At 45.6% G+C, this 125717-nt stretch overlaps 13 protein-coding genes and 3 non-coding genes across 26 annotated transcripts; 9 read left to right on the top strand and 7 right to left on the bottom strand.

Annotated features, from left to right (window-relative positions):
* Positions 1-2596: 2596 nt before the first annotated feature.
* On the bottom strand, positions 2597-9142 carry LOC135397006 (actin-related protein 2-B-like). The gene is made up of 7 exons (XM_064628291.1): positions 9007-9142; positions 8780-8890; positions 7821-8109; positions 5760-5896; positions 5243-5392; positions 3947-4225; positions 2597-3266 (listed from the first exon to the last, which is right to left on the bottom strand). The coding sequence occupies exons 1-7, from the start codon at positions 9052-9054 to the stop codon at positions 3090-3092; spliced, it is 1191 nt and encodes a 396-aa protein (XP_064484361.1). The 5' UTR covers positions 9055-9142; the 3' UTR covers positions 2597-3089.
* Positions 9143-13941: 4799 nt separating this feature from the next.
* On the top strand, positions 13942-15804 carry LOC135397008 (JNK1/MAPK8-associated membrane protein-like). The gene is made up of 7 exons (XM_064628297.1): positions 13942-14251; positions 14326-14402; positions 14485-14639; positions 14703-14915; positions 15019-15188; positions 15338-15414; positions 15497-15804. Exons 1-7 carry the CDS (start codon positions 14230-14232, stop codon positions 15710-15712), a joined length of 930 nt encoding a protein of 309 aa, XP_064484367.1. The 5' UTR covers positions 13942-14229; the 3' UTR covers positions 15713-15804.
* Positions 15805-16167: 363 nt separating this feature from the next.
* LOC135397007 (protein angel homolog 2-like) lies at positions 16168-21326 on the top strand. 5 transcript variants are annotated; one of them, XM_064628292.1, is made up of 8 exons: positions 16259-16394; positions 16478-16521; positions 17405-17503; positions 17927-18076; positions 18167-18415; positions 18904-19151; positions 19753-19822; positions 20113-21326. In XM_064628292.1, the coding sequence occupies exons 2-8, from the start codon at positions 16491-16493 to the stop codon at positions 21195-21197; spliced, it is 1932 nt and encodes a 643-aa protein (XP_064484362.1). In that variant the 5' UTR covers positions 16259-16394; positions 16478-16490; the 3' UTR covers positions 21198-21326. The 5 variants fall into 5 exon arrangements, with proteins under 5 accessions (XP_064484365.1, XP_064484362.1, XP_064484363.1 ...); XM_064628295.1 differs by lacking the exons at positions 16259-16394; positions 16478-16521 and adding an exon at positions 16168-16252; XM_064628293.1 differs by lacking the exon at positions 16478-16521.
* A 3419-nt stretch (positions 21327-24745) lies between these two features.
* On the top strand, positions 24746-26929 carry LOC135398153 (uncharacterized). Its single transcript, XM_064629588.1, has 4 exons — positions 24746-24980; positions 25252-25345; positions 25426-25544; positions 25612-26929. Exons 1-4 carry the CDS (start codon positions 24851-24853, stop codon positions 25743-25745), a joined length of 477 nt encoding a protein of 158 aa, XP_064485658.1. The 5' UTR covers positions 24746-24850; the 3' UTR covers positions 25746-26929.
* A 152-nt stretch (positions 26930-27081) lies between these two features.
* On the bottom strand, positions 27082-27161 carry Trnal-uag (transfer RNA leucine (anticodon UAG)). Its single transcript has one exon. It is a non-coding gene; the product is annotated as a tRNA-Leu (tRNA).
* A 534-nt stretch (positions 27162-27695) lies between these two features.
* Positions 27696-28995, bottom strand: LOC135397011 (alpha-ketoglutarate-dependent dioxygenase alkB homolog 6-like). The gene is made up of 6 exons (XM_064628299.1): positions 28875-28995; positions 28634-28763; positions 28487-28533; positions 28322-28426; positions 28085-28216; positions 27696-28024 (listed from the first exon to the last, which is right to left on the bottom strand). The coding sequence occupies exons 1-6, from the start codon at positions 28947-28949 to the stop codon at positions 27752-27754; spliced, it is 762 nt and encodes a 253-aa protein (XP_064484369.1). The 5' UTR covers positions 28950-28995; the 3' UTR covers positions 27696-27751.
* Positions 28996-29037: 42 nt separating this feature from the next.
* LOC135397010 (endoribonuclease Dicer-like) lies at positions 29038-46697 on the top strand. The gene is made up of 23 exons (XM_064628298.1): positions 29038-29172; positions 29346-29471; positions 29715-29871; positions 29978-30447; positions 32112-32378; positions 32715-32921; positions 32985-33329; positions 33393-33563; positions 33632-33783; positions 35189-35336; positions 35425-35500; positions 36173-36312; positions 37672-37851; positions 38313-38526; positions 38595-38740; positions 39253-39377; positions 39437-39697; positions 40572-40884; positions 40956-42929; positions 43652-43817; positions 43993-44068; positions 44834-45051; positions 46155-46697. Exons 2-22 carry the CDS (start codon positions 29373-29375, stop codon positions 45000-45002), a joined length of 5856 nt encoding a protein of 1951 aa, XP_064484368.1. The 5' UTR covers positions 29038-29172; positions 29346-29372; the 3' UTR covers positions 45003-45051; positions 46155-46697.
* Positions 36072-36144, top strand: Trnat-ggu (transfer RNA threonine (anticodon GGU)). The gene has a single exon. It is a non-coding gene; the product is annotated as a tRNA-Thr (tRNA).
* Positions 46698-50134: 3437 nt separating the features above from the next.
* Positions 50135-72013, top strand: LOC135397012 (endoribonuclease Dicer-like). Of its 4 annotated transcripts, none has more exons than XM_064628302.1 (19): positions 50135-50214; positions 50634-50712; positions 50874-51036; positions 51086-51518; positions 51602-51797; positions 52483-52679; positions 54034-54253; positions 55349-55591; positions 57793-57947; positions 59935-60064; positions 60181-60256; positions 60328-60464; positions 61363-61542; positions 62342-62555; positions 65310-66451; positions 66521-66691; positions 69053-69688; positions 71008-71246; positions 71676-72013. In XM_064628302.1, the coding sequence occupies exons 2-19, from the start codon at positions 50653-50655 to the stop codon at positions 71824-71826; spliced, it is 4743 nt and encodes a 1580-aa protein (XP_064484372.1). In that variant the 5' UTR covers positions 50135-50214; positions 50634-50652; the 3' UTR covers positions 71827-72013. The 4 variants fall into 4 exon arrangements, with proteins under 4 accessions (XP_064484372.1, XP_064484370.1, XP_064484374.1 ...); XM_064628300.1 differs by lacking the exon at positions 50135-50214 and adding an exon at positions 50256-50350; XM_064628304.1 differs by lacking the exon at positions 50135-50214 and having other exon boundaries at positions 50528-50712.
* Positions 71904-73558, bottom strand: LOC135397013 (glutathione reductase, mitochondrial-like). The gene has a single exon (XM_064628305.1). It carries the CDS (start codon positions 73466-73468, stop codon positions 72068-72070), a length of 1401 nt encoding a protein of 466 aa, XP_064484375.1. The 5' UTR covers positions 73469-73558; the 3' UTR covers positions 71904-72067.
* A 4372-nt stretch (positions 73559-77930) lies between these two features.
* On the bottom strand, positions 77931-78122 carry LOC135399358 (U2 spliceosomal RNA). The gene has a single exon (XR_010424248.1). It is a non-coding gene; the product is annotated as a U2 spliceosomal RNA (small nuclear RNA).
* Positions 78123-78527: 405 nt separating this feature from the next.
* On the top strand, positions 78528-87838 carry LOC135397015 (tRNA (adenine(58)-N(1))-methyltransferase non-catalytic subunit TRM6-like). Of its 2 annotated transcripts, XM_064628308.1 has the most exons (9): positions 84089-84282; positions 84352-84500; positions 84678-84790; positions 84869-85044; positions 85156-85326; positions 85396-85657; positions 85746-85831; positions 87438-87627; positions 87712-87838. In XM_064628308.1, the coding sequence occupies exons 1-9, from the start codon at positions 84203-84205 to the stop codon at positions 87796-87798; spliced, it is 1314 nt and encodes a 437-aa protein (XP_064484378.1). In that variant the 5' UTR covers positions 84089-84202; the 3' UTR covers positions 87799-87838. The 2 variants fall into 2 exon arrangements, with proteins under 2 accessions (XP_064484379.1, XP_064484378.1); XM_064628309.1 differs by lacking the exons at positions 84089-84282; positions 84352-84500 and adding an exon at positions 78528-78819.
* Positions 87839-88740: 902 nt separating this feature from the next.
* On the bottom strand, positions 88741-92054 carry LOC135397016 (uncharacterized). Its single transcript, XM_064628310.1, has 5 exons — positions 91795-92054; positions 91598-91703; positions 91361-91498; positions 91168-91299; positions 88741-89167 (listed from the first exon to the last, which is right to left on the bottom strand). The coding sequence occupies exons 1-5, from the start codon at positions 91866-91868 to the stop codon at positions 88925-88927; spliced, it is 693 nt and encodes a 230-aa protein (XP_064484380.1). The 5' UTR covers positions 91869-92054; the 3' UTR covers positions 88741-88924.
* A 537-nt stretch (positions 92055-92591) lies between these two features.
* On the top strand, positions 92592-105608 carry LOC135397014 (glycogen phosphorylase-like). 2 transcript variants are annotated; one of them, XM_064628306.1, is made up of 17 exons: positions 92592-92930; positions 93624-93874; positions 95606-95707; positions 97594-97776; positions 97875-98006; positions 98100-98211; positions 98281-98363; positions 98459-98695; positions 98881-99027; positions 99888-100051; positions 100726-100840; positions 103056-103157; positions 103210-103416; positions 103789-104010; positions 104071-104198; positions 104270-104404; positions 105083-105608. In XM_064628306.1, exons 1-17 carry the CDS (start codon positions 92633-92635, stop codon positions 105321-105323), a joined length of 2859 nt encoding a protein of 952 aa, XP_064484376.1. In that variant the 5' UTR covers positions 92592-92632; the 3' UTR covers positions 105324-105608. The 2 variants fall into 2 exon arrangements, with proteins under 2 accessions (XP_064484376.1, XP_064484377.1); XM_064628307.1 differs by lacking the exon at positions 92592-92930 and adding an exon at positions 93093-93305.
* Positions 105609-107052: 1444 nt separating this feature from the next.
* LOC135397018 (small ribosomal subunit protein uS5m-like) lies at positions 107053-110975 on the bottom strand. 2 transcript variants are annotated; one of them, XM_064628312.1, is made up of 11 exons: positions 110873-110975; positions 110609-110704; positions 110400-110525; positions 110089-110316; positions 109989-110023; positions 109831-109921; positions 109720-109766; positions 109582-109639; positions 108836-108898; positions 108631-108770; positions 107053-107523 (listed from the first exon to the last, which is right to left on the bottom strand). In XM_064628312.1, the coding sequence occupies exons 1-11, from the start codon at positions 110943-110945 to the stop codon at positions 107140-107142; spliced, it is 1341 nt and encodes a 446-aa protein (XP_064484382.1). In that variant the 5' UTR covers positions 110946-110975; the 3' UTR covers positions 107053-107139. The 2 variants fall into 2 exon arrangements, with proteins under 2 accessions (XP_064484382.1, XP_064484381.1); XM_064628311.1 differs by having other exon boundaries at positions 110609-110707; positions 110873-110973.
* Positions 110976-111045: 70 nt separating this feature from the next.
* LOC135398154 (cytochrome c oxidase assembly protein COX16 homolog, mitochondrial-like) lies at positions 111046-113236 on the top strand. Its single transcript, XM_064629589.1, has 4 exons — positions 111046-111290; positions 111385-111459; positions 111522-111599; positions 111706-113236. The coding sequence occupies exons 1-4, from the start codon at positions 111204-111206 to the stop codon at positions 111832-111834; spliced, it is 369 nt and encodes a 122-aa protein (XP_064485659.1). The 5' UTR covers positions 111046-111203; the 3' UTR covers positions 111835-113236.
* Positions 113237-125717: the final 12481 nt, after the last annotated feature.

Here is a 125717-nt window from a genome sequence, read left to right on the forward strand (position 1 = left end):
GTTTCGTATATGTCGCGCTGGGAACAGAGCAAAGCGTCTTGGCTGACTGATTACTTGGTGATATGGTTCCATCGACCCACCTACACGCAGTGTGCACTTTAAAGGGCTGGTGTGCCCGTTTTTAGCAGTTTCGTATATGTCGCGCTGGGAACAGAGCAAAGCGTCTTGGCTGACTGATTACTTGGTGATATGGTTCCATCGACCCACCTACACGCAGTGTGCACTTTAAAGGGCTGGTGTGCCCGTTTTTAGCAGTTTCGTATATGTCGCGCTGGGAACAGAGCAAAGCGTCTTGGCTGACTGATTACTTGGTGATATGGTTCCATCGACCCACCTACACGCAGTGTGCACTTTAAAGGGCTGGTGTGCCCGTTTTTAGCAGTTTCGTATATGTCGCGCTGGGAACAGAGCAAAGCGTCTTGGCTGACTGATTACTTGGTGATATGGTTCCATCGACCCACCTACACGCAGTGTGCACTTTAAAGGGCTGGTGTGCCCGTTTTTAGCAGTTTCGTATATGTCGCGCTGGGAACAGAGCAAAGCGTCTTGGCTGACTGATTACTTGGTGATATGGTTCCATCGACCCACCTACACGCAGTGTGCACTTTAAAGGGCTGGTGTGCCCGTTTTTAGCAGTTTCGTATATGTCGCGCTGGGAACAGAGCAAAGTATGGGCTTTGTTGTGTTCCCAGCGCGATATAGACGAAATTGCTAAAAACCGGCGCACCTGCCTTTTAAAGCGCACGCTCTCGATAGTTGGGTCGCTGGAACCATATCACGAAGTAATCAGCCAGCTCAGGAGGCTGTGCCGTGTTCCCAGTGAGACGTAGACGAAATTGCTCAAAACGGGCACACCAGCCCTTTAAAGTGCACCCGGCCTGTATATGGGTTGATGGAGCCATATCGCCAACTAATCAGTCAGCTCAGGACGATTTGCTGTGTTCCCAGCGCGACATAGACGAAATCGGCAAAAACGTGCACACCAGCCCTTTAAAGTGCACCCTGCCTGTAGTTGGGTCGCTGGAACCATATCGCCAAGTAATCAGTCAGCTCAGGAGGCTTTGTTGTGTTCCCAGCGCGACATAGACGAAATCGGTAAAAACGTGCACATCAGCCCTTTAAAGTGCACCCTGCCGGTAGTTGGGCCACTGGAACCATGTCACCAAGTAATCAGTCAGCCAAGACGCTTTGCTCTGTTCCCAGCGCGACATATACGGAACTGCTAAAAACGGGCACGCCGGCCCTTTAAAGTGTACACAGCCAGCGGTTGTGTCGCTGGAACCATATCATCAATGTTCATAATTTAATTTGCGCACGTCTGGTATGCGTCATTTGACCTCATTTCTGAATGCCCTTATACTGACCTCTCATACCTCAGGCCTCACCAGTGACTTCACTCACAGAGACCTGGCGCCCCTCAGACCTCATGAGTGCACTCACAGTAGGTCTCGTGAGGGTAAGACGCTCAGGGCTTGTGTTTGTGACTGCCATGAGGGTGTGGGCGAGTGAGGTCCTGTGCTTGTGAGGGCGGTGAGGCTGAGGGCGATTGAGGGCATGTGCTCGTGAGGGCGAGTGAGGTTTCACCAAAATGCCCACCTATGGTGTAACCAGGATACATCATGTAACCATCAAGCATGATTTATGCGAGTCCATTGCGAGAGCAGGGGCAAAATTACTACTGGAGCGATTTGCTTTGCGTATGCAACCTTTTTGACGTTACATATAGTTTGCATTGTACATGCCGTCATACGTTTGATAAATGCTGCGCAATGGCAGTTGCAATTTCCCTATCGACATGCACAGTCTTACGTAGTCTTCCGAAGCGTCAGGTACTTCTTGCCCCTCATTCAAACATGAGTCTGAAGCAAAAGCCTGAGTCTCGGCAACTCAGAGAAACACAATCAGGTAGGGATTCACCGATACTTCAAACAGGGAATGTTCTTCTACCAGTAGGCGAACAGTCCCTGTTCAAAGCAACAGTGGCTCCCGTCGTGAGGCTTCTGCCTTCCTATGGTCACTGGATTTTCCACTTTTGTAACTGTGACATTGCAGAATGCTAGTCATGCTACCAGGGCATGGCAATACTGCTCGAGTACCCCTGTTGTAAGCACCAATGTTGTACAAGGGCACTCTGCCCACACAAGGCATGTCCGTTTCTGTCGCAACATTTCTCACAGGCGAAATTCGGCAGAAAGTGCGCAGATACCGGCAGTGGGAGTACACCAAGCTGGGGCGACTGAACGCAAGCTCTGCCGCTGCACGTCGAGACAAGGATGTCAGCTTCTCCCTCATGTCCTCCAACATTCTGGCTCAGGGTCTCCTTGTTGATGCCGCCTTCCTCTATAGTCACTGCAGCAGTGAAGTCCTCCAGTGGGAACATCGTCGGAGGAACTTGCTCCAAGAAATAACCAAAGTTCCCCTCCTTCCACTTGTGTAGGCTACGAGCACAAGCAGCTTCTCCTGGTACTCATTCTCTCCAGGCAACGGCATTGCCAATGCATTCACAAGGTTCAATTGGGAGAAGGGCTCAGTCTACCACTACAGCTAGATGTGCTGCTGTCATGCATGTTTTAAAGGAAGCAGTATTCTACATGTATCCTGGATCGTCCAATATTTTATTTACAATCACTCGAATATCTCTCTCGAAATTGACAACTTTTCTTTCCGAGTTGTCTGTGCCTATTGTGACAAGAATACAACCTTTATTGTACAGTCTGCAAGTCATACTGCTCTGCAGCTTGCACTTTCAAGACAGTATTGCAAAACAAATCATGGTCAACAAAAAATTGTTTTAAGCCAGATCTGACTATTTTTCCCAGTTTCGTATCAGATTTACCTCACGAACGGCAACCGCCGGTAGCAACAGCGTGTAGTTTTAAAATTGCTCCCTTTTCGGGAGGAAGTTGCCATTATGGGCAACAGGCATTCATTCGTGGAAGAAAACGTGCAATGTTCTGCTTGTTCATGAACGGCAGAAAACTGCGGTCTTCATCCACATCTTCCACTATTTCACTCTAAACATCTTGACTGCTGGATCCAGCCCAACCTTCTTCCACCGTTCAGCACTCATTTGGCTAGACAAACCAAGCTCAATGGTCCGCTGGCATGGAAAGGAGTTTGTCGAGGACCTTCATTCCCTTTTCTTCGTACTCTTCTCGAGTCATCCAGAATTTGGGGTTGTCCTTCATAACTTCGGCCAAAACTGACCCTCCGATAAACACCATATCTTTGCGTCTTGGAGGATCTTCGATGCGTATCTTGAATTTCTGTTGGGAGTAAAGGAAGTCGCTTGTCACACGAGCATTTCATCGTCATGTACTCCTTAAGTTAATGGTTAGACAAGCTGCAGGATTTCCACTTCACAATGGTAGCCATTTCATTACAAATTCTTTAAGCAACGTTATGAGTAGGGCCTTGTGTTTTGATAGGGTTGAACCCGTTTAGTAGGCATAGTATTTATTTGTCCTGATAGATCTGTCACAACAAATAAGCCTGTCAGCTTCTATAGCTTCTTTTGGTTGTGCTGACAGAAGAAAGTGATTTTGTCAACACTTTCTATAGAATGCAAGGTGAATGTAGGAGGATTGAGATGTAATTCTGCTCCCAAGTATGTTACCAAATACTGATGAAAATTTGTCTGGTGATGCAACAGCTGTAAAATTGGGCCTCTATTTAGTCAAACGCATTTACAAGGACTGTAATGTGTGGTATGTGTTTGAACAATCACTGAAAATAGTAAATCTCTGCAGTGTTTTGTCAAGTCCTTTTGTGCTTATCCAATCTAGACAAAAAAAATAACAACAAAGATCAGGAATATCATTATAAGCAAGATCTGCTTAGTCATAGAACATATCCAGGAACATATTGACTGCCAGATGCTCTGAGGTTGACAGAGAGCTTTCCACAAAAATTATTTTGACAGATTTTCATAATGGCAGACACGTACCATCAAACTTTCAGTGTCTCCCTTGAGTACCCTTTCGAGGTACAGCTGTCTCGTTTCTCTCTCGAGACGACTGGGCAGCCCGGGGTACATGGTGGAGCCTCCAGAGAGGATGATGTGTCGATACAGCTTAGCTCGAACATCCATGTCCGCGCTCTGGATTGTCTGGAACAGTAGCTCGGCTACTCCGAGACCTTCCACGTTGATGAGGTGAGGCTGGAAGAGGGCTTCGGGTGCCTCGAAACGCTCACCTCCGAGTTTGATGACACGCCCATCTGGAAGCTGGCATTGGAAAAAGGAAAGATAACCAAAGTGCAGCTACAGACAAAAAAAGTTGAATCTCCACATAATGAATGTGAATTTAATGAAATCCTCTATTTAACGTATTATTTCCCTGCACCAACGCCAACGCATTTCTATAACGAAGTGTTTTGTTGTTAGACACGTTCTATTTAACGAAGCCCATAGGCAGCGAACACCCTCTTTGCACCGTCGCACATGCCTTCCCCCAATTGCGGGAGAGAGAGAATGAGTGCCCCCCAACAGGGGAGCGAAGGAGTAACGTCAACATGACAAAGCATTCTTATTGGTTATTGGCATCATCTTGTGCTCGTCACGTCAGAAAGTACGGTTCACACAAAACTTAATTTTTTTCGTACTCTTCTGAACGGCAAGTATAGCAATGACGTTTGTACCAATTGAAAATTGTGCAACATTCAATAATAAGCGTGCGTTCCGTGTTTTAATGCCAGTCTTATGACCGTGTAGCGTAGAATGGGGCACGCGGGTCTGCACTTGGGCCATTTTCTTCTGGACCTATTCGGTTTAACGAATTGAGGTAATTTTCAATTTCAACATATAGAGGTCATATTAATTATTATTACAGTCGGCACGCAAAATATAAATGCGGTCAGCGAACATTACATGCTTCCACAAATCTTGGAAAGAAACTGTAAAGCTTCATAAGCTCCGGCCTCAGCCTCCTAGCAAAAGTGCGCACGCCTTCCTGTCTCCGCCCTCCACCTCACATTGGAAGCCTGCCAGCAGCTGTGGTGAGGGTACAGAATCAACTTTTGAGAAGCAATGTTGCCAGAACTTGTGACAGATCGCAGATCCTGTGATGTCACAGTACTTCTGTAAACTCGAAAAGTAATTTTATGGTACTTCCATGTCACGAGAAACAACTACTAGACTTGGCACATACTGATGTCACCATTGGTATCTCGAGTATTGTGGGTTAGAGCCCCATAATTTTTGTGCGTGCGCGCGAACACAGCGAACGCAGATAACGGAACTTACCGTGTAAGACTCAACAAGGAATGTTGTCTCGAGCGCCAGTTTCTGTTCCTGCTCGACATTATAGCTAACGTAGCAGAGCTTCTCCTTGATCATCCGAACGGTCTCGAAGTCCGCAGAGTGGTTGAAGACGTAGCCTCTGAGAAGCAGCAACTGCGTGCGTGTTTAAGCGTATTGAAGTACCGCAATGAGCCACAATTCCTGCACGTGTGTATGGTCAAAGGCGTCACTAGGGGGTTGGGCGGGGGTGCGCTTTGCACCGGGTGGTGCGACATAAGGGGGCGATGTGCTGCACCAGTACCGCCTCCTCCTCTCTTTTTCTGTAGCGAGGTGACGCCAAAAACAACGTAAGAAGCCCTCGGCGAGCATGTGATTTTTTTCTGCACGCGTTATTGGTAACTGTTATTTATCGTGTATCGCCTCAGATGGAAAGGGGCGCATTATTGCAAGGGGGGCGGAGCTCCCGCACCGGATGACAAATACCCTAGTGACGCCACTGGGTATGGTTACAAGGGCATACCTTGATAAGGTACCGCGTAATGTCTCGTCCAGCAATGTCCAACCTACGTGTCAGATTTGTGAGGGCAAAACCTTCGTAGACTGGGCAGATGTGTGTGACCCCGTCCCCGGAATCTACAACTACGCCAGTGTAGAGACCTGCACAAAATAAAGTATGTCAGAACAAATTAAAGAGTTCACGAAGGTGCTCATGTGGGATAGTTCATACTTCAAGCACGGCTTAACGTCGTATTCATTAGAAGAGAAAATCGTTTCCAAGGAACAGTTACATGGTTTTGAGAAGAATAACTGGACTACTGCTTATTAAAGAGACAATGAAGGTATCCCCAAAACCTTTCTAAGCATATGTAACGCATTCCCTGCTGCTAGCACATCCACCATGCGGAGTATGGACCGAGCACCGGTTAGAATTACAGAGATATATAAACTAATCTTTAACAAATTGATAAGATGTTCACTAAAAACGACGTAAAAAAAAGGCTGCCAGCATGACAGACAAACTAGATGTGACATGAGAAGCAGGTGACCTTGCAGACTTGGTACAACCTTGGGGTGAGAAAATGATGCAAGTGATGCCAGGCCACTTCTAGGGGGGTGTCGGGCGGCTGCTTGACATTTTTTTTTGTGCGCCTGGGCTGCGCCCACATTGAATGCAACACAGCAAAAATCGGATATATTTCAGATAAAAGTACTCCTTGAGAGCCATTTTACACCGAGAACTCAGGTTTTTTGGAAATTTCTTCATGGTCCCAGTAAAGCTGGTTCTTTCCTTCCTCTCTATGTAATCCCCGTGGCTGGCCAGTTGTCGGTGATGATGACGGTTGAGTTGCAGGTACTCGACAGCAGACGATATTCAATAGTTGGTAACAGGTTTATTTACAGCAATAGATTTTACGTGGACAAAATTTACATCATATGGCAAAGTCACTCCGAGCCTCCGAGCAGGTCCGTTTGCTACGGAGTCCGCAGGACAAGTCCCTCTAATATCCCAACTCTCCCACTCTCCGGGTTGTTTTTCGTTCCCCAGATGTCCTCCTTTCGCGCTATTCAAACGAACATATAACAAAACAACACCCCTCGCACAATCGTTAGCTCGACTGACCGAACGTCTTCGGACTCAAAATTTATTACCTCTTCTCGTCGGCTACGGACATGTGCGAGGTGCGGCTCACAGAAACCCGATCCTTAGTGTCTTGGAGTCAGAATCTGGTGACTGCTTCCAGACCACGTGTGTGGGTGGAACAACGGTAAAACCTCACGGTGGCCGGTCGTTTTCCGCGAAGTGCGAGGAGCAGTAAACACAAAAATAATGAGCCATTCGGTCGCAGAGGAAGTTTCCACTTTACAGTCCCTTTAAGTAATAAAATGAGTATTGCAGTTACATCCTTAACTACTGTTTGGAATTATATGTATCTGAACCTTGCAGACATAATAAAAAAGATGGCTTACAACACTAAGAACTTGAATAAAGAAACAGAAAAGGCTTTACTTTTTGAAATGATGCCCCCTCTATTGCAATACCTCATACCAGTAATTTCCTTCTGCAGGCCTAAAAAAAAATCTTATCTCAGTAACAAACCTTCATCTTTGCCACCGGAGCTTTCGTAACATGACAGTTTGAAGTTGTATCCTCTACTCTGAGACAACAGGAGAGTACTACAGTCACCGAGGTATGCGTCCGTTGGCATACGGGGAAGCCAATTGACATGTTTTGTTAATGCAAATACCTTATGTGTTTGCTTTAAAAGCATGCAAATGTGCTCTAAGTATGCTGTCTCTGACAAGTGTTTTTGCAACATGGTCAGCATACAAGCAACAATTTCAAGCATGGAAGCACACAGTGTTGCGATAGGGGTCCTTAGATTTGTCGGCAGAGTTAACCTGCAGGAGTTGCCCTTAAGTATAGAATATTAGCCGTAATAATCACAAAGGCAACGGGAACACCAAACGGGTTAATATATGTTAGGATTGAATTACAATTACAGTCACAAGCAAGGTACCATGGGTAATCCTGGATGAAGCCAAACCGTTCTGAAAGCCGAGATGATAGAAACATGCAAACCTTGAGCATAGAGGGTGAGCACAGCCTGAATGGCGATGTATGCAGAGTCAAACTGGTACTTTTCGAACATGACTTCGATCATTTTCTGCCTGTTCTTGACGGGGTTCATGGGAGGTTCTGTGAGGAGGATTTTGCAATCTCTGGGGTTGATGTTCATCTTGTGATCCCCAAAGGTGTAGTCCCAAATGTGGCACATGTCTTCCCAGTTCCGCACAATGCCATTTTCCATGGGATACTCGACCTCCAACATAGAACGCAACTTCGAAGCTTCGTCACCAACCATTAGGTCCTGCATGCCGTGAGGTGTGTGAGAAAATTAATGCTACACATAAGTCTACAGTCGTTGTGATGGTGCAATGTCTACGCTTGCGTGCAACAAGGTGATACGTTGTAATGAAACGGGCGGCATTCCTTTTGTAGGCGAACATTATACAACGATCATGCGTACAATTCTAACTACAACACCCTGGAATATCAGAACGTAACGCGCACATACACATGTGAAAAAGCGGGAATGTATAATGCATAAAAAAAGGAACTTATCCTGCTCTGTTAAGTGTATGGGACGGGAAGGAAGGAACTTACGTATGTGTCTGCCGCAGAGCAATCCTTGCAGCAATAAAGTATGAAAAAACATCACTGAGTACCCCTGATATTCGTACATAGTAACATCCGACTCGACAACACGGCAGTTGACGGGTCAGCTCTATTGATATCCATACTTCCGTTTGAGTTACACTTCAACCACTCCCACGCAATTGTACTTTGACCTCTCGTACAGTTACACATTATATTCATCGAATAACCACTGTTGTGATACTACAACCACTCTTCCAGAGACAAATCAAGAGTGTAGAGCAAGCTCAAGTCACCACAGGGTCACATCGTTCAAGTATCGTTCCGGAGATAAGAAACGGAAGATGAACCGACTCACAATGATCGCCTCATAAAATATTTACCTTGACTTCGATGTCGCCGATTTTGTGCGCCGCTCGAAGAATAGGCCTTCCAACGAGTGATGGGAATCTGAAAGCTGGAAAATTTGAACCGGCGTACCCGCATTTGACGAACTGAAAATGTAAACACAGGACTTGTTTTGGGTAGGTAGATAACCGGTAACTGTCAAACGGAGACATATATCGAACCATCGGCCAATCCTCAACACCAGAAAGCAATTCTTACTCACCCCTGTTCCATTATCACATATAATTACTTTTCTTCCTTGACTATCCATACCGATTAAACAGGATTTATCAAAAACATAAATCGTACACAGAACAAGACACCCCCAACCACGGAAGGGCGTAAACTAATAGAGTGCTTCTGAAAATTGCCACAGCGGCGCCACCATTCATGCGATGACGAAGATGATGAGGCTTACTCATTCGCGCGTAGTGCGTTACTGGAATACATTATACTTGCAAAACGACACAGATGACTCGTCAGCTTTCTTATCGCAGCCGGATCACAAGAACAGTTTAATAATCCCACGTATGTTTTTTGACATCACTTCTATTTCGAAGTTGACATGATGAATAAACGCAAGAACGACACAGACGGACGGGACGGACAGACAGCCTGTCGTTCTTGCATTTGTTTACGTTACTAAACCGACACGCTCTCCATGTCCCTGCAAGTTGAAAGCTTTTTGTGCAAAAAAGCTGCTTCGCAAAAAGCACAAAACTTATTTCCTTTCTAGGAAAATATAACCCTGTTATTTATTAAAGAAAGCAAATACAAAAACCAACAGAATATTTTTTTTTACTAGTGCGTTCGATGTCCATTTTTGTGCGGTCACAACAGCAGATGCAACGCAGAAAGCGAGAACACAACGAGTTCATTGTGAGAAGTAAACACAACACGGTAGAAGTCGTCCAATTTCTTGTCCTTGAGTTTGTGCTACATGCAAGCACTCGGCACTGACAGAGTTTCTGCATGGAACAGCGTTTGGTCCCTCATTCTTTATTATTTCCGTGCGTTCACCTTAGTCCACAACTGTAGGTTCTGATTCCTTCAAGGCGACTGCACTACTCTTCCCTCAGGACTTCTTTTGTGTGCAATTGCCTTGTCTTTGTTCTAGGGAGCACAGCACTAAAAAGATTCTGAGATACACAGACATAGAGCTCATACAAACTGTAGTACAAACGTACAAATTTATTTATGAAAGCAACTCAAACAGATTTTGTCAGAATAGTGAACAGAATTGATTAGTTTTCTTTTTTTCTTTTTTCCCTGCAGATGAACAGGCCATGCTCAGTATTAGTGCCACGATGGCTTTGTAGTGCGAATTGTTTCAAAATGACCAGTACCATATCACTGTGACAATCAATATAAAAATTGACAATATTTCCCAATTAATGGTGGATTTTCAGTATTGTGGGACCAAACATTTTCCTCCTGCGAACTTTAGGCATGGTGCAATAATGATAGAATTGTTGTATATTTTTTTAGAAGCCTCTTACGGGAACTACAGTGCATTTGTACATGCACTTTGGTTTCATAGTTTTTGCAATTTTGAATATAGCATTGCAATACATGTTACATACCTCATTTGCTGTGCCTTGCCTTTGGTGATATAGTGTAAAATTTTAATAGTGTGTAAAAGTTAATAGTGTGGTGATAGTGTGTAAAATTTATTACAACTAATTACGGGAGAGAATTAAGGTTTATTTACATGTTACAGGGGTCGACGTTTCGGCGACAGCGTCGCCTTCCACAGGACTAAAGTGGATTGTAGTGGGTCATCGCTTATAGAAGGGCGGGAAGAGTTACGAGAGAGGAGGAATCCGCACGTGGAACGGGTGCACGTGCACGTGCATCCGCACGTGCACGTGGAACCTCAGTAAAGCCGAAGAAAATAGCCTCTCTGAATTAAAACAACGTAACGACATTGTCATCAAAAGAGCCGACAAAGGAGGAGCAATAGTAGTTATGGACAAAGAATTTTACCTCACAGAAGGCATTCGACAACTTAGCTGCGAAACATTCTACAGAACCATGGATAGCGACCCCACCGTTGATATTCACAGCAAAATTACTAAAACACTAAGGAAACTTAAATCAGAAAAGAAAATTGATGACACCCTGCTCGAATACCTTTCCCCACGGGACCCGAAACCCGGTAGGTTTTACATGCTTCCAAAAATTCATAAACCCGGAAATCCCGGACGCCCCATAATATCATCCAATGGCACAGCAACGGAAAAGATTTCCACCTTCGTCGATTTCCTCCTAAAGGATATCCCTCCCAAATTACCATCGTACATCAAGGATACTAACCACTTCCTTCAAATAATTTCCGATACCGAGGTCCCCGCGGCTTGTCTGTTAGTTACATTGGACGTCACCTCGCTGTACACTAACATTCCACATGATGATGGCACCCGTGCAGTAATAGACGTTTTTAACAAATTGTCCGATAACCCGCTTCACTCAGCTCTCCTAGAAACTCTGATCTCGCTGATACTTACGTGCAACAATTTTGAATTCGACAACAAGCATTATCTCCAAATTAGTGGTACAGCTATGGGAACGAAAATGGCCCCCAACTATGCTAATATGTTCATGGGCTATCTTGAAGAACGCTTCCTAGAAACATGTTTGCTCAAACCCCTTGTCTACAAACGCTACCTCGATGACGTATTCATGTTGTGGCCCCATTCTGAGGAAAGCCTTTTGTCGTTCATAGATAATTTTAATAACGTCCACCCGACTATAAAATTTACCCACACTTATTCTAAAGAAGCCATAAACTTTCTGGACGTTCATGTTAAGATTTGTAACAACTCCATAGAAACAAACTTGTACCGTAAACCAACAGACTCCCAGCAGTACCTGTCATTCAACAGTTGTCATCCGCGACATACTAAATTAGCCATCCCTTACAGTCAGGCCATACGCTACAGAAGAATATGCTCCCGCGATGACGAACTAGATGCTAACCTTGACAGCCTTGATGAAACTTTAGTTAATCGACAATTCCCGCCAGACCTAGTGAAAAATGCACTCAGTAAAGCCCGCCATACGAACCGCACGGATCTCCTGAAAAAATCAAAGCAACCTAAAGATGAAGAATGTGTTAACCTCACTCTAACCTTTAATGGTAATATCCCTGACCTTAAAAATATCTTACAACGGCACCAGCCCCTTCTATCCCAGTCGGAACGTCTGAAGGAAATATTCCCTACACCGCCCCGTATAACATATCGTCGTGCGCAGAACATTCAGGATCACTTGGTACACGCTAAGATTAACAAACCGGAACATACAGCAAAAGGCTGCCACCCTTGCATGGGACGTAGATGTCAAATTTGTAACCTGATGCAGACCGCGGATACAGTTCACAGTACAAATTGTAATTTCCATATAAAGATAAGTGGCGACCACGACTGCAACTCCTCTAACGTCGTATATTTATTACAGTGCAATTTTTGTAATGCACAGTACATTGGCCAAACTACAACAAGTTTCAGAATTCGATTCAACAATCATAGATCAGATGTGACAAAGAAACCAAATCTCCCGGTCTCCCGCCACTTTCGCGAACCCGGCCATTCCTTCAGTGACATAACTGTATTCATTTTACAGTCAAGTTTCACATCCAACCGTAGCAGACAACAACGTGAGTCTTATTTAATCCATAAATTCCAATGCACAATAAACGAAGACCCGGGCATATTGTCCACAGTCCGCAGCCTCAGCTCATGATCAGGTTTGAGCACATCGACCCACTTCCGTTCTTTCTGCCGCCTCTTCCTTTTATCTTTACAGATCCCCACTCCCCAGTGACGACCAAGGACAAAGCTCCTGGAAAAACCCCCCAAGACCAGCACCCGTTCCACGTGCGGATTCCTCCTCTCTCGTAACTCTTCCCGCCCTTCTATAAGCGATGACCCACTACAATCCACTTTAGTCCTGTGGAAGGCGACGCTGTCGTCGAAACGTCGACCCCTGTAACATGTAAATAAACCTTAATTCTCTCCCGTAATTAGTTGTAATAATTTTTTTAAACTCTCCCTCAAGGCTTCTGAATCCCTTCTTTACCTTTTCTGTACTTATATACTTACGTGTCCATCCGTACCCCCTGAATCATCAGCATATATATATATATATATGTATATATTTTAACTACCATAGTGCTTTTGAAGGGAGTTCATTTTTTTTTATATAGAATACACCTGTATCAACACGCACGACGAAACACTGTGTGGTGCTAAGCGGTGTCAAAGATCCATTACAGATTTTTAGGAATACGCTGCTGTCTTTATGTGTTTCATCCGCATGTGTAGAAGGGTTGACGGACAAAAACCTATGCATTTATATGAGGGAAAGGGATAGTTAGCATTTGATGTCGGCTGCCGGCCCCTTTCCCTATGAGAAGGTACCGATTACCTTGTAAGTCACAGAAAGCCACGGTTCTGTGTGGAGATACTTTCCCCGGTTGACTGCCTGATTCGTTGACACCTTCTCAAAGTCCACGAAGTTGGTAAGTTGGGACTCCAGCTAGTGAGGGTAAACACAAGTATGTGCAAGCAGACCTACGCTCATAAGGGTGCATCTATATATATTTCGAAAAGGGGTCGTCTGTCCCCTAAGTCAAGATTATTTACCCGGAGGAAGGAAAGAGTTGACGTGGAATGAAAAGGGCTGTACTGGATGGATAGCAGGAAAAGAAACCTAACAATGACAATGAATTTCGCATATTTATCTGTGTATAAACGCCACCAGTGTACACCTCGTGCATGAAAAAAAAAAAAAGACTACCCAACAGCAAACCATTCACCAGAAAGAAAGGTTATCGGTCCTGCCCGGTTAGGAAAGGTTATCCCCGTCGCAGCGGGCCTAAAACCGAAACCGAAACTATAAAAACTCTAGCCAGCAAGACTGGGCAGCAGTCAATCCGCTAAGCCAAGCCAAGCAGAGATCTGACGGACAATCGATATGCTTTTCAATTTTACAATTGTCTCATTTAATTCTAGAACGTTTACGTCTAGATTCCGCCTGTTACGTACCTCGAGATAGCTGCCTTAATTCTAAATAAATTATGCGAATCTCATCCAACTTTGTGGCACTGCTTCGTGGAATGGTGGAATCCTATGGCGCCACCAAAACAGCCCATTTGGCGAGTTGCGCACAGTCGGCGCTGGTCGTGGCGCACGGAGCGGAGCATTATGGACTGTAAAGTGGAACTGGGTTTCTGGAATATTAATTAGAGTAACTATTATGAGCAACGTGCAATAGTTGGTTCTGACGTGACGTTTTTCCATGGTGTCCGTCCAATAAGCAGAGTGAACAGACGCCGGAACTCTTGATGGCTGCATGCTACTTCGTTTGTTTTAAAACCATCAACTTACATACTGATTCATAACACATCGAAATCTGTGGTCCCTCTGGACCTGAAGAGCTGAAGATGCAAATGTTATATGAATATGGTTCGTACAGAGTGTCGTTGTTTGGAGCCACAGAAAGAGAAGTATGAACGCATGCCAATGTTCCTTAATTCCAGCAAAATCCTCGGTCCACTGTCCAGGCCTCTACTGCGGCAGAATCCGTTTCCAAAATGGTTCTGAAAGCGATTGCGGGGTAAGCGTCCAGCAGACGTTCTCCTTAGGTTATTTCACTGGTGTGTGCCTTACCCACTTCAGTTTGGCCGTCCTTGTTGCAGGCTTGTCCTCGAGGCTTCCGTTCAGCAGTTGGTAAAATATGCGAGATATGCGTTGACTTGCCTCAGTTTTACGACTGGTTGTACCTCGGCTTTATGGCACTTCTCATTCTAGTCTCAGAATGGTACATCATCGACAAGACATTAAAAAGACGAAGGTACGCCCAGGTTGTGTGCTGGAACAGCAGAAGTGTGTGCTTATGTGCGACCGCCTTTCACAGTTTCACCACCGAAGTACTGGTTCTACATGCGAGTGCTCTAGTTGAGAATATCATGGCCATTGTCAGCACGTTGCTGGTAACACCTCCAGTCGGTGAACTTCTAGTGCACACCTGTAGGGTGCGTCAGCTGTCGGATTGGTACACACTCTTGCACAACCCTACGCCGGGCTACAAGCATACGCTGCGGTGTACGCAGGAGGCTGTGTATCCCTTGTGAGTTTGCATTCGCAGACATCATCTCTGTTTGGAGGATCACACTATGGTGTCATATATTTTTTAAGTGCCTAGGACTTAATTTTCTTTTGACACCGTGCAGGTATTCAATGGTGTTCATCTACTACGGCTTCTGCCTGGTATCCTTGCTGCTGCTGCGGCCGGTACTTGTATTCCGGGTGTTCACGGGACAGGCCAAAAAATCTATATTCCTCACGATGTACATAATTCCTGCCATGGCTCTCATTCATGCCACCATGGCAGGATTACTCTGTAAGTATATGACAAGTCCAGAGTGTGAACTCAGTGTTTCCATAAATTTAAGTTGTAAAAGGTGCAAGGCTCCTCCAAATGTTTTACATGAAAGAAAAGTACGTGAGTTGCAGAATGAAAAATGTGTTTGGGGTCACTTTCATCCTCAGATTACTCATTCCCGTACATCACCATCATCCTCTCTGTGATATCGATGGCCACACATTTTGCATTCCGGCTAGATCAGGTACTGCACTTTCTTCTGTGCTTGTTTCCAGCACATCACATAGGCCTTATAGAGTTATGTGAAACGTTTTACATCCACGCAGTCCATGTGTGCGCTTCTGGTGCACACGGTCAAGGAAGCACGCAATCTTACGATCCTGTTGGGCCACTGGTTTCTACATGCCTACGGGATTGTGGCCATCACACAGCTCCAGGAACCAGTGCTGCATTCGGCTCTTCTTGGCGTAGTGCCATTTCCAGCACTCTTCTACGTTCTGACATCAAAGTTTACGGATCCAAGCAAACTGCATGCGGAATGAATCCTTTTGTGTTTGTGTGTGTCATGAACTGCTGGTACAGTTTGAAATATTTGTCCACACAGAATGAATGATGTAATAAAGTGATTGTGTTATCTGTGGCTCCAGGGAACAGATGTCGGGAATGGGTGGCAGGGGGCGACTGAGCTTTAACGAAAAAAACTTTTAATCGGACAAAACTATATCAATGTTCCCTGCAAGAAGCATTCCTTTCTAGCCTACTGCCAGAAGTGCAATTCTCGGAGAAACAATGTGCATGTTCAACAACTGCCATATTTCTGTTCAAATTTGTTTTAAACCCCATATCCCCAGCACCTTTGTACGATCTTGCACATTTCCTACTTTTTTTTTTTTTTTTCGTTTTCAGTAGAATTCTGCACGTTAGATATATTTTTCGTTTGGCGTGTCCTAAAATGTGCAAAGAACAGTCTAACACATAAAAAGGAACACGGCAAAACAAAAACAAAACTTCACTTGCGATTTTTCACCAATAGGTAGCGTGCTGTGCTGAAGGGAAAAATCGAGACAAACCAAAGAAAAATGGTGACTTCACTTTTCTGTTTACCGAAGCATGGATATCAAATATGATATCGTGAACACAGTTCCAGGTTCTTAATCAGCAGTTATTTTATAGTCCCGTGTCATATCGTCAATGATTTTTTGTTCTGTGTGCCTGAAAAGTGACGTAAGTGTTCTGCACACACCCGAAAATGACGAGATCCATGAGCTTATACAGCGAGCTTTTAACGGTAGAATTCTTCCTAACAGATTATCATTTAAAATGAACGAACGCCCATTCCTACAACCTCTCGGTTAGTTGAGGCGTCATATATTATTCAGTGTTGGATGTTGTCATGACTGAGTCCATGTTGCGTTGTCCATTATGTGCCTCACCACTTTTGTTCGTGTTGTCTGTTTGCGGAAAGCCACGTAACTGCATGTTTCTGCTTTCCGATTTCCATTCGAGGGACATCAACTGAAGCGATGCCGGTGAACACAGCTTTGCCGGTTTTGCTTTGCCCACCGACGCACATATGTTAGCACCTCTTCGTGAAATCACGGTTTCGTTCTGCACTTCAAAAGAGCACGCAATGTTAGATTGCTACCCCTGAGAAATGTCGTCTGTTACACGGTAGAGGTAAAATGTGCGCGAAAAACTGGGTCAATGAATTTCATCTCCACCACCACTGCACGCGGAAAGGACTGTTATTGGTGATGTAATGTAGTGCTCGTGTTTGCTAAGCTGGACGGCTGCTGCTGGACGGTCAGTGGTGCTGGAGCTCAGGTAACAGTGCCATCATAACGAAAAAAACCCATTGTGTATTGTGTTTGTGAAGAGATAGCGATGTGGTATATTCGTGACTTAGCATGAGTCTCTGATTCTGATTGTAGCTGTGCGTTTGTAACGGTGATCCTTTCGGTCTGTACTGACAGGGGTGTTGGTAAAATACGCTTTTGTTTGTAATCATTCCCCTGGTGTTTTTTCGCCGTACCGCTTCGTGAAGTTTTAATTGTACTGAGTTTCACATAACATAACCACCAACAGCTCTGTAATGAATTAAGTGTTGCCGATACAAAACGACGTCGACCGCTCCCGCTGGCGACTTGGCAGGGTCCCAGCTCCCAGAAATAACCACATCCCTGACTTTCATTTCGCCTTTTCATTTTCCTTCCTTTTCTATTTGTTTGGAACAGTACCATCTGATGGCAGTGTCAGCGTTCAGTGGCATTCGGACGGACACTCCAGGCCTCCGTTGCTGCACAGGCCAACGTGCTCCCCTCCAGGTTACACAGGTGCACTCATTGCAGATGCTCGTTACGATGCATAGCCATGGAGATTCTTCAACTTTTTTTCTCTCTCTCTTAGCAAGTAAAACATAATTTTTAAGCATTTATGTTTGTATCTACTGCGCAGAATGAGCAAGTCAGATGTTTAACACGTGTCTCTCACGCATTATTCTTATCACTCACGTTTCATATTGGCCATCATATCAACAGTTACCTTTGCTAGCCAATAATGAGGATATCTTGAAAGCCACAGCAAATTTCGAGACATTCGTATGTCGCTATGTTGTTGTACGTTCATTTGCTGCTTTCATATGCAGCAGCGCGGCATTTATAACAGTGTCGGCGTCTACAGAAGGGGTGTGTGGGAAGCGTGCCAAGATTTGTTGTCCCGTGCACATTGCCCTCACGTGCAGTCATGTTCCTGTGCAGGCACTCTGCCACCGTGGTCAAACACCATGTGGCCAACATTTTGGCGCCTGATTCCTCGACCTGGATCTACATTTCCGCATGCTGTGCTTCCTTGGGGTGTCCCCAACACAAGATTTTTTACTCCCCCATTTCAGCATTGGCATTGTCCAGGTATTTCGAACAGAACAAAAAAAAAAGAAGTCAATAGCTCCATCAGAACAGGGAGATCATATTTAAGGGGGATTGTATGCTGCATTACAGGCCAAGCAATGCTGCGTACGCCTAGTGGAAGTGACACCAACAGTGATTCTACCTCCTTTGAAAACATGGACACCGCCAGTCCTCGAAGTGTTGGCCAGGCAAAAAAGCGCACAGACAGGGTGCTGACCCCAGTCGAGACTGGAACGAAGCAGAAACGGATTGGTTCCACTGAGAGCTTCTCGTGTGAACAGCACGGCCATTCGGGCTTTCATCAGCAAGACAGGCATCGCAGCCGCGAGAGATACGCAAGTGAGGGCTTTGTTTGCTCAGTGTGTTTGTTGCATGATTGTCATATCATTAGTCATGTTGTGTCACAAACTGGTCCACACAAAGCAAATTTAATGGCCAATTCGGTATGGAAACAAACAGAACAAGCAAGGTATCACAGCATGCAGGTCTGAAGCAAAAGCCTAAGTCTGGGCAGGTAGGTTGAGTCTGGGCAATCAGGTAGGGATTCACCGAAACTTCGAACAGGGAATGTTCTTCTACCAGCAGACGAACAGTCCCTGTTCGAAGCAACAGTGGCTCCCGTCGCGATGCTTCTGCCTTCCTATGGTCACTGGATTTTCCACTTTTGAGTGCGAGTTGCTTTTTGTAACTGTGACATTGCAAAATGCTGGTCATGCTACCAGGGCATGGCAATACTGCTTGAGTACCCCTGTTGTAAGCACCAGTGTTGTACAAGGGCACTCTGCCCACACAAGGCATGTCCGTTTCTGTCGCAACATTTCTCACAGGCGAAATTCGGCAGAAAGTGCGCCGATACCGGCAGTGGGAGTACACCAAGCTTGGGAGACTGAACGCAAGCTCTGCCGCTGCACGTCGAGACAAGGATGTCAGCTTCTCCCTCATGTCCTACAACATTCTGGCTCAGGGTCTCCTTGTTGACAACGCTTTCCTCTACAGCCACTGCAGCAGTGAAGTCCTCCAGTGGGAACATCGCCGGAGGAACTTGCTCCAAGAAATAACCAACGCTGATGCTGACGTGAGGCTTTTGGCATAATAATGTGTGAAGTGAACCACACTGCCATGTGTAGCCCAGACTGTATATGTTTCTGATCGTTTGTAACATGAAAGAATGTCTCAGCGACAGTCATTAATGAAAAATTGTTAGTTAGTGCTGTGTGTATCGTACTACAAAAATCACAAAAGGACAGCTTAGCAATTAATCAATTAGCGAAGCATATTAATCGTAATACAGCGTTGATAGTTTGAAAAATATGAATTCGGCAGTCCTTCGACATTTCGATCACGTTGCAAAATAGAATATAACACTACCTCACTTTGCAAACTGATCACCACTTGCCTAGAACTTTATTATTTTTTTTTTGCAAATGTTGTCATGTAGAAGTAGAACAAAACATAAAATGAAATCTTACCCCATGTATTTTGAAGATGTCTGTTGCACAAAATCTTACGTTACTTCTTTCTTTCTTCTTTTTTTTTGTATGTATATGTTCACATCACTGCATGCAGGTGACGTGAACTACGTACAGAAAATTACTTGCTGCACGTGTTACTGGTGTTTTCAATGCAAATGATGCATTGGATGCAAGAATTGTATGCAAGCGCCCGATTCGTTGCAGATCGTGTGCCTGCAAGAAGTGCAGGATGACCACTTCGCTGAAGTGTTCAAGCCGGAACTGGAGAAGCAAGGTAAAATTCCGCTAATGAGCCTGAGAAGAGCTACAACAGTTGAAATCTTGTAATTCGATTTCCCTTTTATTTCGCTGTCAAGAACTTATCATTCCACGCAGTGATAAGGGCTGACGATAAAATATCGCATCTTGGGTGAAGCAAAGAAGCATTATTACATTGCAGAATTCACTCCATTGAGGTTTAACTGAATAACACTATGTGACGGAAGAAAAAAAAACGTTGTAATGGCTTTTCAAATGTTGTATGCCTTCTCTCTCTTTGATTAAGTTATCTATTTTGTGCTACAGGATACAGCTGCATCTACAAGTGTCGCACTGGGGACAAACACGACGGCTGCGGCATCTTCTTCCGCAACTCCGTGTTTGAACTGGACCGGTTCGAGACTGTCGAATTTGCCCGGTCGGGAGTGAGTGTGCTCGATCGGGACAACGTTGGCATCATCGCACTTCTAAAGCCCAAAAAAGCTAGCCAATCCAGTCAGGACCTTCGCCTGTGCGTATCCACGACTCATCTTCTCTTCAACCCACGGCGCGGAGACATCAAGCTCGCCCAGCTGTGCCTGCTCCTTGCGGAAATCGACAGGATTGCATTCCGCGGAATGGATTCTCAAAACCGTCCGTTGTACTCCCCCATTATTCTCTGTGGTGACATGAACAGTGAACCGCACTCACCGTTGTACAGTTTTGTTACCCAGGGTACTTTACAGTACGCTGGACTGCTCTCGGGCGACATTTCGGGACAGGGTGAAGGCGCAAATCGCGGAAGGACAATTCCGTTGCACGAATGTCTGCGGGAGTTAGATATAACAGATAGATCGCAGTACAGGAGCCTGACGGCATCACGCAGTAAAGTCTCCGCGGAAGCTGAGATGAAGGATGTCGAGAAAACAAAAGTTTTGAAAGACGACTGCAGGGTTGTCAACAAGGCGGATGGTGAAGGGCCCGCGGATCCTCCGGAGGCAGAACGACTCAACGGAAAAGTGGAGCAAGGGAGCGCAGAAATTGGACTTCACCAAAAGGATGCAGGGAACCACGGTAACGATGAAGGCTCTGGATTAGTTCATCACGAGTTAAATTTTGTTTCTGCATACCGACACGTGAAACGGGGTTCTACTCCCGAGGTGACTACCCACCACCAGAGGGCCAGCTGTACGGTCGATTACATATTCTACTCCGTGCTGAAGAAGAATACGGAAAGACGAGACAATCGTGTGGTGCAGACGAACATTTCAGAGGGTCCGTTGAAGCTTCTGGGCACGTACGGGTTGATGTCTGAGAAGGAACTGGAGAGTGTACATGGCTTACCAAACGAAGTTCAATCCTCAGATCATTTGGCACTCATTGCACGATTCATGCTTCGACTGCCGAGATAGCGTACGTGAAGTTGGAGGGAAACTGTAAATATAGTTCTCTTTTACTTGCCAGTGTTCCCTGTACACCTGCGAAAAGGAATGTACAAAATATACACAACAAATGGAGGCAAATAATTTTAATATTCTCTACCATGTGTTTGGTGTCACTGTGTGTTCCAGGAAAGAAAGAAACAGCTGCAGTTCCTTAAAGATGGTGTTCGCGAGGAATCCAGAATCATAAAGTCTATGTGGTATCCACTTGGAGGTGCCTTCCAAGACGAAAACACCAAAAAAGTTTCGCAAAATCTGTTGGTATTTTTTTTATAAAACATAAAAAAGAATGAATTCAAAACAAACAGCCAGCTTCCGGTTGAAACGGCCCTTCCCTGCTTCCTCTCTTCCTGTGATCTAATTGGCATTGCCAGCGAAATTCCCAATCTGTCATCTGATGGTGTCGCCAGGCTGGTTGCAATTCGATACCACTGAAAGCATGAACGCAGATGTTCTAGTGGCTGTCCGGCAGCGTATTGCGAGTCATTTTATGTGGATAGCCTGCCTTCATAACCGACTCCAGCGACGTCAGTCGGTACACTGTTGCCTGAATTCAGCCGGCAGTGCGCATTCGGCTGTAAAATCCAATTAGAGTCATTTTCTAATATCTCCGACTGTTTCAAAATGAAATATTCTGGTTACATGTATTTCAGGTACCTACTATTCTGATCGCACCTTCAGTTCAGCTGTGTGTTTTGTCCGGGCACCACCTTTAAACATTGGGGAGGAAAACTTGTAAATAACACAACGCTTTGCAATAACTATAGTCGTGAGAATATTTTGCTGGGAGTTCATTAATTTTTATTTATATGAACACTGCCTCGACACCTTGCCCCTGCCTGCGCCACTGGGTAGACTGGGTAGTACTACTTTGCATGTTCCCCGTCCAGCCCTACAAGTTTCCGGACTCGTTGCAGTTTGACCCGTTACATTGACTCCCTGGTACAGGCAACTAGTAACTACTAGCGTTCCTCCACTCTCTAGGAAGCCAATTTTTCTGAAGTGAAAAGTTTTGAGAAGTTGGAATAGCATTTGTACAGGATGTTTTTTTTTTTTTTTAACTTATCCATTACACATTTTTACAATAAAGCTATGAGAGCAGCATAGACGTCATTCTACAGCTATGAAGTACAGCAGTGGTGGTCGGGACCTTGGCCCCCGATCAAAGAATTCCAAGCCCTGCAGGCCTTCGTGCAGTTTCTTACAAACAGCAAGCTGGTGGATGTACTGTGATTTCACTGTGACAAACATTTGACATATCTGACATGCGACTGCTGTTGTCTTTTCATTTTTTTATTTATTTCATAACTGTAATTTTATTTACTTTACTGGATATTTGACCAACCGGGAGTAGCCAGTTCTCTCCACACATTCTCCATTTTATTTTCATTACTCCAAACCAATCGTTTTACAGCGTTACAGCTGGGAAACGGCGGAGGCGTGATCCAACTGTATGAAATATTCATTGCTGAATTTCGCTGCGTCAATGAACCGAAACCAAAACACTGCGCCCCAGGAGCGGATCACCTTCGCCGACGGAGGCTTATCTGGGCTGTATAGCAGTGCTAGTGCTAATGAAAGAGCTCGCAGCGCGTTTTCTTGCACAACTCTGGCATCTCCGAGTTACTCTAAGCCAGAGCCATTTGCCCTTTGCTTATGGCGGGCTACTTTGCTCCTTTGCTCTAAGCGGACGAAAAGTAGCTTGGGTAGCGGAAATGAGGTCATAACTCTGCGGCGAAAAATAGCCAGACAACACTGGTAACAACGTACCCTTCTCGGGCGCGTTTTTTTTTTTTTTTATTCAGCTCTGGCAACTCCCAGGTCCGAGGTACTCTAAATTGTCGATCCAGCAGATCAGCACTTACTCCAATCATCTCCATCGTCCCAGAGCACGTGGTCCTGTGACGTCGATGAGCGTTGTGCTCCCTGCGCTCCCGCCCGGGACCGATTTCGGTTTCGGCGTTTCGGCTCATATTTGTATATCAGAATTCGTCTACGGATATTTCAACGTGTGTCAACGTGTTCGTTTCGGCGTTTTGAAGAATAGAATGGCTTTCAACGAGGACTGTCTTCAGCTGTCTCACTTCTGACCGAATGCCGCTAATTAAAGGATTAATTAATTAGTTAGTCATCTTATAGTTGCATATACTTGTCGTCAACTGCAAAAATGACATCTATAAAAAATTTGTAAATCTAAAAAAAAACAAAAAAAAAAAAAAACGCCCTGCATATTTCTTCACCTTTCGGGTATATTTACCTGCTGGACTGTGTCTTTCCACCCCACCTTCTCCTGTCTGCAAGGTTACTTCAAGTAGAAATTAACAACTTCAAACACTGTAACATCTACCAGGGCGCGCAGTTTTTTTAGTCGAATGCAGTGAATTTGTAAGTCATTCCACCGCGGAAATAATTGAAGCCTTGGGGGAGAAAACTATAGAGCATAATGTAAAAAACCCCGAGACTAGGGAACACCCAGCCAGTTTTTCAAACCAAAGCCATAGCCATTCAAGCCAAAGCCATTTTTTCAAACTATAGAGGTTGTTCTTTTATTCGTTGCAGGTTTTTTTATACATAAGCTGTGAGAGCAGCAAAGATGTCATTTGTATGGGCTTGTTATGCGGCCGGCCGGACGTCGCGTCGGAAACGTCTGTAACTATTGGACGACTAATTAGCTAAACTGTTACTGTCTGCTGCTAAACTGTTGCTAATTGTAAATTGCTAAACTGTCCCTCTTGAACACCCTGAGAAGAGAACGTAATCCAAATTGCCAAATTTCGCTATGCGAATGACCGAAACCAGAACTATACACACAACTCCAGCGCAGAAACGACACGACGGCTACTCCAATCAGCTCCATCGCTGCAAAGCACTTGGCCCACCGCTCTTTCTGCGCTCGAGCGGTGCGCAGTTCTGGTTTCGGCTCATTTGCATAGCGAAATTCGAGAATCTATACATCAAGGTACGTTCGCTTCTCTGGTTGTTAATAGGGACGATGGACCTCAATAATTCTGCTGTCTCGCATTTCCTGGATGATTAATGAAATTAATTCAATTATTAGTCGTCTAGTAGTTGGATACGCTGCCCTACCAGGATGTCCGACTGGCCTATTACATGTCTACGGCAGTCTACTCCCATGTGTTTCTATGTCCTTTGACAAAATATTGCGTAATCTCAGCTAATTTTGGGTGGTGTTCCCAGATTTTGGGGGTGTTAGGAGGTGAGGGGGTCTGGTAAGTCATGCATTTGCCCGTCTCCGGTATTGGTATTGGTACACAAACACATCGAAACATAGCAGACGCCTCGATTCGATCCCTAAACAGGATCCCAAATTCCTCCTTTTTGAGTCAGGTGGGCTGGCTTCTGGAGGAGGCTCGGGCATAGCCTCTTGGAGTAATAAACAAAAAAGAAAGTCTAGAACGGGCGGAAGTACAAGTTCAGGAGGTGAAATGTAGATGGCGCAAGCAGCGAGATCGCAGCTGTGACTGAGCCGTTGCACATCGTGATGTACAGGTAGCAGCACTGCTTTATGGCAGAGTATCAATCACAGTAAATTACGGGAAAATTTAATTCCCTCTCCAAATAACCATAGGTTGCACGCGTCCAATACTTAAGCCCAAGTCCAAATGACGCACTGGATTGTTCATCCATTGCGCGGATGGCTGGGATTCTTAGCCATCACGAATCTCGGGACCGGGTTGCGGTGTCTTTGGGAAAATGGATTTCTGCAAAAGCGAATTTTTACGCAGGCTGATGGTACGTATGCAGAATCTCAATGGTAAAAATTCTGTATCTGTGGCGTCTATAGGAACTTACATGATATGCTGTAGCAGGAACATCGATATAACTGGTCTCTTACTGCTAGGATGCTTTACCGTAACCCACGTGTGTAATGTGGAGAAGTTATACTTTCGGAGCGAAAGAGCGAGCTTATCAGTATTTGTTTTGCACGGCAAATTTGTATTATTTGTTTTATTTTACCTCGCGTTTTGGTTATTGACTGTTCTCATACTACACTTTCCTTCAGGTGGCTGTGAAGAAATGGAAAGGATGTTCGGTTTTTGGTCGTTATTCAACGCTTTGCTGTTCCTCCACTGCAGCATATTTCTGCAAGAGATGGCGTATGTGCATTTGTATTCAATTTTTTGCACACAATTCCTAAGTAAAATTTAACACGATATCTTTTTTTTTTTTTTTTCAGCGTGTTCTCTATGACGGTCTGCTCTCTTGTTCTGTATTTGTGCTACTTTTTGAACGAATCCTACATTCACCATTCAATAACCAAAGGCGCTGCCGGCTTATTTCCCATTTTATTAAGCGGTGAGGATTGCCATTTTCTAATGAGCATTTTGTGATTGATCACCTTGTGGTTGCTTGCCTTCTACAGGACTCACTATCATCTGGTTGATTGTATCCTTCCGCTTCATCTGGTTGCCAGATACGATTGCGGAAGAAGATGAGAATGAATGCCTTGCTAAGCGCTTTCCTATGCAGCACACTAGAAGAAAGAAGACTCAGTAACTAAGGGTTTGTTTCTCGGTAGTTCATTGCGGCGTCTACGATGGCGGTTTCAGGCATTCCATCTCCGGGATATAGTCAGTCCAATTATCCAGTTATTGTTCATATGGCGAGGCGGTTCGGACGGTGTCCTGTCGTCTGCAACAAATTGTGCCTTCGCACTCTTGCTGTGCTCTCTTATCATTGTCACGGACGGACAGCGCAATATGTCTAATTCCTTTGCAATGAACCATATCATCACGAAATGTAGATATGCTGACGAGAGACCAAAATCATGTTCTGTTGTTTATTTTTATTTTTTATTTTTCGTGAATTTTCGCGATTTATGTTCCGTTGCCTCTTCCAGGAAGCGAACTTCCCGTGAAATTTTGGGGCCAGGCTTCGAGCACAGCGAATTCCATAATGAAAATGATTAAACCCCGAAACAAGGAATTCAGAGACGATTACAAACACATTCTCGAACACCAGTAACAGATTTATTCCCAGCCAAGATCTTTCAACAGCAGAAAGTTTGGCAGAGAGAGAGAGATATCGCTAACACAGTTCCCTCTATTCCTAATCTCCACAAATTCCACTAACACCAGTTAGCCTGCGTTTTGACTCTTATGCGCGTAATAATTTCACAGTGATTACAATGATTACTTGATGTTTGTTTAGTTTAGTTGAGATTTTCGTTTAACAAACATTGTGTCAACGAAACTCGATCTGATATGAACATTAAAAAAAGAAAAGGTCGAAAGGGGAAAACTAGCAAACAACATTGCATAAAATAAGCTGTAGGACACAAAATCCATGCTTATAAATTTAGCTCACCACTTATGGGCGTCGCTTGGTACACAGCAATTGATCACTTCTTTCCATTATTATTGCTATATTTACTGTTACTGGGCTTTTACTCTTCTGGATCACCCTGTGTGCAAGACTATAATAGGACTATGATAGAAACGAGAACGACAGAGGGACACACAGGGACGACGAATATTGTGTCGTCCGTGTGTGTCCTTGCGTCTGGTGGTTTTCGTTCCTATCAGTGGTCAACCAGCTAGCCTGCATTTTGTGTCTTTTCTATGAAAAATACAAGTTTTGTTGCCATAGTGCCTTACGGTATATCGCTGTCACTTTCGTTTCATTTTTCGATTGTCATTACAGAAAAAAATATTATAATAAAGGTTTGGTAAATACCGTGTACAAAAGCGTAATTTTTTTCGCTTCAGGGTTTGAGAGACGTTTCAGAGCTAAAATACGCTGTAACTTAAAAAAAGAAAGAAAAGAACTCTTAAAACGTAAATGTATTGCACCAATGTGCGTGATATTGCTCACTATGATCATAAAACAGTTTTGGCAGCGGTGGGATTCGAACCCACGCCCTTTCAGACTGGTGCCTAAAACCAGCGCCTTAGACCGCTCGGCCACGCTACCACGGAATAAAACAACTTCAAAACGCGAATCGGGTATATCAGATGATCGATGACGTCACGTTTTGTTCTTTTTCCATAATTAACGACTAACTACATTTCACCAATACAACGTTATCGGAAGTATCATTGCACTTTTGCAGCGAAAACTCTTGTTTTCCGCCTTTTACGACCAGTAAAACTCAGCTGGGCTCACAATAATTCCACGAAGCCGTTACGGAGCGGGAAGTTTAAAAATGGCGCCGCGGTCGTCTGCCAGGAGAAATTTGTGGGGGTTCTACTTAAATCGACTACACACTACGGTCAAGTCATAACAACTTTAAAGAAACTAATAATGACGACGACCTATGGAACGATCAACACAGGAAAAAATGAATTATTCTTATACCATCCGCGCTTGGAACTGTCGTCAGCAACCGATATACGGAGTTCGCGGCCCTATCAGTGCTTTTCAATAAAGTTTCACGAAGGGAGCAATTTTACCTTTCTTTTTTCCTTTCTCCAAACATTTCTTGACTTGATGCTGATGAGTGCAATGTAAACTTGAAAAATACTTTATTGAGACACAGGCAAGCTATTTATATAAATATTTAGCTATTTATATAAATTCATTTTGAGGGTTTTCATGATGCTTGCTCCAATCACCTTGGAAACGACTCTGATAGTCAGCGACACTCGATTATCCCGATGCAGAGTAGCGCCCTGCACGACACCCATGCAACAGTCAATGTTTTTGACATTTTCCCCGATTGTGTCACACTCTATGGAGTCAATGCCATGGAGGTAGTCCGTATAGAGATTGTCTTTTGTGATGAGAAGGCTTCTCCTTTGAAGAAGTAGAGATCCAATGAGTGTTCTTTCTGATTCCTGAGAATATACGACAGCAGCATTAGATGTCGCTAATAGAAAAATATTGCTGTTGTGTACCTCTGCAGACTGCTGGCCATTGTGCATTTCTGAGTTCTCAGGTTTCCTTGCACGGTAGAAATTAAGAACTGCATGGGAGTTCAAATTGACTGTAGTGACCACAGGGTAGTAGAGAGGCCCATCTTCATGTGGCTGTATATTCAACAATAAACGTTATAGCTATGAATTAGCTTAACATTACTTGAACTTTATGCAACAAACTAGTCAATTTAATGAATGCAAGTCGGATGAACACACCATGATACCTTCACCCGGTTTATATTCGTTCACCAAGACGTGGTTAGGAACATGAGTACCAAAAACGCCAAGCCTAGACACTTTTTTCGTGATGTCGACTAACCACTGCAAGACAAGGGAAGTGGTATAATGTTTGATGCAGCCCAAAAAGTAAAGTGAGCTTACTGGTGGGAGATGCTCAGGTATCATCCCTTTGGAATGTGGAATGCCACCTGAAGGGAAAGAGATAATAATTCTTGAACAACATGAACGAACGACAGACTACTGGGACTTATTGCTCCCTGTTGTGCCTCATATCTTGCACAGCATTACCCCAGTTCTGCAGTCGCCTGTGAGCAAGTTGTACCCATTTAGGCTTTGGGGCATCATACACTTTTTCAAAAAGGTACTGCTCTTCCTGCTCTGTTATGAAGTTTGGAATGTAGTAGGCAGTATCCGGCAGCTGGAACAGCAACTAATTTTAAAATATGCACAGTCCTTCGGCAACAGTAAGTCTGGAAAATATTCACGACTGAGCGCTTGCTAAAAACTCTTAATAATAATTATTTCATACGCCTTTTATATGGAAACTCGACAAGTTTTCGGCATCGACCTCTGTCGGCAACAACGCAGCGCTGGACGCTGCCATATTTGAATCCCAGCGTGCATCGCGAGTAACCACCGCACCCTTCGATTGGGTAAAATAAATCACGTGCTCTTCTGGTCCAATCGCAAGGACGGATATACTACAAAGTTTGGTTTGTGTTTGTTTGCATGCCCCGTGTGGTTTCAATCGCATAACGCTTTCGTAGATTTGATACAGCAGGCATGCGATAGTTTTCCAGTTCGACGAAACGTTTTCTTTTATATAGGTAAGTAATGAGTGAACAAGAACGTAGAAAGGTCTTGGATTCTCAGTGAGAAGCGCATGTGTTAGAGCACCTTTGGTAAAACTCTGTGCGGGCTTTGTAACCGCGCGTGTATTGCGGTATATGCCGTTTTTCTAGTCTTGTAATGTATTAGTTGAAACTTATTATGTTTGCAGGGGATTTACGAAGATCACTGACATAAAATGGCGATTAAACGAGGTGATGGGCCTCCACCAAGGCCGAGAAGGCACCACTATCTGGAAAATGTTCATACCAAGACATTTACACCAATGGAGTACCAGGTTCGTGTTCAGTGCTCATAGAATGCAATGAAATACATATCTTATTTCGGAAGAGAACAGCTATGCCAGGGCTAACCTGTAGTCTTGACCTCGAGGATGTCTTGATTACAAAGTTATCGGAGCAGACGTTTGCTGTAATCTCGGTGCTCGTGTTCTTTGTGTGCGTCTTTTTTAGTCTCATATGCCTCGCTATTTATTTTTATGTCGCATAGTGGCCGATTTATGGTTTTTGGGTCTTTCTAGGTTGAGCTTTTGGACACAGCCAAGCGACAAAATTCCATAGTTTTCTTATCAACGGGAAAAACATTCATGGTGGTTATGCTGATAAAGGAGCTTGCATACCAAGTCAGAAAGAGCTTGGCTGAAGGCGGCAAACGGGTAGTCATACTTGTGGAATCAGGTAAGAAGTTTGTGTCCTCACGTTGCAGAAACATTTTTAACACTTATGAGCAGAGTTGATTTGTAGCATGCACTTTGTCAAAACCGGACGGTCCTTTTCTTTCCAGCAAAATCTGTGGAAAGTCACGTCAAAATGATGGAAGATTACACAGATCTCAAGGCCTCTCGTTTCCCTGTTGCACTCGAAGATTTTGAAGTCACGTTCTCCGAGAACCATGTCCTCGTGATGACTTACAACATTTTTCCGACCCTCTTCGATGACAGGAAGGTCGTGAAGCTAGTGAATCTTGTAGTGGTAGATGAGTGTGACAGCGCGCTGCAAGATGCCCGCTTTACGGCTTCGTTGAAGTGCCTGCACGAGTTGATTGATGACGGAAGCATGCGTGTCCTAGCCATCTCTCCTCAGCTGTGGAGAAAGAAGCAGAAACCGGCACTGCTCGAGGCTCAGGTCCAGGAGTTGGAAAAAAGTTTTGCTAGTCGAGCATGCACAGCGAGCGAGCTGACGGCGATCAGCAAGTATGGGAGCCAGCCAAAGGAAGTGGTGATCGTCTACGAAGGACTTCATTGGGAATCTGAGGTGAGAACGGATACAAACAATTTGTTTGCAAGTTAAAGACCTGTGGTTGCCACCCCTGTGTAGATATTAAAGTCGAAATGTCAGATTGGATAATGATGTGTTGAAAGTTCAGAGCAAAAATCTTTTTGATTATTTGCGTATTTGTCCACTGCCTGCCAGCGACTAATTCTTTGAAAAAATGCGTCGCTGCTGTGAGTACATCGATGAACACCAATGTGATGGTGTGTGTGCGTTGCTTGGGTACCGAGATATGTGCCAATCAGAGGCATATCAGAACCTCGTATGTGCAACTCTTGACTCTCAGCTGTTTTCTTACCTCTCAATCTCAACTGTCTTACAGGATACGTGAAACGTATCCGCATACGGAAAAGCGTTGAGTGCACGTTTTTTTTGTAGTTATTATTAACTCGCATTTACATAAAGGCACGAGATCTAAACCTAATATTTATGTAAATAAAAATTCTGCACAGAGTTACATGCACTCGGACTCAACACTGTACAAGAGTTGGAGATGGTTTTGAACTGCTGGAAATGTTTTCAGCGGTTCCTGGTGTACAGCGGGAGCACGGTGAAATCGGATAGTTAACCCTGTATACATTCATTCAGTCTGCTGTGATTCTTTGACTGTGTCGACGTGATAACATAGCTGTGTAACTTGCTAACAGTTCATGACAGCTATTTGACATGTTTCGCATTTAGTTTCTCATTTTCACTGGCCAATTTACATTGAAGGGCTTGTGGTACTTTGCCACAAGCTTAGCTGGATGAACGTTCAAGTTATTTGCATCCATGTGAATGTGGAAAAAGACGCATAGTCACCTGTATACATTGGTGTGGCATACAGATGGTGTGCTCAATGCCTCCTCTGTCTCTTCTTCACACATATACATACCTTTGTAGTGCGTATAATTTCAACCACCCGGAATTCTTTAAAGGACAACAGAAACGAAATTTGTCCATTGCAAAAAGGGGACCGAACAAGGTGTAAATATTATGTAAAATTATGGTGCCACTAGTATTTTGCAAGTACGCTGTGCGGTAGCACTGGGCCGCCCACTCGACACGATCGCCCATGGAGCGCGCCAAGTATTGCGGGAAAATCTGAGGAGCGCGTGACGTCAAATATCTCTCGCGCTCCATGTGCGGCTGCCCGGTACAAACACGGCGAGTTCTGAATAACGCCTGAAGATGTTTGATTCGGAGATGTCGTGGAAGTCTGATGACAATATAACCTATGAGAGATGGGTTCGTACATGCTTCTTCGTCTCCGTTCTTTCCCCGTAGCAGGAATTAGACGTACGCCGAAACACCAAATGAAATGAAGCGAAATGAAAGTCAGGAACTCCAACAGGAGAGCCAACGTGCGTCACTTCCGTGGTCTGCTACGGCGGCGCCGCAACGCTCACCGAGGGCTCAGAGTGCTCCACGGCCGAATTTTATATCGCGATTGTGGCGGCGTTTCAACTAATATACGCAAATCTAAGTCGAATTCTGGATTGTTTTGGTACACATCGCAATATGAGGCAAATAGCTCTGCAGCCTATTTTCGTTTCCGTCGTCCTTTAATGTGCTCCGGAATTCTCCAAAACGCAATGTTTGGCTTTCTAATATTGGTACTGTCCTCGGCACTCCAGGTTTCAACGTGTGATTTCAATTTCATGCAGGCATTCCAGACATCGCTACGTCTGCTAGACGAAACACTAGGGTTTCTGTGGGAAGCGGAGGCCCGTGTTGCTGAAGGGGAAGCATTAAGACAAGCCCAGCGTTATCTGGCTGAGCTCTGTCACACCCTCGTCTCTCTGGGGCCCTGGTGCGGAAGAGAAGTAGCCGAGCAGTTCCTCGGAGAAGTGGCGCGGTCCGTCGACTCTCTCACTTCGGCTCCGAGCTGGTCCAGGGTAGCACTGTTGATGGTGCACACTGTGTTGCAGCAGGTATAGTAGTTAGATGCATTTGTGTTCATTTTAGGAGTCAACCATCGCTTTCATAATCATGGTTAAAAAAAAAAAAATCAAGATTATGAAAAAAAGAACTTCTTCCCTCAACATAAGATGTAAAAACATACTAATTTTATCGACATAGTGTAGATGGATGGTTTGTGTTTGCCCTGAATATCCTGATGCTTGTCTCTTTCTGAGATATACATCAGTGTTTTATTGCACAAAATTATGTAAATTTGATGCATGAAAATGAAGTTTTTTCTTTTTTCTTTCGCAACTCTCTTTTATGGAGGTGCATGGTGTACAAGTGTTTCTTCTTTTTTTCCTCAGGTTTCACGACTGTCTGCAGAAATGGTTGAAGAGTTCAATTTTGCACCAAGTGTAGACAGTCATCAACCATCTCAACTGCTGCACCTTCTGGACATTCTGAAGGAATACAAGCCTCCTCCTCCTCCTGAAGTGCCGCAACCTCCTCCAGAGTGCAAAGGACCCGGGAAACCTCCACCTAACGAAAACGCAACTAACGCAGTAGATGGCGTAAGCTGAATGTTTATGTCCGAACTGTTATGTTTTAACCGCATCAAACTCGCAACGTTCTAGGATCATGTCGAAGTCCAGAAACGGGCTAATGACGGTATTCCGGCGGTCAACACCGTGGCTCGCCAGACGACGCGCTTCGACGTACCGGACGACCCCAACACCCTCTGCGGGATGGTATTTGTGCGACAGAGGATCACGGCCTACGTCCTTAGCCAGTGGTTGTCCGAACTGGCAACCAGGAAGCCGGACGAGTACGGCTTTCTCACCCCAAATTTTCTTGTCGGCAAAGGATCCGTCGGCCAGACGGTGCTTGGGCTTCAGAGGCAGGAAGAAGTGTTGCAGAAGTTTAGGTCCCGGGAATGCAACCTTCTGGTCGCCACGGCAACCGTCGGGGAAGGCATCGAGGTGATTTTTCTCTCTGGGATTGTGTCCCTGTCTGTCGCTACATGAGTGCGTCGTTCGCATTAGGTTCCAAGATGCAACCTTGTAGTGAGATTCGACCCCCCGGAAAGTCTTCATGCCTACATGCATTCCAAGGGGAAGGCTAAGGCAGCCAATTCACGTTTTTACGTCATGGTTCCACGGAGAGAGAGCGCCCGATTCTTGCAAGACCTGCACGACTGTCATGTCACAGAAGAGGTACGGTCACTCGGCTTCTTCAATATTTCTGTATCCGTCGTGGGCATTAATAAGGTGATCGGCTGTAGATCTTGCTGAAGCGAAGTCACGAAGATGACACTACTCTACACGAGGTTGTCGATCCAGCTTATGCAGACAGCCTGCTACCTCTGTACAAACCTCTAGAAGCACCAGAGGCCCCGAAAGTTACTATGTCGACAGCGATTGCACTAGTCAACAGGTAAGGTGGAAGCGCCCTCTCGGTATGTCGTATCAGGAGCCTTTTGTGTCGTCTGCTAGACAGCACAAGGGTAACACCAGAGTCACCAAGTGTTACCCGGGGGTCTAGCTCACTAGCTTGCCTTCTGCAAGTAGCTGGACATATATGATTGTATGTGCACACAGTTGTCTCATCCAATCGCTCACAGGTAAAACAGTTCGGACCTGAATGTAACTAAGAAAAGGCTGTCACATTAAACATGGAAGTAGGATGGAAGCAAATTTGGTGATGCTCTGACCACGGTGACATTCCTTGAGATTGAAGTCATGAGATCAGTCATGAAGCGAAAGGACAGATCACGTAGTTTCTTGTGGTGCTCAGAGTCACTGTACAAAATATTTCAACAAAGTGTGCAGCTAATTATTTATACTAGTTGAATGCTATGGGCAGCATTTTCACTGCCGTGACATTACTGTCAACAGCTCTCAGTTTTGTGCTGCCGAGGGGATCGAGCCACTGATTCTGCGCGATTTTGCGAGGTTTGCAGATTACAGTTAATCTTATCCTAAAACAGCCCTCAACCACCTTTATCTCAGTAGCACACCGTTGCGATGACAGCCAAGCTGCCGTAGCTCATGATTGCGTAGCACCAAGACAGATACCCAACTTGAAGATGCTATTTGTTTTTCTTGTCTTTTTTTTTTTTTGTTGGTGGTGGTTTTGTTGCTTTTTGTCTGTTTTTGTTTTCATTTGTTTTTGTCGTCTGTTGAGCGAAATTTTGCATATGGCATCTACCTCATAACTTATCATTGAATGCAAATTGACTGGCTCTTTACGTTTTACGAGGACGTGTGACGAAATTGACATAGCACAGCGGCGAAACATCGGAATAGGGAAGCAAGGCGTCAGGTCGTACACTCCACAAGTAGATGAGCTGTCTCCGCACTTCCCAAGTTTCCCCTTCTCTCCTATTGCCCAAGGAGCAAGCTCATTGGCCGCTCTCCCAAACAAGGTGGTAACATTTTTTACGTGAGGCGCATGTGGTGTGGTTTCCTCTGTGGAACCATGCTGGGTCTACGAGTACCACCTTATTGCTGCCTTGTGTGGGCTGAGTGGGCATGTCGCATGGTTTCTCCACTTGAAGCCTCAACAGGCTCCAAGCCTATTGAAAGCCCCTGGACCCCATTTCGCGACATCGCTGTAAGGTTGGAAAGGCCACATGTTCTGGAACTTGCAGGCATGTTATAGCCAGGAAAAACTAAAAGCTGAAAAATATACCCTCGAAAAACTACTGCGAAATGACTCGTGCAGCATCAGAATCCTTGCACAGACAAGCTGCTCTAAAATACGCTGCTGTAACTCCCACTGATACCCGAGCAGAGCAACATCGTCACAAAGTAACTCACGCAGTGACCTCTATGTTCAGGTACTGCGCAAAACTTCCAAGTGACACATTCACCCGGCTTACTCCCACCTGCTGTGTGACCGAGATTCGGATAGACAGCTACACATCGCCGTCCTACTGTTGTTCATTGCGCCTGCCCATCAACTCCCCTCTGAAGCACTGCGTTGTGGTATGTAGCTATCTGCAGTCGTTTCAGACATTGCTTCCTGTCATAGCGAAGGAAGTGATGAAGTGCATTCTGCTTTCTCACTGTGCAGGGTGAAGTGATGCCAGGCAAACTTCTTGCCAAGCAGGCTGCAGCACTCAGGGCCTGCCAAGAGCTTCACAAAATTGGTAAGAAAGGGGGGATTTGCCGACCCGTAAGAGTCTCGACATTTCCTTTAGAATTACGACAGTCAGTGGAGTTTCCGGAAGATGTCGGTGCTCTGCTCTGCACAGCAACGCTACTGCTCCTTTGAACTACGTAAACACTACTGCTCCTTTAAAGGGGCAGTGCATGACTGTCAAAAACGATGGTGGTGGCTGTGCTCACAGCCATTGGGTTCTGACGCAGGACTGTGGATATGTTATCCGCGATGGTTGAAGCCATTTTGACTTTTCTCAACATTAACATTGACATTTTATTAATTTAATAATAACCCCCCGTGGCTCTGCTAGTAACCACAATGTCTATTAGGTGAACAAGAGAGAACTGATGTTCTGAGGCTGGAACAACATTGAAGGGACAATCACAGCCTCAGAACACCAGTTCTCCCCTGTTCAACATTTGCCGTTTGCGTCGATCCCTGTCGTATGAATGTGTGTATGAGTGTGCAAAAATGTAAGAGTGAAAGGAGGACGAGTGAGAGAGAGTGACTGGTTTGTCCCTTCAGATGACGCACCCAGGAAGTCGCTGAGAAGGCGTGTTAGCTTAGCTCAATTGGTAGAGCCCTGGACTGGTAATCCAGAAGATGTGGGTTCGAGTCCTACAGCTGGCTAACCTTTTCAGTGACTTTCATCTATTAGGTGAACTGGATGACAACCTGTTACCCCAGGGGAAAGAAGCGATGCGAAACACGACTGAAAACAGGTTTCCAGACGAGGAAGTGCCCCCAGGAGCGCCGCGGCCAGGTACCACGAAGAGGAGGCAGTACTATGACAAAAGGGTATTGTTTGAAATGCTGTTCACCATAGGTGTGTGTGTACTTCACTGTTTATGCAAGTGCAAGGTGACCCCCAGCATTAGCGGTTAAAAGTTTTAGGCATAGGCTCGGCATTGCCGTTCGTGAATGGAGATTGGGCAGCGCACCTGGTATTCTGTCTTATGGAGCACATTCTTAGAGAGGATTTGCACATTCACGTGAATTTAGCATGAATTAGGTGAACCCCACTTTACACTGTTTACAATTTCCTATCACTAAAGTCTACAAGTTTTGTGAGCTTATGGTCAACACTGTACTCTGGACATTGCAGGTCCCAGTAAATTTACTCCCAACTTCCAGAGTTACGTTCAGTAACAGATGGAAATACGTGCAGTTTCTAAAAAAAATGCACAGGAAGTTCACAATGTAAACATAGAAATGAAGAGATGCGCACAAAGCATTCTGCATGAAACATAATGACTAATCCCGCTAATCTGATTAATCCCATCAATGCAGTCTACCATACACAACACAGAGGGATCCTTCTCTCACGATATGTTATGCTGAGTGAAAAGGCTCACATGTTTGGAGCAGAATGTCATTTAATGAGCACAACACCACAAAACATTTCACCATGACATACTCAAAGTTATTCGAAATTGGGCCTTCTCTGATTATTCGAATTCGATCCGCCATCAGAAGAAATGATTCGGATTTGATTTGCACTGTAAGTGAAATATCTGTAAACAATTCACCATGAAAATTTTGCTATTTGCCCAGCTCTAGTAAATAGCAGAAGCATTGTTCTTATGGTGACCTGCAAGTTGCAAGCAGGTGTAACATTCATGAAAACCATGTTCGTATTAGCTGTTCAAAGAAACCATATGTGTGTATATTTCAGAAAGAAATGCTCGCTTGCTTCCTAGCCATTTTTTCATTGTCAAAAAAAGTCTGTTTTGCACGTATTGCTATAGTCCTCAAAATAGAGTTGAGAACATTTTTTTAGGGGTATTTAGTTTTGTCACGGTCTCAAAGCTTACTAAAAAATGAAAAGGAAAAAAAAAGAGGGTGGGTCAGTATCGAAAACTGAACTGGAAACATAACAGAAACAAAAAACACACAATAGTGGTAACGGTAACTGAAACAAATATGGGTTAGTAACGGAGGCTGTCAGGGAAAAGAAAAAGATTCTGTTACGCAGTAATGTAGTACAATTCGATTCCGTTACATAGTCACTATTCAATTGAAGATTTCGTTGCCTTTTGTCTGCCTGTAGCAGGAGACTTCTGGTGACCCTTCTTTTGAAAAAGGAGAACAGACCCAAAACAAGGCTACAACAGCCTCACAAATGAAACAGCTTCATAAACGTAGTTTTCCTTGCAGGTGTCCGATGTGCTGAAAGGCGGATTTCCCAGGACAGACCTCCGCTGTCACCTGTACTCTTTCACCATGAAGCTGACCTGTCCAATTCCTGAAGAGCAGAACACACGTGGGCGAAAGATTCACGATCCGGCAGACACCTCCCGTGGTTTCGGACTTATCACCTCAAAACCTGTGCCGCCTGTTAGTTTACTGACTCCTATGTTGTTCATAGAGCCTGAAGTTTAAGGGTTTAATCCGATTCTTCCCCGAATTTGCACCCCGCATTGAAGGTTGCCCCTTTAGGGTGAAACCCGATTTTTACTTGGCAAATTATCCTCGCTGAGACGCCTGTAGGAACGCACACTAACTTGTTTGGCTGCAAACGCAGTTACATCACCATTTGTACTGAACCAGCTCAGTTAGTTTGAGTAACTGAGCCAGATTTCTCCCTGAATTTAGTGTACTGGAAGTTTTTCCACCCGAATTTGCATGAATCTAGAGCACTCGTTTATGTAGTTTTTATGTAGTTTTTATGTACTACGTTTATGATTTTTACTTCCTGAATTTAGAAAAAAATATTTCCCGAAAACTTCAGGCTCTAGTTATTCATGCTCACCATGTTCATATTTAGCACATGACGTTCTATGTATATTGTCTCGCAGGTATGTGGTTTCCCAGTCTTCACACGCTCGGGTGAGGTGACCGTGAAACTGGAGCATTTGGTGACCAACCTAGAGCTCACCGAAGACCAACTTTGCGACCTGATGACGTTCCACCGGTACACGTTCACGGATGTCCTACGGCTCGAGAAATATCCCATGACGTTCAATCCCAAGCACGACTCTTGTTCGTTCCTGGTTGTCCCAGTGAACACAGGTTAGTGGAACATTCACGAGTTCCTCGGATGCAGCACTTTAGTACCTTTTTCTTTCACGACCTCTTAGCGGGCTGCAACGAGCCCGGCTGGCAGCCAATCGACTGGCCGTTTGTCAGACGCATCTGTCAGGAGCGCAACTTTGCCCCACGGCGCGTCCCTGAGGCGGAACGTGAACTGTTTAATTTCAGGGAAGAGGACTATCTAGACACGGTGGTCAGTAGATACATTGGAGACAGCTGTTCCAACACCACCTGGATAGAGAAAACCTGCGTATTGCCTCCTCTCCCTCTTTCAACTAAGCGTCAGAATTCGTCTGCTACTGCGATTCACCGTTCTGCGAATTCAAGAACCCACAAATGATTGCAGCTCACCTGGAACCTGCAGACCTAAATATTTGGACAAAAAGTGCAAGACGCTTTTCAGAAAATCAGTTCTCAGAAAGATTGAGACCGTTTTGCGCTTTATTTCCAAGTTTTTTCATTTAGTACACTGGGATGTTCATTCACAATTCGCAGACGACGGTAGTTCTTCCCCATGGCCACGACCGCTGAAAGCACGTTCGTGATTGGCTATGGCCGTTGAAAACACGATCCTGATTGGCTGGCTCTTAATTGTTACGTCATGTCGACGAGCGCGCAGGCTTTCTGTATCTAGGTGGCTTTGGCTCTTCTAGCTGTCGTCTGAGAGGAACTTCGCCGGCATTTGGGCACTTATTTCATTTGCAGGTGATGCCCTGGTACCGAAATCTAGACAAACCGCAGTTCTTTTACGTGGCTGAGATCTGCCAAGATCTATACCCCTGCAGCGACTTTCCAGACGCGGGTTTCGAGACGTTCGACGCGTATTACAGGTAAGAAATGGAGTGGCGCAACGCGCTACAGCTCTAACTCACGTGCGGCTCGAATTCAGGGAGAAATATGACATCCGCGTCATGAACGAGAAACAGCCGCTCCTGGACGTGGACCACACGTCTGCGCGGCTTAACCTTCTAACCCCGCGCTACGTGAACAGGAAAGGTGTGACATTGCCCACGTGCAGCGAACAGACGAAACGGGCTAAGCGGGAAAACCTTCAACAGAAGCAGATCCTGGTCCCTGAGCTGTGTCTCATTCACCCGTTTCCGGCATCTCTGTGGCGAAAAGCGGTTTGCTTGCCCTGTGTACTTTACAGGTGGGTACAACAATCGTTGCTCAACATAATTGCTGCTCTCTTGCTATTGTTGTGACAGGAAAAAAAAAAAAAGAACGGGCAAGACAGTGCAGAGTTGGGGACACATCCGCTACGTAGAATATGCCAGTTACGTTCGTGTGCACTGATGTTGATGCTGCGTGTCGCAGCATCAACGCTCCCTCATTGTGCTTTTATCACCTTTAATGATGTACAGTACCACTAACCAGTCCAAATATTGACATTGTTTATCCCTCATTGTGCCCTGCACTTTGTGTTATTTCTCCTCTGGGGTTAACTTACCCAATTCTTCTATTGTTCTAATGTTTTTCTTTTTCCACTCTTGAATTTTGTGTGTTTTGCGCAGTGCGTATTGCCGTTATTAGAAGTTCACTGTAGTTGCACCTCACGCTGCATTTTACAGCTTCCCAAGCAGCACAACGTCTTGGCCCAATATTGGCAATACCAGCCCAATATAGGTTAAAGATTGGACCAATATTGGGCCAAGTTGTTGGCTGCTTGGGTTGCAGTTCACTGGTTTTGCACTTTAGCTTCGTAGATTGCTGCATTTTGACTGCCACAGTTGCATGGAACAATGTAATTTTTGCCTCTTGTGCTTAGACATGCTGTCATTGTCACAAGGTTAAGGTTTTGATTAGTCCTCCGTAAGTATGTATATCGTTGCATCTATGGTCTTTCATTTGACGCTGTTGACGTGGGCCTCTGATTATGGTACCAATAGCGGTAAACACCTGGAAATACTGGAATGAACTGCTCCAAATGAAACGTTTACTTACTGGAAGCTGGACAGCTGTAACGCTAACGAACCACCATGTTCATCAGTAAAGGGCTTGGCTGATCTGTTCTGGCATTGCAGGTTAAACTCTCTGCTTCTTGCGGAGCACCTTCGCCTAGTAGTTGCCCGTGACATCAAAGTTGGAATGCCGCAACTGCCGCAAGACTTTGAATGGCCGACACTGGACTTTGGTTGGACACTTGCTGAGGTGCTCCAGAAGGCACAAGAGGCAGCTAAGGCTGAAGAGGAGAGACAGGCGGCAATTTTGGAACGCACCGGTATCCAACCGGTGATGATGCCGCCCTCAACAGGTGGTGCGACTGGCATGTGGGGTGCACCTCCGCCAACCTTCAACGCTGACGATCTCGTCATTGACACGTTTGATCCCTCAAAAGTAACTATTGTACACAAAGTAGCGTCGAAACATTCACCCTTACAATTTGCACTTTCTCTATAATTGCGCAGGTCGAGATCCCAGACGACGATCAGCTAGCAGACGCAGAAATCGAACAGATAACCAGTGTGTCGGGACCAAACTTTGATTGGAAACCCCTTCCCAAACTACCTGGCGAGCCCACACCCGTTCCCAGGATACGTTACGGATCTCCCAGTAACTTCGAAGCTGAGGGCTGGGATTCCGAGTGGGACGTGGAGGGATCGTTCGTCGAGCTCGACATTCCGGGGCTCGGCTACATATCGGGACCCGGGATGTTCAACATGCAGGGACTTTCTTTGGACCTCGCGACGCGGCGCGACGATGACGACGACATATGGGACAGCTTTGACGAAGATGAGGAGGAAGGGTCCGAACTCGGACGGTCGGAGTGGAGCCGCTCCCCCGACCCGGAAGGTGGAGAAGAAGGCGTTGATGGAGAGCAGTCGGGCGGAAAGCAGAAAGAAGAAGAACAGACAAACTGGCTCTCGCAGTGTAGCACAACCGAGAAGGCCAAAGAGGTTCAAAAAGAAGAGAAGAAAGAAGTCGTGACCCACGTGGATCCAAAGATCGAAGAGTGGGTGGCAGAAGTTCGAGAGAAATGTGTGCGGAACCTCGAAGTGATGCAGAAGGAAGGTCACGCGGAGACGGAAGTGTGGAGTGCAAAGTATAATAGGGTCGCGGAAGCTCTACGTCGCATCGCGGAGCACATGGAAGAGAGAACGGACAAACACGCGGAGGAGCCTCCGGCACCTCCGATCCGTCCCGCAAAGACAGCGGGAGAGAAAAATGGACTCGCATTCGGTGAACTCCTTCCTGATCGTGACAAGGTTCAGGCGAGTGACGCGAGCGCATTCAGAGTCCATTTCGATGATCAGCCCGACCTCCAGAACCATGCCGGACCCAGTCCGAGCGTGCTGCTCCAGGCATTGACAATGTCCAACGCTAACGACGGGATCAACCTGGAACGCCTCGAAACCGTAGGTGACTCTTTTCTAAAATATGCGGTCACGGCACATCTTTACTGTGCCCACCCCAGCGTCCACGAAGGAAAACTGTCTCATCTGCGCAGCAGGCAGATCAGCAACCTCAACCTGTATCGCCTGGGACGCATGCGCGAACTGGGAGGCCTGATGGTGGCGACGAAATTTGAGCCCAGCGACAATTGGTTACCCCCCGGATACATCGTTCCACCAGGGCTGGAGCAGGCACTGATAGACTCTGGGCTTCCCGCTGGACATTGGAACATCGGTGCCATTACGGACCTCACGAACATGAATGAGGCTCAGATACGCCAGACGCTTGCGGAACGCCAGAGCCGTGTCCGGAACCTGGAGGAAGTCTTGGCGGAAGAAGGTGTCATCGACTCTGATCCCTACGTGCCCTACAATCTCCTCACCCAACACAGTATTCCGGATAAAAGCATTGCAGATTGCGTGGAAGCCCTCATCGGAGCGTACCTGGTTTCTTGCGGACCGCGCGCTGCGTTGCTGTTCATGTCTTGGCTCGGATTGGAAGTCCTTCCGAACGGGCGTGCAAAGGAGGTGGCAGACGATCTCAGCGTCCCACTCTATGGTCCCCTGGAACTCCCCCTCGTCGACCCGAATGGTGTTTCTGCTCTTGAGGAACTACTTTCTGGTTACGATGCATTTGAGAGGCGCATCGCTTACAACTTCCGCGATAGAGCTTATCTCCTACAGGCATTCACACACGCATCGTATCACTATAATAGGCTGACGGACTGTTATCAGCGTCTAGAATTTTTAGGTGATGCAGTGTTGGACTATTTGATCACTAGGCACCTGTACGAGGATCCCCAGAGACACTCACCTGGAACGCTGACAGACTTGAGGTCGGCGCTTGTGAACAATACGTTCTTTGCCTCGCTGGCAGTGAAGTACGATTTCCATCGCTACTTCAAGAATGTGTCACCAGGGTTGTTTGCTGTGATTCAGCGGTTTGTGGAAATGAAGAGGCACAGTGATGGTGACTTCCCGTATCATGAGGTAACCGTATGTTTACGAGTCTGGTCAAGGAGAGCAGGATAGAGTTAGCGTGGTTTGCGGGGGTGAGGATAGCACTTATCGTGACGAGGTGACCAGAATTTAGAAAGCTGGCCGGGGGGTTGGCAAGTTATCGGGTCACTTTATTTGTATAATTTTTTTTATTCACTTGCCAATTTTTGTTTGACCTTTAGTACTGTAAGTACGTAAGATGTGGTATCTCGGGGTTTCCTAATGCAGTCGCAAAAATTCTTGAAGCTAAAAGACGTGCATCTATGTCCTGCCAGTCCCCCAGAAGAGTAACTTATAAAAAGATTGCAGTTGTACGAAGTGTGTTGCTTTCGTGCATTTTTGTAAAAATATACTGCACTTAAACAGTAAGAAGCTGTGCTCGGAGTAAAAGAAAAAAGTTATAGTAAACAGTTTATCCAGTTGCATTTCAGCAAACACTGCTAGAAACATAAAGCACAAAAATATTAAAACCTGCAGCAACGTTAGAGGTCTGAGCCTGAACCAGCAGCCAGTAAAGAAGTTCATGCTAAACACCTTTTAGAACATGATCCTCACATATCGTCTTAACATAATTATGATCTTTCACTGTTAGTCTGTTGCATGAAGACATAGCAGTTTTTCAAAGCAAAGCTGCATATGCTTGCAATTATAATGCACCAGAATTTTGCATTGTGATGTCCCTATATCACTTGATCTCATCTCATCGGCTACAGAAATACTATTTGGAGGAAGAAGAGTGTGAAGAAGCTGAAGAGGTGGAAGTCCCCAAGGCTCTAGGTGACATATTCGAATCTGTCGCCGGCGCCATCTACCTCGACAGTGGCATGTCATTGGACACAGTTTGGCAGGTGTACTATGCCATGATGAAGCCTGAAATAGGTAAGGTACCATATCCAGACTTGTTTCTAACCTTACGTTACCATTAGCAGGAATGTAAACCAAATTCCAGCAATTAAGAAAAAAAAGGGACTGATTAACTGGAGTGAAATACGCAGAAGTCAAACGTGTATCCCTGTATTGTGGTGACATCTATACCATTTTTTTGCACTGACAGAATACTTCAGCACCCACGTGCCTAAATCTCCCATACGAGAGCTGTTGGAGCTTGAGCCGCAGACAGCCAAGTTTGAGTGAGTGTTTCTTATCTCAATATCATCCACTGTCAACACCATCTAGATTAAAGGAAGCCTGATCGCATAAACGACACAATGTAGTCATTAAGAGGCCACCAATCACCTCCATGCTTTTGGCGCGTGGGCATCCGCACGTAGTCAGAAAGCCTGCAGCGATTGGCTGAAGCGGATGACATTGTCGCTTTATATGTAGAACCTGCAATTTTGGGGTCTAAACTGATTGTTCCCCGAATTTGCACCCGGAATCGAAGATTGCCTCTTTAGGGTGAAACACGACTTTTACCCGGCAAATTGCACTGACCGAGACGGCTGTGGGAATGCACACTAACTCGTTTGGCAGAAACTGCAGTTACAACACCGTTTGTACTGAACCAGTACAGTTAGTTTGAGTAACTGAGCCCAATTTCTCCCCGAATTTAGCATACGGGAAGTTTTTTCACCAGAATCTGCATGAATTTAGAGCACGTTTATTTACCCGATTCTTAGCCCCCAAATTTAGAAAAATATTTCCCGAAAACATCAGGCTCTATCTATATGTCACGCGGCGACTGAGTAAGAGGAGGCATTAAACAGCCTTGGTGATGTCAGCCTTGACGATTGACGTACCGAAATTCTTGTAAAGCCACTTTATATTTGCACAATACATACAGCATTTCTACATCTAGCATGCTGCGTCTTCACATCCTTCTGCCAACCAACCAACCAACCAACCAACCATATACGCTTGGTCTTTCTCACTGCACCATTTGCTTTCTGTCGCAGGCGTGCCGAAATGACCCTATCAGGGAAAGTCCGCATCCGAGTGGAAGTATTTGGCAAGGGCCGGTTTGTAGGCGTCGGTCGTAACAAGCGCATAGCCAAGTGTACGGCAGCCAAGAGAGCACTGCGAGCACTAAAACAAATGCAAAAGGACAAGATGGCTGCCCTCTAGTGTCGACCAGCAGTCACTCCCAGAAGAGGATGTCTATAGGATTGCACAGGTGAAGGAAGTTTGGCAGACACTGTTTATAGCTATTCAACATGTGCCAAAAAAATGCATACTGTGAATGTGTTCGTGGGTTTGGCCATAGTGAACGTTCTCCCACATGCAGTGCAGTTAAAGTGAACTTGCAGAGCCTACTTCATTTATATACTACAGTAGAATCTCGATGATACGAATCTCACGGCGTCGCGGAAAAAATTCGTATCATCCGAAATTCGTATCAAAGGAATTAAACCAAAATAAAAATTATGGCAAGAAAATAGACAGTGACTGTTCATTTTCCGTTACTGTCAATGAAAGAGGTTGGTCGTAACGCTTTTGTGTCTCCGTTTTTTGCCAATGCTGCCCAAATACGCGAGATGATTCAAAAGACGTAGCACGTGCTTTTTCACCCGCAAGTCGCGCGACAGTGGTCTAAAGCGACTTTAGCAAGCAGGTGTTAGGTGAAGCCGACTTGCGGAATGGTGACGCGTAATGTTGCCACAAGTTGTCCTGATATGTTCCCTCCACGTGTTCTGGTCGCTGTTTTCCACCAGAGCGATGTCACACAGCTTCGCGGTTTATTGTTGTGAGGGGGGTGAAAGGGTCAAAACAGAGATAAGGTGATAAGGTTCGGGGCCGTTCAATCCCTTTGATCTTATCTCCACCACCACCACCGAAAGGAAAGTCATTGCTTGCATTGTGCTACATGACGTATGGGAGTTCGTGGTGAGGATCACCCTCCCTTTTCGAAAGACGCAGCAGCATGACTCGCGCGCTCTCACGTCACGGGGGAACGACCTCTGTCGCATCCTCGGCTCACTCGTATCTTCTGTAAAGGCAAGATAACATGTTCGTATCATCCGAACTCTAATACGTGGGAAGAATAGGCATTCCGGCCGGGTCCGGAAAAGAATTCGTATCGTCCCGAAATTCGTATCATCTGCGATCGTATCATCGAGATTCTACTGTATTTCTGTAATGGTTCTTCGTCTCTGCATTACAGCGTAGATCATCTAGCACCACACGACCAATAAAATTCAGCCCATAACGTGTTCATTGTATCTCTCCAATGAAATACCATGCTAATATTGCTTCTATGTTCTGTAACTCCCTTTGCAGACTGCAGTGGATGCTGCCAAGTCATCAACCAAGAAGCGTTTGCCTCTACATGCATGTTGCACATTCTACACATCCTTTAGGGAAATTGTGATGACTTGAACTGGTTGCAAAGTTGCTTACAAGATGATGACAATAAGGCAGGTTTTTACATAAGTTATTTGGAAGCAGAAACAGATCCACATACTCAACATTAACTTGTGGACAGTAATCATGAATTTATAATAAGTAATGAAAAGCCTTGTGTTTGGAAAGTTTTGTGAATTTGGAGTACAAAAGATTATTTCCAGCAGTTGCTGCTGTAGTGTAATTGTTATCCATAGCATTTTTATGGCACAGATTATTTATGACAATCTTGGCGATTCTTCCACAATTATGTTCTCAGATGGTACGATGATTTTTGCAGCTGAAATGTGATTCATGATTTTGTTATGTCTGATGTTGCCAAATATGACAGCTGTGGCATAGTTTTAATGTATTTTACTTTGTTGTTTGTATATATAAAAGTATATTGTGTTCTAATGGAATAAATTTTTCTTTTCCATATTTTCTGTGATTCTAGGTACAGAAATTGAGCTTCTAAGATCACAAAATAAAATAGCTTAGTTTTTTATAATGCTCCATTTTTAAAGCTCAGTCGAACCCTGTTTGTCCTGGACTGGCAGTTTCCAGCGAAAGCACCTGGAGAGCGACTGATATGGAATAAATGAAACTTGAGAGTTGAAGGGCTGTCAGTGGTCTATAAAGCCTGTTTAATGCTGGGGACATCCGAAACTGCCCGTTGTCATTGGTGTAAAATTCAGCTCCAGCAAAGTCAGTGATGACATTCATGTGAGAAACAGTTCATTATTTATATATTACAGTAATTTGCCGTGTAAAAATAGGGTTTCATCCCAATGAGGCAACCTTCAATTTAGGGTGCATATTCGGGGAAGAATCTGGTTAAACTCTAAAACTTCAGGCTCTAATTATTCTTTATTAACATTATTCGTTTGCTCAAAATAATGCCAGAGCCATATTCTGTACACTTGGTGCATTCTCAACAGACAGAGCACTGGGTCCTTCATGCTTGTTGGTTCATCAGTGAAAGCAACAATATTGACATCCTATTGATTCCTAGTTGAACCTCTGTATGCAATAAGGGGATAAGTTGACTTATCCCCTGTTTAGTATATCTGCTGCAATGACATTACATACAAGTATGTGCCTGCCAAAGAAAATATAAAACCGTATTGCAATTCATTGGCCTGTTACAGGAGAGTAAGAAACTGGATATGCTTGTGTGTCAGTGGGACGGACAGTCAGTTCAGGCCTCTTTTCTACACACACGTACAAATGGTGTGCGTAAACTTCCCTACGACGCTGACATGAACTTCGACTTCCACTTGAGAAACACGTTCTCTCTACCTAACGTGACTGTGTTGGCACAGCGCTATTAGCGTTTGAAATTGGAAAAACGTGTACAATAACAAAGAAAGTCATGTTATGCTGGTCATCTAGTGCATCATTTTCAAGGTTGCGCTCCTTTAGCAGCCCGATGAGCCCGATCCTGGCTGCTCCACTACACAGAGGGGACTTCACCCTACTTGCCATCACCATCAAAGCTCAACTCCTGAAAACTTTTTTTTTTTCTGCATGAAAACCCTGTGCATGAGGTGTTACATTGAAAAAGGGAATTTTATTCAATTTCTGCTAAGTCACATGCAGGATGCTAAAGTGATGCTAACAGGACATGCATGTAGAGTAGACACATACATACATGTTACACGCCTTGCAGTTGCTTTATTCGAGGAAACCGAGCTGCAATTACTTTACGAAATGTTCACTCAAAGTTTTCTCAGTTTAGGATTTTTTTACTTATTCCCTTATTGCGTACAGAAGCTCAATTGTGGCACAGGGTGTCATTATGACGGTCACTGGTTGACATAACCCCAGAATTGTGGTGTCACCCAGGGATTTTCTTAGAACCCCCCCCCCCTCCCCCCCAACATCACCCCAAAATACTGTCCAGAAACACCAAGTACACCACAATAGCACCAGATATGGGCATCATAACCCCCAAACTTAGTTTTCGCATTAGAGCTCTGCAAGTGAACATTTATCCAATCATGTGTAGAGGACTAGACTGATCAATGTGCGATATATGGACATGATGGGAATATGGGGAATTTCTCAAGGTTGTCGCCCCCACTTGCACAAACATTGAGGTGATTCCACAGCACCGTCCTCATTAGCTTTGGCAGTGCTCTATGCATGAGCAGGTTGAGGACTGTAGGCTGCTGAGGACACCATTGAGGAATATTCTCAATGTTTGTACAAGGAGGCAAGTGCAGGATCGGGATAAGCGCATGGCCTGGGGGGCCAGGGGGATGGGTATGCTCGCATGAAGCAGGTTGAATGTTGAAAGACCTTCGTACAAATGAACCATGTGACCGGGTTTCGGAGGTCACAAGCAGTGGCGTATCTAGAGCTACCTGCGCCCATGGCAACATGGTTAACATGTTGTCCTTGGGGATGCGTTTTCGTGTGGTCCGCACTAGGTTTCACACTACAACCTCTCTAATGGCGGTTGCTTTAGATCATTTATGAATGTGCCAGGTTGAGTGCCCGACCTGGCACATTCACACCCGACCACATAATGGCGCCCCTGTTCACCTGGCGCCCATGGCACCTGCCACACCCTAGATACGCCACTGGTCACAAGTGACAATAAAGGGGTGTAATCCCGTTAAAACAAAAAAGGACACGAAGCAAGCTTCTTCCTTTTTTTAACAAGATTTCAGCCAGAAGCAGGTTTGGGCTACGGTGATGGGAGTACCAAGAGGGAGAATCGGGGGGATCTCCTGGAGCACGGTCTGGCCATAGTCTTCCCCTGCCTGTCTAGCTACAGCAGACAATGGCCGCGACAATCACGCTTCATGGCGTGATCCATGGAATGATCTGCTCTTGATAGTGCGAGTGGGAATAGGGCCCTATTCCCTTGCTTGAATGGATTTGCTCATGTTTGGTACTTGTCGGCTGATTCCTCACGGTAGATGGATTTGTTCGGCAGCTAACAAGTTATAGTTATCTCATTGAGCGGTCTTAATTGTGGTAGCAGCCCTGGCACGTCCATTCAAAAGGGGGTGCAACCATTGCCGCGCTCGTTGTGCGGGACTTGGTGTTGGCGGTGTTGGCTCATAGTCACAGCGTCCCAGGCTGAAGCTCGAGGTTGGGGTATGAAGGGAGTTGCCTCAGTAAGAGAGCCGCCAACATTTTGAACAGAGACTGTTCTTCTCCTGGGCCCAGAAGAAGAACAGTCTCTGTTCTAAATATTGGAGTGTCTCGTCCTGAGGCAACTCCCTTCATACTTCCCTATCGGTTCGCTGGATTTCTAATTGCCGAGGTTGGGGTATGCTCCTCGACCTGTGCCATCTTCTGGGCTCTTAGCGACACGTTTGTGCCGGTAGGCAGACTGAATTTTCATGTGTATGTTTGGAAGGCAGGGCGGTCTGTGAAGTGTGAACGTGAGTAGGAATCTGGGAATTCTATGTTAACGGATGTGATGCTAATGTATACGAATTCTATGAATTTGTGTTCATTTCTTATGAGCGTCGTGCTGATTGTGGGTATGTTATAAACCAGAAATAACCATAGCGACGTGCGGCTGCCAGAATCACCGGCCTCGTGGCTTCATCATGACAGCATGGTGTTGGGTCACTGAACGAATCTTTTGAACGAATAAGTCCATTCTTTTCGAAAGAATTCCATTTGATATTAAAGTGGAACTTTTGTTCGCATGGTTCCCGTAAACCTTGTTAAATTTCTACACGAAAGAAAATGAAAATAGTAGCTTTGTCGTTTGCTAGCATGTTCAGCATTTTTGCGCCGATGATATTACTTCCTTAGAACGCGCGAGAAAAGCAAAGCGAAGAAAACAATTTTGGGACGGAGAGGGTTGGCTGCACCTGCACGCCAACCCTCTCCGGAAGTGAACATGAAGAAGCGGTCACTGCCCCCCCTCCCCCTGCCTGAAGAAGAAGTGAACGTTAACTAGATCGCATGAGTCCGCTAGTTACCAGCGGTGAGCTATAGTTACCATGCTAGTCAACGCCCCGGAAAGGGAGAGGTAGTGGTGATACCGTTTAGTAAAAAGTAGCGCGTTTCTGGCGTTTCCGGCCCATACGTGTGGCACAGCTTTTCCTTGGGAGCTTTCAGAGGTACAGTACATGTATGCCAGGATATAGACTAAGGCGTAGACATAGTATATAGGTATATAGGAGGCTATAGCCTATGTCTGCCTATGCTGTCTAGGTTCTAGCGTCGACCTACTTTGTGATGCGCAGGACGTAAGCCTGCGTACTCATAATGATAATAGCATAAGGGGGCGATTAAACGCCTGTCTTACCGACTCGTCAGACTCGGAGTTGTCTCTGTCGGATGGGGAATTCGAAACTATATAAGTTGTCTTTATTGTGACGCACGAATATATTTCACGCACAGCTGCCAGTTTACACGAAGCATGGAGGAAGAATGCACAGATAACATGCCGGATGATAATTTTGCTCCCCGGGAGTATCAGGTACTTGTAATGCAACTACATGTTCTGGATAAGTTGGTGTAGCGATAATGTTCGTAACAGCACTACTGCACAGTGCTCCGCCAGTATACTTTAAGTACGTTATATCACGTTTAGCTAAGGCTTTACAGTACGTCACGATGTCTCTTTTTTATATTCCTTAGGTTGAGCTCTTTGAAGCAGCTCTGGAAGCAAATACAATTGTATGCCTCGGTACAGGAACTGGCAAAACATTCATCGCTGTCATGCTCATAAAGGAATTGGAACATCAAATTCGAGTGCCGTTCGAAGAAGGCGGGAAGAGAACGTTCTTCCTCGTGCCTTCAGGTAGGTAATATAGTTGTTCCGGCACCGGGGTTCAAATGTGGCATTCCAGTGCCCCTGGCCGTACAGCAGAAGGACGCCATCCAGCGCCACACGTCGCTAAGAATTGGGAGCTACATTGGGGCGATGGGTATCGACAACTGGGACAAGGACCACTGGCAGAAGGAATTCAGCGACAAGCATGTCCTAGTGATGACAGCGGATATTTTCAAGATCATCATCACCCACGGATTCTTGCCGTTTGCTCGCGTTAACCTAATCGTTGTGGATGAGTGCCACAAGGCTGTAAAGAAGCATACATACCGTGAAATTTTTCGCTGCCTCGACGTTGTAGACCCTGAAGATCATCCGAAGGTGTTGGGTCTGACGGCATCTGTTATAAGTGATCAGACTAAGGAACATAATGTGTTACCGAAGATTAAAGACTTGGAAAAGTCTCTGTACTGTAGGGTGATGACTGCAACGGACCAAGAAGTTATGTCGAAGTATGTGACCTTTGACAGCTCCCTCTGTTGGAGGCTTGTATCGTTGCATTGCTATGACATTGCTGCTGCTCTTGGTGCTGCAGGTATGGCACAAAACCCCAGGAAATTTTGGTACTGTACAAGCGCCACAACTTCACTCTGGACTTGGGAAGTGTAAGCATGGAGAAATACGCGCCAGGCGAGGATCAGTTGCAGAAACGAATGAACGAGCTCAGTAATATGTGGGCAGAGCTTGGTCCATGGTGTGGAAGGCTGGCCTGCAAACTCTTTATTGAAGAGGTAAAAACTTCTGCCAAATATGCTTTAATAAGCACTAATAACGCATTAATATGCATTACTATGTGGAGAGAGCTAGGTACATGGCGCAGAAGGCTGGCCTACAAACTGTTCATAAAGAAAACTTGCATGAAATATTACATTGATTCGTGCTTTGACCTCCTGCATATTGTCATTAATCATAATTTTTTTTTTGTACCACCATCGTTTCTGTGCATTCTAAGATTGACCTCTCAGATGTGAATAGTTACCGTTAGTGTCCTAATCACTTCTGCGCACAGTTTTGATAAAATGGGGTGGGGGTGGAGATATAACAGAAAAACCGAAAAAGGCCTGTGACATCCACCCAAAAGCATTGAGGTAAAACACCGAGAATAGCTAACTTTCTGGACCAGTGGATAAAAAACACCTAGGCAAGAGGAGCAGTTGCACTGTCACTCATAGCACTGGTTTTGTTTTGCTGCATCATGAATTCAAAGCTACACTGGTGCCTTTCGTTTGTTTGCCAGCACACTGTGTAACTGGCATCACTACTTATCCCTGAAAGTTGCCTGAAAGTTTTTTCGCCCGAATTTTAGAGCACATGTTTATTTACTCTATTTTTACTCCCCGAATTTAGAAGAAAAAAAATTTCCCGAAAACTTCAGGCTCTGCTTATGAGTGTTATAAATATATCTGCTTGCTCTAGGTGAAAGGAGAACTCGAGCGGTCTGAACCAGAGTCAAGGGCAGAAGTAGCGGAATACCTGTCGAGGTTGCGAACACTGTATTCTAAACTGGAGGGCTCGATAGAACCCCATATAGACGACGAGACAGAACTGCTTCGTTACGCCTCCCCAAAACTACTGAAGCTGCTGCAGATCCTGAGCTACTTTCGGCCTCGAAGGTAACGCTTACGATACATTCTTTAAAAGAACTTTTCCTTGCAGTTTCCTGAAGGGTGTTTCCTCATTTCACTTCCTTTATGCACCCTGAATGTTCAAAAAGGCGTTTATATTTATATTTCATATTTTATTCAAAATTCATGCCAAGCTAACGTTTGCACAACATTGTGTGGTCCCGTAGCCGAGGCTAATGGTGGGTCCACTAGAGAAATGCGCTTATACATTCGGCAGCAAAGACTAATGCTAAAACAAATGCTAGCTAATGCTAAGGCATAACAATGTAGGTTATCACGTGGCTCAAGTAAATACATCAATGAGGCACCACTTTACTATACTCTAATACTACAAACTACACTATACTACACTGCTAGTACTATTACACAACTACTACATTACTAATACTACACTATATTCTAACAAGGCATCACTAGAGATGTTATATGCTTACCATATACCCACAGAAACATTTCTAATATATTCATTCAATGCTCTCCAAACTGATAAGCGGTTTTTACCGTAATTGGCAAATCGTTCCAAATTCGGACCCCAAAATGTTGTATTGTGCGAGTACCATAGGCATATGCTCACGTCGGTGTTCCATTTTTCGAGGATTTTCACCACATTTTGTATGTTTTTGCAGCAGCACCTACTGACACAGTGTATTAAGACCATAACCAGCTAGATTATAACGACGGTGTCATAAATGTCGTCCCTCTGAGAAGCCCGTCCGCACTATCCGTTAGGGGTGTGCTACTCATCGGTCCGCGAGATCTACACCATGATTGGTCAATGGGAATTTGAATTTTGAACGCGCAGAAGCGGACGTACGACTACCGTTGCAGACGACAGCAACAGCTCCTATGAAAACGTGTAGAATGATGATGATAATCAACTTCAGAAAGAAGCATCTCTCGTGGGACATTCACCGCTTGTACGAAGATACTGAGGTAAGCTGAAGTACAAAGTATTCCAGAAATTGAGGAAGCAATAACCGGGCCGATGAGTAGCGCCACCGCTAGCTTCCGAATGCGGCGTTGGGAAGGGGTGCCGATGACATGGTCGTTATAATGTAGTAGAAGCGCAACTCGCACGAAAAAAGTATGATCATACAGATTTGTTGGACAAGTGTCTGTATTAATTGTGACTATTGAGTTTGGGCAGCGATGAGGCCATGCGCTCAACAAAAAAATATATGTGACATTTTATCTCGTCGGTGCAGCAGTGGCGTTGGTGGAAGTTACCACAGAGTTTGGTGACGGCCAGAAGCAGCCTGCTGCTGTCGCCTCTCTCATTTTATGCAATGCCTGAATTGCTAGTCCTTCTGCACTTCTGAAAGTGACCAATTTGGCCATGTAGCCAAGGTGGAGGTGCAAGTCAAGTCCCGCAAGAGGAGCTGTGTGGCATCATATTCGTCGAGCAGCGGCGCACAGCGCAAGTATTGACCAAGTGGTTGAGCGAGGTGGCCGAAGGACTGCCTGAGTATGCCTTCCTGCGACCGCAGTTCATGGTCGGCCACGGGGGCAGCCTCACAAAGGGCCTGCAGGAAGCAGGAATGACGTTCTCCAAGCAGTATAAGGTACGTGCTGCCTGGGGGTGCACAATATTATGCATGACTGCCTGAGGTATGAAGTATGAAATTTATTCTGCTTCGTAAAAAATACTGCTGCACTGCACAACAAACCCCGGAACTTTTGTCAGCGATGTATGGAACACAAACTGCGTTGGAAATTTTTAGCTTCCAGATTTATTGCAGCAACTTACAAACACACACACAAAAAAAGAAACCCATTCACATTCTCATTACCATATTCCACTATTTTCTAGTCATAGTCTGGAAATTGTTGGGGTGTTGCAGTTAGCTCTGGAAGGCACGCTTACTAACGGTGTTGCAACAAAGTGATGTCTATGCTTCATAATCAGTCCTATGTTTTTTTGGGTAAAACCTGTATGTGCCCCCCCCCCCCCCCACTCAATTTGCATCATCATCATCGCTTGGGGGGTAAAACCTGAAAATGATCATGGCAAAGTGCCAGTTCAGCAACCAATATGGGCACTGGACAACGCTAAGCATTGGACACTCGGCACAGCTGTTCTGCATAACACGATCCTCAAAAATGTGAGAAGCACTTTCATTATTATTTTCCACCCGATGTCACTTTTACGGCTCCTAAAGTAGAACCCGATTTTTAGCCACCCCCCTTGTCCGACTTCATAAAACCTGAAAACAAGGGGCCCCACAGTTGTTAAAAGCAGCAAAGTAACCATCACAACGATGGCTGCTACGATAGTGCAGAAACCTTAGCAGGCGAATGGCTGCATAGTTCCCCCTGGAGTCTGTCCAGGATGCACACCAACCCTCACACCACTCCTTCCACCACTCCTTCCGCAATCGCTCCTTCCTGCTGTCTTCCTCCGCGCTCGTAGCTGCAGTTGCTTCACAGCGCTAACATGGAGTTTTAAAAAATTGTTTTTATGAGGTCCACGCTTTTTCTCTTCCATGCCACATTATAAAGTAGGGTCTCCGATGCTTTATTTTTGTATGCGGTTAAGAAGGGTCCAGTGGCCTCATATTTAGTTTGCTGCGGCTCTTCAAGCTTTTCGTTACTCTTCCGAGCTGCTACAGAATTTGCGAGGGCCTTCCGTCCTAACGACCCGTCTTTTTGCATCCCAGGTTCTGAAAGGGTTCAGGAGCCACAAGTACAACCTCCTTGTGGCGACCGCCGTGGTGGAAGAAGGCATGGATGTACCAAGATGCAACCTTGTCGTGCGCTTCGATCGTTGCAACAATTTCCGCAGTTACATCCAGTCTAAGGGCAGAGCACGAGCTCGGCGTTCTTTCTTTGTCCTCATGGTCTGTGAGGAGGTGCAGGAAGACGCAATGATCCAGCTCGCAACCAATGTCTCAATTGAGAAGGTGGGCTTTTTTTTTTTTTTTTTTTGTGACAATCTTGAAATGTAGTGGCATCACATGTGATGGATGTCCCAAAAGAAACGGAAAAGAAAACTGACACAAGTATGGCCAACACTTCTACGCATGTGACCCGTGCTTTGACGGATGTACCATACACGTCACATTCCACATGATAAAAGCTCGGAAGGAAAAAGAAAAAAGCTTTTGTTTTGCAAAACCGCAAACAGTGGTGCGAGATATTGCTCAAACTGCATTTCTTCCTAGTAAGACTTCAACAAAAAAAAGAAAATAACAGAGAAGGGACCATAATTAGACCCTGACGTTTTCGGGTTTTATATTTTTCCAAATTCGGGGGTAGAAATCGGGTCAATAAATTGATGGCGAAAATTCACGCAAATTCGGGCAGAAAAAATTACCATCAGACTGAGTTCGGGGAGAAATTGGGCATTATTGTAGAATAAACGTTCACCGTACGGTTTATTCAGAGTGCCAGAAGTAAGGGGCAGTCGCATATTTTGTGAGAAACTAGTACGTCGATGCCTTGAGGTGCCTAGCCTAGGTGCAGTTTTGCAGGTAGAAATCGGGTTTAACCCTAGATAGGTGAACCTCAATTCGGGGTGCAAATTCGGGGAAAAATCGGGTTTAACCCTAAAACATCAGGGTCTAACCATAGTTCCTTGTTCACTTTTGAGCACCAAAATTCATAGAAACTAGAGCTGTGCGAATATTTGAAATTGTGAATATGAAATTAATATGTGATGCTATTCAAATGCTATTTGCAACCTATTTTCGGCATTCGAAACTTCAGAATTTTTTTTCGAATAGTAGTGAAGCGAGGTATCTCTACCGCCATTCTGCAAGTGGGCTTCGCCTCATTGTATCCAAGGGTTAGGTGAAGCCCACTTCACGTCACCGCCATTGTTCTACGGCTTCATTCTGCAAGTCAGCTTCATCTCATTACATTCGAGTATTAGGTGAACCCTGCATTACACTGTTTCCAATGTTCTGTCACTAAAGTCTACAACTTCCATGAGCGCATGGCGTCGCTCATGATCTCAGTTGTCTCGTGACGTAAACTAGAGCCCTGCGCGGATGAGGTTTTTGGCATCCGCATCCGACCCGCATCCGCGCACACGTTATCCGCATCCGATCCGCATCCGCACCATACACAACAGTTTACATCCGCATCCGATCCGCTGAGCAAAACGCACCATCACCATCCGATCCGCAAAAATCCGCACGTTTCGAAAGACGCGTAAAGACCGCCGGAAGCATGTTGGTATAATTTCGGATGCTTCCATGCTGTCACGGAAGGACTCTGTCATGACGACAAGCAAAGGTAAACCTTTCAACAAACGCGATATGGAGAGACTTCTGGAACGCGTGGAACGCTACCTCGTCGGCGCTCGCGCGGTTCGAGACGCCTGAATGCCTCCTCTCCCGTCTTGGCGCCGTGCATGGTCAAAGGTGAACCAGAGCATGCGCTCGCTGTCGGCTGTCGGCGCGCAATACAAATAAATTGCGGGTGGAAAAATGACAGCACGCGGTATATCCGCATCCGATCCGATCTGCTGCCTTCGTATCCGCGTCCGATCCGCATCTGACCTCGAGCCATCCGCATCCGATCCGCACACCGCAGAAAGTGCTAAATTTTCATCCGAATCCGCAAGTATATTGCGGATATCCGCGGATATCCGCTTCCATCCGCGGATGGTGCAGGGCTCTAACGTAAACATCTAATTATAAAAATATTCTATGAGCGCATGCTCAACACTGTACTCTGGGCAATGAATGTTCCAGTAAATATACTCTGAACTTTCAGAGTTATGTTCAGTAGCAGATGGACACATGTGCACTTTCTAGAAAAAAAAGTACAGGAAATTCACAATGTGACCATAGAAATGAGGAGATGCACATAAAGCAGGCTGCATGGAACATATTGACTAGCTCTCTGTGCAGTTCATTCCACTCATGCAGTCTACCATATACAACACAGAGGGACCCTTCTCTCACGAGATGTTATGCTGGGTGAAAAAGCTCACAAGTTTGGAGCAGAACATCATCTAATGAGCACAACACAAAATATTTCACCATGAGGTATTCGAAATTATTCGCAATGGACCTTTTCTGATTATTCCAAATTTCTGATTTTTCCAAATTTCAAATTTCTGATTATATGACTCCAAATGACCTCTTTCCTTCAGAACCTCATGGAGAAGTGCCATGGTCGAAGAGTTCCAAACAGCGTAGAAGTAGATGCAAGTTTCCTGAAGGATGAGTTGCTGCCTGCATACATGCCTGTGGCAAAGGACGGCGCCGCGAGGGTCACCGTAGCAACCGCCATTGGGCTGGTCAATAGGTTAGTAGATCTGGTTGTTGCAACTGCATGTACCCATAGAGTTTATGCAGTTTTCTTTTCTTTCTTTTGTGTTAAAATCAAATTCGAGTCTCTGCCGCAGAGTGTTAACTTCTATTGTACAGTGAAACCCGTGTATAATGATACAGTAAACCCCCGATAACTCGAAGTCGTAAAAACCGGAAAAAATTTCAAGATAAGCGGGGTTTCGAGTTAAGCGAACAGCGAAAATTACGTTGCCACGATGTTACTACAATGCGCTATGTTATGAAACGTAAAAAAAAAAGCGTTCCTACAGTAATAGGGCTCGTAAACAATTCCGAAGCCATTTATTTTTTAACATCATCTGACACTGAATAACTCCGTAATAGCAATCTGCTTGGCATTTGCGTCTGTGAACAAGAAAGCACCTTCAAGCAGTTCAATGCAACGCATGAGAGGCTCCTCCCGGCACGCCACTACCGCGGGCACTCTCGACGATTTCTGTATCACTCAGTTCACCGCTACTGGAACATCGCCGTCGTAAAGCGCATAGTCCTCGATGTTCAAGTCCTAAGTCACTCTCCCCAAAACATGCGTGGCGCATCACGTCGTTGCACAATTCATCACAGCCACTGAACTAGTCTGCTGGCTCCGGTACGGCGATGGAAGACCAGAAACCCGCATGAATGAAAGAGTTCATGCTATTGGCTTGATGAACTTTCTACCAGGCCTTTGATAAGTGCCACCTTCCGCTCCAAAGTCAGGGACTATCACGCGTGTTGTTCAGCCATCATGGCGGCGCGAAGAACAAAACGAAGAGAAGCTCTGACGAATGCAGAGGAGGAGGGGGAGTGACGTTGGGTGGAAAGGGTAGTGCTGTCTGCCTGCCACAGCTAGCGGCGCGTGAGACGTGAGTCACTAGGACTGAAACGCTTTGACCTTTACCTAGCCTCGAGGACCGAAGAATGCACGTTATCAGCCGTAGGTACGCTGACCTACCGGTGACGGGATTTCGAGATATCCGTACTCGGGCAAAAAAGGCTTCGAGTTAAAAGGGCCCAAATATATAGGAAGCATTGGGACATGGATCGGGGCGCGAAAAATATTCGAGATAACCGATATTTCGAGATAAGCGAGTTCGAGTTAACGAGGGTTTACTGTATTGACGGTAATCGCGAATTCCATCGTTTTACGGGGTACATCGTTAAACAAGGGCTGATGTAAATAGCGCGTCCCCGAAAAGTCGCACGCCACACCGTGTGTAGCAAAAGGAAAAGAAACAGATGCTAAAAACAACGCGAAGCTGTGTGACATCTCACTGGGTTGGGAAAAGAGCGACCAGAACTCGTGGAGGGAACCAGGGAACATATCAGGACAACTTCTGGCAACACTACACGTCACCATTCCGCAAGTCAGCTTCACCTAACGCCTGCGTGCTGTAGGAGAAGCTTGCTTTAGAACACTGTCGCGCGACTCGCGGGTGGAAAGCACGTGGTAGGCCTTTTGAATCATCTCGCGAATTTGAGCAGCATTGGCCAAGTACGGAGACACAAAAGCGTTACCACCTACCTCTTTCACTGACAGTATTGGAAAATGAACAGTCGCTGTATTTTCTTGCCTCAATTTTTATTTTGGTCAATTCTTTTGATGTGAATTTCAGATGATACAAATTTTTTCTGCTACCCCGTGAGATTCGTATCTTCGAGATTCTACTGTATCTTATGTAGGTTTGGCGCACGGGACAACGCCCAACTTCGTTATACGAGTACTCAGAACCGCGGTCTCCATTGATATACGTGGGTCGTTTCCCCATAGAACCAATGTATATTTTGACAGTAAAATCATGAACCATCTTTTTACGAGGGATATCGTTATCTGCGGGTTTTACTGTATTAACACATTTTTTTGTTAACACATTTTTTGTTAAACATTAACACAATTTCAGCACAGCTGAGTGCAGCATTTAGTGCATAATAACTTGCAACTAATAAGACTGCATAACGTGCAGGTACTGCGGGAAGCTGCCTTCAGACATGTTTACAACATTGAGGCCCAGCTTCACGATAACCGGATCTAGTGGTCGTTTTGTGTGCACCGTCTACCTCCCCATGACTAGTCCGTTGAAGGAGCCCATCAGGGTGAGAGCACACTCATTGGCCACTGGATGGATATGGATATGAAAGCCACTATCCATTACCTGCAAAGAGTGTACAGACTACCATGCTTTTACACTGTCCGCTTGATTGGATAACAGGGGGACATAATGGAAACGAAGAAGGCCGCTAAGATGGCAGCTGCTCTTAAAGCGTGCAAAAGGCTTCATGAGATAGGTAAAGCGCAGTACTATATGCTGTCTATTTTGTTCGGCTGGACTGTTTTGTGATCCTTTTAAAACTGTCAGGTGAGCTCGATGACAACATGCTTCCTGTCAAGCGCGTTGTGGACATCGGCAGTACCGAAGATGAAGAGGAAGGTACTGCACCAGCTGGCACTCCTAAGGCTGGTACCAAGAAGAGGAGGCGCTACTACCGGAAAAGGGTAACCCACTGGTGCAATCGGGTTGCGTGTCACGTGGGAGGGGGTCACGTGTGCTCTCGGCTGATTGTGTGCCGTAACGTTCCTGACGTATTGCAGCGTAACTTGCAGACGCATCAATTGCAGAAAACCATTTGCTATTTTGTTGTTTGTTTTTAGCCCTCCGATCCATTACTTCTGCTTCTGTTTACTTTCATTGAATTGCTGGATTTTCCAGTAGTGGTTGATAATAATGATAATTGATAAAATGGTGTAGATGCAAAGGTGGTGGACGAAATCCATGAAAGTATGGTGACCATGAATATGGCGTGCTTCTCAACCAAAAGGTACATCATCGTCATTTATTTGCAACCGAGCGAAGCGTGGGCAATGCAGTGTGCCGTGTGTCCGTCCCTTCTGTGTTGCCCATGCTCAGTCATCATTCTTCATGGGCCCCCCCATAATTGTTTGGTTTTGGTTGCGGCGGGTTCCGCAACAGATAAAATGGGCTCCTGCCAAAGAACGGTTAGCACAGGTGAGTTGCAATACGCGCGAGACCTCGCTACCGTCGGGTGTATTCTCCTGGCAAGGCTTGTCATGCGACTTGCTTGTCAGCCCATCCGTAACCACTCTCTCAGTGTATGTAGAAGGGACAATGTGTGTGCTAGCTCGTAAAGCATGATGATGGAGGATGATGGAGGATGGGTTCTGTGGTCTCACTGTATTCCTCCATCGTCATGCTCTCCCACTGTTTTCGTACGTACACGGTGACAGTAACTGCACATGGAAAATGTTTTGCATGATTGCTCCTGATGGTGGCTTTGATGAGCTTAACAGTGTTTCCAGCCTTGATAAATTCCATTACTTCTTTGAAGCAGGTTTTCATGTTTTTTTTTTTTTTTTTTTTCTTCTTATTTTGCAGGTTTGTCAACTGTTTCAAAATGCACGATTGGATTCTGCCGGGTCATACCACTTGCACGTACTGAAAACTCAGCTGGTGCATCTGGCTTCCGAGGCCCAGAACTGGAGGAAGGAGAAACTCCTTGACCCCGAAGATACTTCCTTGTGGTTTGGAATTTTGCTAAAGGAAAAAATGCCCACGGTGCGGCACATTTTAATAGTGTGACGCAGTAACGCGTGATATTGCATCATGATACGACGGTGTGTGTGTGATATATTTACCAGTAACGTATAACACACTAGTTACCACCTTTGGTAAAAGTAACCGTAAAATGTAGCTGTAATTAAGTTCCTTTCTCACTGTGAAGACGATGCGAGCCCTCTTTGCAGCACTCCTCTTGATTGACATTTTACTGTGGGAAGGGAAGAAATAATGTGGAAGCTTACTAATGATAATTTTAAAAAATGTAAAAAGTATGATACAATTCTGGTTGAAGCCCCAAAGTTGCATTTACTCAAATGTCTCCTCTTAAAATGTAACTATAAATAGGGCCTGACTTTTTAGGGTTAAACCCGTATCCGCCCGATATTTACCCCCCGAACGAAATCTGTAAAAGTCTGGTTTAACCCGAATCTACCCGAAAACATCCGGGTCGCGTGGCACACTCGTAAGCGTGCATTAAAATAAAGTTTGATAACATTGCTAAACATGTGTTCCATGTTAAGACAAATTTTTATTAAACAAAAAAAAATCACCCGAATTCCTGACGACAGAATATGCCGTAACGGGATTTAACCCGAATACACCCGAATTTTCAAACGAAAAATATCACCCGATATTTACCCCCCGAATTTTGCCAAAAATAAAACCTGAAAAAGTCAGGCCCTAACTATAAAGTGGATATGTTACTTTAACGCGGTAACTGTAGCTATAACAAGAACTCTGTTACTATTTTCCCAGGCTGGCTGTTAACTGTATCTTGAAACTGGTTCCTTTCCAGCTTCCGGGCTTCCCAATATTCACACGATCGGGAGAAGAGCTGGTGACCGTGGTTTATGCCGGCACCATGGATCTCACGGCAGAACAGTGTGCACTGGCAGAGACATTTCATCTTGCTTTGTTCGATGAAGTGCTCAGGATGGAAAAGAGGAAGTTGCTCCACTTTGATGTTGGCAACTCTCCCAATCGCGTCACGGTCGTGCCTGTTACTTTAGGTATGTATCTTTCATTACATGTCTGTTTTTAGTACATTTGAAGATTGCACATGAGGTACTATGTAGAGCAGAAGTATCATACAATTCATACAAGTTTTGTTGAAGTATGACACCATACGGCCTGCAATGCATCCGGCAACTTTGCGCCTCAAAGACAGAGCTAAAAAAAAATTGCACTGTTGAAGCTTTGTGGTGGCTCCAAATTGGCCACCTTTTTCTTGTGCTGCCTTCTTGCAGATGATTCGTGTGCAATGATTGACTGGTCCTTCGTCAAGATGACCCTCAACTCAACAAAGAGAGAAACTAGTGAGAAATTTTTTCTTTTACAAGCACTGGAAACCCTATGAATAGGGCTGGCCCGGGAGTTCATGCAAAATGCACATTTTTTTTAAAACTTGCTCTAATGGATGTAATATGACGGTTGCATGATTATGTTATATTTCAGCACCGTGTGCTCGCATATCTTGTCATATGCATGTCATATGTCCGTACTCTTTGCACCCCTGCACTTTGGCATTCGTTTCAAGTTTCAGATTGCTCTGTCATTCCACTGAACGCTGGAGACTCTGCATGATCGGCAGAGTGGAAAGCAAAAACTGTTAGCTGGCGACGTACTCGACGGAGGATTGTGGGGCTTTCGGCAATTACCTTCTGGAAACCTTGGCCCCCATTAAGGAAGGCTTTGGACAATTTTTACTTGCAGGAAATTTTTTTTTTTTTTTTCAATTAAACTTTGAAAATTGCCAAGCAAACCTGACTTTTTTTCTAAACGGAAATATTAAGTCCTCCACGGATAACCACAGCCCCAACAAAAACTATGCACAGTATCGTAACAGAAATAGTAAAATTGGTAAAATTTCTGCTTTAGCCCCGCCTGCTCATTCGTCGCAAAGAAGAGCGAATGAGAGATGCGGAAGAGAGGAGGAAGTGTTCCCGCCTCTTGTTTTACCTTTCTTTTTACCCTCTTTGACCTTGATGCTGGTGACAACCGTCTTATCACAAAGAAGGCAAAAGGCAGGGACACTTCCTCCTCTAGACCCACATTTGGTGTGCGCTTCTTTGCAAAAATCAAGCAGGCGGGGCTAAAGCGTAATTTTTACTAATTTTTTTTTGGCTATTTCTGTTGCAATATTGGGCATGGTTTTTTGTCTGCGGTTATCTGTGGAGGACTTCATATTTCTGTAAAAAAAAGTGAGGTTCGCTAGGCAATTTTCGAAGTTCAATTGACAAAAATGAATTTCCGTCAATTGAAAATTGTCAGAAGCCTTCCTAAATGGCGGCAAAAGTCCCCAGAAGGTAATTGCCAAAAGTCCCACAATCCTCCGGCGAATACGTCGAAAGTTAGAATTTTTTATCACTTTAGGTGAAACACCCTGTATATTCTGAATGTGTTCTTCTGAATGTGTTCTTCTGAATGTGTTCTTCTGAATGTGTTCTTCTGATAGTGTTCTTCAGATAGTGTTCTTCTGAATGTGTTCTTCTGAATGTGTTCTTCTGAATGTGTTCTTCTGAATGTGTTCTTCTGAATGTGTTCTTCTGAATGTGTTCTTCTGAAGATTGGAGGATGGGCCAATAGGTATGGGTCATGTGCACGTGTTTCTGTTTGCATGTAGCTTTTCACGGCAATTTTATTGTCATATTACTCATTTTGTCTCTGGATAAATACTGCGTATTGAAATATTATTGAGATTCCTTTAACGAAGCAAGATGGCAAACAAAACATGCGCCTGTAGTCTCTTCAAATAGTGCAGAAGGGTGCATTAGTAGGGCCTTGTGTTTTTGGGTTACTGAATATGTAGCGTGTATAGAATCGGCATTTAGACAGCAGAATGCAGTGCAGAATGCTAAGCACTGCACACCCAGCATGGCCGTTTTGTATCTCATGTTCATCTCTAATGCAAGAAGTGCTCTTCTTTTATTTTTTACCCAAAAATCTGCTTTTCCACCCGATATCGCCCTGTTTTACCTGATTTTACGGCTCCTGAAATAAAACCTCAAACCACAAGGCCCTAGTAGTGATGCAAAAATATCGAAAATTTCTATATAGATACCTATCAACATTGTAAAAAAATAAAATAATCTATAAAATCAATTTAAATATCGGTATTTATATTGATAAATGACATATATATATACAAATATTTTATCAATATATCGGTATCTTGAAAAGAAATATCGATATATATATATATATATATATCGATATTGGAAAAGCTGTCAAGCCATTACTTGAACGAATGAAAACAAATTGGCCTTGTTTTATCACCTTCCGTGCGTATTACTGCTGAGGCATGTGATGAAGACTCTATCAGGTAAAATATCTGGATTCCTTAGAGACGTCCTATGAGTAAACAATTGGTTTGTGGACTTTGTTCCTAAAGCATTTCCCTCGACACAATAGACAGTAATTCCAAAGTGACTGAAAGTACTCGACTCGAACTGACGTGAACTGACAAATTCTGCAACATTAGCACTGATATGCCCCAAACGTGCATCACATCTTTACATGAAATATCGACATCCCGTTGTTTAACCGTCTCCACATCTCCAACCCAGGGGCAGATCCAGATCATCGGTTTGGGGGGGGGGGGTTCTTTGTCGGAGTCGTCGTGGGGAAGGGAAGAGAAAATCCCAGATATAAACTTTTTTTAGGGGGGCGATCCCCCCAAATTGCGTTGTTGGGGAAGGGGGGGCAGGGGGGGGGGTGATTGTTTCATATTGGCCAGCTTTTCAGTTCATGCCCATCTCTTGCAGATGGTTCGTGTGCAATGATTGACTGGTCCTTCGCCAACATGACTCTGAACCCTGCAAAGAAAGAGAAGAATGAGAAATTTGTCTTTCGCAAGCACGAGTACGAGAATGCCGTTGTCGTCCCACATTACAAGTTTCCCAACTACCCATACAACAGTTTCTATGTGAAGACTATCCGCGAAGACCTTACTCCCGACAGCGAATGGAAAGAGGGAAAGGGAACCTTCCGAGAATATGTGGAGCACATTCACAGCCTGGAAATTACGGACCCCTCGCAGCCGCTCCTCGAGGTGGGTTTTACGGAAAAACGGCTGAACATGCTGACCCCACGTTATGCTAACCGCAAGGGTGATACGTTCACCAAGAAGACTGGGAATGACCGGTTGGAACTCAGGTTGCCAGAGTTCTGCGACATCCATCCTCTGCAAGCGCCCATCTGGAAGAAGGTGGTCTGTCTCCCAAGTATACTGTACCGCCTCGGACAACTGCTCCTCGTTGAGGAGATGAGGGTGGGTGTCACGGAGAGCACCGGCGTCGGTATGGTACACGGGGTGGAGTCTTGGCCCCTCCTCGACTACCAGTGCGTCGTCCCCGGGAGTCTCGCTATCACGGAAAACCTGCCGAAGACCGAAGAAGTTGCTTTCGGAACTCTCCTCCGCGACCACGGAAATACCGACGTCGTGCAAATGCCGAGGATATCGAAGTCTTTCGAGTACCAGCCGAAGTTGGAGGGCAATCCCGGGCCAGGGCCAGGGCTGTTGCTCGAGGCAATGACGTGGGCCAAGGCAGGGGATGGATTTGATTTGGAGAGGCTGGAGGTTCTTGGAGACTCTTTCTTGAAGTTTGTGGTCACAATCGACCTCTTCTGCTCCCAGACATCTGCCCAGGAAGGGCTGCTGACCGAGGCAAGGGCGCGAATAATCAGCAATCGCAACCTCCACCGGCTGGCATGCCGGCTTAACATCGGCGAACGTATTGCATCGAGCATGTTTGAGCCCCACCGCTCCTGGCTGCCTCCAGGCTACGTGATGCCAGAGGATGCCGAAGAAATCCTGCTGGATACTGCCTTCGTGTGCTGGATGCTGAGTGGCAACTCCCGAAAGTTGGAAACTGTGAGCGCCGACGAGCTGCGCCTTGCATACGCTGTGAGTACGTTGTGACGTTACACCATGAAATGTACGTGTTTACTAGATTGTGAAGGAAATGTACTGCAGAAGTTCAAGTCCGAATCGTCTGCACCCGAGTACGTGGCAGGACAAAACGACGTCAGCGGTCCAGTGCCGATCTGCTTGACTACGCAGCTGGCAGACAAAGGAGTCGCAGATTCAGTGGAGGCCATCATAGGGTCCTACTTACTTGTCTGTGGCCCGATCGGAGCGATTAAGGTGTGTTTGTATGTTCTGCCATGGGTGCAGTCTGTTATATACTCAATGTTGTTTTATTGTTGATGCATTGTGCAATGAATCCTGTGCACCTTACTGGTCCCAAGGGTCCAGGTTCAGGCGTAGCCAAGTATGCCAGCAAGGTTCGCAGTATGTTTTGTATGGTTATTGCAATGAACTGGAACTTCTGGAAACCATACATCTGCTTTCCGTAATGATTAGAGCCTGAAGTTTTCGGGAAATGTTTTTTTCTAAATTCAGGAGGTAAAAATCGGGTAAATAAACGTGTGCTCGAAATACATGTAAATTCGGGTGCAAAACTTACAGTATGCTAAACTCTGGGAGAAATCTGGCTCAATTACTCTAACTAACTGTCCTAGTTTGGTATAAACGGTGATGTAACTGCATTTGATTCCAAACAAGTTGGTGTGCGTTCCTACAGATGTTTCAAACGAGGGCAATTTGCTGGGTAAAAATCTGGTTTCACCCTAAAGAACTACTGTTGAATTGAGGTTGCCTCTTTAGGCAACCTTCAATTCAGGGTGCAAATTCGGGGAAGAAACGGGTTGAACTCTAATACAGGGTGGGTGCTATAAAAGGTCAGTCACATTTTTGAGCATGACGTGATACTTCCTTGACCGATATCTCGTTGACGGGAAGACTTCCGCAGCCTCGGAGTAAAGAATTTACGCCGGAGAAACTTACGAAAAAATTGTGTCTACCAAGCACTATGTGACAAAATCAGTATATGACCATGCAAACGTTCGTCTCAACCCATCAGTATAGCGCATAGGAAATGCACGAAGACGAAAGTTTGTGTGGTCGTATTTATTTTTTTACACCGTGCGTGGCAACCACAATTTTTTCATACATTTCTCTTTGACAAATTATTTACTGCGTGGTAGCTGAAGCCTGTCTTGTCTCTCGACTAGCTAAGCGTCACGCACAAAAATGTGACTGACCTTTTATTGCACCCACCCTGTACTTCAGGCTCTAATTAGGGTTGCCACCAGGCCGGTATTATACCGACACGGACGGTTATTTGCGCGCTCTGCCGGTTGCCGGTAGGAAGGTGATACCGGCAGCCTTTTGCCGGTATTTGTGGCTCAAGACCTTTCATAAGGGCTTTTACGGGGTTTTCCCTTCAACATTTCACTACAGCTTGAATAAATCTGGAGCACAGACCCAACTCCACAGTCACCAGTCGTTTTCTTATTACAGTAGAATCTCGATGATACGAATCTCACGGGGTCGCGGAAAAAATTCGTATCATCCGAAATTCGTATCAAACGAATTAAACCAAAATAAAAATTGAGGCAAGAAAATAGACAGTGACTGTTCATTTTCCATTACTGTCAATGAAAGAGGTCGGTTGTAACGCTTTTGTGTCTCCGTTTTCGGCCAATGCTGCCCAAATACGCGAGATGATTCAAAAGACGTAGCACGTGCTTTTCACCCGCGAGTCGCGCGACAGTGGTCTAAAGCAAGCTTCTCCTAAAGCAAGCAGGCGTTAGGTGAAGCCGACTTGCGGAATGGTGACGCGTAATGTTGCACAAGTTGTCCTGATATGTTCCCTCCGCGTGTTCTGGGGTTCTGGTCGCTGTTTTCCGCCAGAGCGATGTCACACAGCTTCGCGGTTTATTGTTGCGAGGGGGGTAAAAAGGTCAAAACAGAGATAAGGTTCCGGGCCGTTGAATCCCTTTGATCTTATCTCCACCACCAAAAGGAAGGTCATTGCTTGCAATGCGCTACATGATGTAAAGGAGTTCGTGGTGAGGATCGCCCTCCTTTTTCGAAAGACGCAGCAGCATGACTCGCGCGCTCTCGCGTCACGGGGGAATGACCTCTGTCGCATCCTCGGCTCATTCGTATCATCCGTAAAGGCAAGATAACGCGTTCGTATCATCCAAACTCTAATACATGGGAAGAATAGGCATTCCGGGCGGGACCGGAAAGAATTCGTATCATCCCGAAATTCGTATCATCAAGATTCTACTGTAATTGATTATTATTATTATTATTATTATTATCATTGTTATTCATCAAGTCTTGTGTTCGGTGGGGACAAGAGCAGTTGTGCAAGGCTGTTGGTGGTTATGTCGAGTAAGCTAGAACGTTCCTCACCCACTTTCCCTTTCCCACGCGAGCCTTTCCTCCTTCGCATCTATTCCACCTCCTCCCCCTCAGCCGGTATTTTTCACTCCGAAAGGTCGCAACCCTAGGCTCTAATAACGATGTAGGGAGCTTGGCAATCATCAGGGTCGTGTCTTGTGTGAGCAAGATTGAAACAATGCGATGTTTCGTGAAATCCCTCAGTGTTCCCTATCAAGTTAATGGACACTTTTTTTTTTCCCAACTCTCCAGGTGATGAGATGGTTGGGCTTAAAGCTTTCCCAGTGCAACCTAGACCACGCAGCTTCTGGAGCAGGCGAGCCTCGATCGTCTTTCTTGGGCTTCACGCCACCCACCACGGGTCTCGTATACTGTGGAACCGACTCTCACAAAGAGCTTGAGATACAGCTGCGGCGTCTCTCTCCTACCATCAAGGAAGTGGAATCCGCGCTGGGCTACACTTTCCGCGACAGGTCATTTTTGCTTCAAGCCGTAACGCACGCATCCTACTACAAGAACCGCCTCACAGACTGCTACCAACGTCTGGAGTTCCTGGGTGACGCCGTCATCGACTACCTGGTGACGCGGTACATCTACGAAGGCCCCCTGAAATTTAACCCGGGCCAGCTGACCGACCTACGCTCTTCGCTGGTCAACAACAGCTTCTTTGCGTCATTGATCGTGAAGTACAGACTGCATGGGTGCCTCAAGCACTGTAATCCGGGCCTCTTCAGCGCCATCACGAGGTTTGTGGAGTACCAGTCAATGACCGGTGACCTGAACGAAGACGAGGAGGAAGAGAATGGCATGGATCAATTTGGAGATGATGGGGTGCTGGACCTGAACAAGGAACAGAGAGAAACCATGGACCAAACGGACTTCCATAAGGTGACCGATACCCCCCCCTGTTACACGGGCAGCCTTTGACTGCCTTGAAAAACGTGTGTGGAGCCACCAAGCATGTAATGTATCAACCTCTAAAATGGGATTGAATCCAATGCTGCGTGACAGGTTGACACGACACACGCGTGATGGAGGTACGCACGTTTTTCGAGGCGGTTGTTTCAACGGTCATCGAAGGCTGCCCGTGTAATGGGGGGGTTTAACCATGCGGATAGTAATCTTACTTTATGTAAAAGGATACGTAAAAGTACTGTAACTTGTAAGAGTGCAAGGGGATGCCCCTGTTTCACTGACAGTGTCCTATACAACTTTGAATGCTGTGCCAGCATCAGTTCCGTGGATGCTTCAGGAGAGAAATCGTGGCTCAGTGAAGTGACCAGGGGTGTCTTTTCTTTTTCAAACCTTGAGGTTAAAATGGTTCGACAAACCTTCAACAAGTTTTCAACAGGTGCGAGCAGGTTTTGCGGTTCAGTGTCGTGTTGGAGCAAAGCATTGTAGGAGTCCAAGTACTGTTCTATTTATTCCTGCAGCAGCCAATGATAAAGCTATGGGTTTCACATCTTGTGAATCGTGTTTGTAAAAGTGAGAAATCTCGCAAGAACCTGCTTTGTAGTGAAACCTGGGGGTGAAAAAGCATTGCTTCGACAGAGTGAAGCTAGTGAGGCGTGAAAAGTAGCTGTTTTTATGCTATTTTACTCCTGCCACTGGTCTTCATATTTCTCAGTAGTTTTTTTTTGGGGGGGGATATGTTTATTAAGAAAAAAAGAAAGGAAAGGTAGTAGTTTTTGGGTGATGCATGCATGCAAGCATGTGGGACCTCCTGAACGAATGCTGTGAAAATATTTTCTTTCTTTTTTAATTTCGTTTAAACCTCTCTGAACTCGAAACTCACGGCTTCAGCTATTCTTCCTTTCTTTGTAGATCTGTTTCGCTATTCAGATTTCTTTCAACAGTATGCAAAAATATGTCCACCTCTTTTGTATTTACTATTCATAAACGAGGTTCCATGTTTACAGATCCATCTTGCAGAATCCCAATGTTTGCCGTCAACTTCCATGAATTCGGATTCAACATGATTGAGAATGCGGAAGGTGCCAACCAACACGCTCTACACATTCTCACATGAATTCGGAAGCACCTCTGCAAAGCAGATTTTCTCTGATTTAACTTTGCCAAAACTGAGTCACTCACGTGTGCATGCAAACACTGCCCATTAAAAATTTATTGCGTTCCCCATCATATATTTGCTACGTTGCCCTTCCGAGCAAAATTTTCTTAAATCTGTACTTTTTTTTTTTTTCCAGAAATTGTACTTCGAAGAAACAGAGTGCCAGGAGCCGGAAGAAGTGGAAGTTCCAAAGGCACTGGGGGACCTCTTTGAGAGCCTCATGGGAGCAGTGTTTCTCGACTGTGGCATGTCTCTGGACCGGGTGTGGCATGTCATCTATCGCATGTTTGGTCGGGAGATCGAGTGCTTCTCCAAGAACGTGCCTCTGCCACCAATACGGGAACTAATGGAGACGTTTCCAATGGCTCAGTTCAGGTGACTGTCATGCTTGCATTCCTATCTTACAGCAAACTTGGATATGCCGAGCAGTGGCCCAACAGAGGCCCAAAGGTGTGGCAGCTTGGGGCAAAGGCACAGCATATTGGAAACCAGAGTACCAGTAGCTATTCTTTATTTGTTATGCTTTTGTACCCAAAGACTGTTTCCTTGAAACATGTGAAGACTGGTTGCGGTGCAACGAGCTGTGGTAGGCACTGTTTTTTTTGCAGTAGGTGTGCTCAGAGTGAAACCTGGAAGGGCAAGAACTTTTGCTCTTCGCACTAGTACAGCCTGCTGAAGACACTTTTCACATAATTGTGGAAGGAGTAACGATTAATATTGGACATTTTGAAATACATTTTGGTATGCAAAGCTGTCTTGAAAGGTTTGCTGAATTTTGTTTTCTTTCCTTTCCTCTTTCATTAGTCCAGCGGAGCTCTTGCCAAGTGGCAAGGTCAAGGTGGAGCTCAACGTGAAGGGCAAATCTTTCTCTGCCATCGCCAAGAGCAAAAAGGTGGCCAAGAGCGCACTTGCCAAGAAGTGCCTGCGTGCTGTCAAGAAATCCAACAACCCATAGGAGGGCCACACTTTCTAAATATACCACCCCTCACGAATGCAAGGGTCTGGAACCTGTTGACGAGTTAGCATACTAAATGTGTTTAACGTGTTTTATTGTATTTTACAAGTTTATTGCGTGTTGACGTACCTACAATGTTATAGCTTTTATAAAATATATATTTTTACGAATATTTTTGAATTTTTAACTGAGTTTTGGTCCAGTCTGCTTCTGGTAAGGAATCCCCGCAATGGCTGGTCTTCTACCTCAGCGTAACAATTTCTTCCGCAGACGTCGGGTGTATGGCCACGCACTCGTCGAAGTCCGCTTTTGTCGCGCCCATCTTTATCGCGACCCCAAAGCCTTGCAGAATTTCGTCTACGCCGTCGCCGAATAAGTGCAGGCCAACAACTTTTTCCCTCGCTCCTTCACAGACCAACTTGATGAGGCACTTGGACTTTCGCTCTGTCATGCTGTAGTACATTGGTGTGAACGTACTGCGATACACTTTTACACTGTCTCGTCCGTACTTGTTCACGGCTTCTTCCTCTGACATTCCAATGGTGCCTATGGGGGGATGGCTAAAGATTACGGTCGGAATATTGGAATAATCTAGCTTCAGGTTGGGCTTGTTGTTGAAGAGCCGCTCAGCCAGGCGTCTGCCAGCAGCGATGGCCACGGGAGTCAGCAAATATTTTCCGCAGACGTCGCCGAGCGCGTAGACACCTTCGCAGGTTGTGTTCTGGAACTCGTCGACCTTGATGTTACTCGCAGAGTCCAGTTCCACATTTGTTTTGTCGAGGCCCAAGTTGGTGGTGGGCCTTCGACCAATCGCCCACACCAAGCAGTCTACCTCGACTAGAGTGACCCCAGAAGCCATTTTGACAGTCAGACCATTTGGAGTCTCTTCGACGCTGGAGACTGTAGTGTTCTGCACGAAAGTCATTCCATGGCTGCTTAAATGCTCCAGCAAGGCGGATCCTAGCATGGAATCAAATGCTCGCAGGATCTTGTCCGTGCGAGTAACAAGTGTAACGTCTGATCCCAAGGCATGGAAGATGCCGGCGAGCTCTAACGCTATGTAGCCGGATCCGACCATGACTACTTTCTTTGGTAGTGTATTTAACTCGAAGAAACCATCGCTCGTGATGCCATACGCTGCTCCGGGGGTTTCTGGTATGACAGGGTGACCACCAGTGGCAATGAGAATGTGGTCGGCGGTGTACTTTGCATCTCCGACGGCGACAATTTTAGGCCCGACAAAATGTGCTTCTCCGTCGATGAGTGTGACGTTGCTCTTCTTCAAGTTCGCTTCGTAGATTCCGTTAAGACGCTGCACGTATTTGTCCCGCTTCGCTTTGAACATGGCCCAATCGACAGGCGCCATAGCTTGTACGGCGAAGCCATAATCAGGATGATCTTTCAGGGCTTCTGCGTGAGATGCACAGTAGAAGGACAGCTTCTTCGGTACACAGCCCACGTTAACGCAAGTCCCTCCTAGGCGTCCCTTTTCAATTAGCGCAACTTTGGCTCCGTGTTCCGCAGCTCGCCGGGCGCTAGCAATGCCGCCTGATCCACCGCCGATCACCAGAAAGTTGAAGTGCTTGGCAGACATCGTAGACAGCAAGCGTAAATTTGCCTGAACGATGGAACCCACTATCATGAAGAATAAGAGCCGAAAATATGGCCAACAAAAGGACTGTGGTCGCTGTCTAGTCCGTGGTCTAGTCTAGTCTAATCACGAGCTCAAACAAAACGGACACTACTTGGATAGGGTTGGATTGTCTAGTGTCTACGAATGGTCGCGGTCGTGACGGCGATACGCCACCTAGCCCGCCATAACCTAACCTCGCAGAGAAAATTTTTACATAAACAAGTAAATCATCGAATTCAATCAACTATAATTGTGGTTAGCCTCGGCTCATTCTCGTTGTTCAAGTAACTCACCTTTGTCGGTGTCTGCGATGAGAGCACATTACCTTTTGCGTGTTGTTGCAATTTCGCCAAATTTATCATGTGAACAAGCCATTTCCTTGAGTTTGAAGGGACACAAAACACAAAATTTATCCACCAAACGCAGACAAGCGCGACCTTCAGGTGACGGAAGGACGCTACTCATCATCCAGCAAAACCTTGTCTATCACCATACCTTGTCCAAGTGACCGAAGAGGCCGCGAGAAAAATACACTTCATATGTCGCGCACGTGACTGTAGCAGACGATGTGGTCGACTGGGACCACATTTTTTTTTTATCCCCCCCTTTTCCCGAAATTTCTGCTCGGCTACCAATACCCCATTCGTGTCCCCCCCCCCCCACCTTTGGCGAATCTCGCGGCCAACCCCCCCCCCCCCCCCCCCGGCATCTACCTACAGGGGGGGCTGAGCCCGCCTGAAGGGCTCTGCTGAAGGGGCGTTGGAGGGGAGCCGGTCCTACCACAGACCACAGATTTAGATTTCAGGGGCGCCAAGGATGATCTTATGGCCCTTCGTATTGGCATATCTCGATTTCCTCTTATTTATGTCGCTGATGCTTTAGGAGCACAATGTTGTGATGGGAGCGCATGCGTGTAGTTTCTCTACACCTCATCCTGTGCAAAATTAAAGCATTCCACCTCTAACTGACGACGTGCCAGGGGCGGATCCAGACCCTCGGTTTGGGGGAGGCGGTTTCTTTGTCGTAGCGCGTAGTGGGGGAGGGGGAGAGGGAAATTCAACGTATAAACTGACGTTTGGGGGGGCGATCCCCTCCTACCCCCCCCCCCCCCCTTGGATCCGCCACTGCGACGTGCTGCCATGATATTGGCGACGAGGACAGGATTCTGCCATGTAGTTTACCCAGAATTTCGCCATGGGGGGAGTGACGTCACTACATGTATCTTTATGCCAGCTGGAACAGAACTAACAACGATTTTGGACACGCGTGCTGCAGTTTCGAATTTCACGCCGAGTCAGGCGAGGCATATTGGCGCTGAAAGTTGAAAATAATTGGTGGTTATTCAGATGTGGGCATTTCGACCATTGCGCTTCCTACGTGCCACGCTTCAGAACTATTGGCCATATTCAGCTGTTTTTTTTTTTTTTTTTTTTTTTTTTTTTCACATACTGTGGGGGTGGATAGCATTACGTCCGAAGTTCTGAAGGAGGCCTTTTGAGGAGATAAAAAGTTACCTCATTTGTAAATTATAGTACGTTTCGGGAACCTAGTCTTCACCCAATTGTGATACCCGAAAGAAATCTACATCATTGTGTTCGTCTCGAAATGCCCTTTCTTGCCGTGAAAAGTGATTTTGTACTTATTACTTGTGCTGCACTTTAGTTACTAATTTTAGATGATGTGCAGTACTGTGTAGCAAGTAAGGGGGGAAATGTTGTGGTTTTGATAACTGACGCGTTTGCCTTGATAAAGCAGTAGAACACCGTGACCTGATAAGTGTTCCCATCTTGTGACAGCGTGAATGAAAGACATGCTGGGCGCGTGCGTGGAAAGTTCCTTGTACGCCTCCCGTGGAAAATTCAGGCATTCCACCTGTGACCGTCTGACTGACTTGATATAACAAACAGGTAGGCTGTGCATGATGTAGGGTAGCATTTGAGGCAATACACACTATGCTCTGTCCAATAACGCGTCCCGGTTTCGACCTTCTGTATCTTGTCGTCCGTTGACCTGCAACCTTGTTTCGTGTACGAACCCCCCAGTCGAAGAGCAGCGTATATGACCCCCAATTCTGAGGAAGTGCTCGGTCGTGGGCAACGCATGCTATTTTCTTTATAGTCGCTGGTCTTGCTCAGCTGGCAGTCGACTTCGAAGTGTCGACTCCCTCTCTGTGAGAATCTAGGTTGTACCTAGCCCTCTAGATGTGTTCCGAACATCAGTCCTAGCCCTCTCACAACACAGATCGACACTCAGCAACGGGGTCTTTTATATTTAATGGTACATACACTTTACTTTGCTTGGTTGAAACTGCTTGCAGTATTTTATAAAAGACATTAACACAGTATTGCTCTTCATGCTCTCCACCAGTGTCACACCTGTTGCATCCGCTCACTCACGCCCAGCTCCAACGTGAACCAGGGGAGGCGGTTTCTTTGTCGGAGCGCGTGGTGGGGGAGGGGAGAGAAGGAAATCCAATGCATAATCTGACGTCTGGGGGGGGGGGGGGGATCAAACATGCGGATGGGTAGGGTACTCTGTCGTTCGCCAACCATTACATCCTCGTTGGAAACATGTTCCTTTCTGTACATGCTGCGGGTACTCTGTCGTTCGCCAACCATTACATCCTCGTTGGAAACATGTTCCTTTCTGTACATGCGGGCGGGTACTCTGTCGTTCGCCAACCATTACATCCTCGTTGGAAACATGTTCCTTTCTGTACATGCGGGCGGGTACTCTGTCGTTCGCCAACCATTACATCCTCGTTGGAAACATGTTTCTTCCTGTACATGCGGGCGGGAACTCTGTCGTTAGCCACCATTACATCCACGTTGGAAACATGTTCCTTTCTGTACATGCGGGCGGGTACTCTGTCGTTCGCCAACCATTACATCCTCGTTGGAAACATGTTCCTTCCTGTACATGCGGGCGGGTACTCTGTCGTTCGCCAACCATTACATCCTCGTTGGAAACATGTTCCTTTCTGTACATGCGGGCGGGTACTCTGTCGTTCGCCAACCATTACATCCTCGTTGGAAACATGTTCCTTCCTGTACATGCGGGCGGGTACTCTGTCGTTCGCCAACCATTACATCCTCGTTGGAAACATGTTCCTTTCTATACATGCGGGCGGGTACTCTGTCGTTCACCAACCATTACATCCTCGTTGGAAACATGTTCCTTCCTGTACATGCGTGCGGGAACTCTGTCGTTAGCCACCATTACATCCCCGTTGGAAACATGTTCCTTTCTGTACATGCGGGCGGGTACTCTGTCGTTCGCCAACCATTACATCCTCGTTGGAAACATGTTCCTTCCTGTACATGCGGGCGGGTACCCTGTCGTTAGCCAACCATTACATCGTCGTTGGAAACATGTTCCTTCCTGTACATGCGGGCGGGTACTCTGTCGTTCGCCAACAATTACATCCTCGTTGGAAACATGCTCCTTCCTGTACATGCGGGCGGGTACTCTGTCGTTTGCCAACAGTTACATCCTCGTTGGAAACATGCTCCTTCTGTACATGCGGACTGGTACCCCGTCCTTCGCCAACCACTGTATCCTTGTTGGAAACATGCTCCTTCCTGTAGATGCGGGCGGGTATACTCTGTCGTTCGCCAACCAGTATATCCTCGTTGGAAACATGCTTTTACGGTACATGCGGGCAGTGGTTTACCCTGAATTTCGTCCTTGGTGGGGTGTTGGGTTCTGCAAGGGGGTGTATGTACATGCTTTTCACTCAATATTGTGCAATCTCAAGATTTTAGGGGGTCTCCTCCAGGTTTGAGGGGGTGTAGGGGGGGGGGGGGGTCTGGATAAATCACTGCATGCTGGCTGGTACACTGTCGTTCGCCAACCATTATATCCTCGTTGGAAACATGCTCAGCGCGGCGCAGCACGTTATCACTTTTCTGTATTTTGAATCTAAAACTGGGGTTCGTGCGTGTTTGTTGTTATATGAGTGAAGCAGGTTCTAGTATTTGCAAGCACCAACCAATCTCTTCATTCTCCTTTCTTCACATCCACACAACTATGAACCATAATAAGGCATGTTTGCTATAGCTACTTCACACATATCAAAATCAGCTGATACTAGTATATATATAATACCTATTTCTTATGCAGTTTTATGTACATTTATTGTCCGTATATTTTGTTACCTACATATATTGTACTAAATTTTACACATTATTTTAGTAAGTGGTCTTCACAGTGCCTACTTTGTTCGCATGGATCAGTGTTAAAGTGACGGTCATTGTATCAATTAATTGTGAACATTGTAGGGTTCGAATGCAATTGTAAGTTGCAGTCCCACCACCGGATGGACGTTGTATTGCCAACCGTACGGCGGGCGTTGCAGGTGAACACGATTGGAGACTAGGGTGTGCTTGGGCGTGAAACTGCAAAGAGAAAGGAGGAAATGAATGCTAATCAATATACTTCTGCTTTTTGATTATTCATGGTCTCCCCGTGAGGGGAGTGGGCCGATCCCGGAGGTACTGCAATACCGGGCCAACCCGTGGCAGAGGTGAAGCAAGCTTCAAGCACTCCGCCGCATTCCAAAAATAAGTTTAATATCTTGAGTCCAAATAGGACTCGTATCAGATATTAAGCTGATAAGAACAGATACTACACTTTGATCTTAGCCAAAAGGCCGAGAAGCGATAACGATAAAATTGTGAAAATTACACGTCATCAAACCTTATATGTAAAACCTTCGGGTGAGCGAGCGATCCGCCTAACGAAGGTATCGTCCGTGGACGCCCATGGGGCAACCTACATCACCAATTGAACAAAATATAATACTAGCTACTTGTTTGCCGCTCAAATTATTCTTATTGTTGTCGTAGCTTCATGTATATTGCAATTTACAAACGCTCACTAGACCCGGCATCAGTATATATGGTATTCCTATTGTTGTTGATGCTCCTCACGCCATCTACTGGAAATCGCCTTCGTTACTTAATTTGCTTAAAAAGTACGTAAAATATATAAATTATCTGCATATATATTAATAAGGAACACCTCTCAGGAAGCTTTGTTTTGGGATAACACTGGCATAAAAAACATATCTCAAATCTCCGTCCTGCTACACAAGAGCTCGACGGTGTGCTTCCGACACTTCGACGTAAGCATCCCCCCTAGACCCTTATTACCTACATAATAGGATTAACAGCAGTAAAAATATATCACCCTTACACAATTTGCGATTACACCTCGCCTCGATCAGTATCAGTCATCGAGAATCTCGAGAATTCGTCCGGAGACGAGGCGATCCCTACAAGCAGACGACGCTGGCGCAAGCGCCATGTTGGATGTATGCAGCAAACATGCAAAACTCCGAGCTTCAACTGCACTATTTGGTACGCATCATCTGCGATTTAGCCACTCTTGGAGTGTATTCAACAATTGAGAATTACAACAGCTATGACACTGTACTAAATGTTGTTGGAAATTGTCGAAATGAGCACGCAACAATAATCCCGTTGCTATTGTTATACTAATGCAGGAAAATGCGTGATGGTCACTTGATGACGCAGAGAATTGATTTTAAATCTTCAAAGATGCGCATGACCATGCACCGCTTCTGAAACTTTCCGTGGTAAGGTGGTCCTTGGAACGAGCACCAAATACTAATGGCGAACTATGATACACCTTGCGAATCATTATATGCAGTTAGTTGCGTAGATTTCAAGACTTAAATCAGGACCTAATTACGAAAGATGCAACTAAATATGTACAACGAAGTTGTATGTAGAATGTACAACTTCACTAAAGCAGAAATAGTGTTGCACCTACACGCGCGAATGAATCGCTTTAAGAATCTACTACCAATGACTACTAATATATTGAACAGTAGTATTGTTCTTCTGGGCAACCCAGAAAAGCATGTTCTGCTTGCAGAAAGCACTTTGCTATGAAGGTAATGTGATGACCAGTACATGATTCTACATGAATACTATGCAGGTCCTGTTGGGATAGGACCTGCACAGTAAATGTTTCATGTGCAGCTGCTGCTGTGTGTAAAGGCATCGACACATTCAACTTTTTCATCCTGTTCTTCATGTTATCTGAGGCCCTTGTATTAGCAATCCAAAACACGTCAAATCCTGGCCCCCCAAAAAAAAGACATGTATGGTCCACAAAGCTTGTGTCATGCGCCAACTCATGTACTATTGTAAACATTATTTTGGGTTTTGTAGATTTTGGATTGTATGCTTTGTATATATACATATAATTATACATTAGCACATTGCAAGCTAGTGCAAACATGCACACAATCCAACGTACAACAACGGACAACACTCAGCCTTTCCCAGTGTTGTACATTTGTTTGTTGATTTTAGCAGTTGTACTGTCCCACTGTGTTCTCTTGTCAGTGTTTGTTTGGATGCTTTCTTCACCGTGAATCATTATAAACTACACCATCTCTCCACCCTAGTTCTCCGTTTTTTTTTTTGTCCCCTTGTCATAGCCCCAAGCTCAGAGACATGCCGCCTACATTACGTGCCTTGCTCATCAATACCGATATACAAGATCTGCAACATGGGTTACCAATAGAAGTTCCAGCGTGAAGCACATCTAGTTACCACTTATCTTTCCAAGCATGCTGATGTGGGTAGCTATTAATACGCCGTGGTGGTGCAACTCCCTTTGGCCACCTGCTGCCATAAATATGGTGCTAGCTGTTCCAACAAGAAATGACGGAACATATTCTCTAGCGTTAAATGTTAAATTCCTAAACATGTGCACATCTGACAGCAAAATAGCAATAGTCTTGAGCATCGTGTTGGTAATGCAGTGGATGCTGATGAGATTTTCATGGGGGCATATCAAATTACAAATCGCTCATATTATGCATGGTGAAGCTTATAAGCTCATAGAAAGTTTAAAACTAACACATTTTAGTCTCGCATATCCATGAGGTGCAAATCATTAGCTAGACCTGTACTCTATTCGCTGCAACGCACATGGCCAGTTTTATCTTCCGAAAGGGAGTGGCATGCAAAGGAGATTCGTGTGAGGAGATACATGCTCTCCCCTTGAGAGGCCTTTGGGGTGCCAGTGTGGTGGGTATGAGCCAGATATGAACCACTGCTTGCGGCACGACAGGCAATATACACCTTGTGGGACTCTCAACAATGTGATGTTTTTACCTACGCTTATCCGGCATCTTTTAGGTACAACATTTTGCAGAATTCTTTGTGTTTTGGGGGAATGATTTTTGAATGATATGTTAAGCTGTAATGATGTAACTATAATAATGACCCCCCCCCCCTGTCATTATTATAGTTACAGCATCACAGCAAAACATATTATTGACACGTGTCTAAAGATGAAACTGCAAGGGCACTCCCTGTAGGGTGAAACCCCACAGCTGAAAAAGTTATGGGGGTGTCACTGAACATTTGAGGGGTTTAGGGGGGTCTGTATAATTAGGAGGATTTGAACAACCCTTGTGTACGCCACTGATATCTGTTTTGTGGCAGCCACATACTGTACAATGTAACTGGAGAAAACCACATCATCTTTTGATCAGAAAGCAGACAAATCTGCCGAGGTGCATGTGCCATGCCTTCTCCAGCATTCGTTTCCCATCTGCTGTGACACATGATCATGCTGAAATGAATACTCTGGACGTTAAGGGCATTCACAAATGGGCTTGAGTATACCTCATAATGAGAGGTCTGTAGCCATGGTACACATGCAGAGGAAAGTCCTCCCCTGAGGCTGCAATAGTTGCTATGCTTGCAGCCCCACCTTGTGCTAGCCCTGGCTTGTGGGGATTGATTTTGAAAATTACTGCTGTATAAAAATATGATGGAAGCTAAGCGTGCCTTTGCAAAGTCCTCTTAGAACATTCCTGGACGTACATAGGGTGTAGTCAGAGGAGGACACTTGTCCTGCATTGTCCTGGGTGATCTTAGATACCGGGAAGACATGGAGTCGACAGTGGTGATACTTGCGCTGTATTGCGTGGTTCCACCGTTATGGTTCCGCCATCCCTTCTAAGGCCCAGAGCGAATGCAATGGGGCAATTTGCTGTAGCGAAAGCCAGGAAGGTCAAGCTACCAATTTCGTCTAGCGTCATCATTTATCTTAATGTTTTAGTGGACTAGTTGTTATTGGAACTGTACATTGAAAGATTAACAACCCCCGAATCGTACTTTGAGTTGATAATATGGTAGCATTTTCCTAGATGTGGGTGTCAGATGGTTTGACAGGGGTGCAATTGCATATTGGATGCCATGGGTGCTTTTCTTTCGCTGACCACAGGCAAAATACCACATGGGCCTGTCTATGCTGGAGTGTTATTATACAGCCGAATTTACAAACCCCTAGTTCGCAGACAGAACTACACACACACAAAAAAAGTTTGACATCACTCCATAACTTTTTCTTGTACACCCCCTACGTAGGGGGGCATGCCTTGCTATTTCAGCTTGAGACACATGTCAGTCCCATGTCGTACGTTACGCTGTTATGCTGCGATTGCAGTAATGACTCCCTAGACCATTTTTATGCAACATATCACGTGCATGCGATTCTAAACAAACCACTGCTTCCTAGCTTAAGAAACCAAAAGAAGGGACCGTCGGCATGCCGTGTGTGAAGCACATCAATTAACATCATAAAGTGTCCCCGTGCTCTTTTGCGACTCCACGAAAACTGCTTGTTGTCACGTGCAACACTATACGATACATGGAAAACAATATCCTCACGTTGTGAACCAAATTATGCACTGCTGATGGCCCATAGTTCTTATTTAAATGCACTTTGCTCTTCACAAACCGTAGACTTACACCTACACCGCAAGTATTAACTTCTTCAATTAACAGAAACAAAGCAGGTCACACCACACCGTCGTGACTTCGGTGTTCTACATTAAACAACGACTTGTACACACTATCAAATCGCACAAAACACTGACAGAATGCATACTCAGTGAAGTTCAAGACTCACCAGCTTATGTCAGCTGCAAATTAAAGTGGATATCACGCCTCGACTTGAGAAGGAGATGCGCCCAAATTTAAACATGTCGGGAAGAAACATACGAAAGTAGCGAAATATCACGTTTTAAACATGGCGGCGGTACGGTCACAATGTCGTCAGACTGTCCAGTCCGTGTCGCCTACTGAAGGGTTTGGTGGTATGGTATATGGTAGGGACACTAGGGAGTGGGCAGAGATATACTTTTATGATACTATTTCTGCAATGCTTTGGAGTAAAATTATTTCTGTAGTAAACGAATTCTGCAAAATGTATTTGTACCTGTATTATAATACACGAAATCGAAGTATTCCATAGAGTGACCTCTAGGACCACAGGTTACCGGAGGCCACGGTGCAGGAGGCTCTCCTGCATTCTTTTTGTAGGTCAGCGTCCCTAAGGATGAGTGTCCCCATTTCCAGTCTTTTGTTATCTGAAACTGTGCCTCCGGCGCCATGGTCGGTCGCACAATTTTGGGCGGCCCATTTTTTTTGTCTTCCAGACTGAACTACACGAAGGCTCTGCTACTACACCATACGGATGTCGGAGACGCTGCTCTTCTCATTTGCCAGCCTTGGGAGACGAAATAGGCGTGCACTATTTAGTTATTTATTTTTTATATAGAATATACTCTCATAGAGAGCATGTAAAATGTATGCTGTATCTGAAATAAAACATGATTGGAGAATGTCGAAAAGTGGAAAATTTTGTGGTCCCGCTGGAAGGTTCAACTCCCCCCACCCTCAAATATAGTATCTTTGCTAGTGCATTGGGTAAGGGAGGACGGTAATGAATCCTGAATCTTCCTACCATAGAACCCCTCCCGAGATATTTTTCTGGCTACTCTACTGAATTGCGTAGAAGCAAAGTAGTACTTGCGAGTATTACGATATTTCTGAATTACGGGTTAAATTTGTACGGGTATTCTCTCCACCCCTGCTTGGCATGTGTGATATTGTAGAGACCGACATATGCCGTTATCACCATCTTGCATTGATTACATCTTACATTTTTCTTACAAACAAACAGAATGCATACTCTGTAAAGTTCATGACTCACCAGCTTGTATCAACTGCAATCCACGACGAATGTGCTGTTGGGGACACGGTTAGCTAAAATCGCCTGTCAGTACGCCGTCCCGTATTATCGCTGTTGCGCTTGAAAGTGTTGTGCCAGTATTGCGTATTTAAAGATGCACCATGTGTTGCACGTGTTTACTGCTCTAAAGAAATAGTTTTGCAACACCTCGAGATTTGAGATGAGATAAACCACGGACTAGACAACCGTGTCCCCTACAATACACGCCTCAACTTGACAAGGACGTACACAAGTTTAAACATGGCGGTAAGAAAAACTACTTTTTAAATATGGCGGCGTTACAATGTTGCCGAGCGTCGTTGGCGGGCGGCATGTATGGATATGGTGTGAAAACAATTCGAGGAAGGTAGATAGAGGGTAAAGATCCGTCCTTGGACACGGCCTATGTTTCTCATCGAGTCCGGTTTCCTTCTTATTGCTTCATGTTCTGCCGTTCTGCCAGTTCTGCTCTGTATGCTCCATGGTATGCTCCCTCCTCGCCTCCTCCTCCTCCTCCCTCCCGACAACGTCGCCAGCGTCGGCCTAGTAGGCTAGCTAGTAAGATCCAAAAATCCACACCGAATCCAACGGCGCCGCCAACAAAAACAAGTTTGCAACGGTTTACAACTTGTGCGCCACGTGCTTGAATGTCCGTCGGTTAGCTGTCTGTAGTTTACGATGAGTGTGATTAAAGAAGGCAATTACGTCATAATAAAAGGTGTGAATAATGTCAGACTTGTGCAAGTGGACCGCAAAAAGTGAGGCGACCTCTACTGAAATGCTTACCTCTCGTTATTTGCTCCGTTTGATTTGTTTCGCTTTCCTAGACCGGTGTTTTATGGAAAAAGAAAGTTTGCCATCGACGGGTGCATAGGAGAACCTTTTGGATCTGCATTTGACATTCAGGACAGGTCTTTATGCAAGGTACCAGCTGAGGAGTACAGAAAGCGATACTCTGACTCCGTTGACAGCGGAGGTAATACTATCTGTGCAATCTATTTCTGGTAAAGTTGTGCTTGGTAGTAACAGACCCCATGGGTTAGACTGCGTATCATCAATGTTTTTTTTTTCTCTTCTTTGGGACAGGTAGCACCTAGATAGTCGTTATCACAGAATGTGTGTGCGTTGCTGATCACACCTTGCATATTTGCAGAAAGTGCTGTACCCAGTGGTCTGGATAATAGAAACTTGATTGATGACGGTAGGTCTCAGAAGCTGACGCGAGACGAAATAGAAAGTTTCAAAACAGACGGAACATCGGCAGAGGTACATGCTTCTGCCTTACTTCTCTGGATCATTGCACACTGTGTTCAAATGACAGTACTTTTTGTTTTACTTTTGTAGACCATCATACAAACACTGGTTGAACACAGCACAACATTCAAAGCGAAAACTGAGTATGCCCAGCAAAAGTATCTCAAGAAGAAGCAGCAGAAGTACTTGCAGTATGTCACAATAGAACAACCGACTGCAAGGCTCTTGGCAGAGATGTACTATGCCCAGAGCCCCCTCAAACTAGGGTTAGTACTGTGTACTGACTGAAAAATTAGTTGATGCTGAAATTAAATTTGCATCCTGCAACAGATATTCTCGCATCAGTCACACGGGCGTGTTACATTTATCCAATGTAGAAATATGAGGATTGATGCCCTGGCACAGCTACTAACGTCATGCAATGTCATTTCTGGAGGACGATACATCGTATTCGACTCATGGCTAGGCCTGGTTACAGCGGCAGTTTTGGAAAGACTGGGAAAGCAGGGAAGCATCATTCAGGTTTATCCAGGACAAGGACCTCAGAGGTAATGCCTCGGTGCAAAAGCATTTCCCAAGAGTGTACATGACTGACGCTTTTTATGTATTTTTTTTAGCTCTTATCGTCAGGCTGTACAAGCACTCAACCTCGAAGATGACCACGTCCACTCCATCTTGTACGAGCTCCCATTCACTAGAGCCTTTGCACTTTCGCAAGGCAGTCCTTGTGACGTAATGACAAGTGCTCTGTCACCTGACCAATCAGAGACACCATTGGAATCCGGTCAACCAATGGAATTCACCGAAACAGATGCAGACCCCGAGGCAGCGGACAAGTCTAATAGTGGCAGTTTGAGCAGAGATACCAAGGACACCAAGGTGGAGGCAGTTGTTGTGGTGGTGTCATTTTTAGAAAAAAAAAAGAAGAAGAATATTACATCTTACAAAAAAATTCTATAATTTTCAGGACAAACTACGTGTTGAGAGAAGGTTACGCAGATTAGAAGAACAAGAGAAAGCTATCCAGCTCCTCAAAACAAAGTCCCTTGATGGGTAAGCATAATCTGCCTGCAGTAGCACACCTGAGGGAGATGCCTCAATCCACCCAATCACTCCAATCCAATCAATGGGGCGAAACTCTATTGCCATGTTATTCCTCCTGGACCAGTGACCATGGTATCGAAAATCCAACGCAAAATACTGGTGTAGTTTGACTGTTATTTGACGGAATTCGTGACAAGAGTAGATGCCGGATGTTGGGAGTATGCCGGAATTCCCTCTCTGGTAAAACGAGGAAACGTCACTCTCTAAGAACCAACGAGAGCGCGACCTTGAGAAAAAGAATGCCGCAACCGTGCAGGTGCCTCATAGATAGGGTTCCAGCTTTTCGGATTTATCCGGAAAAATATAAAAAAAAGGCACTCTGGTAAAAATTTTAAGGGGCACTAAAATGCAAAAACAAGTTCACGTCAAATTACGTTACACGCTGTGTTAACTTGATGTTAACATTGCCTTGAGTTTGAGGGAAAACGCAGGACGAAGACAAAACGTCCTGCGTTTTCCCTCAAACTCAAGGCAATGTTAACATCAAGTCAACCCCAGCTAGCTTGCCTGCTCCTCCTATGTTCAACACTGTGTTGATTTCGACCTTGTTATCATAATTCAAAACTCTGGCTCCGTTACGGAGCTACAATTGAAATTAGGGTTATTAGTGGGCACTGAAGGAGAGAGTGATTTTTTAGTGATCGATAACTTCTGAATGCAGCATGATATCGGCATAGGACTTACCCTGGGCATATTCAGGAAACAAATCCCATCACTGAGATGATCCCTCAAAAAGTGTGAGGTTCATTTCACGACCCATTTAACATGAATATGCACAGTGCCCGGCAAAGCACAATCCATTATTTATTTTATCATTACATGAGAGACAACAAAAATATGCCAACACTGATGCAGTACTCCAGCTCTTATGAGAGCAACTTTGAGGTAACATAAGAAGACTTGACACCATGAAGATATGGGTATAGAGCCTGACCTTTTAGGGTTATACCCGATTACGCTCAAGCCGCTTGAGCGGGGACTACCTGGGGACTACGGGGACTTCTCCCCCGCGGGGTTCATGTTCCTGCTGCTGTGTGTCCTGTAAGCGTCTGAAAATAGAGTGTAAATAAACCTTGTTGCTGTTTGAACACTTCACCTGCCAGACATCCTTTCTGAAAAAAAGCTCCCAAACTTTGAACACCATGGGACTGATCCTCGTGGAGGAAGGAATTTTGAGTCCTCATATCCTCCCCCCTTTGTTGCTAGGAGAGAGATGCCAGAACTCCGATGATGTCACTTGCTCTTGGAAAATCAGAAACTAGGGAGCTTTACGGGTTCTTTCGAAAAACCTGTGGAAGTGCATAATATCCACTAACGAAATTGATATGTTGTGCACCGAGTGTTTGAGAGCGATTAATTTGGAATATGAAATAAAATAAATATATTCTGTCTAGTCCTGCACTCTCATTGAAAATCTGGAATGTGTTCATTACGTGAGTGTGCCCATTACGTGAGTGTGCCCATTAGGTGTGTAGATGTAGTACCACTGTCCTTGTCTTAAGGTGAGCTTCCATACTTGTCGGCGAATGTACGCTACTTTCTGTTACTTTTTCAGGCTCTTGGTGACAAGTGGGAACAACCCCACCCAGGTGACGTTGACACTCCTAGAGTTTGTGGCTCCGTCGCGACCTTTTGCAGTATTCTGCACATACCAGGAGCCCCTAGTGGAGTGCTATTCGACACTGAAGGCCAAAGGCAATGCCCTCTTCCTCAAACTGAGTGAAACGTGGCTCAGAACCTATCAGGTGAGGATTCAGAAATCCCCTTTGTGATTTATCGCATTGATCAAGTGTGACAATACTTTGACTTCTTTATTTTAACAATTCCAGGTCCTTCCAAATCGAACACACCCAGCCATTAACATGAGTGGAGGTGGCGGGTACCTTCTGACAGGGATCAAGGTCTCCATGCAGTAATGCCGACAGTGAGAAAAATTAAAAGGTACCGTTATTCTCACGTGCATTGTCAAGTTGCTTTTTTAAATACTAAAAGCGATAAAAAAAACCCAGTGCGAGGGGACAACAAAAAAAGATGGACAGATGAACACAACACTTAACTTTTTAAGTTAATTTAAAGTTAACTGTTTAATTTTATTTCAGTGTTTGCCTTTTTTAAACTAGTCATTCCTCACTATCCAAACAATCCTTGAGCCAATGTCATCGAGAAGCTTCACTAGAATCAAGAAAGAGATCGTTTGGTGATAATTCATGGCTTTACATCATGAGACGCCACGGTGGTCAGTCTGTGGATTTGTATTGTCACCCGAGAGCTCTTTGATGTTAACGAGAATCTCAGCACACCACATTTGGCATCCCTCACAGAATATTGCGTATTAAAGCAACTCGTACCCTCCTACCAAGTTGCTGGCATTCTCGGCAGGAATCGAACCTGCTACCTCGGGATCAGTAAGGGGACATGCTACAATCTGATCTCCTAAAGGCCCGGTTTCACCGACGCTGGCTAACTTTGAACCAAGATCAAGGGTTGCTAAAACTTGAAGTTAACTCTCAATTCTTTTTTACAAACCTTAGTTGGTGACACTATGAATGTTTCAGGGACAATAACCCCCTTTAGTGAAGCAGAGTCGAGCGTTAAATTCAAGTTAAGGGACCGTTGATCTCTGTTCAAATGTTAATCGGCATTGGTGAAATCAGGCCTAAGTAGCCGATGTTCCCAGTAGCTTATCTGAATTTAAAGCTGCATGCACAACTATTTTTGAATCCTCTGTATCATCTACAAAACTATGTTATCGGTAGTCTGAAGCATCACTGGCAGTCTTGCTGATGAAATGCCACAAAATGTGATGGCATTTGTACTGTCCAGTCCCACAGAACTGTACAGACCACTTACAATGAATATAGGCAAACATATTCTGCGTTTATTTTGTAATGCACAGAAGCTGAACTAGAAATTAAATTTTTTTATACAATTTTTTTAATCATAGGGTACTCTTAACGTATCATTCTCACATAATAATAAACGTCCACTTCTTAGCAGCGCATATATTCCATCGTTGAAATTCACTTCCACGTAACGACGGCACTACGACGGAACACCACCTTCTTGTGCTTCCTTGGCATCACTGGACAGGATTATATTTTTCTCAGCCTCCAGGAGTTCTTTTTCGAGAGCTGCAACACGCCGTGCAGATGCCCTGATGTGCTGCTCCGCAGACATGAGTCTTTCGTTGGCGCTTATGCCGGCGTAATCCGCACCGTTGACGAAGGCTACCTGCGCTGCCGCTTCGACCAGGTCCGACATGCTTCGCAGGCGGGACTGCAGCGCCTTTATTATGCCAGCAATTATATCACAAACAAACAAGATTTACAAGGTAGCTTGGGCTGCACAAAATATTCCAGCTTTTCAAATAATAATTGCATAATGAATGAATGAATGAGTTTATTGTGCCCAAGAACGGCCGCAAGAGCCTAATAATAATAATTCATGAATACGTAATTGCATATTGACTGAAATTTCCGAATCAAACCTCCTCTTTCGAACCACACTATATTCAAACAGTAAGCCTAAAAACGCTAGAACGGAGCGTACCAAGCAATGTGGGTGCCGCCTCACGTGAAGATGCAAGCATGAATATGACTACATTTGCTTCATATTGGGTTCCAGTATGTAACTACAGTCAAACTCCTTTATAGCGAACACCTATTTCACGAAAATACCACTACAGCAAATTTTTTTGCGGTCCCGCTGGAGCCGTATAGACCCAATAATGGACATCCTTTTTAACGAAAATACCTTTACTGCAATTTTTTTTTTGCTGTCCCCTGAGTTTCGTTGTAAAGGAGTTTGGCTGTATTTGGTTTTCGCATAAAAACGACATAATGCGCACCTCGCGGCAACAGTATACATGGGGCCCGACTTTTTTGGGTTATATTTTCCAGCAAAAATCGGGGTGAAATATCGGGTTACATTTTGCTTCAATAACTCTGGTGTAATCGGGTTGAAGTGAACCTGATTTGACCCAATTCTGGTTGGATCCGATTGGATCTGGCGCAAATCTTTGGTTTAATACACAACACACCAGTAGACACAGAGCATCAGTATTTAGTCCTTGCATCTAAGAGGCAGCAGGGTATCTGTTTTTTATTATATAGCATAATATATAAAGCATAATATATATAAATATATATATAGCATATTTATGCATTTACAACACAGTTTCTAAAGCTCTGTGTTAGTTGTGATGACTTCGGATCCCCCTGGTCCTGCTGTTTTTGGGGAAATACTGGGTTCAACCCTGTTTTTCTGATTTGAATCGGGAAGTAAATATCGGGCATAATTGGATATAACCCTAAAACGTCAGGGCCTATGTATAAAGGGTGTCTCGACACATACACTGGGATTTTAAAAGTACTGAGCGCACTATGTGAATGAAACCAACCTTACTTGATTAGCAGTCACATTAGCAGGGTTACCAAAGTTACTCTGGAGAGGTATTTGAGTTACAGATAAATGTGTTCAAATGTATCTAAGTTAAAATTACAGATATCCCATGGACACAATATGCTGACACAGATAGTTACATATTATCAGGCCACTTGATGTACTGGACAATGTGTTTCCTACTCACGTGTGAATAATTGAAAATTTTATAAATATTCTGCACGCATCTCAGTGACGAATGATGATAATACTTTTATGGACAAAAGAATGACTACATAAACAGACAGACACTAAAGTAAACGTGCTGCATGTGCCACAGGGTAGGACTGGACTACTAATTAGGCTGGACTAATTGGACTACTAAGTAGGCTGTGCAGATACAAGGCGTGCCACAAGTAAGGCTGTACCACCTTGTGGTGTAGATAGTCGGTGATGGTAATTTTTTAAGTGTCTAAAAAATGCTCAAAAAGAGGACACAACTTACTGGAAAAAGTAGCAGGTACATGAAAATGTATGGTATAGTATTTTCTTCAAGATACACAGAAAGTATCTAGACACAGGTACTCAGATAGTTTTACTCAGTTACTTAACAACCCTGGGTGTATCCTTGTTGCCATCTTTCTTTTAGTTGTGCCTGATTAATCAGATAAGATTAATCAGTTAACTTTTAAAATAGTTTTTTGGGCCCAAGTATCAAATGGAAAGTTGTAGTTAAAGCAATATTTTAAATTGGCTAATTAATCTCACCTAATTAGTTAGGCACAGTATAGAAAATACTGGCGAGTAGGATACGAGACTGCCAACATCATTCAATTGGTTTCATTCGCCTTTTTAAAATCTCAGTGTGTGTCGATTTTATTATGCCCTGTAAAATAAGCACTTACTATGCTCTTTGCTTTAAGCTCCGCAACTCTGGACCGGACCGCTATGACCTCCAACCAGAGTTCATCCTCCCCCGAGCAGTTGGAGAGATACTCAGAGTAGTTGTTCATCAGCACAAGCAGCTGTGTCATGCTCTGTTGGAAAGTGGTTTCAGACCCCCACATCGCAATGCATAGATGCTGCTCACATCCGTACCTCAATGTATTCATCGTGCACGTCAGTAATGGCCGTAGTAAGTTCCGTCAGTATCCTTGCAATGGCATCAATAGCCAGGGCGCTCGCTTGCTTCAACAAGAAGCGGTGTGTTAGTGCCTTTGAATCTGGATCTTCGACCTGCATTCGAGGAAAGCATTTAATGTTCTTCCCCACTTGTCAGGCGCATAAACTGCTCGAGCAATGTACTGCAAATTGCTCTTGCAGTGTGTCTTACACCTTTTCCGATGTGTCGCTGGCGGCCATACCGGCAACAGTGCCTGCAAGACACACTGTCCCCAGTGGTTTAGCTATACGTGACAACTTGGGACGTTTGCAAACGCACCTGCGAGAGATATCCGGGAGAAATACATGTCATGCTCACGTTGGGGCCGTATGGGATAGTTTTGAGTCATTTTGCACCCAAATATTCTTACCGTAAACCGGTCATGCATCTTCGCAGTACGGACATTCTTGAAAATGTAGCTATCATAGTGCTTGTAACTAGCATAAACGACTGAAAGACTTGTGCAGTAAAGCGCGAGTTGTAATCGGTAGTTATATTAATTACTCAATTGACGCGACGTAATTTTTTTCTGTGAGCCTCATGTTTGTATGAAAGGTCCCAAAAAGAAGGCCCAAACAAACATTCGAACAGAACTGAAGAGGTTTGCGCACATGGGCAGCAAGCACGACCGAGGCGCCACCTCCCTCGCGGATGATGGGTTTCGGTTTCGTTCTCAACCGGTCTAGGTATTGTCAAGTGACCGTGGTATTGCTGAAGAACTCTGAAATCTGGGACGGGGGAATAGAGGTACAATTATAGTGATGAAATCATCCGTTCCCCAGCCACTCTTCAATATTCTTGTTGTGGTAGAGTTGACGAAAAACAAGTCGGAAACAGTGACGGATTTGGGGCCGGGTGGGGGCGATGGCCCCCACAAAACATTAGGTTAACGATTAGTTTACACCTCTCCCTTGTCCTGTTACGCGCTTCGACAAAGAACCCCCCCCCCCCTCCAATTGAGCGTCTGGATCTGGCTGGAAGTTGTAGTAACAGAGTGAGAATACTTTTGACTGCCCGACTCTGCATGACTGTATACATTTTTTTCTTCTTAAACTCGTGTACTACTACTGTCGTATCTTATCACACCTTTACCAGCTAATCACAGTGCGTATCGCGGATCCACCCCCTTTTGCCTGGTTGACGCTTCAAGACGACGGTGAATTTGTAGTACTTGCTCTTCACGAGGGCGGCTGGCAGCTGGGAAAGACATGCCTTTCTGGCTTCCCTCCTCGAACATCCTTCTCGGTTTTAGCCTCGCTTCTGCCAGTACCATAACTGTATACTTTCTTCTGCGTCGGCTCTTAAAGAAAAACAGTGGCATACAACGCTACGTTGATTTTCTGACATCAAAAGTCATGTTCGGGTACAGTATAGGTTTTGGCAGACACATGGTGCCAGAATTTGTGAGTGGTACTGTTGGCGAAAATGGATTTGTGCCGGACTTTCCGCAATGCCAGCCACAAGAACCAAACAAGGGCGAAACGACTGCAGAAGAGAGCGAGATAAGTACGTGTAATGCTATTTTTGATCCCTTCTCAGTTTGGGTAAACTTCTAGTGTTGAAAAAGTTGTTGTGTTTTCAATATCTATGCGACATCCGCAAATTGCTCGTGCAAGGGGGTTGTTTGTGCTTCTGATCGTGCAGTGAGCTATATGCGCCACTTTTGACGAAGAAGAAAAAGATCGTGCAGTTCGTGCGGTGCTTGGCGCGAGCGGGGTTCGATAGCTTGTTCGGACGTCGGTCCTGTGCTCCGCAAAAGACTCCTCTTATGGATACCCAAATGTTCTAAGCTCTAGCGGACGACCTCACCGGCTATCTTACTTGAGGCATTTGAGAAACTACGGTTCTCTCCTACCGGACTGGATATGGCTTCTCGCAGAGGTGCGTATATATTTTATGAACAAGCGATTCGAATTCAAGCGAGGAAGTGTTTCGATGTTTGCAGTATAGATTGTGAAACGGAAAATTCATCCACCGCGGTTTTGGTTCTGATAGCCTATAGATTTATCCCAAATTTAGCGCGCAAACGACGCTGCTGGGCAACATTGGCTGTTTGTCGTCTGCGCTTGCGCGACCTTGGACTGCAGGAGGGGTCGTCAACAACAGCCGACAGTCTGCAGTAAAGTTTCTCCGCAGCTGATAGTTGTCGCCCCCAGAAAAATTGCACGTTTTGCGTGAAACGTTCGTGCATTCGTGCAGGGAAGGAGATGGCATCGCCTGCGTCCGACCAGGAGAAACGGAAGCAGATCAGCGTCCGCGGGATCGCGCAAGTGGAAAATGTGACCAACATCAAGAAGAACTTCAACCGTCACGTACACTACACCCTGGTGAAAGACCGAAATGTAGCTACACCGAGGGACTACTACTTTGCTCTTGCACACACTGTCCGCGACCACTTGGTTGGAAGATGGATTCGCACCCAACAATACTACTACGAAAAAGATCCCAAGGTACATATACTTTCGGTACTTCCGTTTTGCAGATGCATGCGCAAAAGTAATTCCCGTTGTTTACCATGACGCGCATCGAACGCGTTTGACAGCCTATACGAAACCAGCTGACGTACGAAACATTTCGCTTGCTGTTCGCAAAGTTATTCAGGTCATAGCAGAAGGAGAAAGCGGCCGGTACTACTAATCATACAGCGATGTTTGCGTGTTTTTCGCGAGCCGCGCGCAAGGTCATGTTGAAGCAGCCGGGTTGACGTATCTTGCTTTTGCGCCAGGAAACCTTCACTTTCAAGTGGTTTCCGTTGTGCCCTTAGAGACACAGGTTGGGGAGTGCGATGGGTATTTCGTTGTTTTGCGCTTGTTTCCCGCGAATTAAAGCGATCGACCTTTGTCTGACTTTGATGTCCATGGTGACGTGCCCCTTTACCCCTCTATTTTAAGCCAGTGGAAGGTTAACAGGGTTGAAGTGTAACCCCGACGCTTATTTCCAGATGGGTGTGCGCTACTGCTAAATTGGTGGATTCGGCTTCACGCGCAAGGTCTCTAGTAAGAGATGTCTACACCTCATGGCTGACGTGCACTGCGGTGCTGCTCCCCTTACGGGGTTAAAAAAAAAAGGGGGGGGGGATTGTTTTCCGATTTGGGGTTGTCCGCGATTTCGTATCGCATTGCGCGAGCGCTGTTTGGGAGTCTGTTTGAGAGATTATTTTCCTGGGTAAATAAAGCGCATGTCTTAATGCGGCTTCCTGAAATTCACGAATTTCTGAAAGCTACAAAAGCTGTGTTAGTACTCAACAAGAGCAGCTGTAAGCACAATTTGGCAGAACAAATACTGGGCTGACCTTGGATTGGAATGCAGCAAGCAATGTACACAGGACACGTGGGAGTCAGGGTTAATTGGACATTTCTTTGCGCCCTCTTGCGCACTCAGTAAATGTGTTCTACTGAGTAAACAAATGTATTTTATATTTCCATGATAGGCAAGCCTGAGTTCCCTGTTCATGCACTGTGGATGTTGTTCAGATCTAGATCCTTTTATACATCTTGCACAATGCTCTTGGATCGTTTCTCCCCACAGAAATGAATCTTAACAGCATCACACTTAACGTTGTCACAAGGTACCCAGAAGGTTACCTGGCAAATAGCCAACGTTTTATATTCATAGGAAGCGTTTTCCTGTTACAGTTGATATCAGCTGTCTCTCATATGTTTATGCTCTCACACCTTTTATGTGGTGTCGTCTTTCCTGCCTCGTTAAATTATTATGAAAAATCAAAGTTAAACGAAAATTCATAATTTATTTGCATATTTTGGTGTATTAGATACGCTGTCACTATAAGTATCCCTTTCAAGAATAGCGATAAGGGACCCACTTCAGTTCTGCTGTAGGGAATCTTATCTGTGGCGAATGACCCACAATACAAGGTCTTTGCTCTCTAGTGTTGTTGTTTGCTTGTCCTTGAAAGCAGGGGCAGATCTAAAGGGGGGTTCAGGGTGTCCTGACCCCCTCAATTTGTCTTCACATAGTGTTTGATTGACATACATCGTGTATCTGCCATGCTGGCCAAGGCTGGATCCCCCTCAGAAAAATCCTGAATCTGCCCGCTGCTTGAAAGTGAGAAAGAATTGTGGGAAAGTACATAGTGTTTTTGGATTGCTTTCTACTCTGCTTTTCTCCATCACTTGGTGGTCCAAGTATAGTACTGGCTGACATGACTTTGAATTTTTTAGCGTGTGTACTACTTGTCCCTGGAATACTACATGGGCCGCTCCTTGACCAACACCATGGTGAACTTGGGAATCCAGAATGCCTGTGACGAAGCTCTGTACCAAGTAAGTTTCCCCCCCCCCCCCCCCCCTACAGTTGTACTGTGTGGCAGCACATGTAAGGAGGTTGAAGGGAATATTCAAATGCAAACAACACAAGGTTCTACATGCTAGGAATAAGAGGTTGATGGCTTTCTGGGTGTAGCAATATGGATTAAGCTACTTTGCGTAGTGCTACTCTGTTCTTCCCCAACGTCTAAATGCATACCTGTGTACTATAGATGTACCTAAATAATCTATCTGTGCTGATCTAGTTTAGGTCTTACTTGTTTTTTACCCATGAATTCTACTTATGTGAGCATAATAACACAAGCTCTATCATAGTTAGAGCTTGAAGCTTTAGGGTTTAACCTGATTCTTCCCCAAATTTGCACCCCAATATTTACCCGGTAAACTGCCTTAAACTGTGACGTCTGTAGGAATGCACACTAACTTGTTTGGCAGCAAACAGTTGCATCACCAGTCAGTGCCGAACCAGTTCAGTTAGCTATTAATAACTGAGCCCGATTTCTCCCTGAGTTTGCATGAATTTAGAGCACATGTTTATTTCTCAGATTTTTACTCCCCAAACTTAGAAAAAAAAATTTCCCAAAAACTTTGGGCTCTAATCGTAGTCCACGATTAGTACTTAGCGTTCAGTTAGTTTTGAAAGTCCAGTAGTTTCATTCGGCACACAAGGGAAATAAAGACGTGGGTATCTGAAAAGAGGTGAAAAACGTGCCAGGAAGAGGATGAGGCGTGTGAAGGCAGCCGTAGATAAGCAGTGGGTGCACGGGGATTACATAACCGCCGCTTCCAAAAACTGGTCCTTGGAGCATGACGACGAATAGCAGCAAGAAGACAGGGTAGAAGTAGACAGTTCTACCCTGTCCTTGTCTTCTTGCTGCTATTCGTCATTATGAACCTATACCAAGTACCCCGGATTGTTCCTATTGTGCTGGTCCTTGGAGGAAGAGTGGTGGAACTAAGCCAGACATGTGTCAAATGCTGTAGCAGTGTTTGATCCTTACGTGAACCTCATCACCTAGTGTAAATTACTGAAGGTATTTGAATCTCAGAAAGCTTGGGTGTTTCCAATTCCAAATTGTAAGCAGTTTTTGAATGCAAAAATATAGGGGAAGGACATACCTCCAAATAACAATCCAAAGTGTCATTATTCATACTTGCAGTGCAGCGTTGTTCATAGGAAGCATTGTTCAAAAGCTATCTACTCAGATATGTTATAAAATATCATCATGGTCACAATTCAATATCGAACAGATGAAGAAAAAAAAAGTCCAGACAAACTCCCCTGTTCATAGCTGGTATAACCTGTGTGCAAACTCATCACCAAAGAGGTGCGGTGTGAAAACTCTGTTCATGATCCTGCAGCAAAATGCAATTTCGTTAATGTACCATGTTTACTCGCACAGTATAATTGACATGGTTGGGCCCACAAAGCTTCGTACCTTTTCCTTCCTATTGCAATCTCTATGAAACTGTGTTGAAAAGTGACCAGTAAGCTGCACTTAAAAAAAACTAAATGAAAGTACAGTTGCTTGAAGAACAAAACTGACTTTTGTTTTCCCTTCAGGTACTGGTTGTACTTCTCTTTTTACTTAAAAAAAAAATTGTGTTTTTATTTATGGTGTGCTCCTATGGAGCTCAGGCCCCTGTCAGGCAACTAGTTTGCCTTTTGCCTCGGCTTCATTGCTGCTTTTGTTGCAGCGCAACAAATAAATATAATACAATGATGGAACCTTTCCCGAACATGAGTCATTGTCAATTTTGTTCTATTATGAACTGAGTACCCAGCATCTACTCTCCACTGACATGCACATGTGACAATAAAGCACACATCTGTACATGTCTACAGACGATGGAATTCTCAGTGATGACTTATTTTACCTCAGATGGGCTTAAACATTGAAGAGTTGGAAGAAATTGAAGAAGATGCGGGTCTCGGAAATGGCGGTCTCGGCCGCTTGGCTGCGTGCTTCTTGGATTCTATGGCAACCTTGGGCCTGGCTGCTTATGGCTATGGTATCCGCTATGAGTACGGCATCTTCTCGCAGAGGATCCGCAATATGGAACAGGTGTGCTTGCTCTGGTCCTCATCACCATACTTTTGTGACTGATCTAGTCAAATAACTCTTCACGTCCATGTGACAGTTGCATAACTTGTGTGGCACAGGTTGAAGAGCCAGACGACTGGCTGCGTTTCGGCAATCCCTGGGAAAAGGCACGGCCAGAGTACATGCATCCAATCAATTTCTATGGGAGGGTTGAAAAGACTGACAAAGGGTACAAGTGGGTGGACACTCAGGTAGGTTAGGTTAAGTTGGGTTGGGTTGGGTTAGGTTAGGTTGTATGTGTGTTGTATATGTGAACAGCCAGTGCTGCTTGTGACCTTACGCAGATCGTGTTTGCCATGCCATACGACGTCCCCATACCAGGTTTCCGAAACAACGTCGTGAATACGATGCGACTGTGGTCGGCAAAGTCCCCAGTGAACTTCAACCTTAGATTTTGTAAGTCTCCAGCTTTGTAACCGTGACCGCACTGCTCTCGAATAATAACGTTCCTCTTTTGCTGCGCAGTCAACAATGGCGACTACATCCAAGCTGTCCTTGACAGGAACTTGGCAGAAAACATCTCCAGAGTGCTCTATCCTAACGATAACGTAAGAGTTATTTGAGGATGCACGCCGCTAAACAGCTGCAAGAATATGCCACTGTTATAACATGATTAATCGATGTGATCGTGCGTTTCCTACAGTTCTTTGAAGGCAAAGAACTGCGGTTAAAGCAAGAGTACTTCATGGTAGCCGCAACCCTTCATGACATCCTCCGTCGTTACAAAGCCTCCAAGTTCGGCTCGCAGTTGGAAGTCCGAAAGACCTTTGAGTGTTTCCCAGATAAGGTGGCCATCCAGCTGAACGACACCCATCCAGCCCTCGCCATCCCAGAGCTGATTCGGATTTTCGTGGACATCGAGGGGCTTTCCTTCGATAAGGTTTGGCCATTCTTGCGTGTCTTGTGAAACAGTCCCTTATAAAACGACGGAAAAACCTGAGACAAGGTGCAAAAAGGAACACGTCTTTTTGCTCCTTGTCTCAGGTTTTTCGTCGTTTTACAATGTACCAGCGCGCCTGCACTTCTACTGTTGGCAGTCCCGTATAATCTGCGATTTTATTTTAGGCAGTCGACCTTGTGATCAAGACCTGCGCCTACACAAATCATACGGTGCTTCCTGAGGCCCTAGAACGTTGGCCCGTCGGCATGTTGGAGTACACGTTGCCACGTCACCTGCAGATCATGTACGAGATCAACTCTAGGTTCCTTGAAGTGAGTTTCATTTCACTCTAATTGTTCCACATTAAATTGTTCCACAGTTGTTACATTAGACTTCCTTTGATACGGCTTCCGATAATTTGTCTTGCCGAGATCGCCATCAAATGCCAATATGTTTCTAGTTTATTTTGTATTCCACTCATGTTCCGTTTGTGTGGGCCACTTACGGATGTTGTGGGAAACATGTCTTGCCGTGCGGAAGATGGCAGAGGCGAAACTTGCGCGAATATTTCGCTCAGAGTGCGCAGCGGACGTTGAAACCAGACTCAATGCCCTGGAATTTGTCATATGAAGATAACCCTGATAGGGCGTTCCATCACATCGCTGTGGCATATTTTCATCCATATTTTGTTTTTGCTAATTTAAGTGACATTGACCTTGTTCATTTTTTTGCCTATGCTTTAATTAGACATTGGGATAATTCGAAATTCGTGTTTCCATCAGGATCAAATTCACGGAAGTTTACTGTATCTTGTATTTTCAACTTTATGACTGCATTCAAGTGTGAAAGTGGTGTTGTAATTCTGTACGGGGTGCAACATCCTACCGTATCTGCTGGCTTTTAAGACTTTTTGGCCTCTTTGGCTGGTAGTTTGGGGGTGTTTTCATGCATGATGTTAGAGGGAGGGGTGCAGGGAAAATCCCGGGGTTGAGGGAGAGACTTACAGCAAGGACAAACTAGACTAACCTGCACTGGTGATGTAAGGCGCCGTGGGTTTCTCCGACCGTGTGCATGTCGCCATTAACGCTGGAAGCATGCGCTGCTGCATGTGTTGCGCGCATATTTGATTTTTGTGAGTGTATCCTCTCTTTATAGGGGAATGTTGTTAAATCTGGGGGCGTCCCAATTTCAGAAAGTAGCCAAGAAATACCCTGGTGATGTTGACCGCCTCCGAAGGATGTCCATAGTTGAGGAAGAGGGTGAGAAGAGAATTAACATGGCACACCTTGCCATAATTTGCTCGCACAAGATCAACGGAGTTGCTCGCATCCACTCCGAAATTCTCAAGAAGAAAGTGTAAGGCTGCTAACGATTCTGTACGGAATATTCCAGTAAATGCTTGCAGTGCTGCACACTAAGGGTGCTCATGCATGCTTGCATGTGCATATAGTTTTCAGTGTGCTCCGGAAGTATTTGTCTACTTAATCTGAGAACAGAAAACGGGTTGAAACTGAAAAGAAAAACCAAATAAGACATTGCTAGAATCACTGGTTCCCAATACACCGAGATTCCTTAACTCTTTGAAGCGTGGGCAAAAATTAAACTGTATCAAAGATTCGTAAGGCTTCGTATCACACTCCTGATGAACTGTGGAAAGTTTGAACTGTGAAAGTGTGGGATATTTTTACGAATATACGATAAGCCTTTGATAGTAATAATGCTCATATGTATTTACACTTGGGTTATGTGTAGGAGAACATGTTTTGTTTTTCTACTTCTCTGCAAACACCTTTGTCCCACTCAACACACATGAATTCGGTGTCTTTCCATAGCTGTGTGCCGCAAAGGTTTAATGGGCTAACACTTGGACCCAAGTTATGCCGGATAGATGTAATAGGTGTATTTGCATCGATGTGAAATGTTTTTTGCGATGTGAAGTTGCATTTAGAGTCTAGATCTGGAACCACATCGCTGTAGAGAGACCCATAACTGTACTATCTGATTCATATGGGTGCAACATCTGTGTGCAGGTTCAAGGATTTCTACGAGATGTACCCTGACCGTTTCCTGAACAAGACTAACGGCATTACACCCAGGCGATGGCTGTTGCTGTGCAATCCCAACCTGGCCGACCTGATCGCCGACGTGAGGGATCTCATTTGATTCATTAATACAGTCGAGCCCGTTTATAACAATAATGACGGGAACACTAATTTCAATTCTTATATCAGAGTATTGTCATATGCGAGTTTTCGCGAAATAGTTGCGCAGTATGTGGTACAATCGGGAAACATGCGAGAACAACGTAATGCAGATTGGCCATACCTGATTTATTGCAAAAATGAAAACATCGTTTGCTTCAGCCTTGGACCGCTGTTGCAAACACTCTTTTCTAGTTTATCCAAGCACAAAAAAAAAGTTTTGGTGGAGGCCGCGTGCAGCCACGAACTTCCTGAGGTCCGTGAAGCCTCCACAGCGCGCTGCACAGTGACTGGGCGGTCGTCTTCATCATCGTTTTCACCTTCACTGTGTTCATCGTTTTGGGTTGGGCACACCTCCTGGATGATGGACGCATCTGTCGCTTCCTCACGCGTTGATGCGCAGCTGTCTGCGTTCAGAAAGTCCTCGAGGATCACATCGTCTAAGGGCGCAAGCCGCTCCCACGCTGCCTCCACTTCTCCCTGGATTGAGGCTGCCTCCACATCCTCATCTACCGGGCCGGTGTTTTCGTCAGGAACGCGTATTCCAGCTTTAACAAAACAGTTCCGCACTGTCTGGCGCTTCACTTCATGCCAGGCAGCGTGCATCATTTGTACGGCCATGCTCAGGGTAATCTTCGTCACGGGAGCGGTACGGGCTGCCGGGTTGGGTCCGAGGTCGCGGAAGGATCCTTTCGATCACTCTCCGCTTGTAGCAAACCTTAAAGTTTGCAATGGTTCCCATGTCAAGCGGCTGAGTTTTGCAGGCGCTGTTTGGAGGTAGAAACAGCAGCTCCACGTTAGACAGCCGGGGATTGACGCGATGTGCGCTGCAGTTGTCTAGCAGGAGGAGGATCTTCCTGCCGTTCTTTGCCATTTCTTGATCGAGCTCGACAAGCCACTCGGCGAACAGCACCTTCGTCATCCATGCTTTTGAGTTACTCCTGTAACGCACGGGCAGGCTGTACAGGCTTCGGAAGTCTCGTGGTTTCGCTGACTTGCCGATTGGCGATTGCTGCCGTCCATATTGCAGCACAGTAGGACTGTTACTCGAACTTTGCTGTGCTTGCCACCAGCACAGGTCTCGTTCCTCAATGCATGTGTGTGTGACGGCAGGAGCTGAAAAAACAAGGCAGTTTAGTCTGCGTTGAAAACATCCCGTTCGTTGTACGAGGCGATTTTCGCGGCGTGCATGTCCATCCACTCGTCGATATTCGAGGTGTCTGCGGAGGCTGCTTCGCCGACGATTTTCGGATGCCATGTCTCTCTTTAAAGCGGTGCAGCCAACAGTTTCCAGGACTGAACCCCTCGTGCTCCATCAGAAAGGCCAGTTGCTTCGCTTTCGCTGTGAGAACGGCACCACTTACGGGGATATTCCGGCCACGGACTTCCAGAAACCACTTGTAGAGAGCGGCCTCTACGTCCGGGAGTGCTGCTCCCCGCATTCTCTTTCGTTTCCCGGACGCTCCCGGTTCCTGATGATAGTAGAAATGGTCGGCTGCGAAAGACCATACTTTGTAACCAAGGTCTTCACTGGAATCCCGGAACGATGGTCGTCGAGGATGCTGTGCTTAGTCTCGAGGCTGATGGCTTTTCTCTTCAGCTGACTTCCCGACGACGCGGACGCCATGGTTGCGAGTGCAGTCGAATATCCACGTGCCTATACCCTATACGATCTGCAATGTGTGCTGTCGGCTCAGCAGGCACTCCCGGCGCTCCCGGTGTCAAAGTGGAGGAGAAAGGGGGAAAGAGGAAAAAGTCTCTCCGCTACCCTCTCTGAGGTCGCGTGCGTTAGCTGCGGTGACGCAGTTTTGTCCCGTGACTCACTAATCCCTCTGCTCGGGCGTCTAATCCCCAAGGACGCAAAGTGGCCTCAAAAGTGTTCCAAGAAACCTAGCTTGCATTGCTGAACGAATGAAACCCTATTCTTGGGAGTTCTTTTCTCATTTTTTCCCCCGGGCTCAGAGCAAAATCTCATTGTTATACACGAGCAAGGCATTCTTCTGACCATTGTACAAACGAAGTTTTGTTTGCATGTGTCTCAGTGGGCTTGCTGACGGGATCCTACAATTTTATTGTATTATTAGAGTTATTGTTACATTGAAGATTGTAATAAACGGGCTCGACTATCTCTTATTGTGTGTGGCTTCATTCCTGTTTAGAAAATTGGGGAGGAGTGGATCTCGCACCTGGAACAGCTTCAGAAGCTGAAGCCGTTGGTCAACGACAAGGCTTTCCTCCGCGAAATTCAGAAGGTCAAGCAGGTATGACGCAGAGTGCACGTTGGGTCCTCTTGTCATTATACTTCTCTCGCAGGAAAACAAGCAGCGTCTGGCGGAGTACCTCACTAAGGAGACCGGTGTTAAAGTGAACCCTGCGTCCATCTACGACATGCAGGTGAAACGAATTCACGAGTACAAGCGTCAGCTCCTCAACTGCCTACACATCATTGCAATGTACAACCGCATCAAGGCAAACCCCACTGCTCCCTTTGTACCACGCACAGTCATGATTGGTGGCAAGGTGAGTGAAAGGTTGATTTGACGTGGTGAGTGGACTAAGATGGTGAGCAGACCAGACTCTTGAGGAGAGGGTATGGGACGTTGGCTAAGCTTTACGTTCTGCAGCTCCTCTGTAACCAGCACCTTTAGAACAGCCCTAGTGCATGTCATCCACCACGCATTAATTTTGTATAGCAATTGAAAGCCAACCTCATGTTGAAATATAGAAAAGTTGTTACATGTGAAAACTGCAAAGGAAACAATGGTAGTCTTTGGGCACAAACAACTCTCTCCACAGCGAATCGTTTCTTTGCCTCATCAACGGTAGAAGCCCATCAACGATGCATTTTGTTCTAAAACAATCATCATTGTTCATTCTCTGGTTTGTTCGCAGGCTGCCCCTGGCTACCACATTGCCAAGCAGATAATCAAGCTGATCTGTCACGTGGCCAATGTTGTCAACAACGACCCCGTGGTGGGAGACAAGCTCAAGGTCATCTTCCTCGAGAACTACAGAGTCAGTCTAGCCGAGAAGATCATCCCAGCCGCAGACCTGAGTGAACAGATTTCGACAGCTGGCACCGAAGCATCTGGCACTGGCAACATGAAGTTCATGGTCAGTTCAGGCTTTCCATTAATTGGTACTCGGTATTCTGTATTTGTTGTTCTTTCACAGCTGAATGGTGCCCTAACTATCGGGACACTCGATGGTGCCAACGTGGAGATGCGTGAAGAGATGGGTCCCGAGAACATTTTCATCTTTGGCATGAACGAGAACGAAGTGAATGACCTTGCTGCAAAAGGGTGAGCTTGCTTTTGCTGGCTGGAGTCCACGACACAGAGAGAGCTTCCTTTTTTTTTTCTTTTTTTTGCAGCTACAATGCCCTCGACTACTACAACAAGCTTCCAGAAGCCAAGAAGGCGATAGACCAAGTCAAGGGTGGCTTCTTCAGCCCGCAGGACCCCAACATGTTTACTGATCTCACAAACGTCCTGCTTTACCACGACAGGCAAGTAAAAATGCCACAAAAGGGTGATGACTAGAGCCTGAAGTTTTCTGGAAATGTTTTTTAAGAATCCGGGGGGGTAAAAATCGGGGCAGTAAACACGTGCTCATGCGAATTCGGAAAAACATGCTAAATTTGGGGAGACAATCAGCTTTCTTACTCTAACAAACTGTACTGGTTTGGTTAAACTGGTGATGTAATTGCGTTTGCTGCAGAACAAGCTAGTGTGTATTGCTACAGAGGTTTCGGTGATGGCAATTTGCTGGGTAGAAATTGGGTTTCACCTTAAAACTTGTGATGGTTGGTGAAGAATGTAGAGGGTTGGGTCAAGATCCACTTGGCAAAAGTAACAACAAAAAATATGAAACTCTGAAGCATTCCTTTAATGGACACAAGCTTTCATGCAGTGGACTAAATGCAGTCCACTGCATGAAAGCTTGTATCCATTGAAGGAAAGCTTCAGTGTTTTTATATTTTTGTTGTTGCTTTTGCTCTAGTGATGTCACAAAAATGGCATAGCAGTGCATCACAAATAGGCAATAGGCACTGCAACTGGCAAGCTGCTTCAGCACTTACTCAGGGTACAATACAATATTTCGAGGACATTAGCATTAGTTAACGAGCTAGCATCTTTCAAGTGTAAACTGTTCTCAAATCCAGACTGTAAAATGTTGACTGCAGGTTCTTCCTGCTGGCTGACTTTGAATCCTACATGAAGTGCCAGGAGAGAGTGTCGAACATGTACACCAACCAGGAGGAATGGACGAAGATGGCACTACTCAACATTGCGTCCTCTGGAAAGTTCTCCAGTGACCGTACCATCGCTGAGTATGCGCGAGAGATCTGGGGCGTAGAGCCCAACTGGGAGAAGCTTCCCGCACCTCATGAAGCACCTGTGGCCGAACACTCAGAGAAGAAATGAGTGCCGAAAGTGAAAGTATGGTCGCCATGAAAAAATTTTTAGTCAATGAAAATACTTCTCCAACTCCTCCTCTTTCTGTGTTCATATGGCAGGGAATCTTGAGGGCTGAATGAAACTAAAGGAATGTGCTATCGTAAGATACTCAGTTCCAGACGGTGATTATGCTCATTTATATTACAGGTCTGTCCGTAGTTCACGTGTTGTACATTCTGAAAAATCCTATTTTGAATGTTGCTTTTAAATGTGAAGAGTTTAGGTAGCAATAAAATTGTACCCAAGATTAAAGTCGTGTTTTGCCATGAGCCGCAGGTGGAACACTCGCAGTCAGTGTTCATTACAAAATGAAACAACCTAGAGCGGGGGTAAAGCATTCTTTTTGCAGGCCTGGGCTGGGCTCTAGCATGTGTTACCCCACTGTTAGTGAGCCAGAGCTGCCACTGATCCTTCGACTAACCACTGGCATCGATCATAACTATTTGTCTCCTGATGTTAAAGCCACGTTAAGTTACGTTGACTGGTTTGACATGCTGCGTACATTGAAATGGAGGAGTGTGCAAATGGAGGATAAAGAATGTTGAATATCGAATAGTCGTGCAAAGCTTCAATTTCTAGACCATGGCTGTAGTGTAATTTTTCTGGCATTAACTGTCACGAGAGACGTAATTTTGTTGGAATCCCCTACTCTTGTTTCATTAGTGTTTCCTGCTTTTCAGGGGAGTGCATACAGGGGTAATTATCTTGATTTCAAAACTTCATATCTGGCAGTGGTGTGTTACACAGATGAGGCTGATTACAAACACACAAAAATTTGCGTCCAGCCTCAGCTTTGTCATGAACAACTTTTAGCTTCTTTGCTGTAGTGTGTGTCACCTGGGGAAGCTATGTTGATGAAATTTTCAATGTAAGGGTTAAGACTCCCTTTTTGTTCTGGGCTGCAGGCATTATTTAAGAGTTAACTGTTTAAAAGCAATGTCCCAGACATCAAATCATCCCACTGTGACTGTAGCCTAAACTACACACAGGAGGGCCACTGCCATTTTTTCAGGCGAAGTATGCACTTAGGCTATGGCAATTTCGTAAAGCAGGCTTCAATTCAGTAAAGCATGCTTCACCTCATGCATTGAAGCATCAGGTGAAGCCTAATTTCGGGATGTATCGTTCATATTTGGCGAACAGTGGAATGTTCAGAAAACTGAATATTGGGTATACGATTCGAGAATCGGATACTTCGAGTGATTCATATTTGATTCGAATTCAAGAACTAGAATATTCGCACACCACTAGAAAATACGCAATATTACATAGCACATTTGGCACACACAGGCCATTGTTTTCCGAAAGGTGGAGTCCCATGTACGCGTTGGTGAATGATGTAGACGCTACACGCCTGGATTAGTTGTTGTATTCAGTTACAATGCCTCCAGGAAGCAGAAGAAAGCCTCTCCCTGAATGGGCAGAAGTAGAAGAAAACTGGAAAAAGTTAAATCCAAAAAATTTAAAAAGTAAAGTTACAAAGTTAAAAAAAAAAAAAGTTAATGTTGCGCGTACCTGGGCTTTTGCAAACAGCCAACACTATAATCAAATAAAGTTTTCCGTGCGATGTTCAATTGAGATGGTCTTTAAAATCTCATCTGGACAAAATCTCTCAAAAAATCTGGATTAAATTGTGTGGACAAAATTAAAAAAAAATCTGGATAAAATACGTGTGGATTAAATCCAAACAACCTACTAAGACAGCAGAGTATTTATCTTCAACTATTCATTATTCATGTAACACTATTAATTATTTCTGTAGTTCTACCAGTTCTTGGTCACGTCACCCCTCTGCCTGTTCTTTCTTCAGTTTCAGATGAATGGCGTGCTGATCTTCGGGGTTGAGGAAGCTGCACAGCTTTCCGTACTTTGCAATCAGGTTGAGTCGTGTCCAGTACGCATTGCGGTACGGCGCCACTTTCTTGAGGTGTATCTGCCACCCCTTTGTGTTTTGCTTGATGTACCATGGGACAAACTTTTCTTTCTCACGTGCCACTTTTCCTCCACTGACCACCATGTTGAGGTCGCACTCCTCATTAGGGTCTACTTCTGCCGACTTGCGGCAGCCGGTAGTCGGAGATGCGACAACTCGCGGGAAAAGGTCCGTCTCGTTGCGAAACTCGACGAGGTGGAGTCGTTTCTCGTCCGCTAGCTGCTGGTGTGTTCTCTGAAAGGAAAAGTTAGCTCCTTATATACAAGGTGTTTCCTTTTATCTGCAACAAATTTTCATAAAAAGGGGAGTTGCCTTAGGGCGGTGTTACTTTTGGCACTCTATCACTCGACGGGGCTGCTACTAGGAATCCAATTTTTTCCTCAGTTGGGGGACTAATTAAACATATTTTAATCAACTTTTTAATGACTGACTTTAGGGGGCACATTGCAATTGCAATATTAAAGCCTGATCACCACATGATCCTCTGGAACCACTGATGAAGCACTAAAGTAATCTCAGCGCGTGGTATAGACCCAAGTATTTCACCTCGGCCGTCCGCTGAAAACAGAAAGTGATCACAAAAAGAGCGACGGTGACGTCCATATCTCCGCCCTCACTTAACGTTACAGAAAAGCATCATACGCGATGTTGGCAAACCCTTATCGCGGTATGTTTCACGATCTTTGTTTTGTTTTTCTTTTTCCGTCCTTTTGTTCTTTCATGTGTTCGCAGTCGCCTGCCGTATCAGTTGTTTCATCCTGCCAGACACAGCTCTTGCCCTTCCCCGGTACGATAAGCGCTGATATGTAGTGGTGATGTGCAAAGTTCTTTGAAAGCAAAAAAAGAAAAACAAAACGAAAGAAAGATCGCGAAGCATTACATTTTTCTGTGACGGTAAGTGAGGGCGGAGATATCGACGTCGGCGATCACTTTGTTTCCAGCGGGTGACCGAGGTGAAATACTCTGGTCTATAGCACGCGCTCAGGTTACTCGAGTGCTTCATCAGTGGTTCGAGCGGATTATGTAGTGACCAGGCTTTCATATCGTAATTGCAATGTGCTCCCTAAACTCAATAATTAAAAAGTTGATCAAAATATCTCTGTTCATTAGTCTCCTAGTTGAGCAAAAATTGGTTTCCTAGCAGCAGCTCCGTCGGGTAATCCAATGCCAAAAGTAAAACCGCCCAAGGAAACTCCAGTTTTTATGAAAATTTGTTGCAGATAAAAGGAAACACCCTGTGCCTATGTATAAATGTCCTACCAACAGTTTTCTTTCGATCATCTTCACTTTTTTGGACGCGACAGGTTTCAAAACAAATTTAGGCTCAACCTTAATACAAACCTGATTGTGCAATCCTAGGAGAAATGCCTTTATCAGATTACTGGCACAGCCCGCCCTGCAGTCCAACTTCACATGAATATCAGCGATTCCGGCCATCTTGCAAACCTCTTTTATCACTCGCTGCGCCACTACTCCGTAACCTACAGAGAAGTGCCATTATTATACGTGCATGTTCACATTTACCTGGGGCAATAAGGGCATGCACCTTTGGGCTTTTTCTTGACAAACATCTTCATAGGACCAAATTCAGCGTAGAAGTCGTGGTAGACTGGAAAAAAAATAGTTGTTCATTTTTAGACAGAGGAAGGGCGGTGCAGCTCCGCTACTGCTGAATGGGCTTGTGTGCACTGACTGTGTGGCTGGGGCAATCAATAAGTCAAGTTACCAGGCAAAGAAAGGGGCTGATCCCCACAGTACGACCTCTCTCTTAAAGGAGCATGGGAGGCACCCCGAATACATGTTTCTTGAGAAAAATAGTTTACAAGAAAGTGTGCAGCAGCGGCAATTTTCCCCAGCTTCTCCTGGCATGCTGCGAAGCCAGATCATCGAGCACCTTCATTGGCTGCCGAGAGCAGTCTGCTACGGCGAGGGAGCTGGGCGATTGGCTGGGAAGGTTGACCCCTCTGCGTCAGGCACAGGATAGGTGCTGCCGAATACAACCGCAAAAAAAAAAAAAAAAAAAAAGCAAGACGAGAGAAAAGGCAAACACCACTATTGGTCGGAAGACGCGACGTTGCAGACTGGCAGCCGAGGGAAGCATATTTTTTTACCCACGAAATTGAAAGCGCTAATATTTTTTTTTTTTAATGCGAATATGTATCCCAGGGCCCAATTTCTACCCCTTCTGACATTTTTTTTTTGCCCCGAGCCCTTCCATGCTCCTTGGAGGCATTTTCTTTTTCGAGGAATGTTCAGAAATGACATATTAATTTATGACTTATATCAAATCACCTGTGTGCCCCTCGAATCTGTCGACATATCGGAGTTTCTGTGCAGCTCGATTTTTTGCCTGTAACAGAGCATCCGCATGAATTTAAAATCCTACGATATATCTAAACAAAGCTAACGTAAAACGAGGGTGCAAGCTACCTTTCTGAGAGCTGCTTTGGCATCAGGTGACCTTCCAATGGCAAATCCTGGGAGAAGAGAGAAAAAAAAAAGAGGATGAGCTATACCGCAACATTTCGACCTTGAACTCACCAACGAGCCCATTGCCATTCCCAACCACGACAGTTGCTTTGTGTCTTCGCACTCTCCCAAACGTGCTCGTCATTCGGGTTACCATCAAGAGCTATAGAGCAAATAATTGCACTTAAATGCCAAATGCAATAATGTTGAGCAGACGTCAGGCAACTTACCTCAACAACGATTGTGTCAAAATTTTCAAACATTCCTGAAAAGTCATGGTGCAAGGTTTATAGGAGGATGTGAAATCGTTTTTGCTCCAATCAGACTCACTATCTCCTATGGGGTCAGGTGGACCAATACTGCGGCCTGGTGCCCTCGATCCACTCCAGCCCCGTTCCAGGGGACTCAGTTTCATGGGTCGAAAACCTTGCATTTCGTCTCTAAGCTTTAGTATCTTTTCTTCTCTCTCTTTATCTGGCGGAAGTTGCACTCTTTCAACAACTTCTTTCCCTCGGATCACGGGAGCGTTGAGTCCTGGCCACACCATGTTGATTTTACCTGGTTCGTTCCAGAAGAAAAACAAAAAGTGACCACAGTGAAACATTATATCGGAGTTTGAGTACTACTGCTTAAAACATTACCATAACCGATGACTTGCCCTCTGTTGAGGTCTTTGGACCGTTTCCTAGAATGGCCAGAGGCACGTCCGCGCTTTCGTCCGGCATTACTGACGCTTGTTACACTTTTCCAAAGCTGTTCAGCAGTCACTGCAAAACATGATTGAACATAGGGGAAAAGGGGCATTTATGGTGAGCCAGTGCTTCTGTTCAGAAAGCAGTTGTGTACTGACCTTTTGCAAAGAAACTTGTGCTGCGTATACATAGAAGATAACCCGTAGGGGACACTGGACCTTGGACCGCTTTGGTTACGCTTGTTGTGGCAGATGCTGCTAAAAGCAAAGCAATTCTCTCATGATATCGTAGTAGCACTATCGCCCTGATCAAAATCGAGAATGCGACAGTCACGAGTCTCATGGCGTGGCTGCGCTTTAAAAGACAAGTGTCCTGTGGCTGTTATTCTATTGTATAGAAATGATAATACTCCTGATATTCACCTAGTCTGCAACTTAACGTAGCTGCTGTACCCAAAAGCCGGGCTACACCCGCCATTTTGGTCTTTAATCGCATGTGCTGCGCTCATATGGCTGGGATTGGCTTCTGTCTTACGCTTGGCTTGGGCCACTTCGATTGGTTGGTTTGAGTCTTGCGTTGGCTACGCGGGCCGCGGGCTACGTGCCTCTCTGCATCACATTTACATGGAGTCGGACCATGTGTAGGACCGTTCTCGTATATCCCTGTGTTTACTGCATTGTGGCTACCAACTTGTAGCATCGCCAATATGATACATTTCTTACGGCATCTGCGGAACCGGAGAGAAGAAGTACTATGGTAGTCATGTTCCTTACCGGCTTGAGAAACGCAATTCAAGCATTCAGCCGCCGAAAGTTTATCAAGGTCGGAGTACCGTTTATGGTGAGATTCCACTTGTTTTTCGCATTATTTTCGCACCCGAAATTAGCCTGGAGTATTAGTACATGAACCACTATTTGGTTCGCTCTCTGTTCAGGTTCTTGTTGTCGGAGGTTCGTTTGCATTGAAACAGTTTACTTCCTTGCGATTTGAAGTCACCGGCATCACAAAGGTCAGTATGATTTTATCTTGTAAAGCTGCTGCAGCAATCAGTGCATTGCAATTGTACAACAGGTGACACCCGAGGAAGCTGCTAAATTCGGAGTGAAAATGAAACCAAAAGGGGAAGTCACACTAGAGTCGGTTTATGAGGTACGTTACTGGCTGTAACCGTGAACTGTGTAGGTTACTATATGCGTTATTATCTGTTCAGTGAATGGAGATTAACCACGTTTATAAATCTTCGTTATTTCGATAGGACGTTCAAAAAATGGACACTGAGAGCTGGGAGAATATTCGTGGACCCCGGCCGTGGGAAGAAAATAATGAATACAACAAGATCTTAGAAGAACGACAGAAGCAGGTAACAACCAAGCGGAACAGCTAGGAGAATAGTCATCAACTTGGTCAAGGTCTCCCCTGACACTACGTATTTAGGGGATCTTGCATTACTTCAGTGTAACACAGTGTATAAAAGTTGAAGCAGGATATGCAATTGCACTCTCTGTAGGAAGTCAGCATGCCTGCTATGCCCTGTGCAAGTAGGTGGAGTTGTCTGTGCAGCACCCCAATTTTCCTCTCTCCCATATTTTCCGTGGAGCGACCTGATTGGTCCCTCTCAAATAAGAGGGTAACATTTCCAGGTTGAGGCACCTGTGGGATCATGCTGGGGTGTTAGTGCTGCCTTATAGCTGCATTGTGAGATTGTGAGTGGAGATACAATTTGTTTGTCATGTTTTCTGCAAACTTTGCCCTCTCCCTGGTGCAGAGAGAAACTGTTATAGCATATTGAGCATGCACAACTCTCTTCATCTAGAGCAGTGGTTCCCGACTTATGTTATTCGAGGGAACCCATGATTGTGCCTGCATGATTTCAAGGAACCTACTACAGTCTGGAACGGTGTAGAAGTTGGTGAGGCGAACTAGATGTCATACAAGTAGCTAATTTTTATTCTGTCTGATTATTTAATTGTGTGATTTTAATTTATTTCATCGATTATTGTTTCATTGTAAGATGTTGCTTACGGTTTCCCGGATTCATTCAGCTGTTTTACAATACTTCCCTGCAGATAACATAGTACTTGTAATGCTTTCAAACAAAAGAGAAAAGCAAATGCGTGTTGCGGAGAAATTGTCAGGGTGAGTTACGAGTTGAGCAGACCAATAAAGACGACAGGTGCTAGCTCTACTCTTTGCAGTGACCTTCAGCCACAGCAACCTGGTCCTGTGATCACAATTAAATGTTGAGCACAGAAAAGGTGTCCGAGAGTGAAGTTTGGTAGGCAATCAAGTCACACTTGTAAGTGCTGCCAAAATTCTGTTCCTGGAGATTCAGGGCTAGGCTCACGGAACCACGGTTGAGAAACACTGATCTAGAGAATTGCAGTGGCTTTGTGTGGTGAGTCACGTGATGATGAACAGACAAAATCTTTTGCTAGCCCAGACACGGACTCTTGAAACTACTACCCTAGTGCTGGGAGCCTTGCAGTTAGTATGACATGTGGATGCGACTTCCGTGTTGACATGCGTGAGCTACAGACGTGAGACTTTCTGTTATTGTCAGTGGCTACATGAAATTGCGAGTGGAAAATATGCTTCAGTGGATCCCAAGGTGTGCAGGTGGTCTGGGCCATGTCCAACTATTCCTGTGGTGCGAATAGGCTGAAGAAATGCTGGACAACAATGTACTGCAGACTGTGCATTTATGGAATGCTGCGTACATATTCACAGATGTATCAGGGGTAGTGTCCAGAAACGAATTTTCGCATTAAAGGGGTTGTGAAAACATTTTGAAACTTGTGAGGAAATAACTTTGTAAACATTGATTTATATCTGCTGAACATGCACGTCAAAACGCTATGTTGCTGCAATCCCGTGTTACGAAGCTCTCGCACTCCGAAGGTCGCTCTTAACTGTTCACCACCGTTTTTGAAGTGACGTATTATCATGGGAAAACTTTTTTTTTTTTTCGTTTTATGACTACGCAGGCGGTTGTAAAAGGAGCCGGGCACCGCAGAACGGGCCTTCATTGTAGTGGCCTTCGGGTAGTTCGGGCACGCGTGCGCAGTTACAACGTCACTTCCCGTCTGTCTGCCGACGCCTCTCAGCGCTGTTCGGCGCCACAATCGGCTCTGACATATCGCAGTTTTAAAAACCCGTTCAAATGAGTAATGTATAAGACCTTGCCCGTCGAAACCATAGGCTATAACGTATGAAATGGGGTCGTATATTTAGTGGGTTGTATGTGGTTTCCAGGGGCTGATCTAGAGGGGGGTTCCGGATGTCCCGACCCCCTCCTCAATTTATGTCTCACTCAGCGTTGACTTGACCCTGGGTCGCGTATCTAGCATGCTGTCCGTGACCGCTCCCTCTTCTCAGGAAAATCCTGGATCCGCCTCTGGTGGTTTCTAACCATGGTTTCTGACCCTGAACCTGGAGGAAGAAAAGGGAGGAAGAGCCCTATGGCTCTGAGAAGTGAAGCCAAGATTGGTGGGCACTCAAGTGACATCACCGCTCGCCTTCTGGTTTCGGTTACATGCATCTCTATGTCAGCTCCCAACGCATAGTTTCGGGATACTTGGAGAGGTGTGGTTGTAGCGCGCCGAAGTGGCCACCAAAGAGGCGTGTGCAAAGGGGCCACGTGACCTTCGCGTGGCCCCCCCAAAGAACCTACAGCTCATCTCCTATCCTCACGTCACTTGCTCCACGCTTCTCTCGTATATCGAAGAGTCGTTGGGGCGCCTCCTTTCCTGCATGTTTCTGACCCATTTGAGACTCATACGTTTTTGGGTTTGTGTGTTTCGGGGTTTTACGAGCAGAGTGCACCACTCCTCTCGTAAAATTTGAATCCCAAGACTTGCGGGGCCAGAGGCAAAGCCACATCGCAGGGCCTGTTTCACACCAGCAGTAATGAAAAGTGTGGGAGATTTTAGTAGTACGGGAAATGGCAGCAGGAGAGAAGGGTGCGAAATCCTCGGTATAACTTGCAGGGTTGGCGGATTTTTCTTAAAGGTTGGACTTTTTCTCATCACATGACGGAATGGCGCATAACACATTCTCTCATTTCTGTTTTAGTCGAAGATCGTGCGTGCGATTAAGTGATAAGATAAATAAGACAATCCCTGGTTGAAGCCTTCGTGCGCGGGGCCTAAGGCGGTCTCCTTATTCGCCCTCCCCTTATCGCCGGCCCTGTACCCAGGTGACGGACATTGTTGCTCGTGTCGTCACTGGTATCGAGGCAACAGAAGTCCAGGAGCCAATACAGCTGTACTTCGGCGTGATGAGATAGCAGCGCGAAGGTCCAATTGCCAGGTCCTTTCGGCTCCAAAAATATAAGTTTTTTCATGACGTGCAAAAACGAATATGAAACCTATGCACATGCGCAGGTTCATGTGATGGACCCAGGCGAGGGCCCACTTCACATGCTGATGTACGGTGAGCTATGACTGAAATATGATGCAATATGATGCATTTCAACAAGGTGTCAATGAACACAAGCTTGCAGGTGATGCGGGTCAGTTAACCATATTCAGAAATTTGGCCTAGCTGTTCCCTCGCATCGGCCATGGCAGAGACATAACTGAACATCTCTTCATGTGGTGCGAAGACGCCTAAAAATGCTGGATGCACTCTTAAAAAAAAGGGTGTACCTTAACTCCTTTCCTTGCCACATATATAACACCCTTTTGGGGAGTACAATTGCGCTCAAAAGGGTGTCTCCTCACTCCCTCAAGGGAGTAGCATAACACCTTCTCCCTGCCGGGGAGTAATATTACTCTCCAGTGGGGAGAAAGGTGTTATGCTACTCCCTTGAGGGAGTGAGGAGACACCCGTTTGAGCGTAATTGTACTCTCCAAAAGGGTGTTATATATGTGGCAAAAAAATGAGTTAAAGTACACCCTTTTTTTAAGAGTGTGGATAGCCCTATGTTATTTCAGAGAGAAATACTACATGTGCTTATAAAATATAATGAAAGTACACACGTACATTAAAGAAGAACTAAATTATGCATTAACGTTACAGAATGTAGCCATCATATCTCTTCACCCGCCAGCATTGTAGTTCATGTAACAGTAGTCCGCGGTAGACACTGCTGAACATCCGAAAACGTGCCGAAAGTCTGAACTTCCCAGCAGGACCTTATTTATCATCTCGTTCTCCGCTTCACCTCGCTTCGCCGAGCCACACCAATTATGGAAGACAGCACTCATGTAGAAGATTTTTCCCCTGGACATCTTCAGCCGCCAAGCATCGATAGGTTTGTCCCACGTGGTAGACTTGGTTAGATTCACCAAAAACTCTACCTCGGTTCTGAGAGTGGCAAAGAAATCGTCTTTTTGGTAAACACAGTTCGCGAGGGCCTCCTGAAGCTTCTTCGTTTTTTCGGTGTAATTAGCGAAATACGCGAGTTCACTCAGTGTAGATACGAAGTCCGCTGCCACCGCCATGTTCACAAGAGGGTCCACCCGGCTGGTGAAATTCATTATGGTATAAAAGACTGGTGGAACCAAGACGCGGCGTGGTGGTGAGAAGCGTCTGAAGCGAGTTCCGCTAAAGGCACCAAATTCATAGCGAGGCAGGTTCATCCGTCTGTGGAACAGCATCGTCTCTCTCTCATATTCCTTAATAGCCAGGTGCCTCTCCCAGAATTCAGACGCGTCGAGTGGCGGAGGGATCTTGCGCAGATGGAAGTCTGAGGTCAGGTAGATCTTCCTCGGTACAATCTCTTGAGCGAGGGGAACGTCTTCGGGAGGGAAGTTCTGCGTTATAAAGCGTAGCATCTCGTTCACAATGGTGTAGTACAGTTTACGCAGCGCATCTTCTGCGAGCGGGTCGCCAAAGGTTTCATCGACAACGACGTCCCAAAGAAGGCCTAATCGCATTGACTTTTCTTGACAGACTCTAGTAGGATTTGAGTCCCTGATATCTGAGAAAAATTCCAGAAACAATTCCACGCTCGACTCTATGATCAAGAGCGCCAGAGCAGTTGGTTGAGAACCATTGACTGTGGCATCGAAAAAGCACTTCAGCCGTTCCACGCTTGTGTGCCTAAAGTTACGTGGTAACTGGAAAGTAGAGCTTGCGTACCACTCCCTTTGCCAGACATCTTCTGCAACGCTTGGTAGTATCTTCTCTAAGACAATCGTGTCCGAATAGTTGAGCGTTCCTTCTACCTCGTCTCCCGCAAACGCCCTTGCTGCTAAACTAGCCAAGTTATCCAAAGGGATGGTACTCTCGGTAACACGATTGAAAACGTCTAATGCACGCCGCCGATGTGACAATTCGTCTTGCTCAACCCAATTTGACGATGTCCCGAATTGGAGCTCCATGTCGCCCAGCGCTCCAGATGAGAGTAGTCCTATCGATATTCCAGGACTTGTCCCGTATCCGAGAGTTACCCGAAGCAAGATGCCCAACATATCCGCTGCCGTTGGACGTAATGTGGGCCCCAGAACGTAGAGAAAGGCCTCGACGACTGAGTCCACTTCCCTGATTTTCGTAGATGCTGTCTCCAGGCAGTCTCTGTAGTACATGGCGACCGTCCGGCTTGCGGCGGTGTTAGCCCGTGTAAAGGTGGGAATGATGACTTTCGAGAGCCGCGTGTCTTCGAGAACGGACGACTGCTGGCTGCTGTCCCAGTTGTAGCACGTGTACTTGTACATGTTGTGGCAAGGATTGACGCTCATGTTGGAAGATACCCATAGGAGGCGTACTAGGTCGGGACAACAAAAGACTTCACTCTTGTCAGGAGTCTCTGCCCAGCGATGCTTCAAGGTCACGATGATGGCAACCACAAGTGCTATGGCTAGCGCAGCAACGACTAGCGCAGCGCATACAGGAATAGTTCTTCCCCAGAGACAAGTTTCTTCTGGCATTGCAGACTTCGAAGGCAATGACTGAAAGCGGAATGAAGGAATACTCGTTGCTTCTTCTTCTGCTTCTTCAGCCACACAGGAAATGCTGTAACGAGTACGAAGGCCGGCACGAGATCGCGTGCTTACGTCGTCGTCTGACTGCTCTGTTATGTTGGCCTCGGCAGACGCTGCCGACGGCAGGGCTCGCTGTTGAAAAGTTTTGTTTTATTTTTTAAAGACTTTTTATTGTGTTCTGGGAACATCTGCCCCGTGATCGTATTATTTCATTTTATTTTATTTCATATAAAATAGAGGTGAAAACAATAGGACACTGCAGGATACTAGAAAAAGGCCATGATATCGCGAAAGAGGGCGAAAAAGCTGATTCAATATGATATCCGCGTTGTTCTCCATGACTGCAACAACCGGCCAATCATTTCCCCTATAGCCAGCGGTTCTGCTGTTTTGCGTTTTCCCGCCATGCCGCTCTCCATCTAAGGGGTGGTATGGGGAGCGTCTTTCTAGCCCACAATAGGGGTGGCATCCAAGTGGTGGTGGTGATGATGGTGATGATTGTGTTCGCTGTCCATCTCGCTGGTGTCGATAAAAGTGATCACAAAATCCACTATTTTTGGCAGGAAGGGAGTTGCCTCAGGACAGAGGCCGCGGCTTCTGTCCTGAGGCAACTCCCTTCCTACATTCTACCGGTTCGCTGGATTTCTACCCATCTACTATTTTTGGCAGATCGCTAGGGATATCGATTTTCATCCTATCTAATCCAGTTTCCCTAAAATGGGGGCACCCAGTGAATACAGGTGAAATATAGCTTGAGTAGCCTGGGATAAATAACGAACTGTATTTCGGATCGTGCTTGGCCAGAGAGCTCAAGAAATGGGCCGCGCTTCAGGTATATGGACTAGAGCCCTGCGCGGGCCGACTTTTCCGGGTCCGATCCGGCCCGGGCGCATAAAAAAAAATGGCCTGGACCTTCATACTTTTGCGCGGCCCAGTACGGGCCCGGCCCGGTGGCCTAGTGAGTGGAGCCCGGCTCGCCGTCTAAGCGAATAGAGCCCGGCTCGGCCCGGTGACTCGGCGAGTAGATCCCGGCTTAGTATTTCCAGTAGTGACGTACGCGTTTCTGGGTCTTATCAAACAAATTTATAAGTAAATTTATAAGAAGAGAAGACAAGGCCACAAACATTCACGTCCTGGCGGTTTAACACCGTAACAGCACGAGACCAAATTAAATCCAGAACGCACGCTGGCATGGGCGTTATCGTTTATGCGGAGGTTGAGGATGCTGTCCACAAACTCCTTCTCCCAGTCCCTACCCCTCTCACCAAACTTTGCGAACGTGATTGTGAGATACGTGAGGAGCAAGGTGAAGTGGCTTTGAGAATGTTCTAGAGGGTCGAATCATACGCATAATGCAGTGTCATTTGCTTGTCTTTGCAAATACGAGTATATGCCCAGGAATGATGCAAGCGCGTGATGATATGAACTAATTGTGTGCTCCATTGTGTGGAATTAGCTGTGTGACCCGGCCAACCTGACTCTCGCTAACATGTTTGTCGGGCCGGGCTCGGCTCGGCCCGGCCCGGAGCACACAGCCAATAACAAGCCCGGCCCCGTCCACGGGTCGGACCCGGGTCGGGGGCCCGTGCCCGTGCAGGGCTCTAATATGGACTCCTTTTTTTATACACTGCTCTGTCCTCTGCGGGAGTATGTGGGGGAGCAAAGCGCGTCTCGCGCAGTGCCGACGCCACCTCGGTACAGAAGGCCTGCTTATTGCCTCCTCTCCCTCCTTCGCTACGTGGATATATATAGTCAGAATTCGTCTGCTGTTGTGATTCGCCGTTCTACGAATTCAAGAACTCGGAAATGATTGCAGCTAACTTGGGACCTGTAGACATGAATCTGTAGACAAAACGCGCGCAGCACGCTTTCCAGAAAATCAGTCAGAAGAAAGATACAGGACCGTTTTGGAGCTTTATCTTAAAGTTTTCCCGTTCAGTACGCGGGGACGTTCCATCACTGCTCGCAGACGACGGTGGTTCGTCTCCGTGGCTACGACTGCTGAGAGCTCGTCCGTGATTGGCTACCGCCGCTGAAAACACGATCCTTATTGGCTGACTATTAGTTGTTACGTCACGTCGACGAGTAAGCTCTATCTAGGTGGTGTTGGCAGTGAACGGCGATGCAATACGTCTAGAGCGCGTTCCTGGCCACTTCTTAGCTGGACCGTTTTTGTTTTCCCTCATCGGCAGAAAAAGCTTGTTTCACTTGGGTTCGCTGGTCATTTCAGATTAACTCGCTGTCACAGCCCTGGCAGTGCATTTCGCTGATAGGAAAGTTTACGTCAGTAGCACGTTGCACGAGCACTATAGCGAGGCTGCGCTAAAGGAAATTCCTCAAGGTTAGGATCCTAGCAGAAGTTTTGTGCAAGCGGGCCCAGGTGCTCCGCTGAGGAACCTCTCGGACTTGACCGGAATTGCGACAAAGTAATGTCGTCACTTCCGCATCGTGCGAGGCACAGCAATTAACCGTCGGTCCGACTCGCTTAGCTTTCACTGGTGGATTTTGACTGTGTCCTTCCGTGCCGGATTTTCTTGCTCAGTAGTGGGCTTGAGTATGGGTCACCATGGTTCGAGTTTCTGTGGAATACGCCATTAGTGTGGTCGGAGTAACAAGCAAAACGCGCAGGTACATCAGGACTTCAACTGCGTTTACATGGGCGCGAACGTCGACTGAAGTCCCCAGTCGACTGATCGGGATCGACCGTCCGCGGTTTACATGGCAACTTTAAGGCGCCTTAGCGCTCCCGAAATTCAGTCGACCTTACTCGCCAGCAGCAGCGCCGCCACGTCGTTAAAATGTTATCTCGGAAGTAAATATATTTTGTTTTCGCAGTATATTTATTTACGAAAAGTCTTATAACGCATTTTAAAGGGTTTTCGCGGAGTCTCCTCTACAATTTTTCGTTCCACAGTCTGAAACATAGCTTGGTTCCGCTGCCGCTTCGAATCCAGCTGTGATGCGATGTCTAATTCCCGAATAACGGACAACATTAATTTAGTGCTTTCGTCGGTCCATACGCATCGTGGTGGGTTCGAAGGGGTAACGGGAACATCGCTTGCTTTCCTTAGAGAATCCGGAATTTCGCGGGCAATATGGGAACGGCTCGCTGATGACGTAACGGACATCCATCGCCAGGTCGACTGAACCGGTTTACATGGCAAAGGGAGGTCGACCATTGTCGACTGAACTACCGCCTCCTGGCGACCTGCCGACCTCCCTCCTTTGCGTCGACCTCCCTTTTCAGTCGACGTAGGCCGGCTTACATGAAGAAGGGAGGTCGACCTTTGTCGCCATCATGTAAACGCGCCTGACTATGCGGTTTCGGAATCGATAATGTAGTTACCAGGGCAGCTCCTCCTCCTTTACCATGGGTTATCCTTCTGCAAAGCTTCCAAGGACATACTAGCTACTCGCTGGTTTTCGATTGTGTCCTTCCGTGCCTGATTTTCTTGCTCTATATTGGGTTCGAGTACAAGTTCTTGCAGCTGTTTGAGACGATCCATCCAGACTAGCAGACTGAGAAACGAGCGTTTTTTCATAAACGACTATAGAAGCTATGCACATGTGCAGGCTCATGTGAGAGGACCAGTCACGAGCCCACTTCACCTTTTAGAGCTGAACAGAATCGCTGGGAGAGTAAAAGACCGCTCTCAGAGAACAAGGAGCAGTCAAAAACAGGGACGACGACACAAGAAGACACACAAACAGAGGCTCCTCTGTTTGTGTGTCTTCTTGTGTCGTTGTCCCTGTTTTTGACTGCTCCTTGTTCTCTGAGTCATGTACCAACAAGCCCATCAAGCTACTCTAGTAAAAGACCGCCCACGTCGTAGTGCCACTACACTCCTATCTGCAGTGCAAGCACCATGGATGAAAGGTTAAACAGGCAAGATACGCAATCCACGCCTAGTCATAGCCAATGCACGTGGTACGGACCAGTACGTGAATGACCATTCGATGAAAACCACCACTGTGGCGCAGCCGATCGATATGGTTACTGGGAACAAACACACAAATGAGAACCGAAGTACCGGTTCCTTCCGTAAGGTGACATCCTACTTGGTTCAATGAATACAAATTCACAGGTGATGCTGGTCAGTTTCCAAAATCCGTCCCTCTTCCCTCGCATCGGCCATGCCAGATGACATAAGAGAACATCTCTTCATGTGTTGCGAAGTGGTCTCAAAATGGTGGATAGCACTGTGCTATTTCATACAGAAATACTATTTTTTTTTTTTATAAAATGTAATGATTGGAATACTGCACATATCCATTAGAGGACTGTTATATTATGCATTAAAATGACAATGAGGTCTTCATCTCAAAACCCCAGGACTTCATCTGACCCCCAAAGGGGGGTCAGACCTCGTCAAGCTGCAGCTTTGCAGCTTTTTGTCTGTATTCCCCCACCAAGTGTCATTGGTGAAATAAATTATTATTATATTATTATTATTATCTCTCTTCGTCACCCGCATGCATTGTAGTCGATATAACAATAGTCCGTGGTAGACACTGCTGAACATCCGAAAACGTGTCGAAAGTTTGAACTTCCCCTCAGGACCTTATTTATCATCTCGTTCTCCGCTTCGCCGAGCCACACCAATTATGACAGACGAAACTCATGTGGAAGATTTTCCCCCTGGACATCTTCAATCGCCAAGCATAGACAGGTTTGTCCCACGTGGTTGACTTCGTTAGATTCACCACAAACAGTGCCTCAGCTCTGGGAGTTGCAAAGACATCGTCTTTTTGGTAAATACATTTCGTGAAGGCCTCCTGAAGCTTCTTCGTTTTTTCGGTGTGATTAGGGAGATATATGAGTTCACGCAGTGTAGATAAGAAGTCTGCTTCCACCGCCATGTTCACAAGAGGGTCCACCCGGCTGGTAAAATTCATTCTGCTATAAAAGATCGGTGGAACCAAGAAGCGACGTCGTGAGGAGAAGCGTCTGAAGCGAGTTCCGCTAAAGGCACCAAATTCATAGTGAGGCAGGTTCATCCGTCTGTGGAAGAGCATCGTCACTCTCTCATATTCCTTAATAGCCAGGTGCCTCTCCCAGAATCCGGACGCGTCGAGTGGCGGAGGGATCTTGCGCAGATGGAAGTCTGAAGTCAGGTAGATCTTCCTCGGTACAGTGTCTTGAGCGAGAGGAACGTCTTCGGGAGGGAAGTTCTGCGTTATACAGCGTAGCATCTCGTTCACAATGGTCTCGTACAGTTTACGCACCGAATCTTCTACGAGTGGATCGCCAAAGGTTCCATCGACAACGACGTCCCAGAGATCTTCTGGAACGCTTGGTAATATCTTCTGTAAGACAGTCGCGTCCGAATAGTTGAGCGTTCCTTCAACCTCGTCTCCCGCAAACGCCCTTGCTGCTAAACTAGCCAAGTTATCCAGATGGATGGTACTCCCGGTGACACGATTGAAAACCTCTAATGCACGCTGCCGATGTGACAATTCGTGTTGCTCAACCCAATTTGACGATGTCCCGAATTGGAGCTCCATGTCGCCCAGCGCTCCAGATGAGAGTAGTCCTATCGATATTCCAGGACTTGTCCCGTACCCGAGAGTTACGCGAAGCAAGATGCCCAGCATCTCCCCTGCCGTTGGATGTAATGGGGGCCCCATAACGTAGAGAAAGGCCTCGACGACTGAGTCCACTTCCCTGATTTTCGTAGATGCTGTCTCCAAGCAGTCTCTGTAGTACATGGCGACCGTCCGGCTTGCGGCGGTGTTAGCCCGTGTAAAGGTGGGAATGATGACTTTCGAGAGTCGCGTGTCTTCAAGAACGGACGACTGCTGGCTGCTGTCCCAGTTGTAGCACGTGTACTTGTACATGTTGTGGCAAGGATTGACGCTCATGTTGGAAGATACCCATAGCAGGCGTACTAGGTCGGGACAACAAAAGACGTCACTCTTGTCAGGAGTCTCTGCCCAGCGATGCTTCAAGATCACGATGATGGCAACCACAAGTGCTATGGCTAGCGCAGCAACGACTAGCGCAGCGCATACAGGAATAGTTCTTCCCCAGAGACAAGTTTCTTCTGGCATTGCAGACTTCGAGGGCAATGACTGAGAGCGGAATGAAGGAATAGTACTCGTTGCTGTAACGAGCACGGAGGCCTGCACGTGGTCGCGTGCTTACGTCGTCGTCTGGCCAAGCGCGGGACACCCGGTTGAGCTTTGCCAGGGTTTGCTTCGCACCCACGCCAAGAGTGTCGCCACAGTAGTATCGATTGGAGTCCCATCACTTCGCAAGACTTCTCCATCACAAAAACTGAACAATGTGTGAGGCTATGTTTAGCTATGTTTCTATGAGTAATTTTTTTTTTTTCATTTTGAATACGTGTGTCCCGTGGTCACGTCACTCACCACCGGAAAGCAATCAGAAACTTTGCGTGCGTGCATTGAACCGTTGGAGTGGAAGCATGGGAGCAGTGGAAGTGGGTGCTTCAGTATGCGCTTTGTACCAACCTGTATTAACGCGTAGAAGCCCCATTTCGAAGAAAAGTCGGCGTCTCCGTCACGCGGAAGCGCGGAGCGACGGCAGCTGGAACCGGAGCCGTCGTCAGTTGCGCCTCGTCTCTGGAGGTGTTCAGGTCTCGTACGTTCTCCGAAATTTTGGCGAGCGGCTGAGTTTGTGTAAAATACGAATATTCTTACGCAGTACTGCTTGGCATGCCCGGAGCTGATGCCTGTCACGCCTGCACATTACAAAATAACAGAGCAGTTCACGCACCCGCCAGTTCATCGTATCTTGTCGAACCGATCAGAATGTTTCTACAATTGATTACTTTAAAAAAAAATGCGATGACAATGCGTGAGCATTAGACATTCGTCTTACTTCTAATTGCTTCTCATGCAGAATGCATACCTAGACCACACCACGCCACATACAGATATGACACACATGATATACGCCACTGTGAAGGCTCATTCACACATGCGTTTCAAAAAGCGGCGCCGCCTCAGCGTTCGCGGCGCCGCCGAGAGGGGCCTGTCACACATAGCCGAGCCGCCATCCTGAAAACGCTCTTCGTTGTTGTTGCTACTTCAAGATCGTACCGACACTTTCAGCTCTCTTCCTCAAAACTTACATTGTGAAGCACGTTATCCATTTTATAATTATCGTGAAGCATTGCTGCTGGAATCATCAATCGTTGGAACGACAAACGCGACACAATAGAAGAGAAAGAACGGCAGAAGAAGCGAGACACATGTTTACCTACCGACGACCAACACACGTCACACACAAGTCGTATTTATTTTCGTCGATTCCGTGGTTTGCGCAAATTCCCAGCTCATCGTTGACAGCTCAGACACCAAACAACTATTGGTGACAAGGAATTTACTCATGCGGTAGCACAAAACACACACGCATGCACAAATGACAAAAGATCCCAGCGCGGTATCGGGAGGCCAGGCGTTGCCCGCCGGCGCCAAAAGGAAGCCACCTCCACCCCTCCGAGCGCTCCGATTGGTTGGATGAAAAGCGTTCGCGTTTCTGGCCTCCGAAGCTGCAGCACGGAGCGGTTCTCGAAAAGTGACTGGAAACGGTCCGCGGCTCGCGTTTCGCGGCGCCGCGAACGCGAAACGCGTTCAAAAAACGCATGTGTGAATCCAGCTTGAGGCCGACAACGGCAAGCCTTTTTCAGAAGCACCACCACCGTTACCCAAGTCGCAGTCCTCGAGGTTCCTCCTGAACGTTCCAAACAGTGATTTATCCAGACCCCCCTCTACATCCCCCTAACATTCCCCAAATGTTCAGAGGCAGTCCCCGAACTTTTTCACCTATGTACCCCCTACAGGGGGTGCATTTGTGATCTCAGGTTTAGACACATGTCGGTAATGATATGTTAAGCTGTAATGACGCAACTATAATAATGACCCCGCCGCCCAAATTTTTTGCAACGCTCCTCCATGCTTGGGATTTTGGATAAACCACCGGTCCCAAATCTTTCAGCGCGCACTTGAGCAGTTACCATCATACCTAGGTACACGTCGCAGCCGTGACATCGCTATCTCGCTGAAGTCTATAATCGCAGAAGTCAGTCTGTCAAAATCTCAGTAAAATGTACTGCGGCGTGATGAGTTGGCAGGGCGAGCTTCAGCTCCAGGATCTTGATTCTTGACGAGTGGAATTTCCTGGAGGATTATTGTGATCTCCGAAGTAAAGTTAGTGACCTTCTCGCGAACACGTTGTCGGAGCTGTTTGAGACGATCCACGAGATATGGTCCAGTTGCCAAATCCTTTCGGCACCAAAAATGTAAATCCAGTCTGGCTTCGACTAGCAGACCTAGAAATGAAGTGTTTTTTGCGTGACGTGGAAAAACGAATATA

Source organism: Ornithodoros turicata, chromosome 6, assembly GCF_037126465.1.
Source record: "Ornithodoros turicata isolate Travis chromosome 6, ASM3712646v1, whole genome shotgun sequence".
In the NCBI taxonomy this organism is placed as follows: Eukaryota; Metazoa; Arthropoda; class Arachnida; order Ixodida; family Argasidae; genus Ornithodoros; species Ornithodoros turicata.

Excerpts from the sequence above, each read along its gene's own strand:
- LOC135397013 (XM_064628305.1), bottom strand. The coding sequence starts at position 73,468 with ATGATAGTGGGTTCCATCGTTCAGGCAAATTTACGCTTGCTGTCTACG.
- LOC135397016 (XM_064628310.1), bottom strand. The coding sequence starts at position 91,868 with ATGCTAGTTACAAGCACTATGATAGCTACATTTTCAAGAATGTCCGTA. Across the intron at positions 91,499-91,597 it reads CCAGCGACACATCGGAAAAG|GTCGAAGATCCAGATTCAAA; the intron begins GTGTAAGACACA and ends CCTCGAATGCAG. Across the intron at positions 91,300-91,360 it reads TGCACGATGAATACATTGAG|AGCATGACACAGCTGCTTGT; the intron begins GTACGGATGTGA and ends ACTTTCCAACAG.
- LOC135397008 (XM_064628297.1), top strand. The coding sequence starts at position 14,230 with ATGCAAATGTTATATGAATATG. Across the intron at positions 14,916-15,018 it reads CAGGAGGCTGTGTATCCCTT|GTATTCAATGGTGTTCATCT; the intron begins GTGAGTTTGCAT and ends GACACCGTGCAG. Across the intron at positions 15,189-15,337 it reads CACCATGGCAGGATTACTCT|ATTACTCATTCCCGTACATC; the intron begins GTAAGTATATGA and ends TTTCATCCTCAG.
- LOC135398153 (XM_064629588.1), top strand. The coding sequence starts at position 24,851 with ATGACGCACTGGATTGTTCATCCATTGCGCGGATGGCTGGGATTCTTA. Across the intron at positions 25,346-25,425 it reads ATATTTCTGCAAGAGATGGC|CGTGTTCTCTATGACGGTCT; the intron begins GTATGTGCATTT and ends TTTTTTTTTCAG. Across the intron at positions 25,545-25,611 it reads ATTTCCCATTTTATTAAGCG|GACTCACTATCATCTGGTTG; the intron begins GTGAGGATTGCC and ends TGCCTTCTACAG.
- LOC135397007 (XM_064628292.1), top strand. The coding sequence starts at position 16,491 with ATGAACGAACGCCCATTCCTACAACCTCTCG. Across the intron at positions 17,504-17,926 it reads CTCCCCTCCAGGTTACACAG|GCACTCTGCCACCGTGGTCA; the intron begins GTGCACTCATTG and ends GTTCCTGTGCAG. Across the intron at positions 19,823-20,112 it reads GCCGGAACTGGAGAAGCAAG|GATACAGCTGCATCTACAAG; the intron begins GTAAAATTCCGC and ends TTTGTGCTACAG.
- LOC135397006 (XM_064628291.1), bottom strand. The coding sequence starts at position 9,054 with ATGGATAGTCAAGGAAGAAAAGTAATTATATGTGATAATGGAACAGGG. Across the intron at positions 8,891-9,006 it reads TATGTGATAATGGAACAGGG|TTCGTCAAATGCGGGTACGC; the intron begins GTGAGTAAGAAT and ends TTACATTTTCAG. Across the intron at positions 8,110-8,779 it reads TCGGCGACATCGAAGTCAAG|GACCTAATGGTTGGTGACGA; the intron begins GTAAATATTTTA and ends CACGGCATGCAG.
- LOC135397011 (XM_064628299.1), bottom strand. The coding sequence starts at position 28,949 with ATGGCAGCGTCCAGCGCTGCGTTGTTGCCGACAGAGGTCGATGCCGAA. Across the intron at positions 28,217-28,321 it reads AACCGGGTGAAGGTATCATG|CCACATGAAGATGGGCCTCT; the intron begins GTGTGTTCATCC and ends TTGAATATACAG. Across the intron at positions 28,025-28,084 it reads ATGGCCAGCAGTCTGCAGAG|GAATCAGAAAGAACACTCAT; the intron begins GTACACAACAGC and ends GTATATTCTCAG.
- LOC135397012 (XM_064628302.1), top strand. The coding sequence starts at position 50,653 with ATGGAGGAAGAATGCACAGATAACATGCCGGATGATAATTTTGCTCCC. Across the intron at positions 54,254-55,348 it reads CGTTCTCCAAGCAGTATAAG|GTTCTGAAAGGGTTCAGGAG; the intron begins GTACGTGCTGCC and ends TTTGCATCCCAG. Across the intron at positions 60,065-60,180 it reads CGTTGAAGGAGCCCATCAGG|GGGGACATAATGGAAACGAA; the intron begins GTGAGAGCACAC and ends ATTGGATAACAG.
- LOC135397010 (XM_064628298.1), top strand. The coding sequence starts at position 29,373 with ATGGCGATTAAACGAGGTGATGGGCCTCCACCAAGGCCGAGAAGGCAC. Across the intron at positions 35,501-36,172 it reads CCAAGAGCTTCACAAAATTG|GTGAACTGGATGACAACCTG; the intron begins GTAAGAAAGGGG and ends TTCATCTATTAG. Across the intron at positions 42,930-43,651 it reads GTGACTTCCCGTATCATGAG|AAATACTATTTGGAGGAAGA; the intron begins GTAACCGTATGT and ends CATCGGCTACAG.
- LOC135397018 (XM_064628311.1), bottom strand. The coding sequence starts at position 110,945 with ATGCGATTAAAGACCAAAATGGCGGGTGTAGCCCGGCTTTTGGGTACA. Across the intron at positions 110,024-110,088 it reads ACCTGACCCCATAGGAGATA|GAATGTTTGAAAATTTTGAC; the intron begins GTGAGTCTGATT and ends ATGACTTTTCAG. Across the intron at positions 109,767-109,830 it reads GAATGGCAATGGGCTCGTTG|GATTTGCCATTGGAAGGTCA; the intron begins GTGAGTTCAAGG and ends CTCTTCTCCCAG.
- LOC135397014 (XM_064628306.1), top strand. The coding sequence starts at position 92,633 with ATGCCTTTCTGGCTTCCCTCCTCGAACATCCTTCTCGGTTTTAGCCTC. Across the intron at positions 95,708-97,593 it reads GTGACGAAGCTCTGTACCAA|ATGGGCTTAAACATTGAAGA; the intron begins GTAAGTTTCCCC and ends ATTTTACCTCAG. Across the intron at positions 99,028-99,887 it reads TCAACTCTAGGTTCCTTGAA|AAAGTAGCCAAGAAATACCC; the intron begins GTGAGTTTCATT and ends TCCCAATTTCAG.
- LOC135398154 (XM_064629589.1), top strand. The coding sequence starts at position 111,204 with ATGGTAGTCATGTTCCTTACCGGCTTGAGAAACGCAATTCAAGCATTC. Across the intron at positions 111,460-111,521 it reads AAGTCACCGGCATCACAAAG|GTGACACCCGAGGAAGCTGC; the intron begins GTCAGTATGATT and ends ATTGTACAACAG. Across the intron at positions 111,600-111,705 it reads CACTAGAGTCGGTTTATGAG|GACGTTCAAAAAATGGACAC; the intron begins GTACGTTACTGG and ends TTATTTCGATAG.
- LOC135397015 (XM_064628308.1), top strand. The coding sequence starts at position 84,203 with ATGAGTGTGATTAAAGAAGGCAATTACGTCATAATAAAAGGTGTGAAT. Across the intron at positions 84,791-84,868 it reads CAGACGGAACATCGGCAGAG|ACCATCATACAAACACTGGT; the intron begins GTACATGCTTCT and ends TTACTTTTGTAG. Across the intron at positions 85,658-85,745 it reads GAGATACCAAGGACACCAAG|GACAAACTACGTGTTGAGAG; the intron begins GTGGAGGCAGTT and ends TATAATTTTCAG.